Source organism: Stegostoma tigrinum, chromosome 21, assembly GCF_030684315.1.
Source record: "Stegostoma tigrinum isolate sSteTig4 chromosome 21, sSteTig4.hap1, whole genome shotgun sequence".
Classification (NCBI taxonomy): Eukaryota; Metazoa; Chordata; class Chondrichthyes; order Orectolobiformes; family Stegostomatidae; genus Stegostoma; species Stegostoma tigrinum.
Window position 1 is genome coordinate 18,354,753 of NC_081374.1, and position 121,896 is coordinate 18,476,648.

At 40.6% G+C, this 121,896-nt stretch overlaps 4 protein-coding genes and 1 long non-coding RNA gene across 19 annotated transcripts; 3 read left to right on the plus strand and 2 right to left on the minus strand.

Moving 5' to 3' along the window:
• The first annotated feature begins 11,952 nt into the window (after nucleotides 1-11,952).
• Nucleotides 11,953-28,205, plus strand: LOC125462647 (venom prothrombin activator pseutarin-C catalytic subunit-like). 4 transcript variants are annotated; one of them, XR_009446999.1, is made up of 6 exons: nucleotides 11,953-12,107; nucleotides 16,685-16,848; nucleotides 18,265-18,289; nucleotides 20,586-20,699; nucleotides 25,050-25,224; nucleotides 27,625-27,739. XR_009446999.1 is itself a non-coding variant. In XM_059653377.1 (6 exons), exons 1-5 carry the CDS (start codon nucleotides 12,044-12,046, stop codon nucleotides 22,070-22,072), a joined length of 399 nt encoding a protein of 132 aa, XP_059509360.1. In that variant the 5' UTR covers nucleotides 11,953-12,043; the 3' UTR covers nucleotides 22,073-22,085; nucleotides 27,625-27,723. The 4 variants fall into 4 exon arrangements, 3 of the variants coding, with proteins under 3 accessions (XP_059509360.1, XP_059509359.1, XP_048408832.1); XM_059653377.1 differs by lacking the exon at nucleotides 25,050-25,224 and adding an exon at nucleotides 22,041-22,085 and having other exon boundaries at nucleotides 27,625-27,723; XM_059653376.1 differs by lacking the exon at nucleotides 25,050-25,224 and having other exon boundaries at nucleotides 27,625-28,205.
• Nucleotides 28,206-33,321: 5,116 nt separating this feature from the next.
• c21h1orf74 (chromosome 21 C1orf74 homolog) lies at nucleotides 33,322-38,954 on the plus strand. Of its 2 annotated transcripts, none has more exons than XM_048553317.2 (2): nucleotides 33,322-33,420; nucleotides 34,631-38,953. In XM_048553317.2, the coding sequence occupies exon 2, from the start codon at nucleotides 34,651-34,653 to the stop codon at nucleotides 35,461-35,463; it is 813 nt and encodes a 270-aa protein (XP_048409274.1). In that variant the 5' UTR covers nucleotides 33,322-33,420; nucleotides 34,631-34,650; the 3' UTR covers nucleotides 35,464-38,953. The 2 variants fall into 2 exon arrangements, with proteins under 2 accessions (XP_048409274.1, XP_048409275.1); XM_048553318.2 differs by lacking the exon at nucleotides 33,322-33,420 and adding an exon at nucleotides 33,432-33,589 and having other exon boundaries at nucleotides 34,631-38,954.
• A 1,872-nt stretch (nucleotides 38,955-40,826) lies between these two features.
• LOC125462866 (TRAF3-interacting JNK-activating modulator) lies at nucleotides 40,827-87,796 on the minus strand. 9 transcript variants are annotated; one of them, XM_048553312.2, is made up of 15 exons: nucleotides 86,225-87,796; nucleotides 76,628-76,781; nucleotides 73,079-73,139; nucleotides 72,429-72,453; nucleotides 68,535-68,564; nucleotides 67,807-67,902; nucleotides 65,606-65,677; nucleotides 61,430-61,570; nucleotides 60,768-60,905; nucleotides 58,059-58,203; nucleotides 51,427-51,489; nucleotides 49,794-49,853; nucleotides 49,603-49,715; nucleotides 47,702-47,815; nucleotides 40,827-43,832 (listed from the first exon to the last, which is right to left on the minus strand). In XM_048553312.2, exons 1-15 carry the CDS (start codon nucleotides 86,603-86,605, stop codon nucleotides 43,776-43,778), a joined length of 1,650 nt encoding a protein of 549 aa, XP_048409269.1. In that variant the 5' UTR covers nucleotides 86,606-87,796; the 3' UTR covers nucleotides 40,827-43,775. The 9 variants fall into 9 exon arrangements, 7 of the variants coding, with proteins under 7 accessions (XP_048409269.1, XP_059509361.1, XP_048409272.1 ...); XM_059653378.1 differs by having other exon boundaries at nucleotides 47,666-47,815; XM_048553316.2 differs by having other exon boundaries at nucleotides 40,828-43,088; nucleotides 87,412-87,796.
• A 181-nt stretch (nucleotides 87,797-87,977) lies between these two features.
• LOC125462911 (uncharacterized) lies at nucleotides 87,978-120,089 on the plus strand. Of its 3 annotated transcripts, none has more exons than XR_007249727.2 (3): nucleotides 87,978-88,043; nucleotides 89,936-90,024; nucleotides 119,982-120,089. It is a non-coding gene; the product is annotated as an uncharacterized LOC125462911 (long non-coding RNA). The 3 variants fall into 3 exon arrangements; XR_007249728.2 differs by lacking the exon at nucleotides 119,982-120,089 and adding an exon at nucleotides 103,637-103,752; XR_009447002.1 differs by lacking the exon at nucleotides 119,982-120,089 and adding an exon at nucleotides 102,012-102,121.
• On the minus strand, nucleotides 117,080-118,028 carry g0s2 (G0/G1 switch 2). The gene is made up of 2 exons (XM_048553410.2): nucleotides 117,860-118,028; nucleotides 117,080-117,621 (listed from the first exon to the last, which is right to left on the minus strand). The coding sequence occupies exons 1-2, from the start codon at nucleotides 117,932-117,934 to the stop codon at nucleotides 117,325-117,327; spliced, it is 372 nt and encodes a 123-aa protein (XP_048409367.1). The 5' UTR covers nucleotides 117,935-118,028; the 3' UTR covers nucleotides 117,080-117,324.
• Nucleotides 120,090-121,896: the final 1,807 nt, after the last annotated feature.

Consider the following 121,896-nt stretch of genomic DNA (forward strand, 5'->3'; position numbering starts at 1 on the left):
GTTATTACGAAGCATATATCCATCCATGTGCTGCACAAACTAAAATAAGATTTTTTTTGCAGGACCAATTTTGGATTTCACCTGATGGTATGTTTTTTTTTAAGAAAAATCAATCTGATGCATAGATTGTACCTTAAGTATATTTATTTTTGAATTTCTTTGCTAAAACAACAGGCAGAGAAAATTCATACAAACACATTCAAATATTCTGTATGAAATATCGCACCACTTGAATTTAACTCATTTGGAATTGTTAGTGAGGCGGCAATAAGTTATCTCATTCATTTAATTATGCAGTTAGGGATAGGCACCAAAAGCTGGCCATGCCCATATGCCATGAAAGATTCATGAACTCGTGCCGGGTTTTGAAATGGCTGTAAAGTTAGGAGGTGATCCCTGATGCCTTTCTATAGGCTGAATGTGTTCTTCCCCACAAGCAAGAAGAAATATGACATCATAAGTAACAGGTCTGATGTAACTTGGGATGTTAGCGGCAGTGTGTGATACCAAAGACTTGGATTCAGCGCTAAAAACATATCTATAAACTCACTAGTCAAGATTAGTCAATTCTGGCCCTTCATGCCCATCTCTTGAAATGTAACTGCACTTGCAGGACCTTGAAATTAAGGCGACAAAACCCCATTAAAAGCATCTTGAAAATATTGACAGAGAACCATTTGATCTAGTTGATATTCAAAACCCCAAGTTAGCCTTCAGTTGATCTCTTAACTGATCTAGCTTTACACATTGCACTTCTAAATATACGCAGTAGATATTACTTACCATATATTGGAATGGGATCATCTTTTCTTGCTGTTGCTGGGTAAAAATCATGGAATTCTCTTCCAATCAACACTGAGTGTACCTGCCAGCCATCCACCCATGGACTGCAGTCATATATGGAGGCAGGTGGCTATCACATCTTCAAAGACAATTAGGGATGAGCAATAAATGGTGGCAAAGCCAGTGATATCCACATCTGCAATTGAATAAATTTAAAAAAAAATTCCTGAGAGGGTATCATTTCTGAAATTGCCTCCTTCCAACTGAACAAAATATGCTTAGTTCATCTGCATTAAAGAATATTCTTGTGACAAGTACGATGATGGATTGTGAGCAAATGTTTCTTGTTTAATTGCAGGTAGTGTTTATATTTCTAACTGTTTAAAGAGTCACTTCAGGTTCAAAACAGTTTGTATGTTATTCTTTGACCAGAATATAATACAACCAAACATATCTAAGTGCAAGGTACTGGAAAGTGGACCTTTTAAAGGATCATTATTGGACATGGTTTTATAGACTAACATATGAGTAGGAGTGTTAAAGAGGGTTATTTGTCATTTTATACAGATACAGCCTGAAATTGTCACATTTTGCATGCTGTCTTATACCAACCCAATTTTTATTGCATGAATGGTGTCATAATTTCCATGTTTTTCACTTAAAGTTAAGATGAACATTCTTGAAAAAATCTTTTAGCTGAAATGACAATGTCCCTTTAATACAAAATGTCTTTTTTCTTTGAACAGGCAGCATTAAACCACTCCCCTGTTTTCTGAGCCAATGTAAGTTTATAATACAATTAAGAGATGAATCCATGGGTTGAAAAAATATAGTTTTTTTTCTTGGAAAGAGGATAAACACAAAGCTAAGTAACATAAATATCATCATTCTATGAAAGGACTGCAATGAAATATTTCATGTGGTTATGAGACATTGCCTACTGCTTTTCAGGGAATATAGGCCTAAAATATTGCCAGATATAAGGAAGTAAATGAGGCCGAGAGATATAGCAGTCAGAAAGCGTGTTTCTCATGAGTGTGGATATGTTGTAAATTTTTATCAAATTAATTTATCAGCTGAATTAGGAGCTGTTGGTTGGGTGTGGTGGGGGGAGGGCAGCTGGGGATTAGTGAACCTGGGCCAGAAAATGTGCTATTCGTGATGTTCAGCAGAAGGGAGGGAGTTGAAAATCTTGGAATGTGAGGTCAATGTCAGTAGTGAAGGTGAGTGGAGAGGGGGGACCATTACCAGCTCAATTATTTGGGACAAGGAGCCCAACAACTGGATATTATCAGGGTCTCACCCTGTACCATTGTCTTTTAATGTGAATGCACTAATTACTTAGGAAATGAGCTTGGAAAATAGTTAGTGGTACTGAGTTTTTCCAGAAACTGTCTGCAATGCTCTAACACAAAAGGAAATGGCAACAATGTTGGGACCCACCTTTGCCTTGCAGAGAAGACAGGCTTTCTCTGAGATCCAGCAGCCTCATTGAGTGTAAAGCTGACCAAAGTCCAAATAGGTCAAAAGTATAAACTGGTGCCAGATCCTACAACTCCTGAAAATCTTTCAAATATAAAAAAGAAACTTTGATTTCTTCTGCCTTTGAACACAAAAGATGTGCACTAATGTTCGTTAATCTGGATGGGTTCAGCAGTTTCAAATTTGAGTACTTGCTCCTGGACTACCCAACCTATTAAGAAGTGCTTTAAGGAGGTTAACTAGCTGTTAACTGGAGGCAAATTGCTTCCCTATTGCACTCCAACCTCCTGTCCTCCAATTGAAAATTGAGTTGTGTTCCAGAAGAGGTAACATCCAGTGTCACACTCCAGGAATTAAATTTTCAAATTGTGCGTCACCATGTCACAACTTCATGGCAACTGAAAACCCACCAACATTTCTACTAGCAATCACATAGAGTATGGGTATTCTGCCCATTTTAAAAATCTGGCAGCGATACTGCTGACACCTCCAGCTGATATTCGGCTGATTCAACAAAAAGTAGAGTTCAAGTTCAGGACCTACCTGGGTTACGCTCCCTTCTATGGGGCTAATTATATGTGGTGCTATTTCAGAACACATTCTCTGTGTCTTGTTGGTCCCTCTGGAGAGCATCACAGTACGTTTCACTGTATAGACTCTTGAAGAATGCAAAGCAGTGGCATCTTTTGAGGGGATTCTTGTGCATGGAACAAGAAATGTTAGCATGCGATGCAGCAAGTAATTAAGAAGGTAAATGGAATTTTGGCCTTTATTGCTAGGGGATTTTGCATTTTAAAATATATATTTTAAAACATGTTGGTAAGGCCCCACTTGGAATATTGTGTACAGTTTGGTCCCTGTACTTTAGCAAGGATATATTGGCGTTACAGCCCGTTCAAAACAGATTCATTAGGCTGATTCCTGATATGAAAGGGCTGACTTATTGAGAATGGATGAACTAGTTCGGCCTTTATTCATTAGACTTTAGAAAAGGAAGTGTGATCTATGGAAACATACAAGATTCTATAGGAGTTTGACAAGGTAGATGTTGAGAAGTTGTCTCTACCAGTGTTATATAGTTACAAAATAAGGGGACAGTCATTTAAAGCAGAGATCTGAGGGGATTCCTTCTCCCAGAAGATAATGAATGCCCTGAATTCTTTACTCTAGAGAGTTATGGAAGCTAGATCACTGAAATTGTTTAAATAGCATGTAGATAGATTTTGGACTTGTTGGGAAATTGAAGGCTGTGAGGAAATGGCACAAAGAAGGGGTTCAAGCCAAGGGCAGACAACCATGATCTTATTGAATGGTGAATCAGGCATGAGGGGCCAAATAGCCCATTCAGGTCTTATTCCTTATGTTCTTATTTCAAGAGATGATACTCCTTGTTCCAACTGCCTTTGCTTATTATTTGTGAGCTAACATGAAAATATCTTCAAAATTTAACCATTCAAATGCTATCCAGAAGATAAATGCAAATAAATGAATAATTGGAATTTTTACAAACTGAAAATAATATTGCCTTGTCCTGGAATATGCTATAAGAAATACAAACACAACACTAATTTTAACATTGTGAACTCAAATTACCATAATAAATGCTTTAATACTGCAGCTAAAGTAGCATTGCTGTTTAAATTCTTCTTTCTTGTTATAGTGCCCTTTGCAAAGAACAATCTGAAAGACATCCATTCCATAGGAGAGAAAATCCTAGAAAAACAAAGGGAAGTTGTTGATCTTCATCAGCAACTGATCAAACGCAAGGAGAGCATTTTGGAGCAGATGAAGAATCTAAATAGAATAATGCACAATTTTGCTTCGCTGATATTACGTTAGACTTAAAAGATTCATATTCTGCTTATTTTGAATGTGAATGTATTATTTGTGGGTTCATATACTGGATATTTTTCAGAAAACATTGAAATTTCACCTTTGGAATCAAAAATACAATATTTTCTTGAACTCTCGTAATTTGCTGTGATAGCATTGCAGCAACGTTAAACATTTTAGCTGTAAGTGCGCAATAAAATCCTTGCAATATTTTTGCAATGTTATTCCTGCCAAAGTTAAACCAAAATAATTACAGGAGCATTTTACACCCAATGTATTGCATTGAAGCAGGCTGTTTAGCTCAACTGATTCATGCTGATATTTATGCTGCACCTGACTCTCTTCTTCAAATCGGGTGGACAGGGTCAGAAATTACACAACACCAGGTTACAGTCCAACAGGTTTATTTGAAAACACAAGCTTTTGGAGTTTCAATCCTTTTTCAGGTGTTAGTGAGAGAGGTAATATCAGACACAGAATTTAAAAGTAAAAGACCAAAAGTTCACGCCACTGATGAGGATGTATTAAACAAACCTAAAATGCTTTTAAATCTTTAATCAGTTAGAAGGTATTAATTGATTATGTATATGTAAATCCCCAAATTCCTTTCAAGTAACTGTCCTAAGAGAACTAAAGGTTTTATCATTGTGAAGAAGAGGTGAAATTTTAGGTCAGCCAATGCATGTTAGGCGTGAGGACTTGGTTAGAATCTGTTTGTGTCCTGATTTGGATTCAGACTGGTTTTCTAAAGTAAGAATTTATAAAATGCCACAGTGATTGACTGTCTATAAATTGCGTACTTTTTGAACAAAATAGACTGTATGTGCAAATAGGAACTCACTCCATAGATTCACATGTTTGTGTGTGTATGGGAGAGAAAGTAAGTGTGTGTGAGGGAGAGATTGAGTGTGTCTGCTTAAGAGACTCTGTGTGTGTGTGTGTGTGTGTGTGTGTGTGAGTGTGTGTGTGAGTGAGAGACGAAGAGTGTATAGTGGGTGGAGTCACCTGTAGTGTGACCTCAGCCCAAGGTCCCAGCTGAGGCCATCCTCGTCAAGATTGAACTTGGTTATCAGCCTCTATTTGGGTACTCTGTGTTGATAGGTATGCCAAAAACCACCTTGGAGGAGGTTTACCCGAAGATCTGAGCCAAAATGTCCTTGACAGTTGAAGTGCTCTTCCACTGGGAGGGAACATTCCTGTCTGGTGACTGTTGTGCGGTGTCCATTCACCTGTTGTTGTAGTGTCTGCATGATTTTCACCAACATGCCACACCCCGGGGCATCCTTGCCTGCAGTGTGTGAGATAGACAACGTTGGCCAATCACATGAGTATCTGCCATGCATGTGGTGGGTAGTGTTCCCACATCTGATGGTAGAATCCACGTCGATGATCTGACATGTCTTGCAGAGGTTGTCATGACAGAGTCGCCAGTCAGTGACTGATAACCAAGTTCGGTACTCATGAGGATGGCCTCAACCAGGATCTTGGTTCATGTCACACTACAGATGACCCCATCACACTCTACACTCTCTCTCTCCCTCACACACATACACACACACACACACACACACACACACACACGCACCCCTATGGGGTGAATTTGTATCTGCTATTTTGTTGACAAGCGCACAATTTATCGACTACTTTAGGAATAAAACCAGTCTGACTCCAAACCAAAACACAGACAGATTCTAAACAAGACCTCACATGTAACAGGCATTGTCTGACCGAAGATTTCACCTCTTCTTCACACTGATAAAACATTTAGTTCTCTCAGGATAGTGACTTGAAAGGAATTCAGGGATTTATATATAAATACTAATATATGAAAACCTTCTAAATGATTAAAGATTTAACAGCATCTTAGATTTGTTTAAAACATCCTCATCTTTGATCTCTTACTTTTAAATTCTGAGTCTGATACTATTCCTCTCATTAATATCTGAAGAAGGAGCAAGGCTCAGAAAGCTGGCGTTTTCAAGTAAACCTGTTGAATTATAGACAGTAGGAACTGCAGATGCTGGAGAATCTGAGATAACAAGGTGTAGAGCTGGATGAACACAGCAGGCCAAGCAGCATCAGAGGAGCAGGAAGGCTGACATTTTGGGCATAGACCCTTCTTCAGAAATGGGGGAGGGTAAGTGGGTTCTGAAATAAATAGGGAGAGAGGAACAGGCGGATAGAAGATGGATAGAGGAGAGAATAGGTGGAGAGGAGACAGACAGGTCAAAGAGGTGGGGATGGAGCCAGTAAAGGTGAGTGTAGGTGGGGAGTTAGGGAGGAACAGGAAATGCTGCACCTCCCCCCACACCCCCATACCATTTCCCAAGAAGACTTTCCACATCAAGCAGATGTTCACCTGCACATCTGCTAATATGCTAAACTGCATCCACAGTTCCCGTTGTGGCCACCTCTACATCGGGAAAACCAAGCGGAGCATGGGGACCACTTTGCAGAACACCTACACTTGGCTCGCAATAAACAACTGCACTTCCCAGTCGCAAACCATTTCAACTCCCCCTCCCATTCCTCAGGCAGCATGTCCATCCTGGACCTCCTGCAGAGCCAAAATGAAGGGACCCCAAAGGCTGCAGGAACAGCAACTCATTTTTCACTTGGAAAACCTGCAGCCCAATGATGTCAATGTGGACTTCACAAGCTTCAATATCTCCCCCCACCCCACTGCATCCCAAAACCAGCCCAGCTCGTCTCCGCCTCTCTAACCTGTCCATCGTCCCACCTAATCCCTCCTCCCACTTCAAGCCCCACTCCCATCCCTACCTACTAACCTCATCCCCCCCCCACCCTTGACCTGTCCGTCTTCCCTGCACTACCCTATCTCCTCCCTACACTCACCTTTACTGGCACCATCCCCACCTCATTGACATGTCTGTCTCCTCTCCACCTATCTTCTCCTCTATCCATCTTCAATCCACCTCCTCCTCTCTCCCTATTTATTACAGAACCCTCTTTCCCTTCCCCGTTTCTGAAGAAAGGTCTGGGGCCAAAATATCAGCCTTCCTGCTCCGCTGATGCTGCTTGGCCTGCTGTGTTCATCCAGCTCTACACCTTGTTACCAATGTTGAATTATAACCAGGTGTTGTGTGATTTCTGACCTTGTCCACCCCTGTGCAACACTAACACCTCCACATCAAATCAGGTGAGCAAAATAACAACACTCGCATTTATCTAGCAATTTTAATAAAGCAAAACATTCTAAGATGATGTACAGGAGCATCAGCAAACAAAAAAATGACATAACTGTATAAACATATATTAGAAAGACGACTAAATGTTTGCATAAAAATGTATTTTAAGGAATATCTTGAAGGAGGGAAGTTCAGTACAAGAGCAGAAATATCTAAGGACTGAATTTGATGGTTTAGGGCTTCGATGGCTGAAGTCAAGGCCACCAGCTGAGGAGTGGGTAAATCATGGACATTCAAGAGTTGGGAATCAGAGGAATCTTGTAATATTTTAGGACAGAGAGTTAATCTGAAACTGGGAATGGCAAGGCCATGTGGAATAATCTAAAATTCTCACCATGGCACTATTGAATTGAATTCAATAAAAATCCAGAATTAAGAGTCTGATGATGATTACGAATCTGTTGCTGATTCTCAAAAAAATCCATCTGGCTCACTAATGTCATTTAGAGAAGGAAACTGCCGTCCTTACTTAATCTGCACTAGCTGCTAAACCCACAATAATGTGGTTGGTTCTGAACTGCCCTCTGGGCAATTAGGGATGGGCAATAAATGCTCGCTGAGCCAGCAACACCTTCATCTGAGAATGAATACAAAAAAAATCAAGGTATTGCTTACCGGGGAGTCAAATGTGGTTCAGTAAGCTCAGGAAGAATAGAGGTGAACAGGACATAGGTGAGTTAACTTTCAATTGTGCTCTCCCCCGGCTTTGGGAGAAATGCATCAATTCCTCCTAACCATTCTCTAGGCTGAGATATTTCCCGAATTCCTGACTGAATTTATTTTTGACTGTCTAATACATATGGCCCTTAGTTTTGGATTTCTCAATAAATGGAAACAATATCACTGGGTAGAGTCATTCAGTTTTGGGATAAATGCAACTTGTATCAAATCTTTTGATGTGGCTGTTGCCACAAGGCGTGGTAAGATTTCTTACCATACCTTACCGAATGAGTCTCATTAACTACTTATTCCACCTAACGGCATCCTTCATGTCTGATTCTAGCCCTAAATAATCATGTGCCATTCCCCGAACATCTTGTCACTCACTGGTTGTCAGCCAAAAGCCCAGCACCGTTGGCACCTGCACCATATTTAAAAGGCCTCTCTGCCCTTGGATGAGCACTGGCATTCCAGAGCTGTCATTGGTCAAAGATTGAACCTGAATATGTCGTGGAATGGCACTGTGATTCTCTGCCAGGAGCATGGAGGTCCAGGTCAGGAGGCTCGGCAAAGGAGTCCTCATTTGGGATGGACTGGCAGTGGACATTGTTCTGCTGGCCTGGTCCAAGGTCAATCCCTGGGTCAGTGCCATTTCTACAACACAAAGGAAGTGCCAACAGAGCCATAAGAAGGTAAATGACTTTTTCCACTCCACCAGTAAGAACTGTACTTTTCTCTCTGTTACCTCACCCTCCGTCTATCTTTGCTGCTGGACCCCGCCAACCACCAAGGTTTATAATGTACCAATCTCATTATTGTCTGCAGCACTTTCCTACACCAGCTCTCAACGCTACCACAGCATCCCACACCACTAACCCTACATCCCCTCTACGCTGCCTCCTCACTCCCTCAGAACCCTTCGCCATCTTTTGAACCATCATTAACAGTTGTGCCATCCACTTTCAACTCATTCAATTCCTCTGTTCTCTCATTCCAGGAGAAGACAGCCCACAGTAGGAGAGAAAGGCTCTAGACACTTGGACAAGCGCATGACATTTGACACCTCAGCCCTCAAAGGAGAAGACTGGGACTGTACTTGCTGGGATACCAAGATATAAATGTCCCAACAAGGACCACTCTTCATTCCATTGCACATTTCACTGTACATCCACCAACTGTGTAATTCATTGCTTATGCCTCCTAACCACTAGTTGCAAAGCCTTCAATCCCTTTTGTGTTGAGGTATTATCGGCATATCCGCAACCACTGCGGAGAAATGACTAGCTCCCACAGAAACCTCATCCTTGACCTGTAAGGATGAGAGCACAGAGGCCTCGGAAGAGGCATCAGCAAAGCAGCCTCCTGTACCCTACATCAGCACAGATGTTGACACCTCAATGGGAACATTTGCCTTAGGAAGTGTGGGAGAACAAGCGTGTAAGGACATCACTGTGATGGTTCTGCAGCTGCTCAAGGGAGAAACAGCCCAAGCCAATGGTACTCAGAGGACTGACGGAGACCAGAGAACCTGCTCAGCTGCAGGCAGGAGATGATCCTGTGGCATTGGCAATCAGGGACTTTGTCCAACAGCACAGGGAGGAACAATGGGGGGCAGACAGGAATTTGGGGTGCAATGGCCCTTATTGCTCAGAATCTACAACAATAGAACAAGGCATGTGACCATTTGGCTCTTTCAATGAGTAGGTTGATGGATGGCATGGAGAACCAGATTCAGTGTCCTCAGGGTTTGCTGGAGAGACATACTTACCAATAATCCAATGCCTCAGCCATTCACCCTCAGGATCAAAGGTATGGTGAAGGGGAGCCTGGCATGCACATAAGGTGTCCCTTCCTCATAAGGAGAAAGGACAGAGCCAAGGAGCACTCAGCTGCTGAAGTTCCACCCTCAGATGTCTCCTCACAGGACAGTCCAGACGTGGCCTGGTCCATCACCTCCAGAGATTGGAGATTTAAGCTGAGGAGGGGCAACTTGCACCTGGCAAGTAGAACCCCAGTTTTTCCAAGATATGAATATTCATCACCCAACCAAACCTTCAGAACCAATGGGCTCCATCGCTGAGAAAGCTCTCTGTAAACCATTGTAGAAGCAGGAGGACACTAAGCTGTTATGGAAGGAAGAAAAAGACAAAACCTATTGAGGGCACTTCGGATGTATTGGTAACAATGTACGAGAATTTGAACATTTGCATAAATTTCATTGTTTTGGTTTTCAGCCTGCTTGCTTGATTATCTCTGTAGCTGTGAATGCAATGTTGTAGCATGACGCCTAACTCACAACGACTGAGGATATGCTAAGGATTTTTGACTGGTTTGAAAGGCCACTGCAGCGTGTGAAAGCAAGATGAACAGGTTAATATAGGCTATGGGATCTCCTATTATGGTTGCCCTCATCCTGAAATATCGCTATATTTTCCCTGGCCTATATGCCCAAAAATGCTGGCGTGAGTCAAGTGGTCAGCGATATTTGTGGAAGGAACGTATGCAGCAAACAGGAGATTTAAGCATTACGATGGGCCAGAGATAAGGAGGCGCACAAGTCTGTGTCCTGTAAGGCACAGGGGTCTATGTGTCACATTGTTCTCCTTCCTTGTGACCTTCCCTCATACCTACCTTGCCCCTTACAGCCATTCTTCCCCATTGAATGCTTTCAATTTCCAGCACAATGGAAGGTGACAGTGAGCACACAACAATCAGTGGCTTCCAACACCACGTCTACATGTCAGTTAGGCCCTGAACATCTATAACCAACTCTTTGAACTTACTGTTGTCTCCTCTATAATTGTCATTAGCCTCTCCACTCCAACCTGCAGCCAAAAATCCTGAGGAGCAGTTTGCCAAATCTCCTTCACATGGCAGCAGCAACCCTTCACCCAACCCCTACTCCTTCACCCTCCAAAATGGCTACTATGGAGCCAAACGACTGACAGTGACAATCTACCTGCTCTGTAGAGGCACAGACCCATTCCACTGCCACCGACTGAAACACCCTGATCTGATGGCCACCCGAGGGCAATGCATCAGAGGCTGTCCATTACTACGCTAGGACCCCCGACTCCATGTGCATCTGTGAGGACAACTTCCCTGAGACTTTGAGACACAGTTGTTTCTTTGCTCTACATGCAGTGTACTGCCATGCAAGCTGCAGTCACATAGTGCAGGTATGAGATTGACATAGCCGTTCAACAAGATGACTGAGCAGGGATGAATAGGAGCACAAGCTGCCCTGGCTGTGTTACTGCACTAATCACAATGGCAAGGCAAGGCACCCATAGATGGTATTAAAAAAGATTGTTGCTAAAGCTGTACAGGGGAGGACAAGATGCCTCTATTTCGTGCCCTCCACAGGGGAGACAGAAATTTGACCTCTCTTTCAGGCCAGTAGGCTGACCCTGGCACCCTGAGGAGAACTCCATCCCACTGCCAAAGTTGCTATTAGGGCAATGGGAGCAGCCTTTGTCACATGGGGCCACTCTTTTAGCCAGGTAGCCCCCAATTCCAATGGCTCCAATGCTCAGAGAGACTGCCACCCCTCATCTGGCAACCTTCTCATGTGACATTTACAAATGTTGGCAGTCTCACAAAATGATGCCTTCAGGACCTCTAGTATTTAAACAAGTTGTTTGTCTCTAGTTGGTTGTAAACTCCTATGTTCCTACTCTTGCCTCTCGTAATATGACCCAGAGTTGGGACTACATTGATGGGGAAGACCGCCTCAATATTTCTACCATTTTACCAGCCCTCTCTTCCCCTTCTTCTAGTGTCCATGATGTACCAGTAAAATTCTACCCTCTGTGAAACAGTTACAAAATGTATCTGCACCAAGATAACAAATGATATATTTTGCTGATACAATCAATACTGAAATAAATGCTCTGTGACCTGTTGTGATGACATTTCAAAATAGTCGGTTACTTATTAACCAAAACATTTCAGTAATGATAGTAAAACACTGACTATATAAACAGTGAGACATCAGTTTGAGCGAAGTGCAAGTATCTTGTACAAAATTGCATCTTGACTTTTCCATAAATTTGAGCAGGTGGTTTGGGAGTAATATGTCAATCATTTTGAACTATGTGATAATATCATTGCTTCTATTTGGCTGTCAAGCAAATGACTGTAAGTATCAATGTTTAACACAATATCAATGTATCTCGGGTTAATTCTTTGAGGAGTCAGATTTTAGACATAGATCCCTTGTTCCCTCTATTGCTCCCATACACAGTGCTGAGTTAGTCCCTGTCTCACAATATGTTGATGATCTGATTTATTCCCTGCCACTTTGATTCTTGGATCCGCTGCCCATTGTTTGTTGGTGATTGCCACATTCAATTTAATATGTTTAGTCATAGCAGCTCGGTCTGTAACCTTTTATTTCATATTTTGTTGTCAAGTTTTGCTGTGCGGTCTGGACTTTTCACTTTAACACATTGTTCTTTTCAACAAACCAAGTGCTTGTTTTCTACAGATGTGCTGGAATCAAGATTCTTAGGCCATCATTCTCAACCATGAACCATCTGTTCTTTCTCTTTGTACCACCCCCTCAGACAAGTTGAGATCAAGGAATGTGATCACAAAACTGTTTCCTAAAAGTTAATTTTCTTTGTGTAAATGCAATTACAATTTGTGCAAATATATTAACAAATACTACATTTTCATACACCTTTTACTGGTAAAATATGGGATGAGATTACTGATATATTGAATGGCTTCTCTTAGGGCAATTGGATTACACCATTTTGATTGGAAAAATGGTCATTTTAATGCTACCCATTTGTGTGTAAATGGTGTTGGGGGCGGGGAATGTGTAGTTAAACTGTTACTGATTATTTACCCATTCTAGAGCTTTGCACAATTTTGAGTCAGCTCCTGGAAGGGTGGCCAAACAGCCCAGGCAAATGCAAAGGATTTTCATCGATATTTCCTGACTGGGGACCAAAGAATTCATCCACTTCTGACTGTCAATTTACCCCTGGCTTGAGTAAATACGATGCTGTGGCTTTTTCACCAGGTAAACATTCAAGTGAAAAGAGGATCACGGATCAGATGAGACCATATTTATTTTCCTTATGAGATTAGGAGGATTGCAAGTGTTCCTCTGGGCTCAAGGGAAGTTGAGTTCTCTTCAGCACCAGGCTCCCTCTTCCTGAGATCTTTTCTGAGATCCTCCCAGAATCTCCCTTGATACATCTCCTTGACTGATGGCAGTCAACCAGGGACCACTTCCTAACCAAAAGAAGAACACTCTGTTGTGGAGAAGAGTCACATTGGACTCAAAGCGTTAATTCTGGCAGATCTGCTGAGTGTCTCCAGAAGTTTCGGCTTTTGTTCCAAATTTCTAGTATCTACAGTCTTTTGCTTTTATATGGGTCACTTCATTTTCTGCAGAAAGAGATGTGAGGTGGATTTGGCAGCAGGGACATGAGTTAAAATTGCTGGGGCTTTTTTTTTCTCTTATAGCAGGTTTCTAATCCACTTACAGTCCACCTGCTAGAAAGTCCCACCTCGTTAAAATTGGGGCTTGGACATGTAAATTGTGGGTACCAAGCTATCACCAGAAGCAAGAACTGAAGTTGCCGGTAAAGCTCAGCAGGCCTGTCAGCGCCTGTGAAGAAAAGATCAGAGTTAACGTTTCAGGTCTGGTGACCCTTCCCCACAGACGGTGCCAGACCTGCTGAGCTTTTCCAGCAACTTCTGTTTTTGTTCCTGGTGATAGCTTGGTACCAACAATTTACATGTCCAAGCCCCAATTTTAACGAGGCGGAACTTTCTAGCAGGTTTACTGTAAGTGGATTAGAAACCTGCTATAAGAGAAAAGGCCCCAGCAATTTTAACTCATGTCCCTGCTGCCAAAACCCAGCTTCTTCAGTTCCGAGGAAAAGTCACCAGACTCAGAATGTTAACTCTGATTTTTTTCTTCACAGATGCTGCCAGAACCACTGAGCTTTTCCAGCAACTTTGTTTTTGTTCCTGATTCACAACATCTGCAGCTCTTTCAGTTTTTACCAAGCTATCATCAAACTGATTTCAGCCCATCAGTCATAAGCAAACAGTTTGTTAAAAAGAATAATGTATTAGAGTGAAAATTCCACACCACAGCAAAAACTAACAAACAATAAAATAAACTAACAAACAATAAAAGGTTGCAGACCAAGCTGCTACAAACAACCACATTATATTGAGTGTGGTTATGCTTGACAGAATTGTGAGGAAAATGCTTATCTGTGTTTTTTTGTATTTGAGGCTATCTCTGCAGCTGAGCAAGGCTAAATAATTAATTATCAATTTTGTTACTTGATGACTTAACCATTTCAGGTCAGAGGACTTTAACACAGTGAATTTTTGAATGGATTCACACAATTTGTCCCAAAATATTTTGACAAATTTCTGTGGGAGGTTTATTTCTTCAGAAATTTTAAACCAGCAACTCTAGTAAAACTCCAGCAGAAAGTCCTGACTCTTAACATACTTCAAAGAAAAAAGTTTGCATTTATATTGTACTTTTCACAACTTCAAGCTATTACAAGATACACTTCAACACAACAACAATATCATGTGTCATAAAACGGAGTTTGACACTTCCCCCTCTGTGAAATAGAAGTGAAACGCCCAAAGAGGAGCACCTCACCCTGTAATCTGTAAAAGGGTGTGTGAATAGTCATGTAACCTGCTTTTCAGCAATTTCTAGTGGTTAAATAAAATAAATCCCTGACACTCACTTTACAATCAACAAGTAACAATTTATTTTTCTAACTCTAACAGTGAACAAATTAATTTAACTATTAACTAGCTGAATAAATCCCTTCCAATCATCAACTATTCCTGAACAAAACAAGATTCTAATAACATACCCTTCCAATAAATGCAAAAGTCCCACTTACATAAAATATAATTTTTAAAAAATGTAGTCCCTCAAAATTATAGCCAGGCTATGGAGTGTTCTGTGCCTGTTCCTCGATTCTTCTTTCAGGATTATTAAGTAGTTGTGCCTTTGGTACCTTTGACATTTAGATGGTGCTTTGTCTAAGATCTTGAAGAGAATGTGAGATCCAGTGATTCTCTCTTGGGACTTGAGAGCTGTTAACTCTGGCAGATGGCAGTTACCTCTTTTGTCTTTGTCCAACTGTCCTCTCCTTTTATACCCTTGATGACATATCGATTTCTTACAAAATGATTGGTTCTATGTTGTCAAAACCATCAGATTTAAATTTAAGAGATAGCAAGCATTGCAGGTGCTGGAATCAGAGATAACACAGTATGGAGCTGAAGAAGCACAGCAGGCCAGACAGCATCAGGAAAGTTGACATTTTGGGTCAGAGAAGCAGGAAAGTTGGCATTTTGGGTCAGGGCCCTTCTTCTGAAGAAGGACCACAGGGATCAGTGTTAGTACCACGATTGTTTACAATTTACATTGATGGTTCAGAGTTCAGGACCATGTGTAGCCTGTCAAAGTTAGCAGATGACACTAAGTTGAATCATAGAGCAAAGTGTTCAGAAGATCTGAAAGTTTACAAAGGGATACAGATAGTTTAAGTGAGTGGGCAAATGAGTGGCAGATGGAATTCAATGTTGGTAAATGTGAAGTCATCCATTTTGGTAGGAATAAGAGTAAAACAAACTATTACTTGTAAGGTAAAAATTTGCAGCATGCTACTGTGCAGAGGGACGTGGGTATCTTTGTGCACGACTTGCAGAAGATTGGTTTTCAGGTACAATGAAGAAGCTAATTAAGAAGGCAAATGGAATTTTGTCCTTCATTGCTAGAGGGATTGAATTTAAAAGTAGGGTGGTTATGTTACAGCTGTATAGGGTGCTGGTGATGTCACACCTAGAGTACTGCATGCAGGTTTAGTCTCCTTTCTTGAGAAAGGATGTATTGGCACTGAAGGCGGGGCATAGAAGATTCACTAGGTTGATTCCAAAGTTGAGGGTTGGCTTATAAGGAGACACTGAGTAGATGGGGATTATGTTCATTGGAATTATAGAAACATACAAAATTATGAAGGGAATAGATAAGATAGAAGCAGGGAGGTTGTTTCCACAGGCAGGTGAACTAGAACAAGAGGGCATGGCCTCATAATTAGGGGGAGCAGATTTAGGACTGAATTGAAGAGGAACTTCTTCACCCAAAGGGCTTTGAATCGGTGGAATTCCCTGCACAGTGAAGTAGTTGAGGCTTCCTCATTGAATGTATTTAGAACTAAGGCAGATAATTTTTTGAGTAGTAAAAGAATTAAGAGTTATGGTGAGTGGGTGGATAAATAGAACTGAGGCCATGAAAAGATCAGCTATGATCTTATTGAATGGTTGGAGCAAGCTTGAATGACCCAATGGTTTACTCCTACTTCTGGTTCTTATGTTTTTTATGGTAACTAAACAAAGCTGCAGCTTAGCCTGTTAACTGTGTGGCCTTTTGATACAAATGCTTCAACTAGGGTGCTCTCTGTGTACGTGTAAACCTTCAAGCTGCTCACAGACATCCCGTTTAAATCTCTAAGCATTGAAAATGTGCAGCATCTTTTAAAGGCACCTTGCAATGCTTCACCCTCTTCCCATTCCTCAACACTGTACAACACCAAATTCTAACTTCCTGCCTCCCAATCCACAAGTACTATGCTCAACTTTGCACCATATGGTGCAATAAAATCCACACAGGCATATGATTTATTATCACATTTTTATTCAAAAGTGTGTAGTTTTTTTACAGAAATCAGCTGCTGCACGGTTCCTATCTCGATTTCGTAGAGCTAACAAATGGAGATTAGAAGAGTTTCTGTCTGGGAATCTGGAAAAAGAGTGTTTAGAAGAAATCTGTTCCAAAGAAGAGGTCCGAGAGATTTTTGAAAATGATGAGAAAACCGTAAGGACTAAGCTATTCTTATTCATTCATGCGATTAGGGGTCACTTCTAGGCAGCATTTATTGCCACTCCTTAATTGCCCAGAAAGTAGTTGAGAGTCAAACACATTGCTGTGGGCCTGGAATCACATGTAGACCAGACAGATAAGGATGGCAGTTTCCTTCCCTAAAGGACATTAGTGGACCAGATGGGTTTTTTCGACAATCAGCAACAGATTCATGGTTAGATTTTTTTTATTGACTTCAAATGCCAATTTTCTGCCGTGGCAAGATTCAAACCTAGGATGTTATCTTGGTCTCTGGATTAATAGTCCAGCAACAATATCACTAGGCCATTGCCTTCCCCCAGATTAAAACCTCCTGTCTATCTCTCACCGCTCCTTTCTCATTTTCACATTAATAATCACATAAGTAGGAAGATCTCAGATGTTTAGAAGACAGAGCTGGCTGCAACATGGAACTTACTATTTACATTGCTTGTTTTGAGTATGGCTTTATCTTTGGTAGCTCCAGAAGCTCACTGAACCATTTATGTCATTGAGCTGCTATATTGGAATTGGTAAAATAGCTAGAATTGGATAGTGCCTTGGATTGACTTCCCTCTCTCGGTGCCAAGTAATAGATCCCTCTTTAATTATTTAGTTCAACAAGGCCTCCATATTAAAGCCTGAAGCCATGGTCGCTTTGTGTCCTGTTGCAGTATCCTCTGAGCTACTTCTCCAGAAAACAGTTTTATTGGATAGGTTTTCAAATAACTTAATCCAATCCACCGAAGCTAGTTCCATGAGGCAAACCCCCACAAGTGGTGTTAGGATCCTGCCCTACATGGAATAGTAATTGATGAAAGGCACGCCAGGAGAAAAGTGCTGTCTGTTTGTGTTTCTGTTTGGAAAATGAAGCACTGAATACCCTCTCTGATGAAGGGTCTAGGCCCAAAATGTCAGCTTTTGTGCTCCTGAGATGCTGCTTGGCCTGCTGTGTTCATCCAGCTTCACACTTTGTTACACTGAATACCCATGCCTTTTGATTAAAGGAGACACTGATTTAAAACATTAAACAAGAAACATGATCGTTTTGAAAAACAGTTATATTTAAAACACCAACTTTCTTAAGAATTGTAAAATGAATGTAATTGTTGACTAATTGTTGTATGGAGAGTGCAGATTGGATTCTCATCTGATCAATGTCTGCGAAACAACTTACCAGAGGGCACTTAGTATGAAAACAGTGTTTGTAGCATGTAGAGAATTGCACTTTGTTTCAATTGAAAGGAACTTTAAATAGTGCTGCATACTTTTGAACCCCAACCATGCAACAATTAAGATGAAGCTAGCCTGAGATTCTTTAATTAGGAACAATTGATTTTTGACGTTAAAAGTGCAAAATTATTAATCTTTTGTTTATTTCTTTCATTCAAGGCCATTTTCTGGAGTTTCTACACAGGTATGTCTTCTCTAATACGTCACAATACAAAATATTGTGCTTACTTAGACAAAAGTAGGTTCTGACATCAAAAAGGCTATTTTCCTGGTCATGTAAACAGATCAATATAAATAATTGACTAAAAATTAAAACTAGTTCAAAGATCGTTTCATTCCAGAAAGAAAAATTGAAGGCTTCACAACCTCATGATGTCCCAAAACACTCTGTAATTGGAGTAGTTTTGGGAAGTGTTTTACTTACATCAGCTGTCTTAAAGATATGCCCTAAAAACTTGCTTAGTAAGCAGATAATCGGTTTCAGTAACATTAATTACGAACCAAACAGTTGCCAACACACAAGGATAATTATGCTGCCCTTTTGAATAGTGCTACAGGCTCTTATGTGTTCACTTTAGACAGCGTCTTGGGTTTCAGTTTAATGTTGCAGCCAAAGGCCATCACCTTTTACAGGCCGCATGTCCTCAGAACTGCACCAGATTGTTAGCCTAGAATTTGTGCTCAGGAGTGAGTGACATCAAGAGTTCTCTTTTTTGGCTTCTGAAGGTCTATTTAGTATTATGTAGCCTACCAAAACAGATAATACTAATGAGTAGAAGTCAATGTCCTGAAATTAAAAAAAACACAAAGTGCTGGAGAAACTCAGCAGGCCTGGCTGGACTTGTGGAGGGAGAGAGAAAAACAGAGTTAATGGGCTGAATGTTACCAAAAATTTCTTAAGACCATAAGATGGTAAGACACAAGAGCAGAATTAAACTATTCGGCCTATTGAGTCTTCTCTGCCATTCGATCATGGCTGATATATTTTTCAAGACAATTCTCCTGCCTTCTCCCCATAATCTCTGATCCCCTCAATAATAATTCCTCTGTCTTAAATACTCTCAATGTTTTGGCATCCACAACCTTCTGCAGTAATGAGTTCACCAGATTAACTACCCTCTGGCTGAAGTGTCAATTTTCTGAGTATCAGAAAGGATTCCTGTCTGTGAGCTCTAGCAGATTATCTCAACAGAATTGTCTGCAGCTGGCTTCACTTTCTATGCACTATGCCTGTATGTGTCCTGCTCTCACTGTCATGCAGTCATCAATGTGGAAGTGTTTGCCACTGCCAGGAGCTCTCAGGATTCCAGGCATTGGTGCCTTATTTAAAGTTTGGCCATGCAGCATTTTCATTAACTTTTATTTTAGATCTCTAGAATGCACTGTAGTTTGCTTTTACTTGATTCGACCCTCTATCTGAGTAATATCTGACAAACATCTAGCCTAAGTTTTGAGTTTAAAAACTGAAAGAACTGTGGATGCCGGAAATCAGAAACAAAAACTGAAATTGCTGGAAAATCTCAGCAGGGTTGGCAGCATCTGTGCAGAGAAATCAGAGTTAACAGTTCGGTTCCAGTAACCCTCCCTCACAACTAGTTCTAAGCTTTTGCAGTGAATTTCTATTTTTGTTAAGCTTTCAGTTTGTTGATTTTCCAATAATAAAGCTACCTTTTTTAAATTCATCAGAGGATATAGACTTTATTGCCTATCCCTGGAGGTGGTGGCATTCTGCATTCTTGAACCACTGCAGTCTATTTAGTTTAGGGACACCCACACTGCTGTTAGGAGAGGGAATTCCAGGATTTTAGCACAGTGATACTGAAGGAATAATGACATTTTTCCAAGTCAGGATGGTGAATGGCTTGGAGAGGAACTTTCATAAAACTAGCAAGAATTTGACAGTTGCCATTTTATAGCAGTTCTACATAACATTTCATTAGTTTATGGGTAAAAAATGATGCATATAACTTCAATACTTGTCAAAATAATAACCCTTTTAGTTGTGAAACACAGTGGTGGAAAAGAGAGTAGTTTTTTTTAGTGTCAACTTCACAGATACTTCTGTTCCATTTGGGTAACAGTGGGGAGAGCATAAAAGGTTGCGTAGCTGTTTGTCAGCATATTGAACTGCATCCTGAATGCTCCTATCATGGTTAACAAGCCTAGGCATGAGAATTGAACCTAGAGGCAGGAACTCTTCCACTGAACCACAAAATCTTCTCGAAAACAGACAAAAAAAATTAAGAAAAAACAGATGATGAATTACATTTTCAACATTAATGGTCAAACGCAGAACAGATTCAAACCAATTCCCCTACCTATTACTTTAATGTGTGACATGTCTGCGGGTATTGGCAGCCGAATTTTCAAAACTTTATGATGGTTTCATGCAGGGAACAATTTATGCTAAGTCTAGAAATGTCATGCTTTACTTGATATCAGATCAAAATAAAAACTCCAATTTAATTTCTCTTCCCCAGGCATTAGGAGATGTGATTCATCTCCATGTGAAAATAATGGGCTCTGTGTTGACCTGCATGGTGAATTTTATTGCAAATGTCTTGGAGGATTTAATGGAACATACTGCGAACAAGGTCAGAGAATTTTATCACAAACTTCATACTTTCTCTCAGATTTCCCGTGTATTCCCCAATCCCAATGGTATCACTACTTATATACTGTGAGGGTAAGGTGTTCTTAAGTTACCTGTCATAATCCATTTGCATAAATTGACTGCACAAACAATTGGAACAGGCCTTCCTTTAGCTCTTTCTCTAGGTCTTGCACTGAATCAGACAATGGTGACAACTGTGGTGTGCATTATGTTGACTGGGAACAGGCTGTCTGTCTGCTGTTGGAGAGTGGCAACTAAAAGTTCAGCTATCCTACTCCTCTGATGCTGCCTGGTCTGCTGTGTTCCTCCGGTCCTATCCTCTGTTATCTCCGATTCCAGGATCTACAGTTCTTGCTTTCTCAAACATAGAATATCACTGCAAGGGGAGTTTCGTTAAGTAACCGATAGAATATATTTCTTGATTTGCTATAAAGGGCACAACACCAACCACATCCCCACAAACCACAACTTCCACTGCAGATCCTCCCGTTTGTGGCACAAGCTCACACTGCCCAGATTTGTGAGCATCCTTCCATTGGAATACATTAAGGCCTGATGAAGAGAACCATGGGAGCAGAAAGGCTCAAAATATTCTATTTCCCAAGAATTACAAAGCCCTGGCTGGGCTTGCGATGAACCCAAGTGCTGGCTGAGTGAAATGGAGAAAGTTCCCTGAAATCCTGCAATAGCATTGTGATAGCAGAGACTTGACACAATTGTCATTTTTCCACTTGTTCATGGGATGTGGATGTCATTGGCTAGACCAGCATTTATTGTCCATTCCTAATTGCTCTGGAGAAAGTGGTGGAGAGCTGCTTTTTTTTATTCATTCCCCGTATGAGGGTGTAGTTGGATGGACCAGCATTTATTGCCCATCCCAGGCAGCATTTAAGATTCAACCACACTGCTGTGGGACTGGAGTCACATGTAGTCCAGATCAGCTAAGGTTGATAGTTTCCTTCCCTAAAGGACATGTATGAACCAGAGCAGTTTTCTCAACAATCGGAAATGGTTCCAGATTTTTCTTGAATACAAATTTCACCGTCTGCCAATGGCGGGATTTCAACGCGGGTCCCAGAACATTACTTGGTTCTTTGGATTAACAGTCCAGCAATAATGACATGAGGCTATTGCTTCCCCAATTTCTTCATCCAATGCAGGGTAGGGGCATCCACAATGCTGTTAGGAAGGGAGTTCCATGATTTTGATCCAATTACAGTAAAGGAATTGTGATATATTTCCAAGTCAGAATGCTATGTTACCTGGGGGGAAACTTGTAAATGATTGAGTCCCTATGAATCTGCTGCTCTTATCTTTCCAGGTGATAGAGGTCATGGGTTTAGAACATACTAATGAAGGAGCTTTGGTGAGTTCCTATAATGCATGCTTCCACTGCTTATCAGTGGGGTTAGATGACGTTCCAATCAAGCATGTCACTTTGTCTTGGATGGTGTCAAGCTGCTTGAGTGTTCTTGGATCTTCACACATTTGGCTTCGCCCCATTTCCTCTTTGCTGTTACTGATAACTGACTATACACTAAACACAACTGAGAAAAATTTGGTTGATGACTTTTGTGTATTTTCAATACAATTTATAATGCGAAAAGGCATGACAATATCACAATATAATTTTACATCCATTTCTGTCATGTATTTCTTTCTCACATTGAGAATAACTACAAGATGATTAAAAGTCAAAGCTTTGTGGATCATTCAATGTCACAGCAGTTTAGGACAGATAACTGTAGAAGAGCGCACAGTTAAGATAGATAGTCTCTGTATTGCTCTACATAATGATTCCATATTCCTACATTATTTAAAAATAATGTTTGTTATTTAGAGGGCATGTCATTCACGATGCTAGATCCCATTGGCTATTGGCGAATTGGCTATTGACAGAATATTAGAATCTGGGATCTAGTTGAAGACTGGGGCTGCTTCCTTCCTGAAAGGACAATATTAAAGACTCTGTACCCGATGCACATAGCATTCAAAACAGAAAAAAAAACTGTTTGTGAAAGTAGAAGTAAAAAAATACAATTCAATAGCAATTGCAGGGACGTTGTTTCAGGATGGCATAGATTGAAATCTTATTATTGAAGGGTACATGGCATTTTGAAAGGACTGGTCGCTACGGAAATGTAGATGGGGTTTCTTTGTTAATTAATGTAATTACTAGAATTATAAACAGGCATGGTCTAAATTTAGGAAACCAGGAAGTAGGAGCAAGATGAGAAATGATAAAGGAAAGAGGACACTTGTGGGAATAAAATACAAGCTCCCAAACAGTAACTACACAGGATAGAGTATGAATATGGAAAAATGTCAGTTTGTCAGAGAAGTGCGGTGACAGTCATTGGGTGTTTTAATCTACAGAAACACTGGAAAACCAGATGAACAAAGATACCATAGAAAACAGTTTCAGAGAATGTTTTGGGGTTATTTCTTAGAACAGCACATTTGAAGCTGACAAATTGACCAGACCCGTTATAGCACATAGAGACTGGATTAATTTATTATCTCACAGCAAATCCACCCCAAGGTTGTATTAATCATAAATGATTCAATTTTCTATTCAGTTTGAGGGACAGTGAAATGAATCTAAGACTATTATTTTAAACTTGAATAAGAACCATTCTTGTCGAAATCAGAGCTAGTTAAGTGAACTAACAAATTGGGTTAATGGATAAGTCAACAGAGGTGCAGTAGCAGACATTTAAGGGGATATATTGTATTGTATATTGTGTAATAGGTAAGGCATTCAGTTTTAATAACTGGGCATCCCCTGTGCTTGTGGTCTGTATTTGCTCCTCAACACTGACAAGGACATTTAGAATCTGATGCTTGTGCCAGTCAGTATTTGTTTACTGAAAAGATTCTCATTTCCAGCGCTAAGGTTGATCTTCTCCTGTTAATAATTATCTGTTCTCCTTCCCGACATCAGCTTCACTCACCATTTGAAAGGCTATCTGTAAATAAAATCTTCTTTGGATGTAATAAATCTGACACAGAATCGTCAGTAAATCAGCCAACAATTCTATCTTTTATGAATTCTGATTTAAAATCACCAGTGCCACATTTCTACATGTAAATAATAATTCTTATAATTAATGAAATAATCTATGTATTTCGCTGGATGCTGAGCTACCTGATAAAATCTTGCTCTTCCAATTATTTCATTAGTTCTAAGATTAATGTAATTGTCAAAGACTTTTAATACTTCTTCAAAAGAACTGTTGTTTGTTTTACCCTTCAGTGAGCTATAACATCATTGGCTGTACCCTGAAATGCAGATCAAAATGCATAAACATGTTCAATTTCTAATTTAAGTATCTAATCTTGAAGCTATTCTGCATTTTAACTATTATTTTCTCCAAGATATCCAATTTTGTGTTCTATTTGTCAATATCTGAAATTAATCTTCTTGGTAATTTTATTTCTCATGCCAAGTCTTTGTAATGTGATTATTCTGTTTCCTTGCTTACAAGAGCTTTATTTTGCAGTAATTGTACTGCTGCTGTTGTGCATTGCTGTATTGCAGGTTTTCCCAGGTTTTTCAGGCTCATCGGTGGATTCCACTTTTCCTACATTTTCACTGGAAAATGGATTTCCTTTAAATTCATTTCCTTAAGACCTTTATTGAATTATCTTTGCTGCCTCTATCTTTAATCCTGTACTAATGACAGTTTTACTAAATTACTTGCAGATTTGACAGTTTTATTAGATGAATCCTACTTCTTCCATTTTTTTCTGTATGGTTCCTGCTTCCATTAATTTAAACACAGTTTTCTTGGCTTTAATGTTGATTTTATTGAAGAATCTACTACCTTTTCTGTGGCTTCAACAAAATTTCCTCCCTTCCTTTATCTGTTAGACTATGGCTGCTTAGGTATTTCTTCTGCTCTTTCACTAATTTAATTCTAGCTTTGCGGTATCCCTGGATCTCAGTTTAGTTTACTCTGTAGCCCTTAATTTCCTTTGTTGTAATTTTGCCTGCTATGGCAATGACACCCGACATGAACTGTGGGGGTTTTTCTTATTTTTCACGCTCCTAGCCTGTAAACCCACACCATCTTTTAAAACTTTGCCCTAGCTAAATACTTATGACTTTATTCATTGCGTCCCATTGTCCCACTCTGACTCAAGAGTGCTCTGACAGACAAGCTCCACCTGTTGTAGTCTGTCTCTGCTTTGGTATAATTAGTTCTCTTTCTCCAGGGAGTTTCTCACTCAAATGCTGCAGCATGTCTCTTAACAGGTTTCAAATGCTTTTGTGATTTACTGTAGAGTATTTCTTGTTCAATCTTATCACAAATGTTTCTGCTGTAAGGTTCGTAAATCTTCAACTTTTCCCTGTTGCTGTCACAAGAATGAGTGACTTAGTGGAGTTTGAAGAAAAAAAAACTTCAGATGTCAGCATGTTGCGTGAGATCGCTGAATGAAATCAACACTGCTGTTCACCATGTTGTATGTGCACTCAAACTGAAACTGCACCTCATCACAGGGTAGGTTTGCTGCCTTTAAGTATAGGGACCGACAGGGTCTGCTTGCTCAAGTGTGATTAAGAAAAACAACTTACCGGACTAACTAGAAAATCTCTTGCAACAGTAGTTTATTACTTGCTAGCAACTAGTTACTAGTTACATTGATATACAGAACAAAGAACATTACAGCAAAGGAACAGGCCCTTCGGCTCTCCAAGCCTGCGCCGATCAAGATCCTCTATCTAAACCTTTGCCTACTTTCCAAGGACCTGTATCCCTCTGCGCCCTGCCCATTCACGTATCTGTCTTGACAAATCTTAAATGATGCTATCATGCCTGCCTCCACCACCTCTGCTGGCAATGTGTTCCAGGCTCCCACCAAGTTCTGTATAAAGGACTGTTCATGCATATCTCCCATAAACTTTTCCCATCTCACCTTGAAATCATGACCCCTAGTAATTGAGTCCCCCACTCTGGGAAAAAGCTTCTTGCTATCCAGTCTGTCTAGACCTCTCATGATTTTGTATAGCTCAATCAGGTCCCTCATCAACCTCCGTCTTTCTAATGTAAATAATCTTAATCTACTCAACCTCTCTTCATAGCTAGCACCCTCCATACCAGGCAACATCCTGGTGAGCCTCCTCTGCACCCTTTCCAAAACATCCACATCCATTTGATAATTTGGGGACCAGAACCATACAGAGTATTCCAAGTGTGGTTGAACCAAAGTCCTATACAACTCTAACATGACCTGCCAACTCCTGTACTCAACATCCCATCTGCTGTAAGCCTTCTTGACCACTCTATCGACCTGCGTTGCCTTCTTCAGGGTACATTGGACCCGAACACCCAGATCTCTCTGTGCATCAATAATCCCCAGGGCTTTTCCACTTACTGTTTAGTTCACTCTCGAATTGAATCTTTCAAAATGCATCACCTCATATTTGCTTCGATTGAATGCCATCTGCCATTTTTCCGCCCAACTCTCCAATCTATCTATATGCTGCTGTATTCTCCAACAGTCCCCTTCACTATCTGCTACTCCACCAATCTTTGTGTCATCTGCAAACTTGCTGATCAGATCATCTACACCTTCCTCCAGATCATTTATGTATATCACAAACAACAGTGGTCCCAGCACAGATCCCTGTGGAACACCACTGGTCACAGTTCTCCATTTTGAGAAACTCCCTTCCACTATAACTGTTACCTGTTAACCGGCCAATTCTCTATCCATCTAGCTAGTACACCCTGGACCCCATGTGACTTCAATTTCTCCATCAGCCTACCATGGGGAAACTTATCAAATGCCTTACTGAACTCCATGTATATGACATCTACAGCCCTTCCCTCATCTATCAACTCTGTCACTTCCTCAATGAATTCTATCAAGTTGGTAAAACATGACCTTCCCTGCACAGACCATGCTACCTATCACTAGTAAGCACATTTTCTTCCAAATGTAAATAGATCCTACCCCTCAGTATCTTCTCCAGCAGCTTCCCCACCACTGACGTCAGGCTCATCGTTCAATAATTACCTCGATTATCCTTGATACCCTTCTTAAATAAGGGGACAACATTAGCAATTCTCCAGTCCTCCAGGACCTCACCTGTGCTCAAGGATGCTGCAAAGATATCTGTTAAGTCCCCAGCTATTTTCTCTCTCACTTCCCCACCACTACCTACCTGCAATTACCAGCAAATTTTGTTACTGGATACTATTCTTAATGGGCGTTTTGTAGGATCCAGATAAAATTGAAGAACATATAAACACATCGTGGTCTGTAGTCCAACAGGGAAAGCTTTGAAGATATGCACTCTGTAAAGGGGCAGGCAAATCTAACAAAGCGCATGAATCTGGCTGACATTTCTATGACTCACCTCTTAAAGGGACACCATCCTAGCATAATACACAACAAAAATAATGCATAATACATAATACTTACCAATATTTCAGGACATATTTTTGTGCTTATTAAAATGAGGGGCATTAATGAACAGTATCCATTTGGAACTTAGTTTAGTATAGTCTAGCTAGTTACAGACTGATGTTTCCTCTGTTGACCTGTAATGCCACACCACTGCCAAAATATAAAGGCAGCTGTCTGTACTGCCACTTGTCCATGTCTCACAACCTGTGCCCTTCCTTAAATGAGGCAGATTTTGTGTTACCTGTTAGAGCTGGCTTACACAGAATAGGATAAAGGGCCTCCTACTGTATGGTTCTATGAAGCCTACATAAAGGCTATCAACAGCCAGCAGAGGCTTTTTCAATCATTCTGGTTTGAAATCAGGTCTCAACAGGAAAAGGCATTTGTCTACACTTCTGTACATTGCATCTATGCTCAAAAGACTGAAATATTATTACAAAAGCAGTACATATGTGGTTTATAATTAACATATTTATGTATTTTTTTAGACATCAATGAGTGTGACCTCATGAACCCTTGCCCATCAGGAACCACGTGTGTAGATGGAATCAATAAATTCACCTGCAATTGTCCAAATGAAGGGTGTTATTTATTAAGAAACTACACAGGATTTGACCATACTTAATTAAATGTAGAAGTTTACTTATACTTAAGTGGAGATGAGACATATGTTTTCTAATAGGTAAAAATCAATCATTACCTGTGATTACTGACCTCTTCTGATTGTGGTATTACAGAGTGATGTACATCATGTCTGTCAACAGTACAGTAAGATGATACTTAATTTAGTTGTCAATGCAATAATTTTTAAACTTGTTCCAAAGAATAAAACTACAAGTGGAACTTGTTTCATATTAATAATAAATACCAACACTTTATATCTATCTCCTGTGTTCCTGATTAAAGTGAAATAACAAATTCAGTTTGAAATGTGGCACTATTTAAAGATCTACTGTTATTCCAACATATTGTAGAAAATGATAATTTGTAATGCATAGAAAATTATTTCACGTCACAACTACAATTTCATTTACCTTACAAGACTGAATAAACTAAACAAGGCGCTCAACATTGCTTTTGGTCTGTTGGAAAAATCTAGCTTCGATTTGTTTCATATATGTATTTGAGCTGTTAAAATGTCCATGGAAACCAACCATCCAAAGGAACCAAATTAACTGAACAGCCCAACGAAGAAACCAAATGGACAATAAATCAAATATAGGTGAACACTAGAACAATTTAGATCTGACAGAGAGGTCCAACATCCAGTGAAAAATATGTGTATATTACACATTAGTGAACAGATGCCATGGAAATAGATCTTACAATATATGTGGCATAATGTTGAGTCACAAACTCCTTCAAAGCTCTGCTTTCCTTCGATAAGAGTTGCAGGTCTGTTCTTCATCCAGGATTTAGCCATTGACAGTAATAGGATCTGCTGATTATGTTCATTCAAGTATGAGCAGAAATTTCAAAACTAACTGTAGACTGTTATCAAAGATAATAAAGTGTGGAGCTGGATGAACACAGCAGGCCAAGCAGCAACTCAGGAGCACAAAAGCTGACGTTTCGGGCCTAGACCCTTCTAGGCCCGAAACGTCAGCTTTTGTGCTCCTGAGATGCTGCTTGGCCTGCTGTGTTCATCCAGCTCCACACTTTGTTTTCTTGGATGCTCCAGCATCTGCAGTTCCCATTATCACTGTACACTGTTATCGGATGTCATAAGACCATAAGACATAGGAGTGGAAGTAAGGCCATTCAGCCCAAAGAGTCCACTCCACCATTTAAACTCCACTTTCCTGCACTCTCCCTGTAGCCTTTGATTCCCTGTGAGATCAAGAATTTGTCGATCTCTGCCTTGAAGGCATCTAACGTCCTGGCCTCCACTGCACTCCATGGCAATGAATTCCACGTTTTCATGCTTTCCATCATTACCACCATAAAATAAACGTACATCAGGAACTCAGCACATAACCAGAGTCCGGTGCTGGCATGAAGTTTGGGGAGACATCTACTTTTAGATTACCCCCTTTTAGAACCCTAACTGATTGTAGAAGAATCTATTGCATCTATATACTGAGATCATAAAGCCATTGTTCTTAAGCTATCATTGAGATTTCTATCTGTGAGAGACAGAGAGAGAGAAGAGAGAGAGACAAAGACAGAGAGGGAGAGGCAGACAAGTAGTTATTTGGAGATAGTAAAAACTGCTGATGCTGGAGTCTGAGTTAACACAGTGTGGAACTGGAGGAACACAGCAGGCCAGGCAGCACCAGAGAAGCAGGCAAGCTGACGTTTCAGGTCAGGACCCTTCTTCAGAAATGAGGGAGGGAAAGGCAGCTCTGAAATAAATAGAGGAGGGGTTTGGAATGGGGAAGGCAGGTGGGGTGGTGATAGCAGGTAATTTGTGGTGGGTATTGGTCAGTGAGGTGGGAGGAGCAGATAGGTGGGAGAGAAGATGGACAGGTCAAGGACGCAGGGATGAGAGGGAGGGTTGGTCTTGGGGTGAGGCCGGGGCTGGGGAGATTTTGAAGCTAGTAAAGTCCACATTGAGACCATTGGGTTGTAGGCTTCCAAGACAGAATATGAGGTGCTGCTCCTCTAGTTTCCGGGTGGCATCTTTGTGACACACTGGAGGAGACGAGGATGGACGGGTCATCCAGGCAATGGGAGGGGGAGTTGAGGTGGTTTGCGACTGGGAGTTGTTGTTGTTTGTCGCGAACTGATGCTCACAAAGTGATCTACAAAGCGGATTAGGGTTAGGGTAGAGCTTTGTCACAATGATGCCACCTGGAAACTGGAGGACAGCACCACATATTCTGCCTTGGATGCCTACAACCCAATGGTCTCAATGTGGACATAACTAACTTCAAAATCTCCCCACCCCCGGCCTCATCCCAAGATCAACCCTCCCTCTCATCCCCGCCTCCTTGATCTGTCCATCTTCTCACCCAACTATCCACTCCTCCCACCTCACTGACCAATCCCCACCACTACCTACCTGCTATCACCATCTCATCTACCTTCCGCAGCCCCCTCTATTTATTTCAGAGCCCCATCCCCAATCCCTCCCCCATTTCTGAAGAAGGTTCCCAACCCGAAATGTCAGCTTTCCTGCATCGCTGATGCTGCCTGGCCTGCTGTGTTCCTCCAGCTCCACACTGTGTTAAGTAGTTGTTTGGCTTGTGGGACACAACTAAGGATCACGCACGAGGCGAGGCAAGGCCTCCATAAACTACCACAGCTAATACTTGTACAGGACTGAATCCACATTGTTGGCATCACTGCACTATACTCCAGCCATCTGTGTTAAGTCCACCTGAAAAATGTAAACTTCTTCCAAAATGCTAAACCAGCTGCCTAACTGGCAGTTTATTGTGCTAAATAAAATGATAAAAGACCAAATAAACAATGTGACCTATAACTGACAGGGACAAAATATCATTTTTGGCTTTGTCGTAACACCTTAACCTTTGAATCTGATCATTAATCCTAATCCAAATCCAATTCCAGAAATTTAAGCACATCATGGTGACTGACATTTTGGTGCAGAATCAAAGGGAGGTATATTATATAGGAAGTCCTTCACGTAAAGCATTAAATTAAGATGCCACCTCAAATTTACTCCTAGTGCCAGATGCTAATGAGCATACTAACAGGAAGATCTGATGATTGAAAACATGGCTGGAGAACTGGTATAAGAGGGAGGATATCAGGTCTCTGAGGCATCGAGACCAGTTCCAGGAAAATGAGTCCTATGCTACTTGGACAGGTTACACCTTAATGAGACTGGGATTGATATTCTCACAGGGAGATTTGTTCGTGCTGTTGGAGTTAGTTTAAACCAGATGTCAGGGGGGTGGATCCTGAGGGGTAAACCAAATTCGAAGGAAGCAAATTTTCTAACAGGAAACAGAAAAGTTGCAAAGGGACACAGAAGACACGAGAAACAAAGTAAAGCATTAAGTATGCCTAGAATGTGGAATGACATCAAAAAGACAAAGTTAATGGCACACCACCAGAACACACTTAGCATTCATAACAAGACAGATGATTCAAATAGAAGTAAATGTTTATAGCATAATTACCATTATGGAAAATTTGGCTGCATGGTGACCAGGATTGTGAACTGAATATTCAAAGACATGCAATGTTTCATAAGGTCAGTCAAAAACGAGATGGAATTGGTACTGATAATACAAGATGGGGTCAGTTCATTAGTAAGGGGGGATCTAAGATTGGAAAAACAATGTGTGGAATGTGTTCAAATGAACTTCAGAAACTGCAAGGGCAGCAGAAGCTGGTTGGAGTTATTTATAGCTCACAAAATCCTAGAGGTGATGTAGGCCATGGTATTAATCAGTTGATGAGCAAAGTATGTAACACAAGCGACACAGTAATCATTGCTTACCTCAGTCTGCATATAAACCAATTGAGTGCTAAAACTGTAGGGAATGTGTTTCTGGAATATCTCAGGGATGATTTTCTGGAGCAGCATTTTGAGGACCTGATCAGATCAGGTTATTTTAGATGTCGTAAGGAAAAAGGAATAATGAATAATATGGTTGTAAAAGAGATAAGAACCACAATAAAATAAATTTTACTCATTCAAAAATGAATAGTGAGTACTTAGAGACTGAGAAAATACATTGAAAGGCACGGCTGTATATAGGCAATGGACAGTCTTCAAATAACCATTCCATAACTTACGAGTAACAATATGAATCCTTCAAGAACAAAAAATTCAGAAGAGGACAGTCAACTGTGGCTGACAAAGCAAGTTAAGGTTTGAGTAAAATTTAAAAAAAACACAATGGAAGCCAGAAATATTAATAATTCTGAGGATTGGAATGTTTTTTAGAATGCAGTAAAGGACAACCAAGAAATTGATAAGAAGGTAAGTATAGGATATGAAAGCAATCTAGTGAAGTACCTAAAAACAGACTGTATCAGAGATAATAGGAACTGCAGATGCTGGAGAATCTGAGATAACAAGGTGTAGAGCCGGATGAGCACAGCAGACAAAGCAGCATCTTAGGAGCAGGAAAGCTGATGTTTCGGGCCTAGATGAAGGGTTATCTTGTTATCTTTAAAAAGAGACTGTCTCAGCTTCTACAGGAATGTAAAAACGAAAGCTTTGGTAAACAGTTTGTGAGCATCGTAAAAGCAGAGTCAGAAGAATTTACAATGGGGAATAGAGAAATGATGGCGAGGCTAACAGATTACAACAAAAACAGAAGTTACTGGAAGCTCAGCAGATCTGGCAGCATCTGTGAAGAACAAAATCAGAGTTAATGTTTCAGGTCCAGTGACCCTTCCTCTGAAGGCAGCAGGCATTGGCTGGAGTTAATCATAGCTCACAAAATCCTATAAGTGATGTAGGCCATGGTCTTTCTCACTTCATTATATCACCCTATTATCTTTGTATGGTATAATCTACTATACTGCACCTAAAACCAAACTTTACATGTACCTAGGTACATGTAATGATAATACACCCAAATCCTACAATTACTGTGTTTTCTCTGCAAACCTTCATTCCTGATCAAGAATTGAACCTCAACTCATGGATGTGAGCTTAAACACATGCAAAAAACTTACAGCAGAAGGTAATTTAAAAGTAATTCTGCGAAGATAGACAGACACAGAGGGTGAGATAACAAGGTGTAGAGCCAGATGAACACAGCAGGTCAAGCAGCATCAGAGGAGCAGGAAGGCTGGTGTTTCAGGCCGAGACCCTTCTTCAGAAATGGGGGTGGCAAAGGGGGTTCTGAAATAAATAGGGAGGGAGAGGGAGGCAGATAGAAGATGGATAGAGGAGACCATAGGTGGAGAGGAGACAGATAGGTCAAAGAAGCGGGGTTGGAGCCAGTAAAGGTCAGTGTAGGTGGGGAGTTAGGGAGGGGATGAGTCAGTCCGGGGAGGACGGACAGGTCAAGGGGGCGGGATGAGGCTAGTAGGTAGGAGATGGGGATGGGGATGGGGCTTGAGGTAGGAAGAGGGATAGGTGAGAGGAAGAACAGGTGAGGGAGGCGGCGACAAGCTGGGATAACAAGGTGTCGAGCTGGATGACCACAGCAGGCCAAGCAGCATCTCAGCAGCACAAAAGCTGACGTTTCGGGCGTAGCGGTCAACTAGCCTCCAGTAATTGACACACGCGCGTGCGCAGAGCGATGGCCAGCCCGATCGAGAAGCGCATGCGTCGCCCGCTTGGTTGGCGGCGGTTACTATTCAGGCGGTGTGCGTAGTGGATCGCGAGCTTTGTTCCGTTCTCGGCGAAAGTGGGTCTTTTAAAAAAATATATCTCTTTGCTTGGTGGAACTTGTGGGAGAGGGTGATTGGGGTCGGGGGAGATGGAGGAGAGGATGCGGTGATGGGTGAGGGCGCAGGGCCTGAGCAGTGATTACACAGCCTGCGCCATAAGCCCTCCCCTGAGCAACATAACCCCAGGTAAAACAGCTCGAGGCTTTAAAACCGATAACAAAGTGTGAAGTTGGATGAACACAGCAGGCCAAGCAGCATCTTTAGGAGCACAAAAGCTGACGTTTCGGGCCTAGACCCTTCATCAGGTTAACACTTTGTGAGCCTAGTAAAAGCAGAGTGAGAAGAATTTACAATGGGGAATAGAGAAATTATGGAGAGGCTAGACCCTTCAACAGGGTCTCGGCCCGAAACGACAGCTGTTGTGCTCTTAAGATGCTGCTTGGCCTGCTGTCTTCATCCAGCTCCGCACTTTGTTATCTCAGATTCTCCAGCATCTGCAGTTCCTACTATGTTTGCTATAAAACTGTCGCGGCGTGGGAATTCCGGAGGGTCAGGGTTGAACCCTGCAGTTACGTTTCACTGCCTTGAAGGACCAGAAAGCTTTAGTGGCATCAGATTTTTAAAAAAAACCCGAAAGAACTGTGGCTGCTCTAAATCAGGAACAAAAAGCAGAAGTTGCTGGAAAAGCTCAGCAGTCTGGTTGGAGATATGCCTTGGATGATGTGATTGATCTCCAAGAACCGTAATCATTTTGTGCCAAGTCTGACGCTATCTTGAAACGTCAACTCTTGATTTTTTTTTCTTTGCAGATGCTGCCAGACCCGCTGAGCTTTTCCAGCAACTTCTGTCTTGTGGCATCAGGTTTCTGCCTTCAAATAAGAGGCACAAGGGAAGGGAAATTTATTTATAGGGGTTCGTGGATATTGGAATGCAGGAACAAAAACCGACATGGGGAAACAAAGTAAAACTTAATTGCCATTAGCTGACTCAATTTTTTTCAGAGAAGGATTTTGAAATGGCTCACTCCTTTTGCTGGTACTGAAGATTGTGAGGGAGAAGAGACAATATTAGTTTTCTTGGTTCACTGTCCATTCTCCCTTTGAAAAAGAAAGTGGAACGGGATATAGGAATTGGTTATTACTTCGCAGTAATGGCGCCAAAGAGTTTTATTCTGCAAAATATCTCTGCTGAAATTAGTTTATTCATGATCTTCTTATCTGCAAATAGATTTGTCTGTTTTTACCACGATGGAGACTGCACTGAAAGAACAACTGATCTTTGCTGCACAGAAAACCTTAAGAATAAAACAAAAAAAGAATTTTTCTTCATCATGTTGCTTGAATCTCTTTGCTGAGGTCCTAGCTGTGGATTTGGAATTGAAACCCACTTTCCTGTTTGATTACAGTCCAGCAAAAGCAGAACAGGTGCAGAACTACATCCAGGAGGTACAGAAGACCAGGCTTCTTTCTCAACATTTACATATCCTTAGCATTGAAGAAAACGTACTGATAATAAACTTAAACAAAGCCATCAGACATTTGGAAAGAACACTGCAAGAAAATAGGGTTCCAATAATTGATGTTTCTGCAGATAGGTCCAGTCCAAGAGTAGCTGAGACATGCATTAGTAACCAAGTGAAGGCCCAGTTGGATCTAATTTTGAAGCATTTGAAATCCCAAGTAGTTCAAAGAGGAAGATGTGAATCAGGTGTTGTTAGTGCAAGTAAAATTTTCTCTTCAGAGTGGAATTTATGCACAATATTTGGATTTCTCCTTGGGTTTCCGATTTCCTACTGGTTTGATTTTAATAAAACTTTTGAGAATTGTTTGAGCATGACTGAGCTTCGGGTTTTCTCTGCCTCTGCTTTTTGTCACCGAATCACTAAAAACCTCAAGCATCAAATGTATTCATTCAGTATCCCGGAAGTCCTTTACTTGGAGTTACAGAGCGCTGTAGAAAGTTGGAATAGAGATCTTCAGTCAGACTTTACCAAGCAGTCCAATTTCTCTGAACTCAGTTTTTCCACAGAGATAACCTGTCAGCCTGCAATTACACTTTAAATATTATGTGCAAATTGAATATTGTCATTTGGTAATTAATTAATTTTAAGATAAATAGTGTTAAGAAGATAAACACGATGCTGGAAATATGATACAATAACAGAAAATGCTGAGAGTTGAGCAGGTTAGACAGTATCTGTGAACTTCTGACAATACATCATAAGACCTCTCTGGGAATGCTGCCTCACCAGTTTGTTTTTTATGTCCACTTAATGGCAATTCCTTTTTTTTTGCAAGTGCAACATTGTTTGTACCAGTCACAAAGTCTGCATTGGTACAATAATAACTCATGAAATCATAAAACCTGTGAAAATTGTCAATGTCCAAAACTAATTATAGACATATTTATGAAATTCAACAATGAATATTGCAACAGTTGACAGATTTTCTGATTTCTACTCAAGCTGTGCAACTCCCAAAGCATTTAGTCTATTTGATAACTCGTAAATGCAACAGAAATATTGAGATGTTTTCATCTTTGACAAGCACTAATATTGTTCTAATTATATTTACTGTTACTATATTTTTGATATGTTTGTGAAGCAAGGCACTTGTATTAAATTTCTTAGATTGTCCATCCATATTATAAATGAATTGGTGCCTTTTATTTGTCATCTGATTTGAATCTTCATGATTCAAACATTTCTGCCTTCACTGAAGTGATTGGAAAAGCATGCTAAATGCTGATCTCTGTGTATATAGAATTTCTTAACATAGTCCTCAAACAGCCTTGTCCCAGTTTCAACCAATGTCCCATTATTCTGAGGTGGTTCTCTGGAGTCTTTTGACTTCCAGTGCAATCTGTTGGCTCTCTCAAGATACCTTGAGATGTTGGTGGACCACCTTGAGCTCTTAAACATTTGAAGAGGCTCTCTGGATTTATGCTTTTTTAACATAAGCATTAACGTGTGTACTTCTGAAGAGATAGTAGAGATATTTCAGCCATTTTGTTCCAGGATTTCCAGCCATTCATGCATTGAAAAGCCAAGAAGGGACCAGTTCAGAAATTCACAGCCTATGCCATGTTACCAGATGTTTTCTTTACAAGACATGCTGTAACACAACAATTGCAATAGCAGCCACTGTTATTTCTAATTCCACCTGTGTTGTGGCAATTTGCCCATTTGAGAAACAGAAGCCGTTGGTGAATTGGTACTTTTCCAGTTCACTGCCTGAAAACGGTCCTTGTAATTTATTTACTGAAATGCAGCAAAATGCTGTTTTTTTTTATGTGGATGAGAGATAAGCCTAGAGTGTGCCACAATCATGTAAGGATCAAAATCCCGTCCTTTCATGGTAGGCTGGACTAAAATACTGGACTGATATTAGATATTAGTGGAAAATATGCATATGTAAACTTAATTTTAGTTATCTGTACTCCAGTGGTTAAAGCCTCTGTACAACATTACTATTTTGTTTGTCTATATTTGTTTTGCTGTTGCGATTGAATTAATCTTGTTTCAAGTCTGTGAAGTAGAATTGGGCTTTCACAATCAGCTGCACGATGGTGAGCAGAGCTTAATCTAATGCATGTTAAAGTTGTTTTGAAAATATTGTATATATAGTATATAATATCTCCTGATGCTTGTCTGATCTACAGTTGAACCAGGATGCGTAACTTCTGTAGACAACCGTAGCCCAACTACAGGTGACAATCTACTTTAAGTTCAGAATTGCCTACATTGTTTTTTTTAACAACCATGGAATAGTGTAGCTTAGATGGGCTTGAGATCGGTATGACAGGTCAGCACAACATCGAGGGCCGAAGGGCCTGTACTGTGCTGTAATGTTCTATGTTCTATGATTATTCACTTAAAGTCATGTGGATCAAATGTATCTCAACTGACCTCTCAGCTTCCACTAGAGGGGGCTAAACTTCAGAACCTACAGTAAAAACCAAAAAAAGTGCGGATGCAGGAGTTCTTCAGGAAAGACCATAACGTTAACTCTTATTTCTCTCCACACATGCTGCCAGATTGCTAAGTTTTTCCAGCAATTTCTGTTTTTGTTCCAGAACGACAGATTGGGTTTACAGAGTTCATCTAGCCTTCCCAACCCAACGGAAGTAAGGCAGTCAACGATATTCTTCCTGTTGGTTTGAAATATAATTGTTTCTTAACTAGCTTATAATTTTTCCAATATTATAAAGTTCTAGGTGAAATTCCTCATAAAATATTTCCCCACCAAAGAGAATGAGGAGGGATTACTGAGTGCTTGATCCTGAAGATTAGATGAGACAATTTAAATGTTAGTAAACTGAAATGTAATTCTACAAAAAGGCATGTAGTTTTGGTTGTTTTACAAATAATGTAAATTGCAAAGCTAATAAAATCCTAAATCCTTGTCCGTTTTGCTACAAGCAAATCCAAATGTTGACCTCTACTTAATACAAATACAAGTCTTTAATGGAAAGCAAGGGTATCCATCAAACATCACAATTATCTTTGCCCTTGCGAGTGTGAGATCTGTTAGGTTCATACAGAATGAAGTGGACATAACCTATACCAATGTGCTTCCCCACCGAATCTAATTAACGTTGAGATATTTATATATTTTTTGTCACATACAGTTGGAAGAAGTGGTGTAAGAAAGATCAAAAGGATCATTCCTAAACATTAGAGATATCAAGGTGTCGAGCTGGTTGAACACAGCAGGCCAAGCAGCATCAGAGGAGCAGGAAGGCTGACGTTTCGGGGCGTAGACCCTTCCTCAGAAAAGCCCATTCCTAAACATTATCCTGCATTTGGTGAGAGGGCTTTCCCATTGTGATTAGGTTTCCCATTCAGTTTTCAAGAAACATTCCCTTAATTTATCCTTGAAATTTATCTTTGGGAATAAACAGTCACATTGGTCAACCTGTTTGGTTATGGTACTGTGTCCAGTTAGATAATGCTGTGCCCAGCATTTCTTTATCAGATTGTGGTTTAACACAGTTAGCATTGTACGCTAATACTGGTTGTCATCGGAAGGATCACTAGGGTAGTGGCTTTTGACTGTGTATAATCGTTATCAGCAAGTGTGCATTGTTGTGAAGGGAATGGACAATGCAACGCCCGGTTAATTTTGTCTTTAGCGGAACGCAGCTTGCTTGTAGGGTATTATAAAAATTAACTTACAATTTCTTGCATTAATCTAATCAATTTTAATTCTTCTTATTTCACAAAATTGTCTTCCGGCATTTTTCTTCATTTATGTTCGCAAGTAATTTTGAGCATTGATCAACGGCAGTACAAAAATACTGCGATTGAAGTTGCAACTCATGCTCACCAATTTTGTGACTTCATTCTGGGATCATTGTCATTTTGTTCCCTGTGGGAAAGCCCATCGAAAAGGCATGATTGTTCTATCCTACTCAGGGGAATATTTTCAACACCGTACAATGTTCTACAACAGCAATATTGCATGCATTCACATATCTTCAATTAAAATACAAATATTTTAAAGATGATTCGTTAAACTATGACTGAAAATCAGGATAACCTTTATAATAAATATTTATATTGTACTCTTTATGAAGCTCATTTGGTATGTAAAATAGCACAATCGTTACATGTGCTCTTGGGATTAAAAATAATTCCCAATATAATGTTATGTTTAGTTCAGTGAACAAATATTTACATGGTTATTTACACCAAGTGACAAAAGTTCTTGGAAATCCTTGTTGGATTGTTGAATTATTTTACCAAATTTATCTGTATGATTTAGCAATTCTAACTAGCTGTCATGTGCACACACCCAGATAGGACTATCATCATTACCAGCAAAAACAGAAGTGCTAGAGAAATGCAGCAGGTCTGGCAGTCTCTGTAGAGAGTAAAACAGAGTTAATATTTCAGGCCCTGTGACCCTTTGTTAGAACTGCCATCATCATGTGAGTGCGAACAAGCTTTGCCAGGAGTAGTGTATCATTTCTATAATCATTAATTGTTTTGCTTTCTGCTTATTATTTTGAAAATGTATAATTTATTTTTGTCCTCCTAGTTTTCTTTGATTACGTTTTGTGGGTGATGCATGGCAGAAAGAACAGTGCTGGTAATCAAATTCAAGGCTATTTTCAGTGCCAATGTTTTTGCAAAAATATACTTCTCTAACAAAATACCTACAATTATATTGCAAACAATTCAAATTGAATATTTCATAAAATACAATATTCCACATTTTTCAGTTGAACACTGCACTCTTAGGTGCCTGAATCCAATTGCGAAATTGGAACATGCACTAAATATGACAAGAACCATAATCATTCTGTTTGCTGCATACAGCTCAAGGCATTCTATGGGTTATCTGCACCTTGGTGCATTATGGCAGAAAGACCCTAGTGGCCTTTCCCTATTGCATCCGTGATAACTGTCTTAGGTTTTACTTTATCTTTTAGCACACAGTCCTCGATATTGGAATATCATAGTCTGCAACACTTGGTTGGGGACAATTCTTTGTATTGCAGAACCAACAAGTTTCAGGCAGAACAAATAGCATCTTTCACCAACTTGATGGTCCTCTAGTTACAGTTGATGTTTGTCTTGGGGTATGTGCCTGAGAACAGCCGGTACAGCACTGCATACGACAGCAAGAAGCTGCTTGGGATGAATTCAACAAAACCACTTCATCTCTTTTTAGACCTTATTTGCAAAAGCACATTACAGAAAGAAACATCTGATAATCTTCACCATGACAGCTGTCTTGAGGGTACTGTATGGTAGCACTGACTGTCTAGGCATGCATGAATGACCTGACAGGCAGTGCCATTCTGACAACCAGCAAACTACATCCTGGTGCTTGTCAGAAAGTTCTGGCAAAGGAATCTTGGCAAATTAATAGTCTGCTCAGGGAAGCATTTGACTTGATCAAACATTTCCATTTTGAGCAGAGCTTCAACAATGTGCTGACCACTGCCCGATGGACTTGTGGTCAAAGGCATTTTTCTGATCAGATGTTTCCACGATAAACAGGTGATGGGGTACATTCAAACTATTTAGAATGTTCAGCAGCAACATGTCAGGACCACCCTTTACAACACTGGGAACTGGTAGAACTTTAGCATGTAATGACACCAAAGGTCTAAGCACAGCTTAATGAAATGTAGTGTTTGCCAGCAACTAAAATGTATGCATAATTAAGGCCCAATGAAGCCCCTCTTTTGAGTTTACTCCACCTCATCCATTCCTGTAACAAGATGGTCATTATTGGATATCTGGCAGAATTTGAAATGAGCATGGATTTCATCACTTCAACATGTCCAAAGATGCTGTTCTATTCTGCAGCCAATATATTAACGAGTCTGCATACATCTTAAAATGCTTGTAAAAGATTAAACATCTCAAGACTAGTATCATCTTAAAATGTTAATTTTATTGACAATGTACAAAGAAAAGTAATATTTTCAGTTGTCATTTTTTATGTCAGGAGACAATTCTCGTGATTTTTTTTTCATTCCTTTATGACTTAACAATGAAATGACAAGATAAGACTTCAACAGTATTTTGTTGATACAGAATTTGTTTTCCATGGTTTCTTTTATTCTTGGCCTAAACACTAGTTTAACATTCAAAAATAAGAACCACAGATAGACAAGAAATCTGGTTTCTTACCTTTGAAGGGAATAAAATATTTTTGACATGCAGCTTGTGGACTTCATGTGACACCTGAATACTGCAGGTTAAAAACCTGAATGAATTGCTCATCAGGTGATTTGTTAGACCAGGCTATTATATGAATATTGTGTTTGTCTTTGGAAGTATGTTGTACTCCTTCACTTTACTGGATTAACTTCCTGAAACTTATTAACCTAAGGGTGTTTATACACCATGTAGATTGCAGTAGTTCAAGAAAGGTGCTAATCACAACCTTCTCAAGGACAGTTGAAGACAGATAACAAATGCAGGCCTTGCCTGCCATGCCCACATGCTGCAAAAATATACTCTTTTTTAAAAAAAAACCACAATAGACATTTAATTCTGATATTGTAACTGGGAAAATTCAAGTCCATGGTAAAATAGATAAGCTGCAACATTGATTAATGGTGACTTTATTTTCCACATGTTTTCAAATGAGCGTCAAAATAAAGTATTAAACACTTAAAATTTTTATATTGTACTTGGGTTTAATAAGATGATATGGCAGTTTGAAAAAGCGTGTTGAATTGGTATTTTAATTGTAAACATTTTTTCTTACTGGAGGGAGAACTAGAGATCATGAACAGTAAATATGTACAAAAATAAATGAAGTTCTTTTCAGTTAATTTACACATTCACTTTATTGATCACCAGAATTTACTTTATAAAAATAAAACCTTTTGGAAATCAGTAATAACACAGCTGACTTATTATTTGATTCTCCTGTGTAAGTAAGCTTCAAAATTGTGATTCTCCTTTTCTTAAATAACATATGCTGTATGAAATCTGTCAATAATTCCCAATACTGGTTACCTGTTTAGTGATAGGTTTTGACCTGAGTTGAATAATTATTTGGTAGTTCCAGTGTAAATCTCAATACTTTCACTAATGAAACTCCATTAACAGATATCCACCTGTTGCTCTCAACTCGTTTGACAAGTTCTTATTTTAAAACTCTAACCAGAAGACAATTGTGGTTCTTCTCAAGGGCTCAGATTTGGAGTTTAGATAGGCATTGACCATGCCAGACAATTTTCTCCACTTTCAATAAATTAAATCTTTTACTTGAATTTCTTAAATGAAACGTTGTCTCACTTGGCAAGGGCAATATTTGTTCAAGTTTATAATTGCTCTTGAACTGGATGATTTGCTAGACCATTTCAAAAGGCAGTTAAAAGTCAGCCACATTGCTGTGAGTCTGCTGATTTATCTAAGCCAGACCAGATCTCTTTCCTTAAAGGACATTATTGAACTGGGTAAGTTTTTTAGGCAACTGATGGTAGTCTCATTGTCACAATTACTGAGATGAGCTTTCAATTCCAGATATATTTATTATTTAATTTAAATTCACCATGTTCCAAGGTGATATTTTCACAGTATTACCAAAACATTAGCCTTAGCTTCTGGATTACTAGCTTAGTGACATTACCACTGTACTGCCGTCTCTCTAAAATAGTTATCCTCTTTTTTTTTCCTCAATCAATGAGAACCTTATCACTGGCATTGAGGTGGCAAATGTCAGTCACAAAGGCTGCTGCATTCCCTATGCTGATATTCCTGTACAATCCATTAGTAGACAATGCATAAATAAAAGTCAGATTTAAAAATCACTTATTCATTTTGCTTCCTCCAACCAAAACAGTTGTGACACTTGATCTTCACTTGATCACTGAAGTATGTCACGTAGGCAAGCAGTCAGAATTCCACATATGGTAAGTTACAGATCTCAGTCAGTTTGGCAAAGACAAATGGCAAGCCTGTGTTTTGTGAGCTTATGTATTGATCCAATATAATAATGTCCATCATGTTCAGTAGATAATCTTTGCAAATGATGAAAATAATACTTTGAAGATATTTGGTGTTCAAAATGCCTGAGCAAGTTTCCGCTGGTAATAAAATGTGCTTCAATGCAACTTCTTAAAAAGAAACATTATCCAAATTTGCCCAGAGCACTGCCAACCCTGCTACTGTTACTGCCAGTATGAGGAAGGTCACCCATCGACAGCACCTCCTCTAAAAGAGACAAAAAACATTCAGACAATAAATTACTGGATAGAATGACCCAAAAACATGCCTGGACATCTCTGCCTATATGTTCATTGACAATGTTGTTGCAGCTTTAGGTGTTACCAATTGTAAGCAGTTATTCATTTTTTCATGAACGCAATTAGCTGGCTGTTGTTTACTATTTCCTAAAATTATACATATGCTGAAAATTGATCATTCATGCATTTTCTTCCACCTTCTGACTTAAATTCTGGATTTTTTTATGTGCACCCTAAAGATATAAGTTACATTATACAATATAAATTGTCACCTTAAGTGTTACACGTTCAGCATTACATTCTGTTGGGGCTTGTATGATCCCTAGCTGCATTCTGTATTCTAAATTCTAGATGAATAATATAATTACTGTTCAACATGAAGGACATGTGCCACAGTGATATGTTCTATGTTGACATTAATGAATTTCCATCCTCAGGCAACCATCTGTGTGCGCTTTGCACATTCTTCCCGTGTTTGCATGGGTTTCCTTCGTGTACTCCGGTTTCCTCCCACGGCCCAAAGATTGATTGGCCATGCTAAATTACCCAAAATTTCCAGGTGGATTAGCCATGGGAAATGCAGGGTTACAGGGATAGTTTGGGAGGGGAGGTTGGGGTGGGGCAGTGGGTCTGGGTAGGATGCTCTTCACAAGGTTCATGTGGATTCCATGGGCTGAATGGCCTGCTTCCCCAATATACGGATTCTAGGATTCTATGAATTACAAAGCAGAATAAAATCATGAAATCACGGTATTTTCATGCAACATATTATGTTGTTCTATATCCGCGCTATAACATTAAGAATCAAGGAACAAGTGTAAAAATGCTTATTGTAGGAACAGTTAGAACATTGATCTTTCACGGTTTAGTAAAGTTCAATCTTAACTCACGCAAAACCCATTTAAAAATTAGGTCCTTTATTTCTGCCAGATCCACAGCTTCCTACAACTGGTTCCTTTCCATCAATAAAGGTCATGTTGTAACGTAAGCTAATGATATGAAATTATAATGTTTAATGCAGCACCTTTTACTTGTCGTTTGCTAACACTATTACGTTGGTTTTCCAGTCTCCCTTATCTACTAAACTTTCTCAGCTTCTCTCTTTCACCAGCGTGCTGCACAGTATATGTTCTTGAGGTTTTTGTTTCTCCTCATGTGTTGCAAGTCATAAACACGGTTTCTTATTTTTCTCTTTCTTAACACCATTATAATTTTTGTTCATGAATATTCTTTCTTTTCCATATAATAATGAGCTGTTTTTCTCTGAGTGAGCTGAAACATGACAAAATGATGACCACCCCTTGTCTCCCCTTCCCACTCCCCTAAATTAATTAAAATGATGTTTTGCTTAACAAACAATGGAAACATTCTCATTAACACACTGACATGTATGAGTTTGATCTAATGCTATCTCTGGGCCATGTAAGTGCTAGTTATAGAATCGTGGAATCATACAGCATGGAATGAGACCCTTTGGTCCAACCATTCCATGCTGAACATAATCCCAAACTAAACTAGTTCCACCTGCCTTCTACTGGCCCATATCTCTCCAAATCTTTACTATTCATGTATTCTTCAAAATGTCTTTTAAATGCTGTAATTAAATCCACATCCACTACTTCTTCAGGAAATTCATACCACACACAAACCATCGTCAAAAAAATTTGCCTATCATGTCTTTTTTTAAAATCTCTCTCCTCTCACCTAAAAATGTATGCCCTACTCTTGAAATTCCCCATCTTCGGGAAAGTCAACTACCACAAATTCAATCTATACTTCTCGTTATTTTATAAAATTCTACTAACTGATAACTCTGAAACTCATAGGAATTTTCATGTTAAATGGCACTATTTTTGACCAATTTATTCTTCTTGCTGCAATGAATTATTGGAAAGTCCACTATTTGCAATCTGTCTTTCACCCAATCAAGCCAACTGTAAACAAATATTTTGCATTAAATTACAAATATTAATAATTTTGTTAATTTACTTACACAATCAAAGATGCCTGGTAGCAACCAATGGACGAGTGTCAAAGATGGATCAATACAGTGTGGAAATAGGCCTTTCAGTCCAACTTGGCCATGCTGACCAGATGTCCTAAATTTATTTAGTCCAATTTGTCAGCATTTAGCCCATATCCCTCTAAACTCTTCCAAATTATAGACCCATCCAGATGCCTTTTAAATAGTGTAACTGTCCCAGCCTCCACCACTTCCTCTGGCAGCTCTTTTCATACACACACCACCCTCTGAATGAAAAAAGTTGCCCCTTAGATCCCTTTTAATTCTTACCCCTCCTACCTTAAACCTATGCCCTCTAGTTTTGGACTCTGCGAGCCTGAGGAAAAAGCCTTGGCTATTCACCCTATCTATTCCCTTCATGTTTTTATAAAATTTACAATATCACCCCACAGCCTCCAATGCTCTAGGGAAATTAGCCCCAGCCTATTCAGCCTCTCCCTATAGCTCAAATGTTCCAACTCTGGCAACATCCTTGTAAATCTTTTCCGAACACTTTCTAGTTTCACAACATCCTTCCTGTAGCAGGGAGACCAGAATTGAATGCAATATTCCAAAAGTGGCCTAACCAATGTTCTATACAGCTGCAACATGACCTCCCAGCCCCTGTACTTAATGCACTGACCAATACAGGCAAGCATACCAAACACCTTCACTACCCTGTCTACCTGTGACTCCACTTTTAAGGAACTATGAACCTGCACTTCAAGTTCTCTTTGTTCAGCAACACTTCCCAGGACCTTATCATTAAGTGTCTAAATCCTGTCCTGATTTGCCTTTCCAAAATGCAGCACCTCACATTTATCTTAGTTAAACTCCATCTGCCACTCCTTGGCCCTCTGGCCTATCTCATCTATGTCCTGTTGTACTCTGAAGTAACTTTCTTGGCTGTTCACTAATCCACCAATTTTGGTGTCACCTGCCAAATCACTAACCATACCTCCTATGAGCCCATACAAATCATTTATATAAATGACAAAAAGTGGTGAATTCAGCACTGATCCTGACTATCAGAAAGAGGTACCAGAGTGAATTGTTAGAATTGTAAAATGAGCTGATGTCATGCTATCATCAACATTTTTCTATTATTTAATATCTCTACCTTGTGAAATGGTTCCAATAACCTATTCACACTTAAGTTATTCAAGCCAACACTGCCTGACAACTTCTCACATGTTGTCATACTGTGTAGTTTATGCAAAAATATACCAGTAAGTATGGCACTCCAAATACCAGAGATATTAATCCTATCTCTAATAATTCATGCTTATTTGTTTATTTCAAGAAAGATTCAAACAGATTTCTAAAATAATGTAAATTTTGATTTATTTTAATTTTGTAGAATTTATTTCAATGATGAAATGTAATAATTTTCTGTTTTCAATGATTAAAGTTTTTCTTGTTTTGGAGACAAAAAAAAATTGAAATTTTAATCACGTCATTAATATCAAAACCAATGCAAATCTCTTGGTTTAATTAATAATGTAAAAGCAACTTTAGCTTTTCTCTCACCTTGTTGGTGCATACTGCATTAAATAGGCTACGATTAAGAACAGTTTCACACTAATACTATCTATTCGTTCTATTTGCACAAACATTTCTGTCACCTGCTTGTTTCCTCAAACATTTCCCAAAATTTGCCCAAACAGACTGTAAATGTTTGGTTTTTACAAACTAGCTTGCTTGCCCTTTATTGTCATTACTAACTTTCTGCTAGTATATAAAGGCAGGAACAGGATACTGATTGTGGATGATCAGCCATGATCATAATGAATGGTGGTGCTAGCTCGAAGGGCCGAATGGCCTACTCCAGCACCTATTGTCTATTGTCTATTAACAATCCCTTTCTTAAAAATACAGATGACATAGGAGGGTCTAGAAAGATAGGTGCCAACACCATTAGTTTTAGAATGTTCCAGCAAAGAGCTGCTGCCTGCCCAATAAACCCAGGGGCTTCTTTTATGCTGTAAACTTTGTGGGTATATAAGCCACAAGGAAACAGAGTAGATAGCTGAAGATTTCTGAAGAATGGTCCCAACCCGAAATGTCAGCCTTCCTGCTCCTCTAATGCTGCCTGGCCTGCTGTGTTCATCCAGCTCCATACCTTGTTATCTCAGACTCCAGCATTGCCAGTTCCTACTATCTCTGAGACAGCTGAAATAATTGTGATGTGGAAGTTGGAATGGCTTGTGTAGAACAAAAACATGAGCACAGACTAAATGGGCTGAGTGGCCTGTTTCCATGCAATATATTCCATTTAATGTCTTTGGTTCTTTATCTTTTTAAGCCATGTTACCAAATTAATTCAAAACAGAACCACCAAACATACACAAAATTTGATGAGTTAATATGGGAATAAAAGATTATTGATGATCATTGAAAAAAGGTTAAATACATTATTTGAAACAAAATTTTTTGAATTCATGAAAAGGAGGCACCTATATTTGAGTGCGTGTCTTAAACCAAAATCTGGTGATTTATTCCCTGCCAACTATTAATCTCTGGTATTAGTGGCCATTTCTCACCTTGCATTGTGACTGCAGAGGATTTCAGAACCTCACCTGGGCAGGTTTCTTCTGAAAACTCTTTGGCTTGTTCTGATGATGCTGCATGTTTTTTAAGAAGGCACTATGCTCATTTTGCATAATCGTAAGCTTTGAATGGAGTTCAATGCACTACAGGATTGATAAGAAAGAATGGATTACACAAACACTGAGAATAATATGGCTCAGAAACAGAATCAAGAGGCAACAATCCTTACCAATAGTCCTCAATGCAAAGGACTCTCCATAAGTAAATAGAAAGTTCCACCTCCAAAAATGAGCATGGTTAATACTTTGTACTATTTTAATCTACATACAGGAATTTTACGCACTGTTTATGCATTGTACACCTTGTGTGATGTGGCTGTAATGACTGTGGAATCATCAGACCACTAACAGTCAGGATGGACTCTCCTCAGCTGAAAACTGAAAATGTGCCTTTTTCCTCACTTAGGTTTCAGTAGAAAGCAAACTTAGAATGAGCAAAGCGATGCCTGTATACAATTATGATTTACTTATTTATTCTTGAATTCTCTTGATTTCTCCACTAACAACTGATGAAATTGTACTGAAATCTCAGCATTTTACAGATCATATCATTTCATGCTATCATAGAGGAACATGAAACCAACAACCATGAGATGTGAAGTTCAGTTTCTGAGAGGAAATTTACGCTGATATTTGACGTGATGTGAAATTTCTCATTCATTTCTTCCATTAATCCGGAGATGACATCAGGGAGGCAGCCCTTATTCAGCAGGTGGAAGAACTCTGGGGCAGCAGCAGGCAATTGCAAGTTGCTGTCCATCAAGGGCACAACACACATCCCGCAGAACTGCAGGCCCAATCTGAGGGGTGGCAGCTCAGCAGTCTTGCAGTGTTACTGCTAACAGTGACTGATGCTCACACTTTCAGATTGACAGCAACCTGGAAGTGCTGCTAAATTTTGAGGAGGGAGCCAGGCACGCAGAAGGGCATGGCAGGTTGAGGTGGGCACAGATGCTGGTAGTACTGTTGCTGCCAGGGCAGCCGTTGTCACCAGCAGCCCTTTGAGAGTCATGTAGTGTCCTTTATGGAGGGCCTCTTCTGGAAACCATTGGGAAACTGCCAAGGTTTTCCAAGTGTCCTCCCATGTGATGGCAAAATAACTGCAAGGGCTGAATTGTATAAATTATCCATTCAGTGATATTGACTTCTCTGGCTGGGTCAGCATGATTATCCATTTCTAACTGGTGGTGAGCAGCTTTTATGAGTTGTTACATTCCATTTGCTGTAGATACACACATAGTGCTGTTAAGGAGGGAGTTCCAGGCCACTATTCAGTTCGTTGAGTGACTCACTTGGCTGGGAGATGAGTGGACCAATGTTCCTACTACTAACAGTATGCCTCTATGATGGTTAGATATCAGGCTTCTCTCCTAACTCCTTCCCTATCATACTTGCAACACTCGCACCTCAAAGCGTAAATCCGAAGTTGGTGGGAAAGTTTAACCCAATTATTTCTTAATCAGTCAACCTAATTTCTCGTGACTGAACCTTATGGTGAGAAATATGACTTCTATTTCAGTATTAGACAGGTATATAATATTAATGAATATTAATCTAAAACCATAATGTCTAATGCAATCTAACTGTGCTATTAGTATTTTGACAATTTCAAATATTTAGAAAAGGCAACTTGTAAGGCAGCTGTAAGTATGAGTAAACTAAAATATTTCAGTCAAGTATTCCAATATTAACCTTTGATTCTAAAAGGGAACATCAACATCAAAGCCCTTTAAAAACACTCTCAAAGAATTAAACAACATTAAACTTTTCACAGGTTTTGGTTTCTATTTTTGCACATATGAGGTTGTGCACATAATATGTTATATATTATGTAAAACCTAAGGTTGCTTGAGCGGATAATTATTTCTCACCTCTTCTTCTTTGGCATGAAGTAGAGTTGACTGTTTTTCCAATTGATTGCTTAGTTTGTTGACCTGCAGTTGAAGTGCCTGACACTGGTGTTCGCTCCTGGCTCTAAGTAAGTCTAGAATAAATCAAACCCACGTTTGACATTGATAATCAAATGCTGAATTAATCTGAAGTGACTGATATCTTCACTAACCATTCTGTTGCATTGCTTTCTCCTGCTCTGTTGCCTGGATGGTTTTCTTCTGCAACATTTCTGCAATTCGAAAAGTATTGAATAGAATTATTTTCAGCCGCACAGTTATTGTCTTACTTCATTTGAATTTCATGCCTATTCAAAACCAGAGCTAGGAGATGTCATGGAGCTGGAGGTTTGTCCCCATGATGTGACAAAGCTTGGGCTGAGGTGCACACTTTGGCAAGAAATTTAGATTGCTTCTCCCCAAGTCTTCTGGAAGCATTGCTGTGGCAGGAACTTCAGTTCTGGAAAGCTCCTATTAATCCCAGTGAGTTGGGAACTGTGATGTTACCACACTCCCTGCCCCACTACCAATTCTACAATAGCCTAGATCTTTCTTTTGGGTCCATGGCAAAATCCTCCTGCTGCCAAACTTTCATATCACCTCCACTTCCTACTGGGTTAAGGAAAGAATCTGTCAAAGCCCATGAAGCTAAAGCCTGGGAGTTTAAATCTATTGGAACTTACATTGTGGAAGCCCAGAGAAAGTCCCTAGGTACCTCAGTTGTTATCTGGATAATTAAAGGCAGGACTTAAACCTTAGGCTTCTATCTGGTGAATTTTGGTAATTTCCTGATGAATTTCTTGATTTTAAATTGTGCTTGTTGAAACTTTTTGGGAGAAATTTCATCTGAGGTGAGCATGGCACTGAAAATATTATTTTGGTTCATAATGGCAATGTAGTACAAAATAAACTCTTTAATTTACACACAGAGGAAAAGACCCTGATGTGGTGATAATTATTATTTTTCAAAGACCACAATCCCAGCTGATAATAAATTCATTCAATAACAATCAACCTTGGAATTGTTCTTAAAGAGTTGAGCTGTGCTGGCCATTTTATTAACTGTTCAGTGATCTAATGAAACAATTCAGCTGGGATGCAAATAATGCAAAGCACAACAAAACAGGCTAAATCTCATTCATATCCAGCTAATTCATTAGATCAATCATGTCGTACAAACAAAACAGGAAACAATATTGCCTTTGCAGATGAACATTAGTGCATAAAGTGGTCTGCAATGAATATTTGAACAAGGATCAAGGGCAGGCCTTTTGGCCCTTCAAGCCTGCTCTGCCATGGTTCCATCTTGCCAGAGAAAATTAAAACTGTGCAATGAATGCTGGTCTTTTAGCAGCATTTACATGGTTTCCAATTCATGTGATGTAGGTTTGATTTTCCTTTGTAATATAAATCTACAATGAAATCAATGCTGCAATAACTTACTTGGTTTTCAAGCTTGAAACCTCTACCAAATAGAAGGACAAGTGCAGCAAATGCAGGGGAACACTACCAGCACTTAAAGTTCCTCTCCAACTCACTCACTCTCTTGACCTGCACGTATATTGTCATTTCTTCACTGTGGCTGTGTCAACTCCTGAAACACACTTTCAAGTAGCACATGGGTGCCTCAACACCAGACTGACTGCAGTGAATATTTGAACAAGGATCAATAGTAGACCATTCGGCCCTTCAAGCCTGCTCTGCCATGCTTGCATCTTGTCAGAGGAAATTATGCAATGAATGCTGGTCTTGCTAGCAGCATTTACGTACCATGAAAAATGAATTTAAAATAAGTCAAACCCTTACCCTGTAGGCTAATGATTGTAGATGCCATTATCTGTCCCTGCTCTTCAGTTTTCTGTAATTTTGCTGGAAAAGAAAGCAAACTATGCTGCATATAGCAAAAGTTTCAAAACTTTCCAAAGTCAGTCTAATAGCTCAGAAATCCCAACTAGAAAGGAACATCATTTATCATTGAACGCCAAAATAGAGCCTCTACACATGGCATCAACAGGCTTCAGCCTGGGATAGACGGTACTACTGACCCATCAATAGGTTTGCTTTATAAAGGGGTCAGATAATGCGTTTCACATGGACAGAACCCTGTCTGTTACCAAAGGAACTCTTATTCAATGAGCTCCACTGAGAAATTAATTAATGATTTCCCATGTGGCTTGAAGGGTTTATCACATCCTTCCGAGTTTAAGGATTCCCCTTCACTCCTGTGATGATGGGGCCTCCTGCGGCATTTTGCCCATGGCCTCATTCCTAATGTTTCCCAGGTCTGGTTGAGGTGTGTATAAGAAGTAGGCAAATGTCTCTTCCATGACCATTGTTGAAGAGTTCATCCTCCGTGGCATGTTGGTCAAAACAATCGTATCTGTGGAGAGTTCCCACTGGAGGTGGTTGATGTGCTTTTTTTTGTGATCTTCTCTCCAGTTTTGACCATGTATGATACGGTCTTGTATTTTTAAGGATAAATGTCATGATCCTTGGAAAGCAGTCACTGAAGTTCCTTATGTGGATCATATCTTCCCCCTCTTAATTTTTGAGGTCTAGAAAAAACTTCAACTCCATTATGTTCCTTTGAATCAAAGCCCCCTTTTATGGTCTTCACCTTCTCCTCAACAGGGTATAATCTGCCCTTGTTGACTCTGTACCTGAGGTACGTTACCTTGTTTACCTGGAACACTCACTATTCCCTTCTTAGCTGGATGCCAGCCTCAGAAAAATGCAGCAAAGCCTCCTCCAAACTCTCTACAGTTTTCTTTGCAGTAGCTCCTGAGATTAAAATGCCATCCAGACAGGCTGCCACTCCGGGCACACCTTGGACGACATTCTTCATCCTTTGAAAGATGGCACAAGCCAAAGATACCCCAGAATGGCAAATGAGTGTTCTCGTACGGTCCTCTGTGATTATTTATAGTGATATACCTCCCAGATGACACCTCCAGCTCCAGACGGAGGTGGGCGTGGGTCATATTCAATTTAGTAGATAGGTAAATCCTCAGCCAGCTTTTCATACATGTCTTCTATGTGTGGCATAGGCTGTCTGCCTAGGTGGGAAACTCTGTAGACTGTCAACTCATAATCCCCACAAAGATGGACCAAGTCATCAGGTTTTACAACTGAGACTACTGGTGGGACCTATTCAGTAAATTGTGCACATGATGTTCCCATTCAGCCTCTCGCTTGTTAAGCATTGGTTTTTTATTATTATTCATTCACGGGAAGAGGGCATCACTGGCTATGCAGCATTTATTGCCCATTCCTTATTTCCCAGAGGGCAGTTCAGAGTCAACCACATTGCCGTGGATCTGGAGTCACATGTAGGCCAGACCAGGTAAGGATAGCAGCTTCTTTCCCTAAAGGATATTGGTGAACCAGGTGGGTTTTTCAACAAGCGACAATGGGTTCATGGTCATCAATAGATTCTTAATTCCAGGTACTTTACTGAATTCAAATTCCACCATCTGCCATGGCGAGATTCAAACCCAGGACCCCAGATTGTTATCTGGGTCTCTGGATTAACAGTCCAGCAATAATACCATCAGGCCATTGCCTCCCCTATGCTTTAAAGTATTTAGCTGCTTCTGGGTATACATAAATATTTTGGCACCTTTTAGCTTCCTGGCATCCTTTTGAAACACTTCAGAATACTTGCCAAAAATTTCATACAGATCATCAGTATCTATTTTTAAATCCAGGCAGATCTTCTGTAGCCAGTCCTTTCTCAAAAGGTTGGGATCTGACCTTTGCATGACCATTAAGGGGAATCAGATTATCTGTTGTCCATGGTTAATTGGAAATACAGTGGTCCTGCAAATAAATAAGGCCTCCCTAGTGCATGTAGGAAATCTAGCTTTGGTGTGTCACAGACTTAAAGGAAAGATGATCCACTGGAGTTTCCTAAAGGTTTGCTCCCTAACAATATAGAACATAGAACACAGAACATTACAGCACAGTACAGGCCCTTCGGCCCGCGATGTTGTGTCGACCTGTCATACCGATCTCAAGCCCATCTAACCTACACTATTCCATGTACGCCTATATACTTGTCCAATGACAACTTAAACGTACCTCAAGTTGCCGAATCTACTACCGTTGCAGGCAAAGTGTTCCATTCCCTTACTACTCTCTGAGTAAAGAAACCACCTCTGACATCAGTCCTATGTCTTTCACCCCTCAATTTAAAGCTATGACCCCTCGTGCTTGCCGTCACCATCCTAGGAAAAAGGCTCTCCCTATCCACCCTATCTAACCCTCTGATTATTTTGTATGTTTCAATTAAGTCACGTCTCAACCTTCTTCTCTCTAATGAAAACAGCCTCAAGTCCCTCAGCCTTTCCTCGTAAGACCTTCCCTCCATACCAGGCAACATCCTTGTAAATCTCCTCTGCACCCTTTCAAAAGCTTCCACATCCTTCTTATAATGCGGTGACCAGAACAGTACACAATACTCCAAGTGCGGCCGCACCAGAGTTTTGTACAGCTTCACCATAACCTCTTGGTTCCGGAACTCGATCCCTCTATTAATAAAAGCTAAAATACTGTATGCCTTCTTAACAGCCCTGTCAACCTGGGTGGCAACTTTCAAGGATCTGTGTACATGGACACCGAGATCTCTCTGCTCATCTACACTACTAAGAATCTTACCATTAGCCCTGTACTTTGCCTTCTGGTTACTCCTACCGAAGTGCATCACCTCACACTTGTCTGCATTAAACTCCATTTGCCACCTCTCAGCCCAGCTCTGCAGCTTATCTATGTCTCTCTGCAACCTACAGCATCCTTCGTCACTATCTACAACTCCACCGACCTTAGTGTTGTCTGCAAATTTACTAACCCATCCTTCTACGCCCTCATCCAGGTCATTTATAAAAATGACAAACAGCAGTGGACCCAACACCGACCCTTGCGGTACACCACTAGTAACTGGTCTCCAGGATGAACATTTCCCATCAACTACCACCCTCTGTCTTCTTTCAGCAAGCCAATTTCTGATCCAAACTGCTATATCTCCCACAATTCCATTCCTCCGCATTTTGTACAATAGCCTATTGTGGGGAACCTTATCGAACACCTTGCTGAAATCCATATACACCACATCAACCGGTTTACACTCATCTACCTGTTTGGTCACCTTCTCAAAGAACTCAATAAGGTTTGTGAGGCATGACCTTCCCTTCACAAACTGTGCTGACTATCCCTAATCAATTTATTCTTTTCTGGATGATTATAACTCCTATCCCTTATAACCTTTTCCAACACTTTACCAACAACTGAGGTAAGGCTCACTGGTCTATAACTACCAGAATTGTCTACTCGCCTTTTTGAACAGGGGAACCACATTTGCTATCCTCCAGTCATCTGGCACTATTCCTGCAGACAATGACGAGTTGTCTACATGGCAGTGCCTACATGTACCTTCGTATCTAGGGGTGACCATTTACTTGAAGTTTTATGTGAATTGGTACCACTTCCTCATCCTGCGAGTGATTTATTTGCAAAGTCCTATTGTGAGGTGTCTTCACTCTTTGGCTTGGGTGGGTACATGTTTCACTTGTTTTTATAGCCTTGTCTGGGGCAAACTCTACGGCCACGAATGCAGCAAATGGCATTCTTCCTACTCTCTGTATTGTGCAGAAATTTCCCATCCAGTTCTGGAATTCTGTGGCCTCCAACTCCAATCGCCCACACTTGGCAACCAACGAGAACCACGAATGTTGTTCGCTGGGGATTCGCTCTGCAGTATGGAGGTAAGCCAAGGTGGATGATGGGACCATCTACGGGGCCCTGAAGCTTCTGAGCCCCTTTTTCACATTTTCATGGGAAAGAGCTAGTTCTATGGCTTTCTTGAGGTTCAGATCTGGTTCAGTCAGTCACTTGCTTTCAGATGCAATATTATTAATTCCGCAAACTAAGAGATCTTGTGATATTTCCCGAAGTGCCAACCCACGCTCACAGTATTCTGCTAATTTATGCAGTTCCACCAAGAATTCAATAACTGGTTCCCCAGGAAATCTATTTAGAGTGCTAAACCTGTGCCAATACAATATAACATATGGTTCGGGGTCACTGTAGTCTAGTACTATGTCTATCGGTTCGCCAAAAGATTTTGACTCCAGTGCTGTCAAGTAAGTTAAATTCATTATGATGCTGAAAGTTGGGGCCGCACAAGTGGTCAGAAGGATTATGTCTGTGATCCTCTTGTATCCAGTTTGCTTGAAAGAAAGTAAGTATCTCATTTTTTCTTACTGGGTTCATTGAAAAAGCAGACTGTCTGAAACTTTTCTCCACCCTCGTGATCAATGCAATAACTCAGAAAGGAAAGGAATGTCATTTAATGTTTAACACCAAAATAGAGATTCTACTCAAGGCATACAAAGGCTAGTTTCAGCCCAGGACAGACAGTTTTGCCGACCCATCCTTGAGTCTGCCTTATAAAGGGGTCCAGAATCCAGTGATGAATTCTTACTGTGTAGGCCATTTCCTGCTACCAACCAAACTCATGTTCAATGAGCTGCACAGGCAGATTCATGAGTGATTCCCCATTGGCCTTGTCGGGGTGATCACAGTTAGATAACGTAAAACCAGAGGAAATACATTGCATGACTGTACCATCTGACAATATGATTTAACCTTGAGTTTCAGGAGCTCATCCTTAAATGATGCTTTGGCCAGAGATTTAACCTATACACAGTTCGCTCAAATGCTTATTTTTGCTTTTTTTCCCAGATAGCAGTACTTCCTTGTTTGCAACTGGTCAATGATATGAACTTTGTTGACATCGATACAGCATGCAACTGGTATCTATATTTTTATGAGAGCAATATTCAGTTCCAATTCTGGCCTTTGACACAAATGCTGCAGCAGAACCTTTAACTTTCTGACATCAATGAGATGTGTGGGGTAGGGTCTGCATCAGTTTAAGTGCTTCTTTCTCACTGTTGTAGATTTATTTGCCACTAGGTTTTCACCTCCGCCTGTGCCTGTTATGTATTCAATTTAGGAAGCAAGTCAAAAATCACAGAATTCATTACAGCTCATCTGCTAACCACTGGCAGAGAAAAACCAGGCTGTAATTGAGAAGGAGAAAGATATTTCTCAGGGCTAAAGGAGTCTAAGGATATGGGGCAAAAGTGGGAACCAGGTACTGAGTAGGACAATTAGTCATAATTATACTGAATCACAGAGTAGGCTCGAGCGACCAACCGGCCTGCTCCTGCTCTAATTCTCTTTGTTCCCATGAGTTAGTACAAACCCATATCTCCATCCAGGTGGGAATAGCTTCTGGAAGAAAGTTCCTGAAAAACGTCAATTTCACAAAAATTCCACACTGGCACAAAACATTAGCCCTGCTAAACCATGTGGATTATATTTCAGCACAAGTGCTGGGGCGTGCCCACTGGGAGTTTCTGACTATAGGGAGTGTTCTCTGATTTCCACAACAGATTTCTACACCACTAATATCTTGAATTGCTGCTCTCAGAGGGCTGGATGACCTGAAGAAGGGTCCCAACCCGAAACGTCAACTTTCCTGCTCCTCTGATGCTGCCTGGCATGATGTGTTCCTCTAGCTCGACACTTTGTTATCTCTGGCTCCAGCATCTGCAGTTCTAGCTATCTCTAACTAAAAAAAGGAACTGTTTGGTTTCAGTTTTGCATCAACCCTCAGCCAGCCACTTGCATCTTCTAGCAGACCACGATGGGACTGAAATTAACAATTTTTTTTAATGCATCAAATTCAGGAAGTTAATTGTGCAGATTTATTTTTAAATAATTGAATTTTCTAAATTTTCTTTAAAGTTATTTTGAATGACAGGGTCTGAACTGCATTAACCTTCTGAGTCTTCTATTCAGTCAGTAGTGCCTACGTTAGTGGTTAGAATCTGTTGGCTTGCTATGTAGGCCAATGGGCACGATTTTCCAGACACAGTTGTCATCTGACTGGAAGTGGGAAGTGAACTAATTCAGTGGGTTGTTGGTGGACCCACCACTTTCTTGCCCTTGTCTGAATTGAGCATTGCCTTCTTACCCCACTGCCAATTGTGGCTCTTAGGTGGTCAATTAATTTTACTACCAACATTCAAATTTTGATAGAGACAATTCTTAGATACTCTAGTATCCTGAAACTAAATAAAGAATCATTTATTTGTTCTAAATTCAAGGACCTTAAATTATGTTAGTTAAATAAGTTCATATATCACACTGAATCAGACTAACGAGATTATCATTACTTTCCCTCAAATATTTTTAATGTTATAGAACAAATGCACCCATTAAAGTCAATGATTTCAATCTGATTATAGGCCACCTTATCAATTACAAACACCCTGTTGCATTAATGCTGACTATTTGATAGTAAACCACATTAAATGATACACTGTTAAACAGACACCATTTCCCTTCCCTCCTTGCCCAGATAAAAACAATACCTTTGCTTCTTAGAAGCTGCTCTTGCTGGAGTTCATTTTCTTCTCTTAATGCATCAATTTTATCCAAGAGTTTCTGTGTCTCATTTTCTGTATCTTGGGATTTTGTTTGTAAATTTCTGAGCAACATGTTGTCTTTTTCTACTCTCTAAAAGAAAAGGAGGATGAAAAGACAGAGAAGAAAACAAGGGTAACAGAGTAAGAGCAATAAGCCATACTATGAGGAAAGGTGGGGCAACATTTTTTCTTATGAGATAATTTGTGAATAAAGTATTGAGAATGTCCTTCAGTGACTTCAATTTGCAGTTACTTTTCTTTTGCTATGGCAGCTTTTTGCACTTTAACACAAGACAATAAGAGCTAATCTGTTCTAAAACCCAATAAAACCCTCAACAAACCATTGTACATATTACATTCTCTACAATTGTCCAATATTTGGGAGGCATTATTAACACCCTGGTGGTGACCATTGAACAGAAGTTGAATTGGGCCAGTGATACAAATATATGGCTACAGAAGCAGGTCAGAGACTAGGAATGCTGCAGTGAGTAACTCACCTCCTAACTCCTTAAAGCCTATCCATTATTTACAATCAGGACAGTGATATTCCCACATGCCTGGATGACTGCAGTGCTAACAACACTCAAGAAGCTTGACATTGTCCAGGATAAAGCAGCCTGCCTAATTGGCACCACATCTACAAACATTCACTCCCTCCACCACTGATGCTCGGCTGTAGTATTGTGTGCCATCTGCAGGTTACACTGCAGGAACTCACCAGAAGTTCCTTCGATAGCATCTTGCAGATACATGCCACTACCATCTAGAAAGACAACAGCAGCAGATGTATGGGAAAACTACCACCTTCAAATTCCCTCTTGGCCAGTCACTGATTTGAAAATGTAATGCTGTTCCTTCTGTGGTTGCATCAAACCCTGGAATTCCCACCCTAATGGCATTGCAGTACCTACAGCAAATGGATTGCAGTGGTTCACGTATGTCATTCAGTAAGACCTTATGAAGGGCAATTAGGAATGGGCAATAAATGCTGACCAGCCAGTCACACCCAGATCCCAAGAACGAATATTAAAAAAAAATTATTTAGTCAGAATGATGGATATTCCCCTTGATCAACAATGGAATACTGACTTTAATACCAAATAGTAGATTAGATACTTTGTAAGCTCTTGGTTCATGAAATACCAGCTCATAAGTAACCAATGTATGGATCACTAACACTGTCTGTATTTAAGCAATGATATAAATTACTCCTTAGCCAGCTAACATTTGGGATATTTTTCTGCAACATGCCAATTTTTAAGTAATTCCTTCTGTAACCAGCCTACAGATATTGACAATGTCTTCAGGGGCATTGATGACTTTGCTTGTTCAATTCTCTGTTCCTTCAGTTGGGAAGTGGAACTGGTAATGAAACAAGACTTTAGCATAAATTTGATTTTCCACTCCATTGTTCACTTAGCAGCCTAGTTTGCTTGCTAGTATAATACTGAACGATTCAGCAAGGAAGCACCCAAGTTAAATTATTGCACATTCGTGAACAAAAACAGTGAAAATATTCCCAGATTTGGGAGCATGTGTTACATTCATATGAAACAAGATGATAATTAAAATATTTCTCTTATTTAATGAGTCACCAACCATCGTTAGTCAGTCTGCAGTATCAGAGTTCATGCAGATCCTGAGGAGTTTTAGTGAATGGCTAGAACTGAGCATCTTTTTTTTAAATGGAATCCCTACAGTGTGGAAAGAGGCCATTCAGCCCAACAAGTCCACACTGACTCTTCAAAGAACATTCCACATTACACCGCCCCCCCACCCTCACCATTCCTGTAATCATGCCTGTTCTATGGCTAATCCACCTCGCCTGCACATCCCCAGACACTGGGGAATTTAACAAGGCCAATCCACCTAACCAGCACATCTGCAAATTAGACTGTAGGAGGAAACTGGAGTACCTGGAAGAAACCCACTCAGACACCGGGAGAACATGCAAACTCCACACAGACAGTTACCCATAACTGGAATTGTACCCAGGTCACTAGTGCTGTTAGCCATCATGCCACCCCTAACCATATGAGTCACTGGCCTCAGTATCTGGTGAGAGCAAGGTGAATTATACTGCAAGCTGAGATTTTCTTATCAACTCATTATTAGATCTAGTGTGCTTCAAAGATTAGCACTGTACTGATTCGACAGTGAGGCAGTTTGCCAGTACAGGAGGAATTGTGTTAACATTAGCCTCCCTCAACCTCACTATGAACCATATACTTTTGCTGGAAGTTGTATCAGTCTCCTGAGAGACAAACCTGCCGTGGATATGTGGCAACGGAATATAGAAAGTAGCCACTTTGTCAATTATAGTCAGTTCTGCAATAATGCTTGTTTCTTCATTGCGAATTGGCTTTAACGTGATTGAAGAATTTAGATCACCATATGTAGAACACGAACTTTCCTTACTGGTATTGGCTACAACGCGATTCTGGCCTCATTAGTTTGATGCGATTTTCTTACAACCCAAGATCGCACGAGAACGTTAACTATCGTGTTAGATCAGAACCAACTGTATTGGAATACTGGTGGTATAACTTATAATTTTTGATCTGTTGGAAAATGTAAGCTAATGCTTTCAGCTTACTTAATCAATTTACTTTTAAAATTAATGAGTTATTATGCACGATGACGCTAAATTACCTGTAGCTTAGTCTGCACTATGTGCAATTGGTCTGTGGTTTCTGAATGCCTGGTTGTCAGTTCAGAGCAATCTGCCAGTGCCCTATTGTACGACTCCTTCCAATGAGAGCACTCTATCTCTGCTGCACTCAGTGATCTCTGAAAACAAGAAAGCAATATTTATAAATCTTCACAAACCAATTCTTTTGGAAAAGGTATGATTTGCCAGAAGCGGTTAAATTCTGCCTTCCTTCACTGAAGGTTGACCTTATTTCTCGCTTCCGGCACTTTGCTGAATTGAAGTTGTAGAAAGCGTAACCAAACATATTGATTTGTATAAACGTAAAATCTCACGTTTTTAATAAGAATCTTACTTGAATTAAAAAAGAACAAAAAAGTCATTGAGCTAAACATGCACATGAACTAGCTTATTTACCATTCGTTAACAGGATATCATTTGAAAAATAAACTAGTTCAAATCACAATTCCAAACTTAGACAGTTTGAAGCTGTTTTAGAAATGTAAGTTTTTGGTGCTTCTCACTCTTAAAATCAATTTGTCTCCTTGGATTGTGATTTGCTTCAATCTGTTCATTCTTAGTTCTGACTTCAGTCATTTCCACAGCCTTAGCAGCTGGAACTGAGTTCTTGATCACTTCCAGATTTTAACTTTCTGTCTCTTACCTGGACATTGGCCAGTGTTTGTTCTGCAGCTGTTTTCTCTTTGATTGCTTTCTGGAGCGACTCCTTAGCAATGTGCTCATACTTGAGTTTTTGCTGCTGCATTTCGGCCATGGTTTCCTTCATACTGTCTCGCGAGTGATTCTACGGTGAACAATAGATGCTGCTATTTCCCAGCTATTCACACAATGCAATCTGAAGCTCAGTATTTACGATCAGATAACAAACTGTGGAGCTGGATGAACACAGCAGGCTAAACAGCATCTTAGGAGCACAAAAGCTGAATTCCATCAAAGTTTTTTTTCTGATGAAGGGTCTAGGCCCGAAACATCGGCTTTTGTGCTCCTAACATGCTGCTTGGCCTGATATGTTCATCCAACTCTACACTTTGTTAACTGAGGGAGCCCAGTAGAGTTTACACTAATCTCCATTAAATCTAACAACATTTAAATTGGAACCAAGGCACCAATGGAGTGGGAAATGGAGCTCTATTTTAATTACTTGCTGGCATGATTTATAGTGTGCGATTTTTAAAAAAATCATTTATTTGAAAGTTTGGATTGTGAACTAGTAGCATGTGGGTTTTGGTGTGTGTGGATGAAAAAAAATAATTAACTCATCAGGCTTACTGGAGTCATTGTTTAAAAGAAAACAATATGAGCAAAATAACTCCTGGCGTGTTAGTGGGAATTTGTTAGCAGTTGGAGAGCTTTTGCTGGCTAACAGAATAAATATTGAACAACATTAGATTACTTTCAGTTGGAAGGATCCTTTTCTTTGCTTAGGAGAAACAGCTATAGAAGTTATATGTGTAAAATAGTTTCTCCTGAAGAGAATTGAAAAGTTCCATGTCAGAGGTGTTTGGTTAGAACCCTGTACAGGTTATTGAAAATTGAGAAAGTCTAAACTGGGTTGTGTGAATACTCAAGGAAGAGAATAGCATATTATCAAGACTTGGAATTAAAAGAAACAGTTAAGTTAAACTCTGTAGTTGCAATAGAGAAATGAATTCTCTCTGGTGATTAGGTACCGTTGGGCACAGTTGGGATAGGTAGAATATTGTATTTTGCTGTATGTTTTGAAATCTTTCAAATTGTGTCATTTGTAAATACTTTTGTTTATTTTATTTTTTCATATTTTGCATAACAAACTTCTGTGCTATTATTAAAAGCAAATCTGCAGAATTGCATGTTTGCGTTTCAGTGAAAGACTGTTTTTGTAAAATAAACAAAAAAAAGCAAATTTGATCTATTAAGCCAGATTTAAGTCTGTTTTGTGACTCATCCAGCTGGGATCATAACACTGGCGGTGTTCCCACTAAGCAGAGCAGGAAAGCTCCCACTATGGTGTTGAAGCAAATCTATGAATGGATCTTTGAGGACTTCAGTTCTGAAACTTCTGTTCTTAATTTTGCTGAGCTCAACCAATGAACTTGGAAACAAATAAAAACAAAGAAAATGAAGTGCTAGAGATAATGGGAACTGCAGATGCTGGAGAATTCCAAGATAATAAAATGTGAGGCTGGATGAAAACAGCAGGCCAAGCAGCATCTCAGGAGCACAAAAGCTGACGTTTCGGGCCTAGACCCTTCATCAGAGAGCTCTGATGAAGGGTCTAGGCCCGAAACATCAGCTTTTGTGCTCCTGAGATGCTGCTTGGCCTGCTGTGTTCATCCAGCCTCACATTTTATTAAAATGAAGTGCTAGCCTCTTCAATATGGAATCGCTTCTGCAGAGTAAGGATCCTATTTGTTTTATTCACTATACATCCCTTCCATATTATCACTTACTGACATATAAAAGACCAAGAAAACAGATGAAGCAGAGATCACTTTAGACAGGAATTGCACCTCTTCATATTTAGCTTTAGATTACATTCCTTTATGCATTTCATTTTCTAAAATCACATAACATCAGGTTATAGTCTGACAAGATTATTTGAAATTACAAGCTTTTGGAGCACAGGCCCTTTGACAGGTGCAATGAAAGGAAAGCACACAGACACAGAGTTTACCAGCAGAGAGTTGAAGGGCAGGGAGATCCAAAGGTCATACAACTGGTGTGAGTGGAGTGAACAAACCTAAATTGGCTGACTGACTGCCTCCTGTTGAATCTTTAATCATTCATACATTTCTGCATTCTAGAAATTGCAGAAACAGGATATGGAGAACACTATTAGAAAGGAGACGTAAGTTGCGATTGATTTAGATGCAAATTCCAGAATCTGTTTCAAGTCACTGCCCCAAGATAATTAAAGATTTCATCAGTGACTGCTGAACTTTCCAAACTTCAAACAGGCAGAGTGATAGGAATATACAAAAGGTGACATCTCAGGTCATTGTAGGTGTGATGCCTTGTTCAGAATCTGTCTCAGAGTTTTAACCAGGAATCAGGCTGGTTTTATTTCAAAAGCAGGAATTTATAAAATGCCACACTGACTAATTGTGATTACAAATTGTGTGTTTCTTGAACAAAATAGAATATACCTACAAATGGACAATCACCTTGGATGAAATGATTCACCACATAGATTTATATGTGTGCGTGTGTGAGTAAGAGAAAGTATAATGTATGAGAGCATATGTATGTGAGAGAGTCTGTATGTCAGTGTATGTTTCTGTGTGAGAGAGTGAGTGTGGGTGACTGTGTTTGTGTGAGAGAGTGTGTGTGTATTTGTGTGACAGTGTGTGTGAGTGTATGTGTTTGTGTGTGAGTGTGTGTGTTTTTGTGTGTGACAGAGTGTGTGTGTGTTGGTGTGAGAGAGTGTGTGTGAGTGTGTAAGTAAATGTGTTTGTGCAAGAGACAGTATGTGTGTGTGTGTGTGTGTTTGTGCGTGAGAGAGACTGTATGTGACTGTTTGTGTGAGAGGGTATGTTTCTGTGTGTGTGTGTTTGTGTGAGAGGGATGGTGAGAATGTGAGTGTGTTTGTGTGAGAAAGAACGTGTGTGTGTGTGTGTGTGTGCGCATGCTTGAGGGAGAGTGTGTGAGTGTGAGAGAGTACATGTGTGTGCGCGCGAGGGTGTTTGTGTGTGAGCGAGTGTGCATATATGAAAGAGTGTGTATATTTCTCTGAGAGCGTGTGTGTGAGTCCATGTCTGTGAAAGTGCGTGTGAAAGAGTGTGTGTGTGAGTGTATTTATGTTTGTGAAAGAGAGAGTCTGTGTGTATGTGTGCGTATGCGTGAGTGTGTGTGTGCATGTGAAGGAGTGTGTGAATGTATGTATGAAAGTGTGTGTGTACATATGTGAGAGCGTGTGTGTGTGTGTGTGTGTGTGTGTACATATGTGAGAGTGTGTGTGTGTGTGTGCATGTGTGTGTGTGTTTGTGTGAGACAGAAAGTGTGTGTTTGAGTACGTGTCTGTGAGTGTTTGTGTATGTATGAGAAAGAGAGAGTGTGTGTATGTGTGCGGAAGTTAAATTAGAGGATGATCAGAAAATGAAATGATGCGGATGTTGCCAGTGTTGGACTGGGGTAGAGAAAGTCAAAAATCACACAACATCAGGTTATAGTCTACCAGATTTATTTGAAAACATGAGCTGTCAGAGCACAACCCCTTTGTCAAGTGCAATGAGAGGAGAGCACCCAGACCCACAGTTCATAGGCAGAGAGATGACGGGCAGAGAGATGAAAAGATGTTACAATTGTGAGAGTGAATAAGCTAAAATGATGGCTTCACTGCACTCCACTTTTTTTGACTTTGTCCACCCCAGTACAGCACCAGTGCCTCCAGATCATCCCATTTCTGATAGCCCCCTCATTTAGCTTCTGCTTCATTCTTCTAGTTTATCATTTAATCCTAAATTCATGCTCTGATTCTCAATCACTGTAAATAATATGTCACAATTTAGCTCTGAAGCCGATTCGTGATTTTGAAAATCCTCATTAGAGCTTCTGACTTTTAGTATTTCAGTGAAAATATAGCCCCGGTGCTTTACACCTTTAGTAGCTATTTCCCTGTGTCATTGCAGTGAATTTTCATTGCACTCTTTAAATAATTCAATTATCTTTTATATTGGATCACCAATACCAATTTTGACCTAATTAATATCTCATACATATCTAACATTACTCCAACATTTTTCCTTCTAAATATGTATAAAAGACATCTTTAACGCAAAGATTTATAGGAACCAGCTCAATTAATAAAGTATTTCTTTAAATATAATTTTCTTTCTGTTACCTGTGTCCAGGTGTGTAACTGATTTTCAAGTGACTGCAATTTGCAACGCATTGAGTCATCATCTAATTGTACCTAAAAAAGCATAAATAAAATTTAATCCATAGCAAATACCAAAGAGAAGAGCCCAAACGATGCTGGGCTACAACATGTTAATCATTAGGAAATTCACCTCATCTATAGCCAGGTCATGTCTGTTTATTTCATTAATGTCACTTCAACTCCTGCATCTGTGAAGCTGATATGGAGCCAACTCAAATGCTGCAAGAGCTCCAGAAAAAGTCAAGGTAAATATGAGTGAACAACTTGCAATTCTTCTCTTCTTCCTGTTGCTCAACGATGGCCCAAACCCTACTCACAACCCAGCCAAAGGGTGCCTTGGGTCATTTTAAGTTGTTCAAACTTGTGTTTGTATCACCTTTCATAAATTACCACATAGCTGCCTGATTTCTCAGTTAAGAAACATGTGTGAGAGAATGTTTAAAAAAGAATATGGGACGACAGAGAGATAGAATCTAAATCAGAAAATACCAACTAGGTTTTTTTAAAACTATCTCCTTGTATTATGACAAATAAACACACCATAGTCTAAGACTGAACTGAGCACAGAAAGAGTATTCAAAGTTATTGCAACATCAGATATTGGCATAGAAAATAACATTGTGAGGACATTAAAATTAATTAGATTTTTTTATTTAACACAGGGTGAAATGCCAGAGAGGAGCCTTGTTTCTAATGGGTAGCCTCCTTGGTTCAGAGGTCAGAGCATAGAATTATAAATCCTACAGGTCAGATGGAGGCTATTCAGCCCATCAAGTCTGCACTGACCCTCTGAAGAGCATATGAGCCAGAGCCAAGTTATTTTCTGGTCACAATCTGTTTGGGGTTCAAGTCCCATCCCAGCATTTGATGGTCACGGAAGGTGGTGATTGTCAACCTGTAAGTTCTTCCATCATTCCTTTGTCAGACAATAAGAATGAGAGAGTTTCCTGGTGGGGTATCCTTGACATAGTTGGAATCCTTCATGATATGTCTCTGGCACCACGTTAACAACCTATTCCAGGAAACACAGAGTATGAAGGGGGACCAAAGCATGTAGTTTGTCTGCCTTACACAAACTTCTACAACAACACAAGGAATGAGAGCAGGAGTAGGCCGCATGGCCTATCAAGGCTGTTCTTCAACACAATAATGGCTGAATTTGATCTCTAGCACCATTTTCCCTTCTGGTCCATATATTCTACACTTCCACGAGATACCAAAATTCTGCTTATCTTTTGTATTCAATGATGAAATCCACAACCTTTTGGGTTAGAGAATTTCAAAGATTCATAACTCTTTGAGTGAAATAAGTTCTCCTCATCTCAATCCTAAATGATTAGCCATACTGCCTACTCCCATGTTCTAAATTCCCGAACAAGCATAGACAATTGTTCGACCTCAATCCTGTCAAACCCCTTTTTTTTATTTTCTAACAAGACTAACTTCAAAGAATAGAGGCAATATCTCTCCAAAGGACAAATAAAACATATTTTTGCAGTGGCATAATTGTACCGCAACTTATTCTCTTAGTGTGGTTGATCTAAATAAATAAATACAAATACACTGGCCTTATGAATAAAATTGGAGAACTTTGTACATTAAAATAATTACAGCTCAAACTGAAATACTAAAATAATTACAGAAATACTACTTGTGCTAGGACCTGCATTAAAGCCAACGTAGTATTTTCCTGCCAAATTGAATCCAGCCTTCTGTATGGTGGAACCTCCATTTTAGGAAATTTGTTTAGCTGGACGTATATGATTCTAAAATAAAATCCATTCAAGCAAAAAAAAGGCTTATTGACATAACTTGCACCAGCATAGTCTTCTCAAGACATAATTAATGATGATCAGTTTACAATTTACTTATAATTAAAAGAATACTGCCCACATCATACTAGTCTGGACATATATCACCTTTCTTTCATTGACATTGGGTCAACATTCTGCAAATGCCTAACATCTACAAGCCTCATCATAACAAGGACTCCAGCAGTTCAAGAAAGCCAACTAGTATTTCTCAGAGAAACCAGGGATGGACAGAAAATGACAGTTTTAAAAACATTTGTAAGGCCTCTTGAGTAAATATCAAACAAAGTAGAAGATTTTGTTTTAAATAACCTGTAGTAATTAACAATAGATCACCCACTCCATCCCTACCTTCCATGATTTCTCTGCTGCCTGCAAAACTGTTGCAAGAAGTTGTTGAAGAATAGTGAACTTCTGTTTAAGCATTAGCTCACGATGCAGAGCTTCCTATAAAAGAAATCTACATTCAGTGTTCATCAAACTTTAACAATCTGATAAACTCACATTCTTGTTTGTGCTTTAAAACTCTATTAAATAATTAAAACTTCAGATTTTGGATTACTGTAATATAAAACCAAATGTACTCACCTACTTTTTTTCAATCCTTCACAGGATGTGGGCATAGCTGGCCAGGCCAGCATTAATAGCACATCCTTAATTGCCCAGAAGGTATAGAATTACATCTGGAACAGACCAGGTAAGGATGGCAGTTTTTGTCCGTAAAGGACATTAGTGAATGAGTTGGGTTTTTCTGACAATTGACAATGGATTTAGGATCATCATTAGACTCTTGATTCCAGATTGTTTTAAATTGAATGCATCGCAGGGTTTGGATACAGATCACCAGAACATTACCTCGGCCTGTGGATTTATAGTCTATCAATAATATCACAAAGTCATTGCCTGCCCCGCCTGAGTGCAAAAACTCACATTCCCTGACTGGGAATCAGACTTGGACCATGACCGTTAAAGCACCAAATCCTAACTACTAGGCCACTTTGGTGAATTAGAAGAGTACATTTTTATGAGATTCTAAATGGTCAATACCGTCTTCAGAAAAAGGACTTGTGAGATATTACCTTTAGGTATTCAGACAGTTGCTGGATCTCCTACAAAACATAAATTACAGATAAAATCAATTTAAAGAACCAAAATTTGGTGTGAATGAACAAATGGTATTCAATTCGTTAACCTTTTTTTACATTAATCTTAACCACTCCACTTAATGTTTCTTGACTGATCAACGATATTAGCTCCATTGTCCTATTCTGCCAAACGCTATCTGCTAGATTAAATATTAAGTACAATTTGTGAGGTAACAATGAAATACTCTGGATGTTAGAAAGCTAAAATAACAGAAAATGCTGGAAATGTTCAGCAGAGCTGACAGAATCTGCCTCAGGAAAATCAGAAGAGTAACTGGAGCTTCTTCAGCTCTGACGAAGAGTTACATTCAATTCAAACCATTATCATTTCTGACATATCTCCTGACATCGATTTAAAGCTTTTTTAAAATAAAATCAGGTGTTGCATATCACATTGACCTACAATGGTGTTCAATGATGTTTTCAATATTTCTACTCCACTGAGCATTTTAAATATCTAACCGAACCATCTCCTTTCAAGACTGAGAGTTCAAGTCCTTGTAATTTCCCTTCATACTTAATTAGGAACAAGAAATTAGCATTATCTTCTCTTTGTACCTTGTTTGGGCCTTGGATATTTGCACCGTATACTGATGACTAGAACCCAATTTCAGTTTGGGTTCCAACAGGGCCAGTCAGCTCAACATTATCACAGTCTTGGTCCAAACTAAGACAAATTTCAGCATTGATGAAGGAATGATTGTCCAAAGACAGCATTTGACTTTGTGTAGTATCAAGGAGCCCTAGAAAATTTGAACTCAGTGAGAATTGGAGAAGTGGTCTCTACTGATTGGAGTTATTCTTAGCAAAGATGTAATTGTGGTTCAAAAACAGAAATTGCTGGACAAACTCAGCAGGTCCAGCAGCATCTGTATGGAGAGAACAGAGCTAATGATAACTATGTCGGTTGGACCAAACAAGTATACCTCCTCTGTCCAGGATCTTTATCACCTCAACTTCTGCATTAGTGACCTTTCATCCAACCTAAAGTCAACAATAAGGATGTTCACTGATTATTCAATGTTCAGGATCATTTCTAGTTCCTTTGGGATGCATTAGTCTATTCCAGCATGCAGCAAGACGTGGAAAACACTCAGTGTCAAATAATATGTACAAGAACAAACAGTTCCAACAAGGGAAAAGTCAACCATCTCCTTTGACGTTCAATATCATTGCCATTTTTGAATCCCCCATCATTAACATCTTGGAAATTACAATGGACTAAACGCTTATCTGGATCAGCCATGTACATACAGTAGCTACAAGAGCAAGTCAGAAATGGAACGCTGCAGTGAGTAACTCATCTCCTGACTCTCCAAAGACTGTCGACCATTCAAAAGGCATGAGTTAGATATGACGTAATCGCATCCATTTATCCGATTGGACTTCAACTCCAATGACACTGAGGAGGTTAGACACTGTCTCGGACAAAGTAGTTCTCTTGATGAGCATCCCATTCCTCCATCTTAAATATTAACTCCCTTTAGTATGGGATAAATTGCACAGTGACAGCAAAAATCTCTACTGTACCAATAATAACATGCATTAGAGCAACTTGCTGTATAGGTTCCTTCAACTGCACCTTCCAATTTCAGAACTTGTACAACCTAGAACAAGAAGGGTGGTAGTGCTAAAACCTGCAAAGTTCTAACTCCATGTCACGCACATCCTGAATTGAAACCATAGCAAAACCTTTTGTGCCCGCCTGGAGCTTTTAGAAGGACAACTGGGGGAACTGAATTGGGTGGAAGGTAATAATTCAGTTTCCTGATGGTGAATTGAAAGCTTTTCTATTAAGTTCTTGGAAACTTACAGGCAGATTGGTTTTGTTGCCCTTCATATTCAGGAGCAACTTTTGCATTCATTAGCACATAATGGATGCTTATTAATATTCCAGCCCCCTGGAATTACGTTCACAGTGCAGCCTTCCCTGTGTCAAAATCCTGGAATTCCCTCCCTAACACAATTGTGGGTCTACCTACAGCATAGAGACTGCAGTGGTCAAGAAGGCAGGACACCACCACCTTCTCAAGGGCATCTAGAGGTGGTCAACAAATGCTTGCCAGCCAGCAACATCCACACTCCACAAGTAAATAAATAAAAAACAAGTGTCTTCACAAACCCAACTGTATTTATGAGGCATGGACCTGGCAGGGTAGGCATCTTCCTCTGAACTCCAGTGAGTACAAACTTTATCCAATATTTTAGATTCTTCATAACCAGAGATTTACAATGTAAGGGTTGAAGTCTCTCCATTTCACTCAGCTCCTGAGAAGTCTCAAAGCTATGCAGTTTTACTTTTGTAGTTTTCATATTGCTTATAGCTTACGAGGTAAAGGTTGTCCAAGCCCTCCTCGCAAGCAAGGCAGCCACACTGGCTGATGTCAGTAAATCTCACAGGTGTGGGCTAGTGGGGCTCAAATAAAATGGGGTCTAAAAGGAAATGGGCTATACTGAAAAGGTGGCTCAGGAGGAAATGTTTCACAGAAAAATAGACTGGTCTGGGAATGGAATTGAAAACGATTTCATGGTTTCCGGGGACACGGAAGGAACCTGGGTATGGAGGGAACAAACTGGGAGGGTCACAGTGATAGAGGCAATACAGGGCAAAGAAGAGTGAGAGCTACATATTAAGGATGGAAAACACAATCAAGTAGTTAGATATAATGGGCAGGGGGAATGGGTAAGTCGAAGTGTTAGGGTAATTGTGGGCATAAACTAAAAGAACACAGGGGAAGGTAAATGATCTGCATGAGATTGGAATTGGATTAAAGAACAGGCATATGTAAGGAAATAGTGAAAAGGATGATAGTTAAAGGGGAGATCAAAGAAGGGCAGCACTGTGGGGCAAAAATGAATTCAGAAGGGGGCAGTTACAGGGGAGAATGACTCACAGAAGTTTACGACCATCATCTTTATCCGAGTGTCTTTGATTCTTGCCATAGGTGACAAACTGGTCACATGGTTATTGACTGTCAGACACCCCGCATGGTGATAGGCCCAATCACCCAGGTTAATTATTAATTAGCTACTTATGGGCCTAAATTGGCAGCAGGGTGGAAGGTTGTGCGTGGGTTTTACTGAACAGAACTTAATTCTAGTGGAGATAATAGGGCGAGCGGTTTCATGTGTACCACCATCCCAGCTAATTACATGCTCTTGCCATCTCCAGGTTTGCTGCCAGGGACAGCAGACAATTCTGCTAAATGTCTCAGATCCATGGTCTTCCACCAATCATGATGGGTCATCACCCTGAAACATTTACTGTTCTGGCACTTATAAATAGTGCCAGATCAGCAGAGTGTGTTCCAGCATATTCTATTCACTGGGTAATCTGCTTGCTTTGTTAATTGTTACTCGATCATGATTCAGCTGAATCAACACATAATCTACTTCTATTTTAAATCTTTTTACAGCCTCCCTCCAAACTGGTTATGTATTGTGATCACTTTTTTGAAAAATCATCCTTTTCAGAGATACCGTTATACACCTCTGAAGCAAATGGGACTTGATACTGGGCCTCCTGGCTGAAAGGTTGGGACACTACCATGGAACTAGAAGATCCCAAAATGCTTTCCATTTTCTATCCCAGTGTGTAACTGAGATCAAGGCTATGAACTTTGATATCAGGTAGTTGTTGCTTGGCTTGTTACAAAATGGGCATTCAGTTTCATAGTAAGTAAGATGTTCTTAATGTCCCACTGTGATTATTGCTAATGTTGCTGCTCACTGTTTGTCGTCAGTGATGGCCAAATAGGTTTTACTGCATTGTAAAAGATCTGAAACTTAGTGCACCCCTGCAAGACCACTGATGTATTTTTACTTTACCTTATCAAGAACAGCCACGCCAGATCTATAAATGAAAAATTGAAAAAGATATTAGAGACATTCACCAACAATACCCTGTTTCTTCTCTGTAAGTGTTATATGCACCCATGTTATATTTAAGGATACATGTGGGATCTATGTGTCAATGATAGTTTTCCTTCAGTATGTAATCCATACAGTGTTTTACATTAGGATCGCTTATGGGGGAGGGAGCAAAAGGTTTAGCAAAAATCAACACCTTTGCTTACACTGCTCTTTCCCTCTTGTACAGTAGTTTGAGTTCACTTTGATAACTTTGCAGGAAGCAGGAAAAGATTTCAAAAAAGAATTGGCAAATTAATAAGTACTCGGTCGGAAGTCACATGACACCAGGTTATAGTCCTGCAGATTTATTTGAAATCACAAGCTTTCAAAGTGTAGCTCTTTCATCAGGAGAAGCCACCTGACAAAGGAGCAGTGCTCTGAAACCTTGTGATTTCAATAAGCATGTTGGACTGTAACCTGGTGTTGTGCTACTTCTGACTTTGCCCGACCCAGGCCAACACCAGCACTTCTGCATAATAAGTACTAAACAATGCATAAGAGAGTTGTATACTGGTTAGAATCAACCTTCAAAGGAACAGTGTGAGTTATGCCAGGTCTGCACATACTCTGTTTGTTGGCTTGCTTCTTTCCTGATGAGTTCACCAATTTCACCGGGCATCTGTGTGGCTGGTCCAACAGAAATGAGAAATTTTAGTTACATAGTACAGTGACAGGTAAAACTCCCCAGAGCAACCGATGTTATTAACATTGATTAGAGACAGAAAAAAAACTGTAGATGATGGAATCCAAGATAAACACACAGGAGCCTGGAAGAACAAAGCAGGCAGCATCTGGAGAAAATGGCCAGTCAACGTTTTGGGTATAACCCTTCTTCAGGACTGGATGTTGGGGTAGGGGGAGCTGCAGATAAAGAGAGGGCAAGGGGTGGAGATGGAATAGTGGTGATAGATAGACACTGCTGGTAGGTATGACCTGATTGGTGGATGGGAGGGTTGAGTCTGGTTGGTGGCTGGAAGGGAGGAATGGAAGTGAGGAGGTGGGGCTGGAAGGGAAGGTGGGAGATGGGTAGCAAGGTTATCTGAAATTGGAGAACTCACTGCTGAATCCTCCGGTCTCTAGGGTGCCTAGCCCGAAGATAAGGTGCTATTCTTCAATTTTGTGTTCTGAGCCACTGCAACACTGGAGGAGGTAGAGGACAGATATGTTGGATTGGGGGAAGTGGGGCAGAGAGTTGAAATGGGCAGTGACCGGAAGTTAGGTTGGCCGTTACAGGGTCAGCAGAGATCCTTAGTGAAATGGTCACCTTGTCTTTGGCCTCACCGATATAGAGAAGACCACATGGGGAGCAATGGATGTGATAGACTAGGTTGGAGGAAATGCAGGTGAAGCTCTATCTCATTTGGAAGTGATGTTTAGGGCCCTGGATGGAGGTGAGGGAGATGGTGTGTGGGCAGGCGTCGCATCTTTTATGGTTACAGTGGCAGGTACTGGGCAGGCTGGAGTGGTTGATGAGGAGTGTGGCATGAACTAAGGAGTAGTGAAGAGAATGGTCCTTGTGGAAGGCAGGGAGGGACGGGGCCAGGTGGTGGTATCTAATTGGAGTTGGCGAAAGTATTTGAGGATGATACATTGGATGCAGAGGCTGCTGGGGTGAAAAGTGAGGACAAGGGGTCCTTATCTTGATTATGTTTTGGGGTATGGGTGGTTAAGAGCTATGAAGAAGGGAATAGAGGAGGCACGGTGGAGGGCTGTCTAGAAGACAGAAGGGGGAAAAGGCCATTGTTTGAAAAAGACAGACATTCAGGATGTTTCCTCACTTTGCACCTCACCAGCCTCCACATCCAACATATCATCATCAAACACTTCCACCAACTCCTGCTCCTTCGATGCTGCCTGGCATGCTGTGTTCATCCAGCTCTACACTTTGTTATCTCAGATTCTCCAGCATCTGCAGTTCCTACCATCTCTGAAGCCACTAGACATCACCACCCAGAACATCTTCTACTCCCCACAGCTCTCTGCCTTCCACAAGGATCATTCCCCTTGCCACACTCCCCACCAACTACTCGAACCCTTCCCTGTAACGTTAAAAGATGCAACGCCTACCCACACACCACCTCCCTCATCTCCGTTCAAGACCCTAAATAGTTCTTCCAAGTAAGACAGAGCTTCACCTGCATCTGCTCCAACCTGGTCTTATTGAATCTGGTATTCCCAATGTGGTCTTCCCTATATCAGTGCGATCAAACATAGACTAGGTGACCATTTAGCTGAGTATCTCCACCTGGCCTATAACAGTCAACCTAACATCCTGGTCACTGCCCATTTCAAATCCCTGTCCCACTCCCTCTCCAACATGTCTGTCCTCTACTTCCACTAATGTCACAGTAACTCGGATTGCAAATTTGAAGAATACCACTGTATCTTCTGCCTGGGCACCCTAAAGCTTGGAGGACTCAGCATTGAGTTCTCCAAATAACCTTGCCATCCATCTCCCACCTTCCCTTCCAGCCCCACCTCCTCCCTTCCATTCCACCTTCTGATCCTCTGTTCCAGCCACCAACTAGATTCATTCTTCCTATCCACCAATCAGGTCGTACCTACCAGAGTGTCCACCTGTCACCACTATTCCACCTCCACCCCTTCCTCTCTCTTTATCTGCAGCTCCCCCTACCCCCACATCCAGTCCTGAAGAAAGGTAATACCCGAAACATTGACTGCTCCTTTCCTCCAGATGCTCCCTGACCCGTTTTATTCTTCCAGCCTCCTATTTGTCTACTTTGTGAACATTGACATCTTTATATAACAAAGTGTGACATTTGCATCTTTTACAATAATACATTAGTAAGTAGACATTAGGTGGAATCTTCTGCTTGCTGGTGGCAGGCTTTGTGGAGGGAAAGGTGTTTGTTTAAGCAGGACAATTGCCTTACCTCACTCTCTCTGCTTACATGCACCAGATTTAAATTCGGGTCTACTGGGCCCAACTCTAATTGAGGTACTTTAGTCACCTATTAATGACCACTTAAGGCCCTCAACCTGCCTCTACTAGGGTTAACCTACCTGTAGCTGGGCTTGTTGCCATGCAACAGGAACTAAAACTGTGCAATTAGCTTGTCACGTAGTGATGGTGAGGTCAAGAGTGCAAAGGCAGTCAGTGTCCGATTCAAGGCCAAGTCATTGGGAAGGGGATCCACTGAGGGCCAGATCTCTGCCTTTGCTGCTGAACTCGCCACATTCCTCTGCCTGGGACTCATGACCTGTCAATGCCCCACACCCTGTGGCCTGAGCTGGTCTGCAATCCTGGGTCTCCAGTACCTGTCCTCTGGCAGCAGCCAGAGTTTACCCAGTGACTTTGCTGCGCACAACAGCAGCCAGTTTCTGATTGGTCAGCAGCTCTCGATAAAAGACTTTATCCCTGGGGTCTTAGTTTAGTGGCCTCCCAACTGCCTGATTGACTTGTGGCTTAGTAGGTTTCAAGTAACTATGAGCCTGCTCTTCAAGGTCTCTTTGTTCAGCAAAACTCCCGAGGACCTTACAGTTAAGTTTATAAGTCCTACCCGATTTGCCTTTCCAAAATGCAGCACCTCACATTTATCTAAGTTAGACTCCATCTGTCACTCTTTCACCTATTGGATCATCTGATCAAGTTAACATTCTATTCTGAGGTAACCTTCTTCGTTGTCCACTGCACCTCTAATTTTGGTGTCATCTGCAAACTTACTAACCGTACCTCCCATGTTCACATCTAACTCATTTATATAAATGATGAAAAGCAGTGGACCTAGGACTACAGCCCTGGTCACAGGCCTCCAGTCTGAAAAGCAACCCTCCACCACTACCCTCTTTGCCCTTCCAGCTAATTCTGTATCCATATGGCTAATTCTCCCTGTATTCCATGTGATCTAACCTTGCTAACAAGTCTACCATGAGGACCCTTGTCAAATGCCTTACTGAAATCCACGTAGATCACGCCCGCTGCTCTACCCTCATCAATCTTCTTTGTTACTCAAAAAACTCAATTAAGTTAGTAAGACACAATTTCCTATGCACAAAGCCATGTTGACTGTCCCTAATCAGTCCTTGCCTTTCGAAATACATGTAAATCCTCATTAGCTTTTGCCTTATTACTCTGCATATGTGTAAACACCCACCTTTGTCCCTTTTTGAAATTCTTTTGATGGTTGAGTCATCATGTTGCAGTGGTGCTCTGGTGCAGAAACGGAAATTTGAATCCTTTGCTCCCCAGTGAGTGGGTTCTTTAGTTAACGGGGTGCCATTGCTGCACAATATGAACTGTGGAGATGTCTGTAAACAGGAAAGGAGAACTCATTTAAAAATTCCAGTTAGCAACAACTCTCAAGAGCAGATCGCTGCAGGATGGGGACAATTCCTTCACATATATCAAAATTAAAAATCCTACTTCTCTGCAAATGTGAGCATTTAAACATTATATATAAAAAAAAGGGCTTTTACTGCAATCATACCAATGATTGAAGACATTTTAAAATGCAGCTGAGTAGAAAATTAGTCTTGTTTTTCACTGAGGAAATTACATTCTGATTTCTAATTTCTGGTTGCTTGATATCAATCTGCATGTTTCTGTATAATTGGCCCATGGGCAGCTTAATTAATCTTCCAATTGGTAAAAGAATTCCAGTTTAATTTACCAGATAGTAAGGAATGATAAATGTCACTGATGTTGAACATTATAAGGTACTCAATGTTAACATTTTAGCAAGTGACTTTCACCTGCCCTGGATGGGATGTTCAAGTCGAGACTTTTGAAAGTTTCTAGATTGCAAATATGTATCGGAAAAGAAAATGGTAGGGTGATGTGTTGTTTTTTAAAAAGCGATTCATCTTCAGATTAAAAACGACAATGTCAAAACTCCCACAGGGCAGTGAAATTTTGTGAAATGTCTGCATTTTCCACATTGTAGAAATAGATCTACAGATATAAGTCACCGCATCGAATGTCGAACAAGTCAATGTGAAATAGTCTGCTCACTCTCATGGGGAGTCCTCTTGACTTTTTAACAATTCAGTCCCTACTTCACTGCACTGAGAGCTGAGTGGATACAACTTACAAATACTGGCTACGGTGGAAGATGTCAGTGGTAAATTATAGTTTCAAGTTGTACTGAAGTAGATTGATTCATAGTCTGGATGAGTCTGATATGGTAAAGCAAACACATTCGCTTCCAGTTGACTATTTGTAGCGTGAATTTTGCTGTCAATACTTTTGAGGCAATTGCCTGGAATTTCCTCAATTCTATTCACACTAAAATTTATGCCAATGCCTATGGCAATCTTGTCAATGGAACTTACACCCAAATTCCACATTTAGCATATTTGTCTACATTGGAAATTAAAAAAAATAAACAAATGAGATCCAGGACCATTAGAGGCAGTTGTGAGCAGGCTGCTTCCTTCTACCAATGTTGCCTCACCCTCAGAGACCATTGGCTGTTTTCCTCCTTCTTTACTATAATTGTGCAGAAGGCATCTCCAGCTGCATAGTCCCCCTGAACATAACCCTAACAGCATTATAGATCAACTCACAACAGGTGGACTGGAAAGGTTCAAGAAGGCAGTTCACTACCACCTTCTCAATGGCAACTAGGAACAGGCAATAAAAAAACTGGAACAAAAACAAAGTTGCTGGAAAAGCTCATCAGGTCTGGCAGCATCTGTGAGGGAGAAAACAGTTTCAGGTCCGGTGACCCTTCCTCAGAGGCACCCACATCCTACAAATGAATTTTTAAAAAAACACACACAGATGCTGAATGCATGGGGCAGCTTGTAGTAAAGATTTGCATTGATTCATGAAGAAAATCTTTTCGTCAAGCTCCAGGAATTTGTATTTCTCTCATATCAGATGCCTTAGAATTTGCTATGCCAACATTTTGATTATTATTCCGCTATGGCGTGGCATTGGCAAAAATTAAGGAATCTGGTAACCACTGTCCTTTTGCATTAGAGATCTTTTGCAGTAGAGGATTCTACAGGCTGAACACAGAAGCGACACTAAGCTTTGCAAAAAGTTATTTTATAAGATGGACTGAAGGACTAAAAGTTAATGATGATATTCAACAGCTGCGTGAGAAGATTGATTATATAGGATGGGCTGAATGACTAAAACTCTTGATGATATTTGATGAGCTGCATGACCTTCAATGAGTCCCATGAACATTCTTTTATGATCCAAAGATGACACCTGCAGCTTGTTTTCCCATCCTGTTTTTTCTGTACCAGCTGGCAGTTTTGTCTTTCTGTATCTGCTTTCTTTGTGCTGACTCTTTTGTCAGGCTATACAAAAGGAAGACACAGAGTTTTATTCCAAAGTGCAGGACTTTGTCTCAGCTCGGAATTGTGAATGGTGCCAAGAATGAACCTAAGCCTCCAGATCAGCCACTGATCAAGGGGCTCTGACAGGCAGGAGGGCATGAGACTTGTTACTTTTTCTAGAAGGACATGAGACTTGCTTCTTTTTCCTTTTCTCTTCTATTTATTATTACCACTATATTCATTTATTATTATTTAATAAACATTCATATTTAAGCAAATTGCTGTGGTTTAGCCCTCTCTTAATTATATTTACTCAAATCTGAAAAGAACCTTATGAAGACACAATATGTTCAAAGGCATTTTTGGCAACGAGGAAGGGATTCAGGAAAATGTGTAAGAGAAGGTAAAGGCATCTCCGGCCTTCTGTATTCCAGGATGGAATGCAGCAGACTCCGATTTGAGTCTGTAGCTAGCCTGTTAGCAAACTTAGGAACCCTGTAAGGATGCAGGACTATTATAACCAGAGAAAAAGAGATAACTAGAGACCAGATTTCTGCACTGTGCAAGTGCACTGAACCTTATAGAAGTTTTACCTTATTGTGGATGGTTTGAATGCACCTTTGTTTGTTTGTTGCTAAATGTTATCTTGGACAATTTCAGTCTTTTGTTCCCTGGAGCTCGAATTCTGGGGATACTTTGAAGTTTTAGTTGCATTTTGGGAATATCTGGTGATTTGAAAGTGTGTTGTGTGTATGTATCTGTGTGAAACATGTACGGTTAATGTAATGTCCTTTAAACAAATCATCAGTGGTTGTGTAACGCAAAAATCTGTGATGAGTTACTGATATAAAATTTGTATCTTAAAGCATGGAAAAAAATCATTTCTTCAAATTAATCAGAGGTGATTAAAATCAACTGGGAAAAAATAAAGCCAAAAAGAATCTCGGAGAGACTTTAGTCTCAGAAATGACCATGTTTGGAGTTTCATTTTCTGAGCAGAGTAAATTTCCACATAGTGATTTATCATGAGTGAATCTTTAATTCCGAATCATAAGATTGGCTCATTATTAACATCCAAGTTATAAGGAAATTAGAATGTTGAAATTGCAATTGCCTTTGTGCACAGAGTTTAGGAAAGACTTTTCCTTCCTTTAAGGAGGAGAGACAGATGATATAATTACTTGCAGGAAATTACCCCCAACTGTCTTTTTGAATCCATAGTAGATTAACACTAATTAGCCCATTCTGCTTGTCATGGAATGCATGGAGCTTATTTGTTCTGTTTTAGATATTGAAGACACTGAAGGCTGAACCCATTTGCAGAATTTCTACATTGCAACACTGTAACGGATGAGACACCCTCAATCCATCAAGCCATTCATCAAAAACACATTTCAGTGTTGGAGAAGTACTGTGGAAATATCAATTGTAGTGAGTGTCAGGAATCTCAAAACCACGAGCTTGGGTACACTTAAGCACATCATGACAAAAACTATAAAGTCTATATTCTCCAGTATTCTAACACATTTAAATGGGATGATTACCTAAAAATTTAAAGGGATTCTGGGAAATGATAAAATGCATGCACACGGTCTCAATGGTTCAATACATAAAAATAGTTAGTGACTTTAAGGGAGTAAACAGAACATTGAAGGTGAACAAGTTTACATAGAGATAAGTCAAATATCTAGAATGAATTATCAAGTAATTTAAGAAAAGTGGGTCATCTTAGAAAAAGAACAAACTAAGTATGTTGTGCCTGAATCAAACATAAATGTTTGACTTCTGTTTTAAAATGTAATAAGACCTTGTTCCATGGACTAGAAATCTCTACAGATCTCTGAAATTAGATACAGTGGTAATAGTTAAGTTGCAAAATTGGATGAAATGAAGTAATTAAGGGTGGAGACGGGTGGAAGAAGACAAAAAAAAATTAGAGCAATGGGTTGAAAGCAGCAAATCAGCTTAAAATGCCACAGTAGTGAAAAGGAGGTTTAGATGAAAGCATGAAACTGATAGCTTTCTCTTGGTGATATTTGTGTCCATGTCCTTCCTTTAAGAGAACTGATTTGGTGATCAAACCACTATCTGGGTCATTGGGAACATACTTGGAGAGACATGTAAAACTTAATAGAATCCCTACAGTGTGAAAGCAGGCCATTCAGCCCATCAAATCCACACTGACCTGCATCCCATCCTCAACACAGTGGGCAATTTACCTTGGCCAATCCATCCAATCTGCACATCTTTGGACTGTGGGACAAACCAGCACGCCCAGAGCAGACCCATGTAGACACGAAGTGAATGTGTAAACTCCACAGATAGTTGCCCAAGGTGGGCAACCCTTGTCCCTGATGCTGTGAGGCAGCAGTGCTAACCACTGAGCCACTGTGCTGCCCCAAACATCCAGATCCTTGACTGCCATTAGGACCATTTCCTAAGCAAAAAAAGAACATTCTGTTCTGAAGGTAAGTCTGCCCTACACCCAAAGTGCCCAATGATAGCTACTAGTTCACTCTAAAGTATAGCATTGAGGTGCAGAGAAATATAATGAGTGGATCAGAGGAGGTTCTAGTCAGGATGCCGCATGTTAGATGCCGATATCCATGCTTGTGGTACATGGAGTTACTGGCCATGGAGCATACCCTGATATGTTTGTGACTGCTATCCAAGATGGAGGGCTAGAAGAGCAAGTGGAAAGCTGAAGTCACCATGTAACTACTGACTTTCAGGTCAGGAATTGTCACCATCTAGTTTCAATCTGGTGTGTGGGAGAATCGGAAACTACATATAAATGAGGTGAGGTACATTAATAATTAATGTTATTGCACACAAATAAGCCTCACTTGCCAATCATGCACCAAATGCATAAAAGTGGATAAATTCCCAGAATCTGATCTGGTATACCCTAGAACTCTGTGGAAAGTTAGGGAAGTGATTGCAGGGCGCCTTGCTGAGACAGTCGTATCACCGATGACCACAGGAGAGGTGCCAAAAGACTGGAGGTTGGCTAATGTGGTGTCATTATAAAAGAAAGGTAGTGAGGAAAAGCCAGGGAACTGCAGACTAGTGAGCTTGACATTGATGGTGGGCAGGTAGTTTAAGGGAATCCTGATGGACAGGATTTACGTGTATTTGAACAGACAAGGACTGATTAGGGAAGTTCAACACATCTTAGTGCGTGGGAAGTCATGTCTCACTAACTTGATAGAGTTTTTTGAAGAAGTAACGAAGAGGATTGATGAGGGCAGAACAGTGAACATAATCTATATGGACGAAGTAAGGCTTTCAACAAGGGTCCTCATGGTAGACTGGTTAGCAAGGTTCGATCATTTGGAATGCAGGGAGAATTGCCTCCCTAACGGCATTGTGGGTCAACCTACAGCAGATGAACTGCAGTGGTTCAAGAAGGTAACGCTCTGCCACCTTCTCAAGGGCAACTAGGGATGGACAAGAAATGCTGGCCAACAAATGATGCCCATGTCCCACAAAAATGAATAGAAAAGAAAGAACTAGACATTTGGATACAGAACTGGCTTGAAGGCACAAGGCCAAGGGTAGTGGTGGAGGGTTACTTTTCAGACTGGACTGGAGGCCTGTGACCAGTGGTGTACCATTAGGATCACTGCTGGGTCCACTGCTTTTCTTAATTTATATAAATGATTTGGATATGAGCACAGGAGGTATGGCTAGTCCATTTGCAGATGACACCAAGATTGGAGGTGTAGTGGACAGTGAAAAAGGTTATCTCAGAGTACAATAGGACCTTGATTAGATGGGCAGGTGGGCTAAGGAGTGGCAAATGGAGTGTAATTTAGATAAGTGTAAGGTGCTGCATTTTGGAAAGGCAAATCAGGGCAGGACTTACACTTAATTATAAGGTCCTCGGGAGTGTGGCTGAACAAAGAGGCTTAAAGGGCAATTTATTCATGCAGAGCTTGATGTGTGTATGGAATGAGCTACCAGAGGAAGTGGTAGATGCTGATACAATGACAACATTTAAAGGCATCTGGGTGGGTTGATGAATAGGAAAGGTTTACAGGGATATCACTGGAATTCTGACAAATGGGGCTGGTTTAATTTAGGATATCTGGTCAGCATGGATAATTGGACAAAAGGGTCTATTTCTGTGCTGTACATCTTTATGACTCTATGACTAACTAGACCCAACACATTTTACTCTCAACATTGAAAACCTCAATCATGTCAATCTCACAAAATTGTAGAAACTTTCCCGCCAGTTCCCACATCATTCATTTCCTTTCATTTTATCGCATTTTGTTCCTGTTAATGCTGCTGTGTGTCAAATTTAATGATATTGTTGTCAACATTGGCATTCAACTGTTCTCAACCTCTAAATGGTTCACCACCTTGGTCTAATCTGCAAGGACGATAATTCAAGATTTTTTTTAGGGGCTCTTTTCATATCTTTCTAGATGTTCCTTTGCTTCATGGCCCAAACGCACTAACTTGCTTGGGTACACCAAGCAGACATCTGTTATGCTGAGTGTCTGCTTCATTGCACTTTTGTATTTCTGGAGCAATCTACATGCTTGTGCAGACAATATCTGCCTGAAACACTTGAGGCCATTTAAAGATTGTGTAAATAATGTGAATTTACTATTAAAGCCTTTGGCTCATGTCTGAAGACTTGATGAGCTGCTCAAGAGTAGGTGACCATCATCAGATAGCATTTTCAGTGGAGTGGAGGAGGTGTTTACAGTAGCTGATATAAACATGATTTTTTGAGAAAAGACTCTGTTGCATAAATAATTGCCTGTTCACTTATGAGCATTCAATAAAACTCTCTAGGCAATTACTTTTTTTGAAAAAACAGTATTGGGGTAATATTGCAAGGTACACTCTCAGTATAAACCTCAATAACAGCGAGCGTAGGTTAGAAGTTTGGCAATGCAATGGTACAACCCCCTTTGTCTTTTGCTGTTCACCATTGGTCAGGGCATAATGTCAGAAGATGAGCAAAACAAAACCTACAAATGCCAAGTTAGCTACTGCAATGAGAAAGGAGGTCATGAGGTTCTTTTGATCTACTTCTGGCAAACCTGAAGATTAATGGACTGAAAATAATCTACATTGTGATTATTCCTACAGTGAAACAGTCGAGCAATTATGTGCTATGGTATCATTGTTAATTAAATATGGATCATAAATTTCATGCCGTATTTAAAGCTGTATCACAAAGCAGATCTGTTGAATGAGATTTCCAAACAGAATAATTACACCAATTAAAGTTTGCCCAACCTTTAGGCCTTTAAGTTACCAAATCATTATAAACTAAGGCATCATGCGGCACAATGGAAGTGTCCCAGCCTCAGATCCAGAAGATGTGTCATATTGAATCTGAACAGGTTGGTTAAAAAACAAATGTCCATAAAGAAAAGGAAGATTAAAATTCATAATAGCCTATTCTTTGCTTGGAAATTGGATAATTACCCAAAGTAATCAAATATCCTTTGCAGAGATAATGGGAACTGCAGATGCTGGAGAATTCCAAGATAATAAAATGTGAGGCTGGATGAACACAGCAGGCCAAGCAGCATCACAGGAGCACAAAAGCTGACGTTTCGGGCCTAGACCCTTCATCAAAGAGGGGGATGGGGAGAGGGAACTGGAATAAATAGGGAGACAGGGGGAGGCGGACCGAAGAAGGAGAGAAAAGAAGATAGGTAGAGAGAGTATAGGTGGGGAGGTAGGGAGGGGATAGGTCAGTCCAGGGAAGACGGACAGGTCAAGGAGGTGGGATGAGGTTAGTAGGTAGATGGGGGTGCGGCTTGGGGTGGGAGGAAGGGATGGGTGAGAGGAAGAACCGGTTAGGGAGGCGGAGACAGGTTGGACTGGTCTTGGGATGCAGTGGGTGGAGGGGAAGAGCTGGGCTGGTTGTGTGGTGCAGTGGGGGGAGGGGACGAACTGGGCTAGTTTAGGGATGCAGTAGGGGAAGGGGAGATTTTGAAACTGGTGAAGTCCACATTGATACCATTAGGCTGCAGGGTTCCCAGGCGGAATATGAGTTGCTGTTCCTGCAACCTTCGGGTGGCATCATTGTGGCAGTGCAGGAGGCCCATGACGGACATGTCATCTAGAGAATGGGAGAGGGAGTGGAAATGGTTTGCGACAGGGAGGTGCAGTTGTTTGTTGCGAACTGAGTGGAGGTGTTCTGCAAAGCGGTCTCCAAGCCTCTGCTTGGTTTCCCCAATGTAGAGAAAGCCACACCGGGTACAGTGGATGCAGTATACCGCATTGGCAGATGTGCAGGTGAACTTCTGCTTAATGTGGAATGTCATCTTGGGGCCTGGGATAGGGGTGAGGGTGGAAGTGTGGGGGCAAGTGTAACACCACCCTACCAACCTCCGGATACAATGCATCATCCTCCGACACTTCCGCCATCTACAATCCGACCCCACCACCCAAAACATTTTTCCATCCCCACCCCTGTCAGCTTTCCGGGGAGACCACTCTCTCCGTGACTCCCTTGTTCGCTCCACACTGCCCTCCAACCCCACCACACCCGGCACCTTCCCCTGCAACCGCAGGAAATGCTACACTTGCTTAGAGATTGCTGGTTTGAAAACTGACGTGCCACAAGGTTGGACGAGAGAGATTGTCAAACTGGTGTGAAGTATCTCATCTTTCCTATATTTGGCCATTCTTGTGACAATGACTGCCAGAGTTTAATTCTTATTTTGTGTCTGTCAGTCAGACCAGCATCAATGTAGATTTTACAAAATGCAACAGTTATTGTTGTGATCCTCATTTATTCATTTATTCCTCATTCATTTATTTGTGGTTGTTTTTGAGGCCCAATGTTTCATACGTAAAAAAAATTATATTTTAGAAGATATTTGTGATCAGATTTTGAAAGCTGTAACACAGCCAACACCACAACTTTAAAAGGCAAACAGTGAAATCCAGAGAATCACCACAATGCAGAAGCAGTTTCATTTGGACCACAAAGTTCATGCTGACCCTCCCAAACCTGCACCCCTACAATATCTCCACAACCCTGCATTTCCCATGGATAATCCACCAAACATAGACATCCCTGAACACTACGGGCAATTCAGCATGGCCAATCCACCTAACCCGCACATCCTTGTACTGTTGGAAGAAACCAGAACACCCAGACATTTGGAGAACGTGCAAATTCCAAAAAGTTGCCCAAAGGTGGGATTGAACCCAAGCCCCATCCTACCTGACAGCACAAAATAAATCATTGGTTGGTGAGAAAGGGCCAAAAGGACATTGGGGAAAATAATTTAGTCCAGTTGATCTAATTAGTTATTATTTTAAAATAACGAGGTAAAGTATACTTTGGTTTCAGAGTCAATCAATCTCTGAACAGTTATACTGAATTTGTACAATACCATCCATCTTTAATTTTTAACAGTTGACAGTTATTGTTATGTTTCAGTTGCAATATCTATTGATGTAGATAGTTTTACCTGACTGACTGCAGCTAAATTCTCTTGTGAAATCTTCAAACCTCCTTCCGGGACTGGAGCAGAAAGTGCAGCAGAAGTGGCAGCTGTTGTTGCCTTTTCCACTCTGTGGCGGCTTGATTTGGCAGGCTTTTTTTTAATCTCGTCTTCATCAATTGTTAAATTCCTTCGTTTCAGAAACTGCACTTGTCTCGAGTTTTGCTCCACAATCCTCTCCCTTGGTGAACTGCGGCAGGTCGTGGCGTTATTTCGACCGATGAGGTTCAAATGGTTTTCATGTCTCCGCTCAAGTTTTTCATCATAGCTTTCAGAAAAAAACCTTCTCTTTTTGGATGAGCCAAATCCCCCCGGGCTGAGACCTCGCTTTGGACTACCCCCCATCATTCTGAGGCCTGTTATATCACTAGTCACTTCTTCCAAAGCTTTAAAACACTTGTAGGACCAAAACGATTAGTTTGCTTGCACCCTGGGCAAATGATAATGGCGCCAAAAACACTATTCAGCTTCCACAATTTCTTTTACTGAGCTCCTTGCAGTTTAATTTCGCTCTGATGTTTGCAAAATGCACCAAAGATGGTAAAACTGGACCAGGAATTTTCAGCCTATTTGAGGTTAAACATTAGCTCCAAAACAGACTATATATGTTCAGGATAAATATTCTGATTGTGTACCATTTTATAACAGACAAATATACACGAAAAATAATTTAATTCTGAACAATGCAAAAAAGTTTTTAGAACTATTTCTTTCTCCACTTGTATAGATTACTGTGTTCGTCTAAATGAATGAAGCAAGATTCATTTATCAACTATTTGTGATGCCAACCTTTCTCTGTCTTTCCTGTCAGACTGACAGATTGTTGCTCTCTGTTTACACTTGCCACTTCCAATGTCCAGGTATTCACTCACTCAGCAAGTAAGTTAACCAGGGACTCACTGCTCACAGTCTCACTTTGTTTGCCATCCATATATAAAACAGACTTGAACTTACTAAGCCAGAGATGGAAAGAGGCACAAAAGCACAGCGAACAGCCAGACAAAATGCTAGTCCTTGGGCCCTGCTCACAGCCCTGGAGCCTGCAGGTGCTTCAGCTTTTCATTTTGACTCCTATTATTTCTTTTTCCAGCCAAGTTCTTCGAATGATCAAATTTCACTTCATCTCAGCTGCAAAGTTAGTCAGAGAGTGATACCTGTGCCTGGTTTGAGCTGGGGATCAAATTGGGTCGCAGTAAACGAGTCATTTGCTTCCACTGCACTCACGGTTCTTTGCAATTTAAAACAGGAAATATATCTTTTTTAAATAAACCACCACGCTTCTAACCTTCTTCCTGTCACTGTCTCTCAAACTCAACTAGAACATGCGGTTTCCTCACCGTTTTGTCAGTTGGATCCCTCTCTTCACTGTTTCACACAAGTTTGTTTTGTTTACTGATATACCTACTGACAAGTACCTTTGCATAGTACTGAGCATTCGTTGTCGTCTAAGAGCTTAAAGGCTTAACTTTGTTCCTGTAATGTGCCCTGCTCCTTTTTTCTTGTTCTCTCTTCAACTCTGCCTGCCTCGCGACATGCAGTATCTCAACAGCACACTGGCAGAGATAACCCAATCGCACAGGATATGGTGCCTGAGCTCTGACAGATGTTTATCAGTTTTTGGAATGGCGAAGGGGATAGAGTTTGTGAGAAAAATTAAAAATATTTTAAACACACCCAGAAATCTAAACAAAAACAGCTGTTGTCCTTTCTCCCAAACACTACCAAATGTTAGCTGAGGCACTGCACCATACCACCTAAAACTGCAAACTGTTCCTGCCACACACTGGTATGTTTTATTTTTAATTTAAGCCTGAAGGGCTGGTCTAGTTTCACATCTTAAAATGTATGACATCTTGTGAAACCGGTTAAAAAACTTTTTTTAGAAAAGGATGCCAATTATGTGTGATATCATCCTTTATTAAAAGGGAACTTGTATTTGTAAGTCAGGTCCACTAGGCTATTGTTACAGCTCATTATTCACCTCCAATTCAGATTTTACCATATGGACTGCAATTATTAAAAATTGAACTACTTACAGAATATTCTGTTGAGTGCATTCATTTCTGGTCTCTAAATTGAGTAAGTCAGAGGGGTATATTTATTTGATTCTTTGACTGAACACTCAAAGCAAGCTTACAATGTCCCGCGACCAACACCTTGCAGATGAATCAAATGTTGAAAGGAGGAAGGAAAGACTATGTGGGAAAGAAAATATTTCAAACACACTCTGAAATATTTTAAAAAGAACCACTGTTGTCCTTTTCTTCTGCAATACCACTAAATGTTTGCTGTGATACACTACATTGCAACATCAAACTGCGTATTTTTTCCTGGCATACATATTCTATTTTAAACTGGAACTTTAAAATTTCATCTTGAAATGTATATTTATTTTTCCAAAGAATTGTAAGCAATCACAACATGTTACTTCACATCTTTTTTCCCCTATTTTACAGAAAGATGTCTATACCTATTTTTGACTAAACTATATGAATCCCATGTATAAAAAAGTGAGATTGCTAATAAACCTACCAGGAATATCATCCTGATATTGGGTAAAATAAAAAATCATATGGATTCTATGCCAGTGTTTGACACAAATGCTCTGACTGCAAAATAGCCAACACCTTTTCAAGGAAGAGGAGCATTGTTTAACTATGAGTTTTATGCAGGCCATTCAACTAAGTGACATCAAAGCACTTTAGGGATTAAAACTTTGCTGAATCCATTGTTTTTCGGTGGACACCTATTGTCAAACTTTTGGTTAAATATTATTCTCTCAAATAGTGATGATGAAACCTAGAGTTGGCATTAAATTGAAAAAACTGAGGTCCCTATTGTATACTTCTCCACACTGCACCCACGTCTTGGTGCTGCTGCCTTAAATTTTTTCAAATCAAGCCAATGTCATTGAACACCTTGAAAGCTAAAGGAGACTTGTACCTCGGCCTTCTGGCTCAAAAATAGGGACACTACCAGTGTGCCATAGGAGCCCTATAGGTGTTACTGTTTCATGCAATTGCAATGGCCCTGAATGTAATTAAATAAATAAAGCATTTATTCAGAGGTTTTGACCAATCATACTCTTAAATTGGCTTTCATAGAATTATTAATGAGGATTCAACGATTGTTTGAGAATCTCTCCTCCTCTACTTCAAACAATCTCATTTAAAAATCTATTTAGCATTAAAATGAATTTCAGTACAAGGAGAAATAGTCACGTCAGTAGGAATCTATAGGCCGAGTCTAATAGACGGGAGACAAAAAGAAACTGGAATTTTAAAGTTAAGTTCTGTAAAGGTGACTGTGGAGCTATGATCAATCATTGTAAAAACCTGTTGAGTTCACTTTTGTGGGAGGAAATCTACCATCCTTACGTGGTCTGGCCTGTACGTGATTCCAGATCTGCAGCAAAGGGATTGACTCTTAACTGTCCTCTGAAATGGCCGGGCAAGCCACGCACTTGAAGGATAGTTGCTCGGAAATACAGAATAGGAGCAAAGGTAGGCCATTCAGCCACTTGAACGTTCTGTACAATTCAATAGCTGATATGTTTGTATTTGAATTTGACATTCCCATCAACCCACAATAACCCTTGATTCCCATGTCTAACAAGAATTTATCTATCTCCATTTTAAAAAAGAATATTTAATGAGACCATCTTGAACATGTTTTCAGGCGGAGAATTTCAAAGTTGAACAACTGTCTGAAAGGATGACTCCTATTTTTAAAACAGCGAACCCTTAATTCTGGAATAATCCAGAAGAGTAAGTATCTTTTCCAAGTTCATCTATCAAAACTGTTTAGGATCTTATGCACTTCAACCAAGTCACCCCTCGTTCTTATAAACTTCCAGGGAAACAAGCACAACCTACCTTCTTAAAAAAACCTAGTCATTCCAGGCATCAATCTCGCACACCTCCTTTGAACTGCCTCCAATTCGTGTATAACCTTGCTTAAATAAGGAGACCAAAACTGTGTATAATATTTCTGATGTAGTCATACCAATGTGCTGTATAACTGAAATGTATCATCCTTGTATTTATGATCATTTTGTCTCGTAGTAGAATAGAGCATCCTATTGGCCTTCTTGTTTACATGTTGTATCTGCAAAATGACTTTTTGTGACTCATGCAGTAAAAAGCAATTAATGGAAATGTTCTCAGAAAAATTGAGGAGTAACACTGAATGTGATCACTCCAGAATAAGATGTTGTAACAAATATCTCTAAAACAGCAAAAGACAATGAGATTTTATAGTTATGGTTGCAGAAACGATTTCAATTGTTTATTGACATTCGTGTAGTTAGAGAACATACATTGAACATAAAAGGATAAATATTTGTTTTTAGGGCAGCAAAATAATTTGGGCGTATGCTGCTCTGTGCATATTCATCCATTAAGATGCTTGTTAACAAAATTAATGCCTATGGGATTAAACGGACTGTGGCCGCAATGAATATGATAACTGGTCAAGGAGACGGATAACAGAGCACAATGGTTAACGACTGAATTTTCATATTGGAGAGAGGTAAACATTAGCGTTGGAGTCACAGAGGTTCGCACTAGGACCATTACTCTTCAATAAATTATAGTGACCTTGGCAAGGGAATACTCTCAAAAATGTTTGCAAGATGACACAAAACTCAGAAATGTAGTAAACAACAAAAGAAGATGGTAACAGATTTCAAGAAAGCAGAGACTAATCAGTGAAATAAGCTGCCTCACAACAGCTTATGAAATTTAACTCAGAGAAGTGAAAAGGGATACATTTGCTATAAGAAATGAAGAGAGGCAATATGCTTAAATTTGAAAGCAGGTGCAGAACTAGAAGCTTGGAGGTGTATGTTGGAATTTTTTAAATTGTCAGGACAAATTGAGATTTCCGTTTAAAAGAAAAGCACTAACAGAGAAATAGTGTTCAAAGTCAAATTATGCTAAGGCTCTGATTGAGAATTAAAAGGATGCAGAATAGAATTAGTAGAATGATAGAAGGGATAAGGTTGACGTAAGTGGCTGGAGAATCTGAGTTAGTTCCAAGAGAAGGCCAAAATGGTGATCTAAGAAATGTCTGAAATTCGACGTAAAGAGAAACTGTTTCCAGGTGGAAATGGACACAGATTATAGCTGATTTAAAAAAGAACCAGAGACAACAGAGTTTAAGAGCCATGAGGCTATGCTGCAGCTCAATAAAACCCTGGTTACACCACCCTTGGGAATATTGTGTTCAGTTCTGGTCACCTTAGTATAGGAAGGATGTGTGCGGTTTTGAGAGAGTGCAGAGGAGATTTATCAGGATGCTGCCTGGACTGGAGGGCAGGTCTAATGAGGAAAGTTTGAGGGAGCTAGGGCTTCTTTCACTGGAGCAAAGAAAGATGAGAGGTGACTTCACAGAGGTGTACAAGATGATGAGACGCTTAGATAGAGTCGATAGCCAGAGACTTTTTCCCAGGGTGGAAATGACTACTATGAGGGTGCATAATTTTAAGGTGATTGGAGAAAGGTATAGGGGAGATGTCAGAGGTAGGATGGGAGTGGTGGCCATGTGGAATGCACTGCCAGCAGTGGTCGTGTAGTCAGATACTTTAGACACTTTTAAGCGACTCTTGGATAGGCACATGGAGGATAGTGAAATGTAGGAGTATGCAGGGTAGATTGATCTTGGTAGGACAATAGGTGGGCACAACATTGTGGGCCAAAGGGTCTGTACTGTACTGTTCTATGTTCCATGTTCCATGTTCTATGTTCTATTAACATATCGAACCTTTGTTTTAGACAAATCATTGTGGTCTGGAACGTGTTGTCTGAAAGGGAAGCAGTTTGAAATAATAGCTTTCAAGAAGGAATAGGATAAGGTTTTGAGTGGGTCAATTTACAGGGCTATGTTACACTCAGTAGGTATGAAGTGAAACCCTAATATGTCTTTCTTTAAAACTGTATTCTCCTATTTAATCAAAATAAATGGACACTCTGCTGGACTGACAACATGGCTGACACCAATCCCATGATGTCAGTTGACTATAAATTCTCGTAAATTTTAATCAGCATTAACTACGAGACTATAGGGGAGGCAAAGGCCTAGTGGTACTACCGCTACACTGTTAATCCAGGAATCTCAGTTAATGTTCTGGGGACCTTGATTCGAATCCCGCCATGGAAGACGGTGGAATTTGAATTCAATAACAATCTGGAATTAAGAATATACTGATGTCCTTGAAACCATTGTTGACCGTCTGAAAAGCACGTCTAGTTCACTTCAGGGAAGGAAAATGCCATCCTCATCTGGCCTGGCCTACACGTGACTCCAGGCCCACAGCAATGTGGTTAACTCTCAATTGCCCTCTGAAAAGGCCCAGCAAAACCCTCAGTTCAATGGCAACTAGTGATAGGCAATAAATATCACTGCTGCCCATGTCCCACAAGTGAATAAAAAAAAGTTTACATCTTCCTCCCAGAGCACCACATTCGTTATTGGACTCTAATTCACATGAACTTACTTCCTTTCCTATTTTTCTTTCTTTTTTTGCTGTATGCTTGTGTATACTCAACCATTCCCCTGGATTTTGAATGCATTATTAAACCTGATTTTATTTTATCTCTAAAGAATTTATGGTAGGTCAATTTTAAATTGGACTTGATAAATATGGTTTGGGTAAATAAACCACCATCTTTTAAGAAGGGGGGAGGGAAATGAAATCACCTCTGTGATAATCAGAAGAGAAGTAGAACAGTAAAACCAATTCAGTTCACCTGTCCCTCTTTCCGTGACTCTATCAAAGTGTTAGAGTGGGTATAGAGAACTGAGTTGCTTTCTCCTTTACAGTATAAATCTACAATTCTATGAATCTAAAATAACAGAACAGACATTGTGAGTTATACACGTGATGTCTTGACTTAACAGTTGCACCTGCAAATTACCGCACCAGGAGAAATATTTAGCTCCTGCTGGTGATGCAAATGAACGGGATTCATAGAGCTCTTTGCCAACAGCACTAAAGGTAACAAAAGCCAACCAGACTTTTCTTGAGTAACATTCCTGCGTGGTTACAGAAAATGTATCTATTACATCCTCTAACAGCAGCAATTAATTTGCTAGCATGGTGTCTTGTCTGAGAGCGTTAGCAGCACACACTATGTAATCTTAACACTTTCCCCATCTCACCAGCTTGAGACATTTCTCAGCCTTCACGACATTTTTCAAATCTCTTCAGCGCCATTTCCATCCATCTCAAGCCCCATCTGTTTTAAACGCTGACCCTTCCTCCCGCGCTGACTGGTAGAGTATCGCACTTCTTTTGTGCCTCACTAATTCATTATGTGCCATTGGGTCCAGCTCTACTTTCCTCAGTTCTTGCCAGCAGTCGACAGATTCCAGGGTCTAGTGACAGCTCTTTCTGCCAAACCAGGTTAGCTTCAGGCCTGCTTTTCTGGGCCTCCTCAAAATATTTATCTGCCTCTTTAAAAATAAACTTTTAACATCGCCCTACCCATCCCACTGACTAATCTCCACCATTCCCTACCTGCACTCACCTATCACCATCCCACCTACTTTCCCCCTCCTCTCTATTTATTTTAGAGCCCCCTTCGCCCTTCCCGTTTCTGAAGAAGGGTCCCGACCCGAAACATCAACTTTCCTGCTCCCCTGATGCTGCCTGACCTCTTGTGTTCCTCCAGATCCACACTGTGTTGATTCTGACTCAAGCATCTGCTGTTCTTGCTATCTCTACTAAATTTTTACTTTTGTTGTCCCTGACATTAGTCTGACATTTGCACTCATGCACAGGTATGGGGGAGGGAAATTCAATTGTGGAAACAGGAAGTCTCTTAACTTAATTGCAACACGTAATTTTGAATTTGGGGTTTTGCATTTCCAAATAACACAGCAGTCTGAATCCACACCCACAAACACCACAATCTCAGCTGCATGTAAAGGGAAAATGCAATAATGGAAATTAGAGGTACTGATGGTCTGTGCTCAAGGAACCATTATAACAGGCAGTTTAATGGCTTAATCAGGGTAGAAAAATAGACAACCTTTACAGAATTAAACCTCAACTTTCTATGGAAACATTGAAATGAGACAATAGGATCATGTCTAAGCTCTTTGGTCCTTGGATCCTGTTGCATTATTCAATGTGATCACAGCTGTTCATCCAACTTGATACTATGTTCCCAGTAATTCTCCATACCCTTTGATCCCTTTCACCCTAAGAAATACATCTGTCTCCTTCTGGAAAACATTCCATGTTTTGACCTCAACCACTTTATTTGCAGAAAACTCCACAGGCTCGCGGCTGTCTGGGTGAAGTAATTTCTCTTCGTCTCAGGTCTACTCCCTATACTTAGACTGAGAACAATGAATGCCAGGGATCAGCGGGTCAGGCAGCAGCCATGGAGGAGCAGCATGCTAATGTTTCAAGCCTAGATGACTCTTCATCAGAGCTGAAGTGAAATGTGGAGGGTACAGCATTTATGCTATAGTTTTGGGGGACGGGTGTTGGGTATAGGGTGCTTGTGGAGAAGAGATATTGATAGTTCAGATTAAGTGATTGGAATGTGAGAATGGCAGACAATGGTGTGTCTCGTGCCAGACTTGAAAGTACAGTAACTGGGATGGTGGGAGGGGAGGGCATAATAACAAGCGAAAGGAAAGGGAAGAAATGGTTCAATTTAAAGATGTTGAACTGAATATTAAATCCAGAAGGCTAGAAAGTGCCGAGTCTGAAGCTGAGATGTTGTTCCTCCAGTTTGCATTGTGATACACTCGGACACTGCAATATGCCGAGGGCAGACAAATGGGCATGTGGGGAGGACACTGTCTTAAAATGACCAGCTATGGAAAGGTTGGGGTCCTCCTCGTCCACAGACCAGAGGTGTTCTGCAAAGTGGTCACCCAGTCTGTGTTTGGATTCTCCAAAGAAGAGCAGGCCGCATTGGGTGCAGCAAATACAATACACAAGATTAGAGGAGGCATGGGTGAAATGCTGTTTCACCTGCAAGACTGTTTAGGCTCTTGGATGGTAAGCAGGGAGGACTGAAGGGGCAGGTGTTGCATCTTTTGTGGTTACATGGGAATGTGGCTATATAGTGAATAGCTGGGGTGTCGTCACTATCCCTGCAGTTTAAACCCTAAACCCCTTTCTGTCTTACCAAGCATTCTCCACTACATTGCTCGATTTTCAGCAGCTGCAACATTGCAATATGCATTTCTTCATATCTCCATTTATCCGTCAACCATTATAACTCACACAAATCCTTACACAATGTGATGCACTCTGTCTCATTATTACCCATCCTGAAGAGACCTTAGCTAGCCTTATTGAGATGATTGCACACAGTTATGATCCTAACACTGGTGTTTAGATATTTAAACCATTGTTTATTTTTACGTGGATCTATAAAAAGACAATGGGGGCTAACAGAAAATGTTTGCAATAAAGGGAAAAATGTGGAATGCTAAAAGTGTACAACTGGAGAATTGGGGGAGAGGCGGTATTGCAGTGATAATGTTACAACACAGTGATAGATAGGCAAACCAAAGCAAAGTTGTGTTATCTTCAAGGCCAGTTCCCAACAACAAACACCTGTCTTTGTTTTCATCTCCTTTATAACTAGAAGCTCTTCAACTCTTAACCTCAGCTCACAGTTCCAAACCAAAATAAAAATGATTTAAAAAAAAGAAAATTAGTAATGGTTCTTTAACAATGATGTCAATGGTTTAGAAATCTGGAATCCCAGGCTAACGTTCTGGACTCTTGTGAAGTAGTGGTAGGGTCCAAGCTCTGAGCCAGAAGGTTCTAGTCCCATTACACACGATGTGCATAATATGTGCATGAACAGTCTGGTTCAATGGACATGCAATTAGACAGAAAAATATGAGTAATATTACAACTGTGATCATTCAGGTTAATGTGTTCTGAATAACATTGAAATGCTGTGGATGCTGAAAATCTGAAAGAGAACAGAAAGTGCTGGAGATACTTAGCAGGTTTGATGGCATCTATGGAAACATAAACAATGTTAACACTTCGAATCCAATATGACTTCTAAAGAATAGTCACACTGGACTCAAAACATTAACTCTAATTCTGTCTTCACAGGTTCTGTTAAACCTGCTGAATTTCTCCAGCACTTTTTATTCATTAGTGTTTCTCAAAATAACTAGATTTCTCTTTTTAAATAGTGATAACTGCATCTATGATTATCTTGTATCAGAATTCCAGCATCTATAGTATTTTTTCTCAGTATAACCTTCTTTTATACACTAGCCAACAGTATTTTCCTCAGTGTCAATGTATCACTGCGTTGCAAAGTCATAGATATCTATAGCACAGAAAAGGGTCCTTTGACCTGTCACATCTATGCCAGCCAAAAACAAGCTCTTAACTATTTTAATACCATTTTCCAGCATTTGGCCCATGGCATTGCATGCCTTGGCCTCCTAGACTTTGTAGTAGAGTGAAATGAAAGAATCATTTGCTTCCTGGCATAAAACTTTGAATTGAAGCCTATTAAAATCTGAAAATGTCTCATTAGAGGGTAGATTTCGCCTCCTTATTGTCACAGTTGTATTTGATGGGCAAAATATAGAACATCTTTCCCCTGGCATTTATTGCTACTTTTACAGCAATCACAATACAATGTTGATTTCATTTTCTGATCTCACCATCTGACAAAACCACATCCTGTTTCCCTTTATGAAAACTAAATCTTGAGATGAATATTTCCAACAAAGACCTTCAGCTGCTCTCGGGTTAAGCTAGTAGGAGATCCTGTAGGCATGTTTTTCTTGCAGTAGCTAGTGAGTTTTTAGACTGAAGGCTTTAAAAATATTTAATAGTTGGGCTACCACAAATTCTTAACGATGGCTTTGTGTTCACAGTTTCCTCTGGATAAGTGAGGCTGTGTAGAATTAATGTTTGGAGTTTCGAAGGATAGAAGTACCCTGATTGAAATGTGTAATATTCTGAAGGGGCTTTATAGATGGACACTGAGGCTGGAATCTTCTGCTCTCATTGCTGGTGATTTTAAAGAAGGGAGAAGAATTCACTGAGACAATGTGGTCTCATACCTGAACCCTTCCTGTCCTAAAGAAAATTAAGTTTAGAGCAACGTTGACCTTTCTGCCCTTCTGTCAACTGAGGCCTTAAAGTGGCCAATTAGGGCTGATTTAATAATCTCATCCTATTCTTGTTAGAATTAAACCTAGCTACAGGTGGACTTGTCCTTTGCCTGAAGAGCCAAGATTGTGGTGATTTTGTCTCAGAGATAAGGGATTGTTATGTAGCTCTAAGATCAGTTGAAATTGGTGTGAAATGAAATTAAATTCATGGCAAGAAGCGATATAGGGTCAGAAAGTATAGAATCTATGTGGGTAAAGTTGAGGAACCTCAAAGAAAAAAAAAAGACCCTGATGGGAGTTGTATGCAGCTTTCCAGCAGTAGTCAGGATGTGAGATGGAAAATAAATCAAGAGTTAGAAAATGCATGTAAGAAAGACACAATTACAGGTGGATTGAGAAAACTCAGGCTGGGAGTGAATCCAAGGAAAGGAATTAATGGAATGTCTACAAGATTTTTTTTGGAGCTGCTTGTAGCAGATCCCATTAAGAAACAGGCAATTCTGGAGTTGGTGTTGTGTAATGAGGCAAACTTGATTAGAGAGCTTAAGGTAAAGGGACCCCTCAGGGGCCATGATCATAATATGACAGAATTCACCCTGCAGTTAGAGGAGAGAAGCTGGAATCAGATGTAGTGGTATTACAATTGAGTAAAGGTAACAACAAAGACATGAAGGAGTGACTGACCAGAGTTGATTGAAAGGTGGGGGAGGGCTAGCAGGGAAGCTGGTGGGGCAGGAATGGCACGTGTTTCTGGGGATAATTCAGGAGGCACAGAAGAGCTTTATCCCAAAGAAGAATGAAACATAATAAGGGAAGGGCAAGGCAACCATGGCTGACAAGGGAAGTCAGGGGCAATATAAAATCAAAAGAAAAAAGCATGCAATGTGGTGAAGATTAGGAATCAGGAATGAGAAGCCTTTAAAAACCAGTAGAGGATAACTAAATATGCAATAATGGGGAAGAAGGTGTAATAAGGGATAAGCTAGCTAGTGATATAGGGGAAGATATCAAGAATTTGTTTAGATATATAAAAGGTAAGAGTGAGGAAAGAGTGGACTTTTATCAGCTGGAAAATGAGGCAGGAGGAGTAGTACTGACAAAGAAATGGCGGAGGAACTGAATGTGTACATTGCATTTGCTTTCATGGTGGAATACATCAGTAGCCTACCAGAACTTCAATAGAGTGAGACCAGTAGCAGAGGTGAGTGTAGTGGCCATCACTAAAGAGAAGGTGCTGGGGAAGCTGAATAGTTTGAAATAGATAAATAACCCAGACCAGATGGACTACACCCTTGAATTCTGAAGGAGATAGCGGAGGAGATTGTAAAGGCTTTGGTGATGATCATTCGGGAATCACTGGAGTCAGAGAGGGTCCCAGGGGACTGGAAAATGGCTAATGTACCAGCGCTGTTGAAAAGGGAGGGAGGTAGAAGACAGGAAACTGCAGGCTGGTTAGCCTGACTTTGGTTGTTGGTAGATTTTAGAGTCTATTATTAAAGATGAGATTGTGAAATACTTGGAATTGCATTGAAAAACAGGGCTGAGTCAGCGGGGCTCCATCAAGGGGAAGTCAGGCTTGACAAACCCATTTGAATTCTTCAGGTAATGAGCAAGTTAGACAAAAGAGAGTCAGTAGATGCAATCTGTTTGGATTTCCAAAAGGCCTTTGTCAAGGTGCCACACAGGAGGCTGCTAAATAAGATAATAGCCCCGGGTGTTAGGAGCAAGGTGCTGGCATCAATAGAGATTTGGTTGACTGGCAGAAGGCAGAAAATGGGGATAAAGGGTTTTTTCCCAGGGTGGCAGCTAGTTACTAATGGAGTCCCTCAGGGATCAATGTTGAAACCACTGCTATTCACTTTATGCATTAATGATCAGGATGAAGGAACTAAGGCTATTTTTGCTAAGATTGCAGATGACACAAAGATTGTTGTAGGAAGCAGGGAGGCTGCAGAAAGACTTGGATGAGCTAGGAGAGTGGGTAAAGAAGTGGCAGGAGGAATCCAATATGGGAAATTGTGAAATTATGCCCTTTGGTTAGGCAAATAGAGGCATAGACAATTTTCCAAATGGGGAAAGACTTCAGAAATCTGAAGAACAAAGGAGCTTAGAAGTCCTAATTCAGGATTCTCTTAAGATTAATGTATAGGTTAATTTGGCAGTCAAGAAGGCCAAATGCAATGTTAACACTCATTTCGAGAAGACGCAAATACAAGAGCAGAGATGTACTGCTGAGGCTGTATAAGGCTCTGGACAGGTTGCATTTGGAATATTGCGAGTTTTGGGCTCTGTATGAGCTGGCACTGGAGGCATTCCAGAATAGGTTTATAAAAATGATCCTTGAGATGAGGGGCTTGCCATATGAAGAGCTGTTGAGCACCATGTCCTCAATATAGTTTGGAAGGATCTGGGTGGGGATCTATTTGAAACATACAGAATACTGATAGGACTGGAAAGGGAGGACATGGAGAAAATGTTTTCATTAGTAGACAAGATTCAGACTTGAGGAATCAGTCTCAAAGTGAAGAGACAACCCTTTAGTACTGAGATGAGGAGGAATTACTTCAGCCAAAGGGTGATTAATCTTTGGCACTCATTGCCACAGAAGGGTGGGGAAGCCAAGTCATTGAGTGTATTTGAGACAGAGATAGCTAGGTTCTTGATTAGTGAAGGGACTAAAGCTTACCAGGAGAAGGCAGGACAACAATGTTGAGAAAAATATCAGCTATGTTTGAATGGTGGATCAGATTCGATGAACCAAATTTTCTAATTCTGCTCCTATATTTTATGGCCTGAAGGGGATGCTCTACTTCATTAGGTCCTTCCCCATGAAAAATACCAAATTTTCCTTGTCTGACAAGTCCAGGGCAGAAGTCAGGCACCATGCAAAGAAAGTGTGGACGAACAGCGTTCTTCCTGATACACATTAAAGATGGCACTGGAGCCAGGAATGCCAGTCAATATCCCAGCAGTGGTGAGTTGTTCTGGAAACAACAGGTAGCAGGATGGGGCAAGAATTGCATAAGTGAGATGCCATTGGAGCAGGGTAGATAGTTAATGAGGCAAGTTTAAGGTATGGTGAGAAAACCTGCCAGACATCATGGAGAGAAGATCTGTCTAAAACTTGAAACTGGAATTTAACCAAAAAAAATTGCACTCAAGTTTTTAATTTTCCCCCTCCCTTACATAGTGCAGTATTATAGCTTAGCCACTGGGTCAATAACTCCGAGGCAAAATTCCTGCAGCTTTACACACCAAATGCAGATTTGTTTGCCCAGATTTTACTGGCATGTGGAAGATCCCACATTCTGAATTTGCAGCACTTCACTTTCCTTCCATTACTAATGTGTTAGTTAATGAGTAATTGCTAATTAATTAATTTACAACTAATACACTCTACACCTCCAGACAGGCTTTAGCACTACCAATAAACTTTACAACACTGATGAAACAATACACCGTTAACAATTCTGATAAAACTTCCACTTTCTAACAATAGTGTTACTGGTTTACCTGCTCTTTCTGCTGTACAAAAAAGTGGAAACCCAATTCTGGAGGCTAAAATATAGAGAAGTGTAGTAGAAGAAAAGAAATTGCCCACATCCTTCACTGAACTCTCCATTCAGCATACTTTGTTGTAGAAAACCTTACTTAAGCCTAGCGTACAGCTGAATTGACAACAGGCAGTCATTTAAGCTACCATTAAAGAATGACCAGAGTCAAAAAAAATCTGGAGCTGGAAAAGCACAGCAGGTCAGACAGCATCCGAGGAGCTGGAAAGTCAACGTTTCAGGCCAGGACCGTTCTTCAGGACTGGGCAGGGAGAGGGAAGCCCACGAAAAAAAAGCCGGGGGTTGCTGGTGCTGAGGTTAGGTGAGATGGAGATAGATGAATACAGGTAGGGGGTTATTGTGGTTGGTCAGTGAGAAGGATGGAGTAGATAAGTGAGTCAGAAGATGGACAGCTGGGGATTGGAGAGATTTTAAAGCTGCTGACGTGAATGTTCAGGCTAACAAGGTGTGGAGCTGGATGAACACAGCAGGTCAAGCAGCATCAGAGGAGCAGGAAAGCTGATGTTTTGGGCCTAGACCCTTCTTCACCTTGTTATCCCAGATTATCCAGCCTCTGCAGCTCCTACTATCTCTGAATATTCAGGCTATCGGTCTATATGCTCCCGAGGCGAAATCTGAGATGTTGTTCCTCCAGTTTGCGTCTGAACTCACTCTGACAGTGGAGGAGGCTAACAGCCGAGCCTGCTGGTTGCCATCTACTTTAACTCCTCCTCCCACTCCCCTGCTGACATGTCTATCCACTGACCAACCGTAATAACCCCCCTACCTGCATCCACCTATCTCCATCTCACCTACCCTTCCCCAACCCCACTCTGCTCCCACTATTAATTTTTCTGGGCGTCCGCAACCCAGCAAACCTGAATTAGGGTCCCGAACCAAAATTTGGACTTTCTTGCTCATTGGATGCTCTCTGACCTGCTATGCTTTTCCAACTCCACATATTTTTACTCTACTTTCCGACATCTGCAGTTCTTTCTGTCTCCAGGTATTAAAGGATGACTGAGTTCTGAGGAAGGGTCATTAGACCAGAAACATTAACTCTGATTTTTTTTTCTTCACAGATGCTGCCAGACCTACTGAACTTTTCCAGCAACTTCTGTTTTTGTTCCTGATTTACAGCATCCGCAGTTCTTTCTGTTTTTTAATAAAAGAATGACTAATTTGCAATGGAAATAAGGCATGTAATACAGTATAGTGACCATAAGGTGGTGCTAAAATACCAAGCTGGCTAATCTTTTATAATAAAATGTGAGGCTGGATGAACACAGCAGGCCCAGCAGCATCTCAGGAGCACAAAAGCTGACGTTTCGGGCCGAAACATTTTATTATCTTGGATTCTCCAGCATCTGCAGTTCCCATTATCACTGGCTAATCTTTTACATGCTCTCCTAATGTGACACAATGCTAACCAACTTCCTGGTGGTCTTAGATAATGGGAACTGCTAGGCCTGAAACGTCAGCTTTTGTGCTCCTGAGATGCTGCTTGGCCTGCTGTGTTCACCCAGCTTCACACTTTGTTATCCTGGTGGTCTTAACTCTACATGAGAAACATTTGGAGACATAAGCTAGTCCCAGAGTCATTCAATGCATAATTTTACAAAAGTAAACCTTCTTAGTTGAGAACACTTGAAAACACCAGAATTATAAAGGAAAAAAAAATGAACTTATTAAATTAAATCAAAATGTTATTTCCTACGACTACTTTATGTTGCTCATCTATTGCTGAAAGCTTCATGTGCATGTATTCCTTTTGCAGCCCACCCTTGACGGATTCAAGGCAGTCGAGTGATCATCCTCAGAGCTGTGTCCAGTCTGGACATAAAATGTAGGAGCAGAGGTAGGCCATTCAGCCCATCGAGTCTGTTCCATCATTCAATGAGATCATGTCTGATTTGACAATCCTTGCCTCTACTTTCCTGCTTTTTCCCCATAACCATTGGCAGATTAAACGTTCACCTATTTTAGCCTTGAATATGCTCAATGACCCAGCCTCAACAGCCCTCTGCAGTAAAGAATTCCACAGATTCTCTAAATAAAAACCAAAAGAATTGTGGATGCTGTAAATTAGGAACAAAAACAAAGTTGCTGGAAAAGCTCAACAGGTCTGGCAGCATCGGTGGAGGAGAAAACAGAGTTAACATTTCGGGTCCAGTGAAGGAAGGGATCATGCCTTCTCGTTCTAAACTCCCCACAAACGAAAACACCTCCATGTTGTGACAACTTTTGACCCAGAAGCAATACAGTAAAGAAAATGCGCAACTTCTTTAAATGTCTGTGGAATCTGTAACTATTTTTGAGATTGTTTGAAAGGGACTTTAGAGGTTTTAGCAACTACTTTTAAAAACCTTGGATTTTTTTAGGTGAGTTATGACAGTGAAACCTCCTCTATAAATCTCATTACATTTAAAAGTGCCACTAAATTAATTTATGCTGAAATAATAGAGCTAATAATAGAATATTGATTGCAACCTGCTGCCAAGTTGATGAGTTTGTCTCAGTTGCCAGGCATTCACCAAAGAAAAAATATCCCATGTTACTTTAGCAGGCAAGTGGAGGGGAAAAGTCTTAAAGATCAGGAGATTGGCAGTTACATCTTGCAACCTGCCAGCCTTGAACACAAGAAAGTGCCCTGATAAATGTGGTGTCATTGAGACATGATTTTTTTTTCTCTCTCTCTGGGTTTCAGGGTTACATTTACAAATTGAGTATTCTTGGGAAAAAAAACACTGTTGAAGCATTTCATCTTGGACGCAAGAAGACAGGTGCAAGAATGCCACATTTGAAAGGCAACAACAACATACATTGCATGAGAGAAAGAGAGCTTATTGTTTGACAAGGGGCCTCTGAATCATTAAAATATTGCCGTAGAGAATACACCAATGAATAGGTATCCTCAAACTTCTGTTTAAATGCAAAAAAAAGGCCAGTTCCCACTGATGGTTAGGTCAGTGCAACATGTAAGCAGTTTCCATTTCCATTCCCCCTCTATAAATGGACTTTGTAGAGAACAAAATTGCAGGCTTAGGATTTGGTTCAAGCACAAATTTGTTGCTTATAAATAAAGCCCTACAATCCTAATTAAAAAAACATATAAGCTGGCTTAAATGGCACAGTACTTCAATTGCTTCAACTAATTTGACTCACTCTATGAATTAACCTCCATCCATCAAAACCTCACAAAGTCACCATGAAAATTGTGACAAAAGGCTTTATGAAAAACTACAGGTGAAACTCAACATTTCTGCTCCAAACTTACATCATTCAGAGCTAAATCTTCTGGAAATGATTGTTACTCTTAGTTATCTTAAACTCTCAGCCACAATATCCCTTAGTTTTGGCTGATAACATACAATGGTTCATGTAGTCATCCTTCTGGTGAGAACTGTAGGCCCATGGGCCAGGCTGACAGTCCCCGACCCTCTTTCTTGATTGTAATGCCAAACCATTTGCTCTTATTCTTTTCATGATCCTGATCAAAATACGATAAACACATTTTTTGAGGCCACCCTGCCAAATGGACTGAATTTAATGTCCTTTTGATACTTCAAGTCTGTTCTGGAGAGATTTACCCAGTGCCAATGTTATTTCCACACCAAAAGCATGAATCCTCACAAGATGACATATCCTTTCACTCTGAAACTGATCTGTATGTAAAATGTTTCTCTTTTTCCATTATGGCAGTAAATAATTATTCTCTCAATCATTTGCATATGACAACGATACAGTATACCACATTGGCAGATGTGCAGGTGAACCTCTGCTTAATATGGAAAGTCAGCTCGGGGCCTGGGATAGGGGTGAGGGAGGAGGTGTGAAAAATTCCTATTCCCAATTCCTCCGCCTCCGCCGCATCTGCTCCCACGATGAGGCATTCCACTCCCGCACATCCCAGATGTCCAAATTCTTCAAGGACCGCAACTTTCCCCCCACAGTGGTCGAGAACGCCCTTGACCACGTCTCCTGCATTTCCCGCAACACATCCCTCACACTCCGCCCCCGCCACAACCGCCCAAAGAGGATCCCCCTCGTTCTCACATACCACCCCACCAACCTCTGGATACAACACATCATCCTCCGACACATCCGCCATCTGCAATCCGACCCCACCACCCAAGACATTTTTCCATCCCCACCCTTGTCTGCTTTCCGGAGAGACCACTCTCTCCGTTACTCCCTTGTTCGCTCCACACTGCCCTCCAACCCCACCACACCCGGCACCTTCCCCTGCAACCGCAGGAAATGCTACACTTGCCCCCACACCTCCTCCCTCACCCCTATCCCAGGCCCCAAGATGACTTTCCATGTTAAGCAGCGGTTCACCTGCACATCTGCCAATGTGGTATACTGCATCCATTGTACCCGGTGTGGCTTCCACTACATTGGGGAAACCAAGCGGAGGCTTGGGGACCACTTTGCAGAACAACTCCGCTCGGTTCGCAACAAACAACTGCACCTCCCAGCCGCGAACCAGTTCCACTCCCCCTCCCATTCTTTAGATGACATGTCCATCATGGGCCTCCTGCAGTGCCACAATGATGCCACCCGAAGGTTGCAGGAAAAGCAACTCAAATTCCGCTTGGGAACCCTGCAGCCCAATGGTATCAATGTGGACTACACCAGCTTCAAAATCTCCCCTTCCCCCACTGCATCCCAAAACCAGCCCAGTTCGTCTCCTCCCCCCACTGCACCACACAACCAGCCCAGCTCTTCCCCTCCACCCACTGCGTCCCAAAACCTGTCCAGCCTGTCTCTGCCTCCCTAACCTGTTCCTCCTCTCACCCATCCCTTCCTCCCACCCAAGCCGCACCTCCGTCTCCTACCTACTAACCTCATCCCACCTCCTTGACCTGTCCGTCTTCCCTGGACTGACCTATCCCCTCCCTACCTCCTCACCTATACTCTCCTCTCCACCTATCTTCTTTTCTCTCCATCTTCGGTCCGCCTCCCCCTCTCTCCCTATTTATTCCACAGCCCTCTCCCCATCCCCCTCTCTGATGAAGGGTCTAGGGCCAGAACATCAGCTTTTGTGCTCCTGAGATGCTGCTGGGCCTGCTGTGTTCATCCAGCCTCACATTTTATTATCTTGGATTCTCCAGCATCTGCAGTTCCCATTATCACTTAACAATGTGATGATTATTTTTCTACTTGTCCATCAGAATATTGGCATGGCTGACTGGGCCAGCATTTACTGGCTATCCTAAATTTATTCCAAGGTGCAATTTAAGTTGCCACAATTGGTCCCTTCGCCACCATTGAAAATACAGAGAAGATTCTGAACCAACCTCTACATTGCAGGAATTTTGCTTATGAAGGATTTCTCTGTGTATTGCTAAGGTCTTATTTATTAGAAGTAGCATTACTATCTGATACTGATATATATCTGGTGCAAATAGGGAACAGATAGTAATATTTATTTGCTAACTGAGTGGCACAGATCTGACTAAATGCTTTACAGCCTACAGTTAGCTACTGTTTAGAAGATTAAGAAGATCAGAATGTATCAAATTCTCCAATAGGGCATGTGCACTAAACAATGTGAGAAGAATGAGGGATAAAGAAGCTGAGTTTATTGAACCTGCTCCAAATTATCAGTTCTTTTCTGAATGAAATATAAGAGCATAAATTTTTCGGAACAGTAGTGAACCCAATGATTTAGAATCCACTTCAAATACAATCTCTTCTGACAGTCCTGAATACAGACTTCTAGCTTCTTTCAAATGTAACTGAGCTCACAAAACAACACATTTTGAAGGAAACTCTTTTTTTAACCTGCTAGTTGTTCAACTTCCATTCATATAACATCTTCAACATTATAAAGCATCCCAAAGCACTTCACAGAAACATTATCAGCTTCAGTTTGACATCCACATTTCTGAGGTCCATGTTCTTTTTTACACTTTAATTGTAAGAAACAATGTAATGGACTCATTGGTTAAATACAATACTCTGTTCCTGTTTGATTAACATACGAATTAATTATTATAAGCGGTATGCTTTTAATAGCAGGCTATCACTGGCAATTGAATATTGTTACATTATTCCTTGCTCATTGTCCTTGAGTGAACCTGGTTGCCCTTGATAATTACTGAGTAAAGCAATGTGAATCATGCAACCTGGCTGAAGTACAGAATGTTGTATAAACGGTAAAGGTCTGTGCAATGGGTTCATGACCAGCAGTGTAACGATTCTGTTGGAAAAACCACCTCTGTTGCCCACAACTTTTCACTTTCTCATTGCCATAGCAGAAAATACATTTAGCGCTTGTAAATGTGTATCTGTGTTCAGTGTCAGTCATTGTTGCAACAGGCTGAACTATCTGCATCCATCTTTGGCTAGAAGTACATGTCGATCTTCCATCTCATCTTCTTCCTGAGGTCACAGGACACACTTCAATGCCAATCTTCAAAGAATTTGACTCATTCCAAGTGATGCAACTAGCTAGGGACTGCAGATTGCAGTGGATACTGCAAAAGCCATGGACCCTGCCGACACCCTGGCAATTGTACTGAAGAATTGAGGTCCAGAATTTACTGTGAACCTCTCCGTCCCCCAGACCCCAGCCAAACTGTTCAAGTGTAGCTACAACACTAGCATTTACCTAGCAACATGGAATATTATACAGGTCTGTCATGTGCGGAAAACACATGACAAATCCAACATGGCCATCCTAGCAGTCTGTTCCTGATCATCAGCAAAATGACTGAAGAGCTATCGATGGGGCTAATGGTAGCAGTTGCAAAGGGTTAACCGACCGGGGTTCTGCTAGGACCACTTGGTTCCATACATCATTACAAACCTGCTTCAAGCACAGACAATAGAGCTGAGCTCCAAAGGTGAGGTGAGAGTGACTTCCTGGATTTCGAAGCATCTTTTGACTGACCGTGACATCGACGATCCCTAGCAAAACTGGAATAAGTGGGAGCTGGGGAAAAGGTCGCTGCTGGTTGGAGCCATTCCAAGCTCATCAGAAGATGATTGTGATTGTTGGAGGTCAGTCATCTCGGCTCCAAGACATCTTTATGAGAGTTCTTTGGGGTAGTCTCTAGGGCCCAACCAGGTTCGACTGCTTCACCAATGACTTTTCCTCTAACATAAGGTCAAATTGGAGATGTTTGCTGATTGTGCAATGATCAGCACCATTCATGATTCCTCAAATATTAAAGTAGTATGTGTTGAGAAGCAACAAGACCCAGACAGCATCCAACTTGGCCTGATAAGTAGCAAGTAACATTGGCACCACATGAGTATCAGACAATGACTATCTCCAGCAAGAAAGTGGTTCAAGGAAGCAGCTTACCACCACCTTCTACAGGGTAATTAGAGATGGGCAATACGCTGGCCTAGCCAGCAATGCCCACATCTGACAAATGCATTAAAAGATGCTGACAAAGTGCTATTTTGATAACTGTGGCTAAGTGGAGCCTTTCATTCCCTTCACTCCATGCTCATCCCAGCAAAATAATTCACGTACAGAAAGCTAAATTGAGATCCTAAAATGGCTAAAATATCAATGAAATCAAGGGATAGAGATAAAAAAGTACAGAATGCAAACAAAAAGTTTTCAAACATTGGCATTGCCAACATATTTTAATTTTACAGCTTTTATTAACAGGAATTTAAAAGTAATACACTTACAAAAACTTTCAAAAATTTTAATGCTATATCTATTGGAATCCAATTTGTTTATAACTGTCCAAATATATTGAAGAACATTTCAGAATATTTCAGAAATACTAAGGATAAAGTATCTATCAATATCTAAAAATAGGGTATCTAGTGACATTTAAAGCAATTTTAACTGAAAGCTTGAAAAATATAGAATGATATTTGGGTATCTAATTCCTCTCACTGTTCACTGAAACAAAATCAATTCTGACTTTTCTTCAATCAAAAATGATGCATTAGAAAAATAATATTTGGATGAAATATGCATCCAGCATTATCAAACTTGAAATACAAGACCGTTGTTATGAGATACGGATTATGCACTCTCATAACTACAAATACATTAATGCTGATGACTTACTTTGAAACATACATACGGACATGAAGTCAGAAAATATCATTACATGATTAAAAAGCCATTATGTTTTACAGCCTCAGTGATGTATTTGCCTCATCAGGAAGTGAAACACAATGTTCTACTTCTTTGTCACAGAAATTCTATCGTCATTCTCTGTGCTACTGAGTGATTTAACTGTAACTCTTACTGAGGGATCTGTAGCCCCAGAATTTCCAGGAATAGTGATTGCGATGAATATCATAAATTAGTTGTATTTTGAACTTAGTGGTGAATTCAGAACAAAATATGGGGCCCCAATTAAAATACACTGCCATGAGCATTGTGCCAAATTACCAGCAGCTCATCCAATGAAATCAAATCTAGTTTCTGGTGACAAACTACTTTCATTCACTGTGAACACATTTCTAAGATTTGTATTAAACAATTCCAGGTTAGCATGTTATCATGTGAAATGTTGCTATCATAGGAAAGTAAGTAGCAAATTTTCTGATTGATCAGGATCACAAATAAGGCTTTCTGATCCAAATTGGAAGATTTGGCCAATCAAAAAAACAATTTTCACCTGAAGGTGTAAATCTCTCTAATGTACTTTGCAACCCTGACAGTGTCTTTTATATAAACTCATAGTACATAGCATTCCAATGAAATGGAAAAGAAACCAACCTGCCTCTGGAAGAGATAATGGGAACTGCAGATGCTGGAGAATTCCAAGATAATAAAATGAGAGGCTGGATGAACACAGCAGGCCAAGCAGCATCTCAGGAGCACAAAAGCTGACGTTTTGGGCCTAGGGCCCCAAGATGACATTCCACATTAAGCAGAGGTTCACCTGCACATCTGCCAATGTGGTATACTGCATCCATTGTACCCGGTGCGGCTTCCTCTACATTGGGGAAACCAAGCGGAGGCTTGGAGACCGCTTTGCAGAACACCTCCGCTCAGTTCGCAACAAACAACTGCACCTCCCAGTCGCAAACCATTTCCACTCCCCCTCCCATTCTCTAGATGACATGTCCATCATGGGCCTCCTGCACTGCCACAATGATGCCACCCGAAGGTTGCAGGAACAGCAACTCATATTCCGCCTGGGAACCCTGCAGCCATATGGTATCAATGTGGACTTCACCAGTTTCAAAATCTCCCCTTCCCCTACTGCATCCCTAAACCAGCCTAGTTCGTCCCCTCCCCCCACTGCACCACACAACCAGCCCAGCTCTTCCCCCCCACCCACTGCATCCCAAAACCAGTCCAACCTGTCTCTGCCTCCCTAACCGGTTCTTCCTCTCACCCATCCCTTCCTCCCACACCAAGCCGCACCCCCAGCTACCTACTAACCTCATCCCACCTCCTTGACCTGTCCGTCTTCCCTGGACTGACCTATCCCCTCCCTACCTCCCCACCTATACTCTCTCCACCTATCTTCTTTACTCTCCATCTTCGGTCCGCCTCCCCCTCTCTCCCTATTTATTCCGGCTCCCTCTCCCCATCCCCCTCTCTGATGAAGGGTCTAGGCCCGAAACGTCAGCTTTTGTGCTCCTGAGATGTTGCTTGGCCTGCTGTGTTCATCCAGCCTCACATTTTATTATCTTGGAATTCTCCAGCATCTGCAGTTCCCATTATCTCTGATACTATTCCACCTCCTTGACCTGTCCGTCTTCCCTGGACTGACCTATCCTCTCCCTACCTCCCCACCTATACTCTCCTCTCCACCTATCTTCTTTTCTCTCCATCTTTGGTCCGCCTCCCCCTCTCTCCCTATTTATTCCAGAACCCTCACCCCATTCCCCTCTCTGATGAAGGGTCTAGGCCCGAAACGTCAGCTTTTGTGCTCCTGAGATGCTGCTTGGCCTGCTGTGTTCATCCAGCCTCTCATTTTATTATCTTGCCTCTGGAAGAGAAGGTTATATATAGATGTTCAGTATGTTCCTAAAGGAGGTGTCACAGAACCAGATCATCCCAGTGGCTTATATACAGCCATGGGGGAATGAACAGCACTTCACAAGAAGGACAAATGTTTAGGATTTTCAAACATCAGAGATTATAAGAAGGCACTTCTCAGACAACACAGAGGAGGGAATTTCTGAAACAAGCAAGATCAGGCTCCACCATTCAGTAAATTATACATTACTCTGCTGGTCACTGGCTGAACTGTATTCTGTAGCTACAGACGTGATAGTTCAGGGCTGATTGAAAAATCAAAAATAATTCAATTGTGCGAGCCATGGAATATCTATCCTCAAAGTTGGCCAATAAGTAGCCAGAGGGCAGAATCCCTGTATGTTTAAGGATGGTGTACTGACTCAAAGCCGGAGGATCAAGAAGATTGTCTAATTACAGCAGGATGCCTTAAGTAAGAGTAGGCACCCCATCATGGAGGTGACCTCTCTTCTACCCTTTAATATTTAAGAACTGTCCTTAGCTGACAGACCACCATTGTAAAAGGGGAACAGCATCCATAGGTTGACCTGTGACAGCGACTAAAGACAGGCTTGGAGTCCTGGCTGTTACCACCTTCAGGCATGTACATTATTTCCCAATTCCTCCACAGATGCTGAGTCAGCTAGAAAGTCACAACTGGTGTCTGAAAAGAGACCTCTAGCAAACTCAGTTGGTTACATATCATTTATGGGCACGGAGACCTGTTCACAACCCTTGACCCACACTAGCACTGCAGAAAACTGGCATGCTGGCCAACATTTGAGACTTTATAAAGCTCTAATTAGACCCCATTTAGAATACTGTGTCCAATTTTGGGCCCCACACCTCAGGAAGGACATACTGTCCCTGGAGCGTGTCCAGCAGAGATTCTCACGGATGATCCTTGGAATGGTAGGTTTAATGTATGATGAACGGCTAAGGATCCTGGGATTGTGCTCATTAGAGTTTAGAAGGTTGAGGGGAGATCTAATTGAAACTTACAAGATAATGTATGGCTTAGAAGGGGTGGACGTTGGGAAGTTGTTTCTGTTAGGTGGGGAGACTAGGACCCGTGGGCACAGCTTAATATTAGAGGGGGTAAATTTAAAACAGAAATGAGATGGCATTTCTTCAGCCAGAGACTGGTGGGCTAGTGGAATTCATTGCCACTGAGTGCAGTGGAGGCCGGGACATTGGGTGCCTTCAAGGCAGAGATTGACAAATTCTTGATTCTCACAAGGAATCAAGGGCTACGGGGAGAGTGCAGGGAAGTGAAGTTGAAATGCCCATCAGCCATGATTTAAATGGCAGAGTGGACTTGATGGGCCGAATGGCCTTACTTCCACTCCTATGTCTTATGGTCTTACGGTCTAACATGAAATTTTGTGCTCACCCATCTTCTGTGCTCACTCAATTGAGGACTAAAAGTCCTTGCCCAAGGTTCACGCATGTGAGTCTTCAGACATACTAGGAACAAATACCCAATGCATTTTCCTATGACTATTCAAATTTATATCATTGGAATATCTTTTCTGCGAATGGTTAGAATTTGACTAAAGAGCCCAACTTTCCATTTTAATGGGTGGGGAAAACTATTGACATCCATGCATATCAACACAGTAGACCTAACAAGGGTTCACTGAAGTGAGGCCTAAAGCAAAGCTTCTGAATCTGAGGTAGGAATGGCTGACTGGGAGTGACTATTTCAAGATAACGTTCTAGTCTCTACCTGAAGGAGAATAAGAGCACTAGATAAATTCCACCATAAAGTCTTTGTTGCACCTCTGGGATGACCATTGAAGAAATGCTGGTGTTCTTCTTGAAGCCAGCTTTACAAGCATCAGGCAAAACAAAGTTAATTACATTGGATGTGGCATTTTCTCATCATAGCTGAGAAGTGCCTCCCCTGCTCCCCTGTCAGGCCATGTATTCACATCTCCCAAATGATTAGTGTTCCAATCGAGGCCAGAGAAGATACTACAAAGACACTCTAGAGCTCTCCTTGAAGTGGAGCAGCATTGGCATGATTGGGAGGAGTTTGCGACCAGTCACTCCAAATAATTGTTCAATAAAAACTTGTTCATCAAGCTGCAACAAGCTCTGAGACCAAACAGCTTAATGATGAGGCAGACAAAAAAGGAAAGAAAGCAAACTCTGCTCTCCTTTCGGGATATATACCCCATGCTTATTTTTTATTCATTTGTGGGACATGGGTGTTGCAAGCTGGCCAGTAGTTATTGTCCCATGCCTAGCTCCTCTTGAACTGAGTGGCTTGCTTAACCATTTCAGAGGCCAGTGAAGTGTCAATCACATTGCTTTGGTTTGGAATCATAAGTAGGCCAACTAGATGAGATGGCAGATTTCTTTCCTTGAAGGACATTAGTGAGTCAGTTGGGTTTTCTCCCCAGTAATTGACAATAGCTTCATTCTTATCATTAGACTCTTAAATCCAGATTTTTATTGAATTCAAATCTCCACCCCCCCCACCCCCCAAATCTGGGATTGAAACTCAGGACCCCAGAACTTTAACTGAGTTCATATGAAGAGTCGAGCAATAATACCATTAGGCTATCACCTCGCCAATTTCTCAATATGCCCAAAGAGCGGCAGGTTGAAAATGACATGAATATAATATTTCTTATATGTGAAGACCCAAAACTCTCAACCTGAGTTGACATCATCATCAAATTGAGGGATAGCCAACAATAAGAATTATGTTTTCAACTATTTTTTGAGGCTTTTGAAAGTACAAATGGATAAGAGCACAATAAAAGCAATCTGTGATCTAGATGACCATGGGAAGGAGCAGTGTATCCCTTTCACCATTCTGATTGAAGGATTGTGAAATTAACAGCACACTCAGCTTGAAACTGATGCAAGGACATGGAAATGTTTGAGGGGAAATTACACAGCTCTGGGACCAAATTCCATGGTTTTTGTGTGACATTTTTCTGATTAAACACTGATTGAGACAGATAAGACAAGGTTTCCTGTCTGAAAACTGACCTATGGAAAGGGTATTGAACAGAAAATCAAATATATTCTTCATGCCAACACTACTGCGCAATTTATCATTAACTAGTCTGCTTGCTCTGGTTGTTTCAGACATCTTGTAAACCTCTTTTTAAATAATACTTTAATTTCCACCAGTAGACATTGATTAGAATATGCAATTTGTAATCATATGCAGTGCTTATGCTCATTTTGCCATTTGGTGTCATTAAATAAATACTTGAAGATTATTTTAGGCACCACTGTGAAGATATGTGACAGTTATATTCACTATAAGTACGCAGCATAATGCTTTTAGAGTAGTATAGTTTTCACTGACACACTGCATTTCATGAATCTGTTTCATTGCACTAATATTGGTTGCCTCCAATCTTCCAGCCTCCATATTCTTGAACTAATTTAAAATTCTCCTGCTAGATCTGAAATTATATCAACTCCCATTCACCCAGTGCTCACTGGTCTACATTATTTCCCAATCAAGCAATACCCCATGTTTTTATATTCAATTCTCTTAGTCTTCAAATCCTCCATGATTTCTCCCATTCTTATCTCCGTAACTTCTTCAAATGCTACAAATCTAGTTTCTTGAGAATCTGCTATTTGAAACACAACCATTTTGGTAACAGTGCTAGCATCAGCCTGGGCTCTAGGGCCTGGAGTTCCTTGCTTAAACCTTCCAGTCTCTTTATCGCTCTACCCTCCTTCAGGATAATCTTTAAAATCTCCGTTAACTAAACTTTTGGACAATTGTCTTAATATGTTGCTCAGAGTCAAATGATGCTTGGTAATGCTCCTATAAAACATTCACTGCTTTAATTGTTCAATGTAAATGTAAGTTATTGCTTTTATTCCTCGGTCAAGATGTAACACACTGAAAGGAAACATTCTAGCAGGCTTACACTGGGTTCGTGCACTTGATATTATACGGGTAATTAGGAGACAGCTTGACAGATTCTTCAGAAACGTCAAAGCTTCTTCAAAAGCTCCCAGAAGCTCTGAACTGCTGACACTATGTTGCCATTTAACATTTTGCCCAACTCCACCAGCTTGCTACCTGGATTGTTATTTTATGGATCCCACAATTCTAAATAGGGCAACTCTTTTTAAGTATTAGATGTGGCTAACTGTGCAAATGCAAAACTGGCTAAGAAGAGCCGGATTCTTTCTTTGTGCTTCTACAATAAGTATATCATGCACTAATGTCCCTGCTTGCTTAAACATATCTGAATGAATGCTCTCAAATGCATAGACTGTGCACATTCTGAGCACCTGAGTGGAATATTTGTTGGAGTGATGAAAATATTGAGCTTTCATACTATGGTGATAAAAACTTCAAAACTGAATGGCACTCTGTGCCATCCCAGGTCATGTTCTTCCAGGGTTTGCAGACTAAGCTTCCTCTACACCCTCTCAGAATACGGTTTCAAATCCTTGTTTCATTTTTTAAGTGGTTCCAGACCCCACTTTATTGAACAATTAAGCTGGTCCCTCCTGGAAATTCCATTCCTTCAACTCTTACTTTATAGGGGAATGTTAGTAGAGCTTTCAGAAAATCCCACCATAAACCCGTCTCATTTCTTTAACCGTTGATATATTCTCAAAGCCCATGTATTTCATAAGGTTTTCAGCCACGTCGTCTCTCACATCATGCAATTGGTTTTGTGTTTTCCCTCTTTGTGCACAGCATGTGAGAAATTGTGTGCATTAAAGACTGTGCTGAGGTGAGTTATTCATCTTTCAGAGGAAATGTGAATCTGAAGTCCTGACTGCCTCTTTGATATTTGCGAACGTTACCAGAACCATACTTTGAAACACTGGGAAGTACTTCCCAATGCCCTTGCCAATATTACTGCCAACATCTGAGCAGATTATCTAGTCATAGAGATATACAGCACGGAAGCAGGCCCTTCTGTCCAACTTGTCCATGCCGACCAGATATCTAAATTATTGTCTAGACTAGATTAATTTGTCCCATATCCATCTATTTATATGCCAGCATTTGTCCCATATCCATCTATTTATATGCCTATCCAGATGCCTTTTAAATGTTGTAATCATACCAGCCTCCACCACTTCTTCTGGCAGCTCATTTTACGCACACATCACTCAATGTGTGAAAAAGTTGTGCTTTAGGTCACTTACATCAATCCAATGCCCTCTAGTTTTAGACTCCTGCCACCCCCAGGGAAGAGACCTTGCCTATTTACCCTATTCATGCCCCTACTGATTTTATAACTCTCTATAAGGTTATTACCACATTGCTTTTTGCGAGGTTTGTGTGTAAGTTAGCTCCAGTGTACCCTTCAGCAGTGAGAACACTTTTAAACTTTAAGTCACGATAGTCCTAGTGAACCATTGGCTGCTCTCTCATTAAAAAGGCAACTAGTGTTGTTTTAGAGATAACACAGTGTGCAACTGGAGGAACACAGCAGGCCAGGCAGCATCAGAGGAGCAGGAAAGCTGATGTTTTGGGGTCAGGATCTTTCTTCAGCCTGGTCTGCTGTGTTCCTCTGGCTTCACACTTTGTTATCTCTGACTCTAGCATCTTGCTGTGGTAGTGCTGTTTTAACCTGAGGCTCACCAATCTCAGGCAAGGGGAAAGAGTTTGAAGAGAGTTTCTTTCCCCCCAACAATAACCTGAGCTGGTGTGAGAATTGAAGCCACTGGCTCTGTCACTAACTAACTGTCCAGCCAACTGAGCTAACCAGCCCCCTTACTGCAAAGATCGTTGTGAAAGATCCCATGCAAATGAAAGTTCTTGTCATAATTTTAAAGTCCTTATAATAAACATGATTCTAAGAAATGTGGTGACTTTCTATGGAGATTATGGTAAAAAATTGGGGTTGTTTCAAAATTGCCTCTAATAACGTACATTAACTCCTCATAAATATGCGTTTCTTTCTTCTCCATGGCATAGACACTGTAACTTGCAGCTCTTACGCGCAATTTCTTTAACTAATTTAAATTACTTTATTAAAAGGTTCTGGGCAAGAGTAGAAAAAGTACAGCTGAGCAGCATGGTAAGCTGGCAACAAAGAAGGCCCTGGTAACTTTCAACAGCAAATTTTATTTTATTCTATCGCTACAGGTAGTTTTTGCACAACTTTTTCCCCGAACAAAACATAGAAAACCGTACTTCCAGCAATTAGACAGACCATTTGTTATATTTGATTAAATATTCAGTTTATTGAATGCAGAAGTGCACATAAATGAAATACTGTACAACAGTATATATTTATGTAAATATAAAAACTATTCACAGATACCAGAATAATATAAATGCATAAACACTGCTGCACAACAGCAAATTGCTGCATCTGCGAGCTCATTACCGAAACTCCCTCGGTTTGAGTTTGCAGTAAATCATGAATCTCAGTCACTGAAGGCTGCACTGCAGCCCAGTCCCTCATATGCCTCGAGCTTCAGGAGGCATGTTTCCTATACGATCCATTCCTCACTAGCTGCCTTTGTTCTGCTGGCAGCTTCTTCTCCTCCTCTTTGCTCAGCTTTCTGGGAATTGCGCCATCCAGCGGCTGCTCCTCGTCCTCCCCGGACACAAACGGGGAGCAGACGGTCTCGACCAGTCCTATGACCACCCCAAAGAAAGCCAGCACCGAGCCTACCACGTAAAGTTTTACCATCTGCCTGTTGGGTTTTTGGCTCAGCATTTCCTTGGCGAAGGGTATCAACTCGTTCATGGTTTCCATATCTGCTCCTGCCTAAAGTTTAAAATAAAGATGGTTGAGCAACAAAACAATTCCAATTTATTTACGGCAGTCATCGTTAACAGTTGACTACATGTCGCTAATTTTAAGTAATCGGGCATATACATTATAGTGCTTTTGTATCATTTGCAAAAGAACCCAGTCTAATAATGCATCTGATAAGTAAATTAAAAAGAAACTTAACAATGTATCTGTTTGTCTTTCAACCAGTTTGAAATAATGATATTCTTACCTGGATTATTTTCCTTGTATTAGTTGAGTGGAAGATGCAATATTGCACGAGCTGGTCAACTTTGATTGAGCTCATCGGTTCCACTCCCGCACTGTAACAGTAACACTGTATAGTGTGGGTGACAAGCAGTCACCCCGTCCCTTTATATCTTAACTCCCAGCGACGCCACGTTCAGCACGTCCGCCTCGCACGTACTGTCCTGGAGCTCCAAGCAAATATGCAGCTCGGTCACGTTCCGTCCACGCCAACCCGAGCGGGAATTGCCCAACTCCCTTCTCACACTGAATCCCACCACCCCCCACCAAGTCCTGTGTGCGAGCAGGAATCTTTCATTCAACCAAAAAAATGACTCTGAATCTGACAGCTGACGCAGCTGTCGATTTTAGACAGCCGGGTAACTTAAACCAACTTCTCAATCTCAAGCTTAAAAGGGTAACCCCTCCTGAATTTATATCATGGGGTGTTTGCAGATCAATAACCAACGGATCTAGCCCAATTTGCACTGTGTCTCCGAATAACTCTCGTTCTGAGTCAGAATGATGTAGGTTTTGACTAAAATAAAATGTTGCAGTGCCGATAAATCTGAAATAAAAGCAGGAAATGCTGGAAATATTCAGCTGATGAGGCTGTGGAACGAATACGGGAAAATAGAAATGTAATAGGTTTGAGCAAGTGAAAGGGCAAAAGGGAAGGTATGTGATGGGAGGGAAGGTATGTGACGGTGGTAGAGGGCTCGAGAGATTAAATAACAAAGGTTTTGTGGAAATGGATAAAATAAAGAACAAAACGTGTGTCCAAATGATGTTTGAGTATTTTCATAGAGCAAAATGAAGGATCCAAGAGAAAAAACCAACAAGAAATGAGAATTGAAAAGAACGCAAAGGTCATGATAGGAAAATGTTGAACTCAATGTCCAGACAGCTGTAGAATACAGAATTGAAAAATCAGATGTTTCCTCTCAACTTAGCATTGTGTTTCATTGGAACATTGGCTTTCTTTCATTCTGACAAGTGAGAGGACACTAGCAGGATGTTAGAGAACAAAGTGTAGAGCTGAATGAACAGATGAAATTTCTGAAGAAGGGTCTAGGCCCAAAACGTCAGCCTTCCTGCTCCTCATGCCGCTTGGCCTGCTGTGTTCACCCAGCTCACACCTTGTTATCTTAGATTCTCCAGCGTCTGCAGATCCTGCTATCACTAACAGGAAGTTGCCAGGTATGGTAGGGTTAGAAAGAAAGGCTGGAAAAGCAGGCACTATTTATTAAGTGGAGCTTAGGAGTTTGAGAGATGATCTTATGGAGGCTTATAAAATCATGAAGGGTATAGATAGGGTTAATGATAGGTGTCTTTTCTCTAGGATGGGAGATTTCAAGATGGGGGCACAATTATAAGGTGAGAGAAGAGAGGTTTGAAAAAGATTTAAAGGGCTTTTTTTTCACAGAGGGTGGTTCATGTGTGAAATGAATTTCCTGGGAACTGGTGGATGTGGGCATAGTTACAAAATTTAAAAGACACTAGGATATGTTCATGGATGGGACAGGTTCAGAGGGATATGGGCCAGGAGCAGGCAGATGGGACTCGTTTAGTCTGGGATTATATTCGGCATGGACTGGTTGGACCGAAGGGTCTGTTTCTGTGCTGTGTGACTTTCTGACAGATGCTCAGGGTCACATTTATGGACTATAAAGAGGTGTTACCCGAAGCAACCACCCATTCTGTTCAGAAGAAGGTCACTGGGCTCAAAACTCTCTTTTTTCTCCCCAGAGCTGCCAGATCTGCTGAGTTTCTCCAGCAATTTCTGTTTTGTGTTTTGATCTCCAGCGTATGTTATTCTTTGTTTTATTACCCAGTCTGAGCACGCTGTCTCCAATGTAGAGGAAGGAGAGAGCTCATTCCCACTGTCTGCCTCAATCGACATAATACAAACAGATTACCTGGTCATTATCACATTGCTGTTTGTGTGATCTTTGCTATATGCACATTGGATGCTACATTATCAGAGTCACTACACTTCAAGAAAGTACATCACTATCTGTAAAAGTGCTTGAGAACGCAGATGGTCAGGAAGAGGGCTATACAAATGCCTTTACAAATTCACTGAAGGTTTTTTCTTGAAAACACAGGTGATGAGTTTTTCTGACCACAGCAAGAATGCACAATGAGGCTGGAAGTAAAACAAACTGAGTAACTGTTCATTCATCAGCTACTGAAGCAGTCCATATCCAAATGCAGCAAGGGCTGGTCATCCAGGCTTGGGCTGACAAGTGGTAAGTAATATTGCACCTCACAAGTGCCAGGCAATGATAAGAGAGAATTTAAGCCTTGCCCTTGACATTCAGTGGCATCACCATCACTAAATACCTCATTATCAACATCCTAGGGGTTAGTGTTGACCGGAAATTGAACTGGACTAGCCATCTAAATAATGTAACTCCTAAAGCAGGTCAGAAGCTAAGAAACTTACAGCAATTAACTCACTTCCTGACTCCCCAAAGGTGGTCCATCATCGACAAGGCAAATGTTAAAAATATGTTGGTATATTCCCCACTTACCTGGATGCGTTTAAACCCAACAACAGTTAGGCAGCTTGACACTATCTAGGACAAAGCAGCTCACTTGATTTGCACTGCATTTATAGCCTTCAATAACCCTAGTCCAAGCTCCTCTGAGCTGGTCTGGAAGAATCCCTTGAAATTCTAATCAAGATTACACTTTCATTATGGTCATGGCCATCTCCTCCTCCTATTCAGTCTTTTCCCCTTATTTTCTTGTGTCCTCTGCAAAAAGAAAGTGATAAAGATTGAGGTAGCGAGTGAAAATGAGCAACTGAGTGAGGGAGGGAAGTGAGTGAGTAGAGAGGGTGAGTAAATAAATTGGTGAGGGTGAGTGTGAGTGACTGGGTGAGTGTGGGTGAGGATGAGTGGGTGAGACTTAGCGTGGATGAGGGTGTGAGTGGTTGAAGGTGTATGAGTGACAGGATGGGAGTGAGTGTTTAAATTGGTGGAAATAAATTACCGTGTGAGATTGAGGGTGGCACATGCACATTATCTGTCACTGGTAAATTGCAACTGGTCACAGTCAAGGATAGCAGGAACTTTCTGAAGAAGGGTCCAAACCCGAAATATCAGCTTTCCTGCACCTCTGATGCTGCCTGGCCTACTGTGTTCATACAGCTCTACATATGGTCACAGTCAAAGTCTGGTGATGTGTTCAGACCCAAAATTATGTCTAGTTATAAAGTTGCTCATTTTTGTAGATGCTCCTGGAAGCCCCTGTTTGGAGGGCAGTATGCAGAGATGCATTTTCTATTGGGTTCAATTGATCTTTCTTTCTAAGATGTTTCTACCTTGAGACAGAATCCAAAGCTAGGGGCCCTAAGTATAATACTAAGAAATGTAATAAGGAATTCAGGAGAAACATCTTTGTGCAGTGTAGTATGAATGTGAAACTTCACACCACACAGAATAATGAAAGCACCAAGTATAGGTGCATTTAAAGGGAAACTAGATTACATGAGGGGAAGAGGAATAGGATACATTAACATGATAAGTTCAACTAAGTTGTGAGGAGATTCCTGCGCTGTATAAAAACAGGTAAAGACCTGTCACGTGTTATAATTCTGTGATATAGAATTTAATATAATCATGTTGATTGACTTCACTTCTAAATTTTGTAGTACCTCATCAAAATGACCATTTTCCCATGAGATATTCCAAGCTGTTGTGGAATGGTTGCTGTAGATTCAAATCCTGCCCTCACCTTTCACCTATATGCTTGTACTTTTCTGCCAAGGTCTCTAAATATAGTCCAGGGGCAGAAACCCTGTTCAACCCTCACATCGCTTTCCCCCGGCATTAGGTACATCGATATCATTTTATAACTGCAATGTCACCTTGGCTCAAATCAACTAACGTTCTGAATGCAAAGTCTCGGAATTGGAATTATACAGACTAGAGATGATGGGAACTGCAGATGCTGGAGAATTCCAAGATAATAAAATGTGAGGCTGGATGAACACAGCAGGCCAAGCAGCATCTC

What these genes read in the sequence shown, in the direction of transcription:
- g0s2 (XM_048553410.2), bottom strand. Translation starts at nt 117,934, where the DNA reads ATGAGCTCAATCAAAGTTGACCAGCTCGTGCAATATTGCATCTTCCAC. An exon ending in ATACAAGGAAAATAATCCAG is followed by an intron (nt 117,622 to 117,859) that starts GTAAGAATATCA and finishes TTTAAACTTTAG; the next exon opens with GCAGGAGCAGATATGGAAAC.
- c21h1orf74 (XM_048553317.2), top strand. Translation starts at nt 34,651, where the DNA reads ATGGAGACTGCACTGAAAGAACAACTGATCTTTGCTGCACAGAAAACC.
- LOC125462647 (XM_059653376.1), top strand. Translation starts at nt 12,044, where the DNA reads ATGTCAATCATTTTGAACTATGTGATAATATCATTGCTTCTATTTGGC. An exon ending in TTTCTGGAGTTTCTACACAG is followed by an intron (nt 18,290 to 20,585) that starts GTATGTCTTCTC and finishes TCTCTTCCCCAG; the next exon opens with GCATTAGGAGATGTGATTCA. An exon ending in TGGAACATACTGCGAACAAG is followed by an intron (nt 20,700 to 27,624) that starts GTCAGAGAATTT and finishes GTATTTTTTTAG; the next exon opens with ACATCAATGAGTGTGACCTC.
- LOC125462866 (XM_048553310.2), bottom strand. Translation starts at nt 86,605, where the DNA reads ATGATGGGGGGTAGTCCAAAGCGAGGTCTCAGCCCGGGGGGATTTGGC. An exon ending in ATTTAGCTGCAGTCAGTCAG is followed by an intron (nt 76,782 to 86,224) that starts GTAAAACTATCT and finishes TCCTGTTTACAG; the next exon opens with ACATCTCCACAGTTCATATT. An exon ending in TTCAGAAGAAACCTGCCCAG is followed by an intron (nt 43,089 to 47,701) that starts GTGAGGTTCTGA and finishes TGTCTCTTTTAG; the next exon opens with AGGAGGTGCTGTCGATGGGT.